Below are 144,179 nucleotides of genomic sequence, written 5' to 3'. Positions count from 1 at the left end.
TAAATTGAACGCTTTCATGGCCGTTGTGCATTGTTTTCTCGTCTTTGTCTCTTAATCGTCAACAAACCGTTAATAGCCACAAACTTTACTTTCCACAGTAGAGGCGCGTGCCGCCAACGTTTGTCGGGTCTTGTGCATTTAGAAGCGAAAACTTTGCCGAAAATCTTTTCGTGGTCTGCTTCTAGTTTTAACTTTTCCCTTCCTAGCTTTCTGTTTATTTTAAATTTTTCTCATGTACTGGGTCCACAGTAACTGTCTTGCGCTGTTGCGGGTTCCCTGCCATATTGTGTTCTTATTGTATTCTGTAAGTTGTTGATCATTATTGTAACGTATTATCTGTTGGTGGGATAATAAAATAAAATAAAATAAAATAATAATAAATGTTGTTTACATGAGCCACGGCATCTCAGGAAAACCCATGGGATTAGACTTCAACGATGATTTTCTTAATCCCGGTTTTAAATAATAGTTATCTGTGGACATCCAGTGGAAAAAGCAGCCCCAGTAATGGCCATTTATGTTACTTTTACATACAGGAACTTCAATCTTCTGGGAAATACTCATATTTGATACGTATTCAAGTTGGCTGGCTTGAATGTTTGGTGTTGACTGTTGTCTTGGAGGACCTGGACGCGCATAAATAAAACAAAAGGGAAATTACGAGGATGAGTAGACACACTTGTCGTATGAAAGGGTCCCACTTCTCTGCGATCAGAGGAGAGGGAAGGAAAATCACAGGTTGATCGCGAAGCCGTCTTTGCTCTTTTCTCAGTGAAAGCTGAGTCGTTGTGTTTAATTATCACTCAACTCCAAAAGTCAAACCTCCGCCTCGTGGTTTTACGTTTTTACCAGACAGAAATTCTCTAAACGTATGTACACTAAAAGGCGGTGCGACCCGTATAGGCAGAAAACCAACAACTTTTTTACTAATCTTAAAGGAAACCTCCACTGATTAAATAAGTTAACGTTAAACTGTTGGAACTGCAATTTTAATTTACATTTTGTTGGAAAACATGGAAATAATATTTCTGGGTTGGACAAAAAAGGAATTGATTATCACTCATTTTCGCTCTTAAATTTCGTGGGGGTCGCGAAGTTGGACTTCATGACGTAAGACGGTTGTTCAATTGTTTCGCAACAAAGAACTTCTGCCCACTGAATAGCGACAACCATATAGCGTCACAAAATAAAAAATGGCGGCGCACGGGAAATTTAAAAGCGAAAATAGACGTTAATCGTATCTAATTTTTAGCACACTTGAATGTTATTTCTACTTTTCAAACCAAAATTCGTGGCAAGGTTTTGAAGCACGATCAAAGTCGGACTCATTTGACAAAACGCGAAAGTTCCCGATGAGAAACCACCCTTCATTTCCCTTGACTACGAATGGATTTTTCTCTCAGAGTGCAAAGACTCAGGGCTAAATGTGACAGCCATCTGATGAACACCATTTGAAAACCTGGGCTTTCAATTGAACATCTTTAAATTCAGGTGAGTGTTCAGAAAAAAAGAATTTTAGTATATAAATCAACATTAACTGCAGCCATTCAAAAAGTACTTCCTTATCGTAGAAGTCTTTATAATTTTGCTGCTTACTTAACTTAAACTCGATTGAAAGTTTTCAATTATTCTTTATATACACCTATGTACAACAAAAGTTTTTTTGTCAAACCGCCCATATATAGAACTTTTATGTCTGCTTACATGAAGGACGGTGACAGGAGAGCCTGTCCCCACCCATTTAACTGAGCTATCCTGAGTTCGCCAACTTTTTATTATACAAAAAAAATATTTAGTGGCCTATATCGATTCTTTAGTGGGCTGATCCCTGTTTTTTTAATTCCTTTTTCAAGAAGACGTGAAAGTTAAACTGGGAAATTCATGATTTCGTTCATTTTAGCGCATCATAATATTACTGTGTTACTGAATACTAATAGAAATGTGATCTTACGTTCTAAACTTCGTGAATGAATACATCTATAATTTCACATACTTCACTAATGTGTCCTGAAAATTTTAGCCCATCGTCTATATTGACACCTAAGAGCCTAACAGTTCCAGTCTCCTTGGCCATAATACGAATGACTGTATCAGTTCTTTCCGACGGTAAATTCCTTAGATTAATGGTAAGACTTTGAAATTTGTCGGGGTTAGCTAGAAGAAAGTTACTCCTACACCAAAAACTTTCTTGCTGTCTTTTCGTCTCCACTATCGTCCTCAGCTTGTCCTGGTCCACATGTATAGCATATATCTGGTGATCATCCGCATCCATCGTTAAATTGCTTCGGTGACTTAGAGGGTCATATCATTCTAAAATAAGTTCAAGAGTAACGGGCCGAAAGAAGAGCCCTGAGGACATCCTCTCTCCATCACTTCCATCCACTGACTGTGTCTTGGAGCTTCACCCGATTCTGTCCATTAGTAAAGTATGATCGCATTACTTTAATTGCATCACGCTCAAATCCGTAGGCTTCTAGTTTCTTGATCTACAACGGGTAGTTGAGAATGTTGAACGCTTTGCTCATATCCGTAGAGAGCAGGACTACAGATTTGTTGTTGTCAATAGCTGTTTTCACAATCCTCAACCAGCAACCAGACGCAGGAGGGTTGTCTCACAGCTGTCGCTCTTTCGATGCGAAGTCATTTGATAGTAAAGATGCGCGTCATAACGGTTGGTTATTTGGTTTGCCAGTAAATTCTCAAATATTTTGTCTATTACGATGAGTGATATGATAGGGCAGTAGTTGTTCTCCTCTTATTTAACGCCCTTCTTCTAGCCCGGTGCCCAGTCTCCCATTTTTCATGGCGTCGCCCATTTTCTCTCCCTCAAGCAACTGGTAAAGAGACTGATCAGCAATGGAGTCATTCCAATAGCAGCAAGCTGGAAAAGCTTAGGAGATATTAGTCACTCCCAGCCACCCGACTTTTTAGGATATAGGTCCTCGAGCGCGCGCTGTACCTGGCTTGTCGTTATGTTTTCAAAGTCAAATGAAACCCCACCGTAGGCATTACTTATAGCCACAATACTAGAGTGTCCCCCAAGTTTTTCGTTTTCCAGGCCTTTAATCGCATCTCCTCTGATGTCTTTTGCGAGGTTCGTAAAGTAAGTCGCCAACGTGTCAGCAACCTCAGACTGATCCTTAACAAGAGAGCAGTTTTCCTTTTTCGAGTAAATCGGTACATTCTCATTTGTCTTGTCGGTTATAAAGGGATTAAATGTGTCATAAAAGACCTCAGGCCTAGTGTTCGATTCATTAGAATAAGTTTGCCAGTAATCCCTAATCTCTAACTTCTCTCGCTAGTAGAGACTATCAGCTGTACTTGTATGTTCTTCTCCAAATAGTTTTCGTCTAACATCTAACGCGTGAGACTGGAGGGCAGAGGTGTAGTCACCTAGCTGATAATGTCTGACTCCGATCTCGTGGTAACTATCAGCTGTGCTTGTATGTTCTTCTCCAAATAGTTTTCTTCTAACATCAAACGCGTGCTGGTGTGACTGGAGAGCAGAAGTGTAGTCACCAAGTTCATGTTACGTGATCCCGAGTGAATGGTAACTATCAGCGGTGTTTGCATGTTCTTTTCTTCTTTTCTTCTAACATCCAACGCGTGCTGGTGTGACTGAAGAGCAGACGTGTAGTCCCCAAGATGATATTGTGTGACCCCGATCTGATGGGAACTATCAGCTGTGTTTGCATGTTCTTCTCCAACCAGTTTTCTTCTAACATTCAACGCGTGCTGGTGTGACTGAAGAGTAGACGTGTAGTCCCCAAGATGATATTGTGTGACCCCGATCTGATGGGAACTATCAGCTGTGTTTGCATGTTCTTCTCCAAACAGTTTTCTTCTAACATCCAACGCGTGCCGGTGTGACTTGAGAGCAGAGGTGTAGTCCTCAAGCTGATATTGTGTGACCCCAATCTCATGGTATTTATCAGCTGTGTTTGCATGTTCTTCTCCAAACAGTTTTCTTCTAACATCCAACGCGTGCCGGTGTGACTGAAGAGCAGAGGTGTAGTCCCCAAGCTGATATTGTGTGACCCCGATCTGATGGTAACTATCAGCTGTGTTTGCATGTTCTTCTCCAACCAGTTTTCTTCTAACATCCAACGCGTGCTGGTGTGACTGAAGAGCAGACGTGTAGTCCCCAAGCTGATATTGTGTGACCCCGATCTCATGGTAACTATCAGTTGTGTTTGCATGGTCGTCTCCAAATAGTTTTCTTCTAACATCCAACGCGTGCTTGTGTGACTGGAGAGCAGAGGTGTCGTCACCGAGGTGATATTTTGTTTGCCCGATCTCATGGTAACTATCAGCTGTCTGTGCATGTTCTTCTCCAAACTGTTCACTTCTAACATCTAATGCGTGCTGGTGTGACTGGAGAGTAGAAGTGTAGTCACCAAGCTGATGTTGTTTGATCCCGAGTGCATAGTAACTATCAGCTGTTCCCTTGTGTTATTCTCCAAAATGCTCTAGAGATGATTCGAGTGCATGCTGACATGCCTGAAGAACCTACGGATATTTCTGTTTAGACAGGTCGATATCTGCAAGATCAAGGTAACACTTGACGAGTGCTTCTGCGTGTATTTGCCTTAAATCAACAGAATCTCTGCATTTTTTGGTTGATGCTTCATGGTAACAGATTTTTGTTTCATATAGTTTCTGTGGGTCCTTATGTACATTAAAACTCATGGTAATAGCAATAGCAAAGCGGTGAAAATTGAACAAGCCAACAGAAATTGGAAATTGTGTTTGAGTTTCTTTTAAAATTCGTAGCATATTATAATTCAAATATTCCTTATCCTCAATATCACAGAAACTGTTTTTTGCTTGGCAAAGAAGCAAATCAAATATTGATTTAGGTGGCTGATTGTGCACGATGTTCGTGTCTGCGTGAGGTTTCGTTTCGTTGATAGTTTCTTCTCCGCTGTTTTACATTCGTGGAAGAGTAAGTAGTTGATTGTCTCCTACTTCTCTGCATTGCTGGGTTGCCTTGTTGTAGTAATGCGCTGAAATTGAGGAGTTAATTAGGAACTTATAATACACGGCAAGGATCTGGAAAACGAAAAGCTTTAGGATGGCCTGCTGTAAGGTTTTGTCTAGTCGCAATATAGCCTGTTGTAAGCAGTGAATTCCGGTGTCAATGTTCCCGGAAACCAGCTGACATATGCCAGAATAGCACAAGCTATTTCCCTTTCTTCGCTTGATAACGCCAGTGTTGACAGTCGTATTTCTTTTGCTTTAGAAAGAAGATGCATCGCACCTCCTTTTCCACCCCAATATGTACTGCCAAATGCCTTAGAAACAAGTAATCGACAGTAAAACCCAGTTGCCTCAAGCTTGATGGCGACGTCAATTGACGAATCGTAAATCGTGAGAGCGAGTTCTCCCTCTAAGTAAAAAAGGGCATCCAGGAACAGATCTGCTTCTGCTACAACGTCAAGCACTTTGCCATCTGTTTCAGAATGCGAACAACCATCTAATAGGCTTTGAACAATACTTTGATCATCTTCATAGAGCGCAATGAATGCCAACATAGAATGACCAGTTAGAAACTGTTCATTAAGGGTACCCGGTACCTTCAGAGGTGTCTTCAGAGGTGTCTCGCGTCCAAGCGATGTAGCGCGTCCGGTTTAAACTGTAGATACCTGAACCCTTATATCAAATTAAAGCTTATAGAGCTGGCTATCCAACTAAACCAAGAATTCTGAAATAAAATGAATTGCCGAATTTTTTGCGCTGTTTTCTCGAATAAATTTTTTTCACTTGGAGGAACCACTTCAAAGAGCTAAAACTCAAAAGGGATTTGTTTGTTTGCTTTCAAATTTGGACAGCAGCTAGTTTAACATATAAACAACAAAAACGTGTCTGCGAATTTTTTCTTTCGAAATATTTTTTCCCCGAGATCGATTTTTGTACGATTAATCCACATTTTTTTCATCCTATTTCGAAAATGCTCTATAACTTTTCACTGCGATTGAATATGGCAAAACGCAGACACGGTTTTTTTAGCGCTTTGGGTCAGGAAACTGAGGAGCAAATTAAATTAGCAAAAAACAAAATTCACTTTGACTTGTAGCTTTAAAAAGGTGATTCGGACGCTCGCAATTAGAGGTCGTGAAAAAATCGACAATTTATTTTATTTCAAAATTCTTGGTATGGTTTGATAGTCAGCTCTATAAGCTTTAATTTGATATAGGGGTTTAGGTATCTACAGTTTAAACTGGACGCGCTACATCGCTTAAACGCGAGTCACCTCTGAAGGTCCCGGGTAACCTTAAGTTTCCGGGAAAAGGAAACGTAAAATTCACAGAAGCGCCTTTTTGAGTCCTGAATAATCTCCTTCATTTCATGCTCTCCCTTTTCTCTGGCAAATGATTGAAGGACTCTCTGCATAGAGAATGAACCTAGTTTCGAACTTGGGTCGATGAGGGATTTTCTATAAAGCCGTTGTAATATCTTCTTAGCCTTAAATCTTCTTGTCTCACCCCAAAACAGCTGCAGCAACCTCAGTACTAAAATTTTCAGGAAGAATACTCAAGGACACCAATGCTTCTTTTTCTTGTGCAGAGAGTCTCTGGAAAGAGGACTCAAAAAGAACCTGCAAACGGTGATCTGTTGGATAATTAACAATTATTCCATGAGCGCGCGTTGGATATGAGATGATAGATAGCCAACGAGGCGCGTAGCGCCGAGTTGGCTATAATCATCTCATATCCAACAAGCGCAAGTGGAATAATTGTTTTATTAAAAACAATCAAGAAATATTGCTAGATCTTACTGATTTTGCTGTGCAAGAATAACCAGCAGACAATTTAATGGTCGCCATTTCTCGGCCATGGTATAAAGGCTCATATACCATAGCCGCTAAGCCAATCAAATCCCTCGAATTGCATTATACGATGATCCAGTTTTTAATAATCTGGGTTGTCCAACATCTCAGCGATACTTTTGTTATCGGTCCCCATGAAATCATCTAGAAACTGGCTTGACTGGGAAGTATCGTTGGAAATTAATGAACAAAATAGCTTTATTGCTAATGGAACATGCTGGCATAGTTGCGTAACTCGATTCCAGTCGGAAGTGCAAGTACTTGGAAGTAGTTCGTGAACTAGAGCTTTGGAGGAGACCTCATCTAATGGTCCTACTCTTAAAGACTTGTGGTCTTGAAAATACAAGTTCATAATTTCGAAAGACTGCCTTGTTGTGACGACAAATGTCAACGTTTCCGGTTTCCCATACAATTTCTTCGAGAAGCCGCACGAAGTCTGTCTTCACATTTGGCAAGCATAACTACAATAACTACAATGCGTTCTGAAATCTCGCTTACACGCTGGTAAAGCTCATCTTCAGGGGCTAAAGTCGATGACTGGTGGTTTGTAATGAATTGTCTGAAACCCCTAAGGAGCATTGATTTCAGATCTGCAACTGACTGAAGTGATCTAAACGAAAGGAAACAGACAGGCAATCCTTAAGAATAAAGTTCATGTCCTACTCCGATTGCAACTGAAGTTTTTCCAAATCCTGGTGAGCCCCAGATCGACACGATTCTCGCAGATTCAGAAGTCACGTGTCCGATGATCTCCTGGCACTTGCTCTGGCGGCCAGTGAAGTTAGGAACCACTAAAGGAAGGAATGATCTTGGTAGCGATTTGTTCGTACCTTCGAAAGACAAAAGACAAAATCAATTCTCAATAATTTTTAACATCCCCACTTAAATGGAAGTTAGATTTATTCCTTAAGGCCTCCCCCTCTCGCTATCATTCAATATCCAATGCTCATACAGGCTGAAATTTAGACTTAATTTAAGTGTTAATTGCCCCCTGTAGGGTAGTAAAAATGTCGAATGTAACTAAAACTACAGCCGGAAATTTCTAGAGTGGGTGTTTTGAACCAAGCATAATACAAAACAAAGCCGAAACCTTTGTCAGTGTAAAAATTGAGCAAGATTTTAAGCCATTCACTTGGTTGGTTCAGTAAAACTGCACAGTCCTATCAAGTTTATACTAGAAGCAGCAGTCGTTTACCCTTATTCTGGTACTGACAGCATGCGAGCAAGTTCTCCTTAGGTCATCCGAGGGACGATCGGCTTGAGCAGCGAGCGAAAGGCGATAGGATTGGGGCGGAGGCATTCCCGCTCCAGTCCTCTGGCGGCTCGCTTCGCTCGCTACTCGCGCTATCCCCACGCGTATGACCTAAACAGAGCCGCAGGCTATGGTACTGGTTGAGCTTTCTTAATCCTCACAGGTCCCAAATGGGACAGAGCTACATCTTCGTGTTACAAAGGGGTGCATATTGCACACATATTAGGGAACAACACGTCACTTGATAATGTAAGTCTACGTTAGTTGAACGGCCTTTGCGATTACTCCAATTCGTTCAACTTGAACAATGTAGCCAGACTAAATTAGTAGGAATGGCATTCAGTGGAGAAAGGAAAATGAAAAATTTACTGTAGCGTGCTCTCGTTCTCCACAAACTTCAGATTTGATCATTTGCAGAACATAGACGGGTAGGGAATTTAACAAAATCCATACCGCACTTACAGGGCAACTATTTCGTTTATTAAATATCCCATAGTTTTGTGACGTTCTCTTTGAAGCCTGGACAGAAGATGTCCGTATTCTTCAAACGTTTGTAGGAAGACGTTTCCTGTACCCTAAAATAGTTTTAATTTTCCACCGATAAACAGTGGAATTCGGCCCACTCTACGGACACTAGGACACTTACCATAAACACCTTATTACCACTTACATTTACCACTTATCCTTACCAATCCATTTCACATAAAATTAACTTAACATTAAATTACGGCCATTAGCCTACAATACAGCCGTATTGTTTGATGGAGCGCTATAGCCGTTATCTTGGATTATTAAAGAGAGTATACTTACCCAATGGGGTGGAGGGGGTAGATCCGTTAGACGGGGATGTACTGTAATTTTCTAATTCCTAATATCAAGGCTAATTTAAGCTTGGTACCTGGATTTTTTGATTGATCATGCCCGACAGCTTGTGCTACCTTCAGCTCGTCGATCTTTCCTTCCAACATGGCGACGTCTTCTTTTTTAGCGGTCCTTCATAATTTCTGCTTCAACTCGTCCATAGCTGAGCTCATATCCTCCAAAATCTTAGTCCCCTGCGCACTACGTCCGCTTTGGGCTGTTTTCAATTCGTCGATCTTTTGCTCCAGTATGGCGATGTCTTCTTTGTTTGGAAAGTCGCTTTCTATTTTCTGTTTTATCGCAGCTATGTTTGATCTTAACTTGTTGATATCTGAAATCACATTTTCAAGTACCTCGTTTGCACGAGTATCCTTCTCATCAGCTTCATTTTTCGTTTTTAGTAACTGTTCGAGTTTTTTGCTCCAACATGTCGATGTCTTCTTTGTCAGCAGTATCGCTTTCCACTCTACGCTTTATGGCAGTGTACAGCGCTGTCATTTTGCTGATATCTGAGCTCATAGCCGCTTTAAGAAACTGGATGTACGCCTGAAACTCCTCCCTCATACGGTGTTCAAACTTATAAACTTCATTTGTAGGAAAATCTGATTCAGTCAAACTTCCAACAGCAACAATCACAGCTGTCGTAGCTCCAAGAGCTTTGAATGAATCTTTAGCGTGTTGCACACGCTGGTCAAATGTTATTATGTCCATCTTCGAGCTTTTCAAATGGCAATGTGCATTTCTCAGCAGTCGAAGTTGATCAACCGCAAGTGCAAAGGTTTCAGCTTTGTTTCCAACCGGGCTGACCACGGATGGATAAAAACTTTCGAAAAGTACACCACGAGGCTTTATGACCCCTTTATGTACAAATCATTGAGTGTTCTGTGGCGACCTGAGCTATCTGGTAAGGCAAAGGACTGCGCAAGGACGATGGCCTGGAATAAGGCGCTACAATCCCATTCATTGCACGACTGGTGTGTAGGAACTTTGGTTGTAGCACCCTCTGTGGACACAAACAGATTTCTCACAGCAATGGAGTCATCCCAAAGCTGGAATCCAGGGCGATGTCCAAAGGTGTTGTCCCACATGGTTTTAAAAGTCTGACGTAGCGCGTTCAGGGGGAATTCGTTTAAAACGAGGGATGAAAACTTGAAGTAATTTAACTCCTCGTCCCTGTAAGGCCTCAAGGCCATCACTGGTTTTTAGCAACGAACACTAGATCTTGATTTACCTAAATCTGATAGAACATAAAAACGTCAAATGTGACTGAATAATTATTGGTTATGGAATTGACTTGCAGCGGCATGCGATTTTGCTAGTAGAGTGCCAACATTCAGTTTCGTGGCAGTCAAGCGGTTGATCTTATGTCGTACTCAGATGATTGTCTTCGGGGAAAACACCAGGTGATCTCTAAACTGATTGGTCAACAACACTCTGGAGAATCGTTCACTCGCGCCATGGAAGTTGGGGTGGGGTGGGTGAGTTTGGATCTAAACGTCCCGCTTCTGGTAACTTGTACTGCCGAGTGTAAGGGGCTGATTAAAAACAAAGCTTACCGCAATAAGGTAACTAGGATTGTAGAAGTGGTTTTGCAATTTTAAGGAAGTTGGGATGTAAGTAATTTTGAAGGTAGGGCAGTTACAGAGTTTAGTGCGAATACAAGTTTATCAGATTATCTAGGAGAGTAGGAGTTTCTGAATTATAAATGATAAGGGTTAGGGGCTATTTCATTGCATTTGTTCCCGCTAAGAACTCTGACAACCCAGTTGTTGGCTGTTGAGATGGCGAGCGAGAAGGTTGTTTTGAATACCTAAGCGGACGTTAAATATGATTTAAGAGAGATTTGTAGTGTACTTTTCGTAAAAATCTCCAATTTCAACCGTATGATAACGTAATGACCGAGCCACAAACAGACAGACACAGATCTGACTCACAGTTACTATTGAATCATTGCTTTATAGCTTTTCTCACCAAAATCAAAATGTATGAAGTCTATACATCGATTTCATGTTCATGTTTTCACGTTCGTGTTAAACCTCTTCAAAAAGCTTGGCCTACCAGTGTATTCAAAGCAAAAAAAGAAATTCATACCCGTCGTAGCTGGGACTTAAATTATTTCAGTTCATGACCTTTCTGATTCACTTGAGAACCACAATCTGTCCCGCGAATCTATCCCTCAAAGCGTAATTTCTTCGCAGTGAGCTCTCAAATTTCAACAGTTTAAACAGTCAATTACTTCTTATAAGCTATTCTCTCCATCCACCTCTTCAAAAAGGTTACTAATTAATTCCTTACTGAAAACGGCATATTTGAGTGAAATCTGACATGGCCGCCACTTTACGGTAAGAACATGGTGAAAAAGTTCGCGCGCTTGGTCCACTGGGACTACGTCACTTGATTGCGCAATTTTGCAGATTTGTGCCGACGACGACAAAGCCCATTTTCTGACTCCGTCCTGGCCCTAAGGGCCTTAACGGAGTAATGAAAATGACCCCTTGTAAGTCCCGTCACCATTTTCGCGCGACTTTTGGTCCAAATGTGAAAATGAAAAGGACCCCTTGTAAGTCCCGTCACCATTTTCGCGCGACTTTTGATCCAAAAGTCGCTCGAAAATGGTGACGGGACTTACAAGGGGTCATTTTAATTACTCCGGCCAGCCCTTAGGGCCAGGACGGAGTCAGAAAATGGGCTTTGTCGTCCTCGGCACAAATCTGCAAGTGAGTAAACCCCAAGTAGTCAAAAAAGTTAAAAGATATCTTCCTCAAAAACACAACCTAGAACGGACGGAACTAAACCAACACAATTGGTTCATTTAAACGAACCAATGAGAAAGAAGAGCGTTCAATCCTCCTGATAAGTATAAAACGGTACCATTTTTCCGTGTGAGAAAATGTAATTATACCACTTCAAATAATCTTTTATCTATAATCCTTTTCTTATGCCAACCGCCTAAACCAATCTCTCCGGACTTAGCTGGGTTATGCCTTATTTGAAAGTAAACCACGGATAACTATGAAATTGAAACGAGTTATGAATTTCTATGTCTATATCTTGTGCCACAGATTTCATTTATAACGGGATTCAAAACCGTTCCGAGAATACGAAAGAATAAATTTCTTCTCGAAAACTCCGCACAACGTAATTTATATTTGCGTTTGGTAACCTTGACAATTTGCATATTAAAGCAACTTGTAATTTGCTATAAGCTTGCACGGCAACAATAGAGCCCCCCACTGTTTTTTTTTTTGTCAAACCTTTGATACGGAAAGCACTATCGTGAAGGAGGCTTTGAAGTGTGATTTAAATTCTTATGAAATTTGGTGAACTTTTGTTTTGAATTTCTCCAAGAATTGTTCATGGTTTCAGAAGATTTATCAAACACGAGGCAGACTGTTTTATCCGGTTTTTCAACACCTCGAAGTCGGTAAAAAAAAACTCGGCTGTGCCTCGTTTTTCAACCCACAATCTCGGTGTTTGGAAAACGGATAAAACACAGTTCCTCGCATTTGATCCCAGTTCATCAGTTTTACTCTACTGACTCCTCCCAGGCCTTCTCGATTTCATCCCATTCTGCATCAGACAAATCTGTTGAGTAAATTCGGGAAGGAAGAATTGATAGTTGAAAAGTAACCACGCACATTAGCTGTTTTTTTTTATGATGATGATGATGATGATGATGATGATGATGATGACGACGATGATAACGATTATGATAGTGACCATGATGATGACGGTAATTATGATAATAATGACGATAAACCTCAGCAATGCAATTGGAACGTCAAAGCCTCTTATAGTCTCTCAGGTAACGGGGCCAGCGAAAGACTAAAACCAGGAAAGCGAACTTAACGCGAAAATATAATCAATTTTCTCTGTAATATTAGCCTTTATCTGGCCCTTGCTATCATGCCCTACACAATACTAACACCAACGAACGAAACTTAAAAAAAATTCTCACCAGCAATAATCTTTAAGACAATTGCATATCCTTGCAGTTTTTCGTCGTCGTATTTGGAGAAAGCAACTGAAGCTTCACCAGGAGAGGCAGAAATATAGATACTTTGAAGGAAATCACGGTCTGCACCAGTAAGATTATAGGCAGGGAAGATCTTCCTACCTGTGTTCAACGCTTCTGTAAACTGCAAAAAAAAAAAAAAAATTGGGAAAATATGACGGTGAGGTCCGATAGATGCAAACAATACTTGTACATACAATCCGATGAATTCGGATGTGGTAGTAGTTGCAGCAAGTACCACACTCGATTGAATCAGTGGAAACGATTGAGCTTGGATTTTTTTCGAGGTATAGTCTAATCGTCTTCGGATGAACCATGGTAATCTTCCGGAAGTCTTCAGCAGTCATCGGAAAATTTAAGGCAGGAGTGTTTTACTGGAAATTATACCACTCGTAAAACTCATACGAAACTGCATCCGGGACCTAAGTGGCATATTTTCCATATCCTCACCAGTGAGGATATTGATGACGTCATTTCGCGCTTCTCACGGTTGTTATGCAAACAGTCGGTGGAAAATGGTGAGCGATCGATTTGTCTTATAGTCTATATAATAAAAAGAAAATTACACAGTGGCTTGAAGATATGAATTTTATTTTCACTTGTTAAAAGCAATATTTTACCACTCAAAAAATAAAATTCATATCTTCGCGCCGCCGTGTAATATATCCTCTATATACAGTCGAACCTGTATTAAGCGGCCCTGTATTATGCGGTCACCCTCTATTAAGCGGTCAGTTGTCAAAGTCCCGAAAATTACTTCCCCTTAATTACTGTAATTTTGACCTCTATTAAGCGGTCGCGGTCACCCTTTGCTAAGTCCCAAAGAGCTGTTTCTATTGTCTAGACCTGTATTAAACGGCCACTTTGGAAAAGAAAACCATTCAAATACTACAGTAATTCAAATAAGTACAAATAGCACACCAGGTAATTGATTTCCTTGTTTATTTTCACAAATCATTAAATCGCCGAATACATTACTCGAACATTACTGTTTCTGCCTTGAGGTCAAAGTCTTGCCATCATTGCGGATCGAAATCTTTTTTCATTAATTTCTGTTTAAGCCAGTTGCACGAGAAGTCATCCCCTTGAAAATGATATTCACATGGCACTTCTAGACCATAGCCACCTCATCTGTTTACGCGCTTACCTTTAATGATGGCCTTTCCTGGATTCGATGGTCTCTTTCTGTTTTGTTACTCCCTTTCTATGTTCTATTTTTCTCAAACCATGTTATTGTTGCAGTTACTTTTAACCGAGGGAGTGATTTTTTTGGAGCGCTTTTATGCATAAGCTGTACACTAGCTACGTCATTAACTGTAATATAAAATAGCATTTTCGCCGTGTTTTGACCTGTATTTTGTACAACCTGTATTAAGCGGTCAACCTGCATTAAGCGGTCACTTAGCCATTCCCCGAGGGTGACCGCTTAATACATGTTCGACTGTATGACCATGAGAAAATTGTGTTTTCTCTTACCCATGAAAGATACTTGTTGACGCGTGCTTTACGTTCTTCTCTGTCCTTAGTGGGCATTAAGACTATTTTCTTGATAACCTCAAGCTTATCCGCGTCCTCGTTCGTGTAATATTCTGTTGTGAAGCAAGCATAAATGTGTCATGGACATCAACACGAAATTTTCACCTCGCTTTTTAAACGGACCTAAGAGAAAAACATTTTTTGCCGGAAGGAAATACAGTATTTTCTGGCAATATATACTATGTACGGCATGTTACACTAAACAATTATTCCACGAGCGCGTGTTGGATATGAGATGATATAATCACCTCATATCCAACGAGCGTGGGTGGAATAATTGGAACAAAATATATTGTTTGATCTTGCTGATTTTGCTTTGCAAGAACAACTAGAAGGCAACGAAAATTTATTTAATGGTCTCTAAGCCAGTCAAAATCCCTAGAATTTAAAAATGTTGCTAAAAACTTGGTCATTTGTATATTGCAATTCCAGGGATTTGATTGGCTTAGCGGTCATGTTATATCAGCCGTTACACTATGCCCGAGAAATAGGGACCAAATCAGTAAGATCTAGCAATATTTCTTGACTGTTTTTAATAATACAATTGTTCCACTCACGTTTGTTGGATATAAGAGATGATTAAAGCCAACTCGAAGCTATGCGCCTCGCTAGCTACCTATCATCTCCTATCCCACGCTTTCACGTGGAATAATTGTTAACTATATGTTTTGTTGGTAGAATACTGCAACGGCATCGCAGAGGTCATGAGTTCGAATCCAGTTCCTGTCTGATTTTTTTCAGGCTTTCTTTTCGCAACTTCTTAAGGACAGTACCCGACTAATACCGACGCATTTTTGCGCGGTTTATAACTATGCGGGAAAAGCAGATCTTAGCAAGGGCTATTGGAATCCCAAAAGAAAATTGGGGATAAACACACATGTTTACAGATTATTAAGTAGCAATTATTCTAGAAAAAAAAAGTAAAATACTAAACAATGTATGGCGTTTTTTTTTCCAAATTGTAGCTTTATTATCCTGAAAATGTATGGTTATCCCAAATTTTCTTTTTAGATACCAAGAGCACTTGCTACATTCTGCTTTGTCCGTATAGTTTTAAACCGCGCAAAAATATCCCTGTATTAGTAGGCATCACCGATAGGAAACCCGAGTATCTCGAGATGCGCAGAACGTATGCACAGTAACAAAAGTAGGCACCGTCCTTAAGTTACGTTAATAACTGCAAGGGTCTTTGTTCCATTTCATTCATTCTTTCTTTCTATTTCCTGTCACTCGCAGTTCAAATATACGTTTGATATAATTATTCGTAGTCATATACTTACTATAAACGTTACTGAAGCTCTGTTCTTTGAGGATCTAAGAAATGTCGGGTACTTTCATGCCCAGTAAAGTCTACAATTATAGTCTTTAAAAGTCCCTTCCAATATTATTTTTCTATATAATGATGTTTTCGTTCGAAGGGACGTTGTCCTCTTGAAACTGCATCACTAGATAATACACACTTTCGGAGTTTTGATTGGCTTAGCGTCCATCGGATATCAGCCATTATACCATGCCCGAGAAAATATCTGCCATCAAATCGTTTTCTTGTTGCTCTGGCGAAATCCAATCACCAAGATCTAGCAATATTTCTCGGCTGCTTTTTATAAAATTAAAAATAATCAATAAAATTGTTTGGTACGGAATGATTCTAGCCAACATGCGCTGCGCGCCACGTTGGCTACTATCTTCTCATATCCAACGGGCACTCGTGGAATAATTGTTAAATAAACAGCGCACCATCGTAGGATAATTGTTAAATATCATACCTCCCACAACACTATTCTCGTCTTCCGCGCCCATTGCAGTGTTTGCATATTCCTCGTGTTCTTTTCCGTCTTCTTCGTCTCCTACGTCTCTATTAACATTTTTACCAACTATCACTCCATCAGGTAGGTATAGTCGAGTGGTTTTCTCATCGTACTCCACTCGAACACACTTGAATAACAACGGCCCTCGCGTGTTTCTCGTTGCTATCCTCGGTGGAATAACCCATCTCTCGTAGCGTCCTCCCAACTGAAGATGAGGAATCCTTGAAACGTTGACTCCATAATCACCCTTAAAATTTACAAAAAGGAACGTCTTTCTTTTTTTCCCCTGTACCACTTAATCTTTGATGGAGAAATTATAAACTGTAATTTTGATGACGAAGGATATTTAGAAGGGACGTTGTCATTTTAATAAATATTTAATAAAAGATATGTAACATAATACCTTAAACTTTAACATCTGCCGCAAAAGGATAGTAGATTTTGTGATCCGTGTCCTTGCTGTAACTACTTATGACGTCATCATTTTGTAATTTGCATAATAGAAAAACTTGAATATCTCTGGAACAAGAGTTGTCGCAAAAGTAAAGACACGGTCCTCCCTCATTTTCGAAGGCCTTTTTAAATAAGCTACATTTGTTTTGTTTACTCCATAGGCACTTTAAGCGTGCATTTAAAAAAGAATACACATTCTGTATCAACTGACCCCTTCTACATGCGATATGTTGCCTTTATGCTCAAGTCGCTCGCTGTAAACCACCGAAGTTATCAGACGCAGTTGTGTTTCCTTGGAAGCTGGTATCTTGTCCATATCCAGCTCTGCATTAGCTAGTATTTCACGCAAGTCCGCGTCACAGATATACTCCTCGTCGAGTTTACCGAGAACAAGGAATCCTAGTTCATCACCGATTCGGATGCTTTCTTGAATACAATTCGCTGCCTCAGCATCAAATTCAAAGCCACTAAAATGGATATGATATAAAAAGCAAAAAATAGTTAGTTAGTAGTTGCATCTATTTATACACGATACAGTTGAAGAACATTTAGCTTACACATCAGTAATAAGGTTGTCCTTACATATCCCCTAACCTGATAGAACAAATATCTCCCTTTGACTAAATCCCAGCCAATTAATCTTGTTCTTTCTTCAGTGTCATACGAAATTATGCTGTTACATTATTCTTCCCATTTTGTGTACTTAATTCCAGATCCTGCCCTGATCCAAATTAACACAGCGAGAAAATCCTGATTCCCTTAAAATGTTGATGCGTCCAAATTCCCGAAATCTTTCTAATTGATGATGTATCCTATGTTTTTTTCGTAACAAAAGCCTATCATTGGACCAACTTAAGGTTATTGTTAAGACACATTACTTAGAATACATCTCAACCTTACCTAGAGAAACACAAGGGTTACTGTAAGAAAGGCAATTTTTGTTCACGTAAAAAAGGATTTTTCATTTCTGAAAAAAAAAAAAAAAACCGCCGGGCAAAATTTAGTTGCCTCGGCAACATCATAGTCAATGTGCACCAACTGACCACATGAAATTATTTCCTGATAAATTTCTCAAAAAAGTGTTTAAGTTTCATAGTGTTTGCGTAAATATTAAAAATGTTGTTCAATTTCATAGCCGCCGTTGGAAGAATCACCCCTTCCCCCTTCCTCCTCCCCCTTCCCTGCCCTGCTTGTCTAGAAAGAGTTAACTTAGGAAGGCTCCATGAAGTTTACCCCTAATGTTTTATAATCCCAGTTGTCTCCAGCCATATTATCCCTGTTAGCTTGTGATCTCTTGCAGTGGCCCTAGCTTATCCCATTCCTGATAACATGGTATTCATTAGCACCCTGCTGCTGACTTGGCTAACGGGAAATAAATGTCCTTCTCAGTTTATATTGATGCTTAAATTTGAAAACGATGCTGTACATGTGCAAACTGGTTTCGCAGTTATAGAGCACAGAGTTCGTCGAAACCGTATCCCAAATGAGCATCGTGAAAGGATAGTTAGGGCGTTTGAAGATCCTCGAGAGAAGACGAGAAACGTGAACACGATAACTGCCAGAAAATCTGCCGCGTGGTTTAGGTTTATATGCAGACTTGCATACCAGGATGTTTGAGCGGGGAGTTGATTGAAGGATTGATTGTTACACTGACTGTATCTCTGTTGTAATGAATTTTTTTCCTCGTCAAAGAACATTAAGAAGCATCTAATGTTTGTTCACCCTCAGTAAAAGTTTGTTATTTCCATTAAATTGAACTGATATTCGCATTAATGAATATTCTCCTCTATGCAAAATGCGTTATTGATGACGTCGAAAATTAAAACGTTTGTATATTAGTGATTTAATTTTTTTTAACACTAATGAAAATTTATTTCCTGATAATGAAGGACAAAAGGTGTATTATATAATTTGCTCCAGATTTCTTGGATAAAAATGGATTACAACTAAAAAAAAAATGGCCAGTTTGTTCAAGCTCTTCCTGTGTATTTTGGAGAAATTGCAGAAAACTTATTTATATACGACAGTATTCTCATTGTAGAAATCAGCTTATATTTTCCTTCCTGTGCCCTACGAAAAATTTTATGTCAGAGGAAACGTTCTAAGTTAAATATTTGAGTAAACTTTGATCAAAATGCAGCAAAAGCTCTGTGACAGTGCCGATTTAAGACCAATGAATCAATTTTTGAGTACCCCAGTAAGTTAATCCGTATACAAATGCACAAGGTGTTTTATTGAAAAAAATATGACATTGACAACTTCACTATACCAATGCTAAGGGCCCTAACCATTGCTTACCATGCAGCACCTTCCTCATCTTCATCCGTGTTCACATCCACATCATACTGTATGTCAGGATCTTCCCTTTTTATGCACTTGTTTAACATTTCCTGAAATGCTGATGAGCTGCCCGTGGTCATATACTTGTCTAGCCTTCCAAGGGTTGTGTAGTTGTATTTTTTAAATGGTCGCTCCCAAATTTTCCTATCCTGCTTAACCAACAGGACAAGTGGTCTTATCTCTTGGGTTTTCCCATGGGTAACAGGGATATAGTTGCTGCGGTGCCCAAAATTCGCCTCACCAAACATTCGAAGAAGCTTTTCCATTATCTATTGAAGTAAATTGAATGGAATTAAATGATTTTATTCGTTGAAAGTTAATGTAAGTTTCTGTACATTTTTTCTTGTGATCTATAAATCTGTAGATGGAGACTGGTACACATTAGTCCAGACAACATTACTATGCAGTATTTAAATATTATATCACGACCGCACGTTGGACACGAGATGGTAGTTGCCATAATCATTTCGCATCCAACAAACGCGAGTGGAATAATTGTTTTCTTGAAAGCGATCAAGAAATATTCCTAGATCTTGCTGATTTCGCTTTGCAAGAAAAACCAGAAGACAATTACATTGACGCTATTTCTCGGGCATGATATCACGGCTCATATACCATGGTCGCTGAGCCAATCAAAACTCTGGAATTGCATTATCAAATGATCCAGTGTTAAATAAAACAATTACTTCACTCGCACTTGTTGGCTATGGCCACCTCATGTCCAACAAGCGCGAGTGGAATAATTGTATTATTGAAAACAATCAATAAATGATATTGCTTTAGATCTTGCTGATTTCACTTTTCAAGAACGACCAGAATACAATTTAATGGTCGCTATTTTTTGGGCATGGTATAACAGCTCATATACCATGGCCGCTAAGTCAATCAAATCCCTGGAATTGTATTACTCAATGATTTAGTTTTTAATAAATAAGGCCTAATAGATAAGTGAATACAATCCGGAGATACACACACAAGCAACTACAATAAGGTGTAAGGCATTCGTCATTCGCCTTAAAAAGTCCTGGAAAGTAAAACAACCTGAAAATATCGCTTTCAGAGGACTCCTGTCCGGCCGATTTCCGTTTAAGCAAATAGTCATGTGTTTCAAACCGGAAAAACTTTGAACTCATTTAGGAAAGTTTACTGAGTTGGCAATAGGTGAATCTTTGTTGATGTCAATGTTTATATTTTACTCGTTGGCATATAAAAACAACATGCTACCAACAAATAATTACACCATAAACAAATAAACAAATGAGTACTCCATAACTTGAAAGAAAAGGCGACGTTTGGTAATCAGGGTCCGGAGGATATCGGTGCAGTGTAATTTGTTGAATATTCTTGGAAAAATTTGCTTCGAAAACTGTGAAGTTTACGAAGATAATGAACCGCTGGAGTAGGCGCCCAGTCATACATTCTTTGCAAACGTTGATACTTTTAAAGTTCATCTCTCGAGAATAGTTTTACATATCACGCTCAAACCTTCAGTGCTAACTTAGTTTGCCAAGCTACTTCAATTTATAGAGTGCGTTTAATTTTGCATGTATTCTTCATGCTTATCGGTGTGCGTATGGTTATGAGGCTAAACGCGAAATGAAGATCTCTTTTCCCGTGCTACTATTTAATAAAACGAACTGTAAGTTTTTCGATTTGGAATACCTGTGGAAGTAATTATGAAGTTAAAATGACCTAACGTGAATGACTCGATTGTGATACAATTGTCTCGTCGAAAGTGTGACATTTCGGTTCTTTCATTTTCGTGGATCTTTTTTGTGTGTCTTCAAGTGTCAGAAGGTCGCTTCGTTGAATATACTGTAACAATTATTCTCTTTATTCTCGCTGAAACATGGCCTTATGTAGATTTGGCTCTCTGCTCCGCAGCTTAATTAATTTCCTGACACTATTCGCCCCGACTTCATAAAATAATAAGTGCGGTTACACTAGACCTCTTCCCCAAAGCTCCCCTTGGGAAAATAGCTTGGGTTGGGTTCAGTCTGGGTTTTGATCGATTTCGAACTTGCGGTTACACGCTGATAAATTGCCCAAGGGGAATGGTAAACCTTTACTCTATGTGATGAGAAACACTATTAAACGTAAACTTGAATGACACGAATAATGAAATGTTTTCGGTAATTCTGCCGCTTTTATTACAACCTCCACCTCAAGTAATTTAGCGTGACTTAATTTATTTCAAGAAGAGAACGTCGACGCCGACAACAAATAAACTTACACTTTTTCCAGAGCTTGCAGTTTTTCGTTTTATATTTAAGAACACGCCGACTCGTTAAGTTGCTGACCATCATGGGACGAACTTGGGTATTTATCGACCACAAAATTGGTTTCAGCGACCCGTGAGCGAAAGGGTTCTGGACCACTGGTGGAAAGAGTGAGCCTTGTTTTGATTGTTGTCGAGCTTGAAATGCAGTTGCGGGTACGATTTGACCTTACGATGAACAATGCACGTAAACAACACGTGATTTTTAATGTATGGTACATTTCACTTTCTCATGGTTGAGCCACTTTGGGTTCTCATTAACCCATAGAAGTTACCTCGGGAACTGTCATGGGAAATTCTTTTGTTCTTTTTGACGTATCCATGGAAATTTCCCGAAGACAATTTCACCCTGGGAAAATCGGTTACACACAAAAAGTTGCTTTTCTGTGGGCAACAACCATTAACCCAAGGGTAAAAAGGCTAGTGTAACCGTACCTAATGTTTGGATAGACATGCTTTATTTAAGGTGACGGATATACTTAGCTAATAGCTTATACTAGTCTTATACTAGTCTTAAACGCATTGGAATAGATTTTCCATCGAAAAAGGTTAACAACCTTGAATAGGTAGTACAATAAAAATGCAACTTGTGAAATGTAAACTTTTGATATGCTGCCAAAAGGGATTTACGACATATAATTACATGCTTTTAAACTCATTTATTTCGACAAGCCTTTGACCTTTATTGAGAATTGTATTTTAGCCATTGACCTTGCCATTGTAATTTTAAATTACATTTATTTAGGATATCTTTATTGTAAAGCGCGCGAGAGCATCTGTTTATGATTCGCGCGCTATATAAATAATAAATTATTATTATTATTATCATTATTATTATTAAATGAATTTACAACCATTACCGAAGAAACAATCACCGTCACCTATCTAAATCTAAGATTAAAACCAGGAATATAAATATTTCTAAGACCCAAGTAAAGTTCAATGAAACGCCACTTTATATAAAACCCACAATAACAGAATCACTTCAATCATGTCCAAGTTCCTCAGATTTCTAGAAGTTCTCTTCGACTCCGATAAAATGTTTTCGAGATCTCATCGAGATCACAGCAAGATCGCTGCCAATCATTTGAAGTTTACGGCGCATTTTAAATTGCAACAGCTTAAAATGCAAAGAAGTGTTCAACAGAAAGAAATACGTACCGAAATAGCGAATAACCAGCAACATATTTCAAGACCTTTGACTTCGAGGTTTCGAGTTAACATAAAAACAGTAGACATCACCAAATTTGTTTAAGATTCTAGCCAATTGCTCCGTGTTGGTTAAAACAAATGAGATGAAAATTTTATCTGAAGGTCTGTTTTAACTTTCAAAATCAAATAGACAGACAATAAAAGTCACTAATATCCTTCTCGTTCAAGGCTCGAGAAAACAAAATAAATTGTTCTAAAACGGGTACTTCTCACTTCTTGTTATAAGCTTACACTGAAGTTTTAAACAGCTTCCAACACTGTAAATTATATGGGCCCTAGAGCAATTTGAGCTTCCCGGAACAGTCCTAATTGTGCCTTCATCCACGACCGCCCACTGCTGAGTTTGTTTCCATTTCGAGTATAGCTTTTTTTGTCACATGATCATCATACAATCTTAGCCACTGTGTCCATTTCGTGCTGTTTTGTGGTCGACGACACTGAGTTTCAGTTTCTTCATCAAGCAGGTAGATTTTCAGTTTCTTGTACCAAGTTTCCTTGTTGTAAATCCCAAGTAGTTGAGCTTGTCGTAATTCTTAACTTTTCAACTTTCTCCACTTCAGAAGATACTTTTCTAATCTTGTAAATTATATGGTCCACCCCCAAAACTATAAACTGAAACACCGAGGATATCAGAAACAGAAAGACGACATCAAACTTGTTCCAGATGCTAATTGTGAAATCCAAACAAAGATCTTACGGCAGTTTGAAATTTCAGGAAATTAAACCCAAACCTCCAATTTACTGTCCTCTTTCTTAACGTTGGTTAACTATCCTGAAAGATTTTTTGACGATATACCAAAGTACATTTGAAATATTTACTTCACACTAGTATTCAAAAAATCGAAAAGATCAGTGTTATTCATATATGCATTAAGAACTCCAATCAGGACATCACCAGGTAAAATTCCCAATATAATATTTCAAAACCAAATTCCTTATGAGTAATGGTTTAGATATACATAGGCAAGCGAAAATAAAGGTCAAGGTCGTAGTAATAGAAATAAATAAAGTCATTGTCAGAAATAGTTCACCAAAGAAATTAACATAATGTCGGAATATTTAATGTCACGCAAATAGTTTAGCTTTAATCGAGTCCGATTGGACATTGAGAGATCGTGTTAACTCTCTTATTAGCAACATTTCGTAAACTAAGCAAACGAACTTATTCGTGCACTTCTTAAGAACAGAAAAATATCTGTCAAGGTCTTTAGGGACGTAACGGTGTTTGTTAAGAAGATGCTTGCCAATAGAAGAAGATTGTTATTTATGCTCGACCACGCGCTGGTGTAAATGCCTAAGTGTAAACCCTACATAACTTGCATCGCACAAGTCACATTGAAATTTATAAACAACACAATTCTGATTTACAATAGGCGGTTTTCTCTCTTGTATTTTTAGCTCTTGCTGGATTTGGTTACCAACACAAATCGGTTGGATGACTGTGTCAATCTCCTGGCTAAGATCTTTGAGCTCAATAGATATATTTCAGTGTAAATTGTGGGATGCTCGGTTATGTAGGGTTTACACTTAGGCATTTACACCAGCGCGTGGTCGAGCATAAATACCAATCTTCTTCTGTTGGCAAGCATCCTCTTAACAAACACCGTAATGTCCGTAAAGACCTTGACAGATAGTATTTTTCTGTCCTTAAGAAGTGCACGAATAAGCTTGATTGCTTAATAGTTTACGAAATGTTGCTAATTAGAGAGTTTTAAAACACCATCTCTCAATGTCCAATCGGACTCAATTCAAGCTAAACTAATTGCGTTACATTAAATATTCCGACATTATCTTAATTTTTTTGCTGAACTATTTCTGACATTGACTTTTTTTATTTCTATTATTACTACGAACTTGATAATGGCGTCATGACGACTCCAATCTCGTACCCAGAGTCCTCAGGCTTTTTGGTCAGCGGGGCGGCGACAGGAGAGACTCTGGGATAATGGAAAAATATCATTTTTTTGATTGGTCGTCTGCATAACAATGAAAGACCGACAGGAAGTCCGTTGGTCATTTGCGGAAGTTAACCAAACCGGAAACCCCCCCTACCAACTTTCCTTGTTTTGGAGGGAGATTTGAAATGTCAAACTCGGAGTTTTGTAATTTTTATGTGTGCGTCACGGTTATTTTATTTTATTTTTTTCACACCAAAAATTAGAAACACTCCAATTCAAAGACGGGTTTTGAATTATCTCAGTGAAACAATTCCTAGCCGACTAAACATCAGCCGTTTTTTCGTAAGAAGTTTGCCACTTCTGTCATACGACGGTAAATCACGGCAAAATGCATACAGCTTAAACTGATTACTGTCGCTGTTGTGAAAAATTTATTTTCGGAAAATATCATTATATCAGTCAGTTTGGGAGAAAAAGCGGTAGGAGAACGAATTGGTGAAGCCGTTCGCAAGTTTGGAAACATTAAACGTAATAAAAAGGACATTGGTGTCGTCAACGTTCTGAATAATTCGAACATGTTATTTACTAGTGAAGGTTATCATGGAAAAATAGAGAAGTTCTTTAACATCTATAAACCTTGTTGTGGATAAAAATTTGGAGATGACTGATCTGTTGTGGAGTGGAGTCCATCTCAGGTTGCCGTTTCGATTAATTCCCTTTCGGTTTTGCCACAAGGGAAACGCTGAAGACATCTCCACGATGATCAAACGCCACACACGAGAGCAAAAGTTTCACTTTTTTCAGTCACGGCCCATGGCCAGTTTGCCAAAAAAAAAAATTCAGAAAAAATTTCCTCTTTCAGGCGGAGGTAATGGTGTGTTGAACATTTTTCCTAAATTTTTGAGAGATTTTGTTTTGAGAAATTTTGACAGATTTTTTTCTCACTGTTCCATATTCCATGCAAAATAAGAACAATTAATTATTTGTCCTAAAAAGTGTATAAGGCCGTGGTTTTAGGTTACCTTCAGATGAAAGTTTAATCTCAAATGTAATAGTACATACAGATTTGAAGTTTACTTTAATTTACAGTATAGGCAGTTGAGAATAAAGACTTGTTGCCTGTTACTTACAACCATCTTCTCTGCAAGAAAGTCAACACACTGTGACAGTGAAGAGCGACCCAACTTGACCAGTTAAAAAACAGGTAAAGATAATACTGAAGCCTAAAGCTGGACTTCGAAATGCAGAAGTACCTTAAAATCTTTACATTTATTTATTTCCCACACGTACACAGACAAACAAATGAAAGAAAAAAAAAAACTCAAGTAGTGAAGAGGATCAGGCTCAATAGATCTCAATAAAAGAAACCATGAGACTTATGAATATTAAGCCTCCTCAATCTTAAAAATATACAAAAGTTATTACATAATATATTGCTTGGAGTTTTTTTTATAACTAAACAAATAATGTACACTGAGTTTAAAATAAAGATGGCAAAAATTTGAAGGTAATGATAGTTTAATTGTACTCTGTTAATGTACTGTACATTAATATGCAAGTTAAAACAATCTAACTTTTTTAAAATATTATTTTTCCCTTCATCTGACAAAACATTCAAATACTCCATTGAAGAAGTATGAGACAAGGAAACTGTGGGTTCCCTTGTGGACAAGCGTGCAATCATGCCTCAAGTACCAGTTGTTGAAAAAAAAAATAGATGAGCGGTGGTGTGACTTTCTGTGCTATATGAGGAAAAACACCAAGTCTTCCCTTGAAGGGTTCAATTGGGACGCTATTATATTGAGGAGATACAAGAGAAGGCCCCTGCTCGATTTCATTCTACTGCAAGTGTACCCGTTGTACATAAACATGGAAGCCAAGTACCCCAGGTTTGTGTGGCATATGACCTGCAGATAATGCTTGCATAGCCTTGTGCAGAAAGTGACCACTTTCATCATAATTATATCCTTATCAAACACTAACACTTGTAATTGGCAAATTTACTGACATAATTATTTTGGCAGTGGATGGATTTTACTGAATAATTTGGTGAAAACAACCCGGTCTATCATTTCTTCATGTAATATTCATTCATGTAATTATTATTGCTAGTAAATATTAGCAAGAAATTTGTGGTAGCCAGCAGGTCTAAGCATAAAAATTATACTTCTCAGTAAATCCTACCGTTTATTGTTATTTTCCACTGATAATCAAACAAAAGAAAAACTTTCAGACACTACAATACTAGCTTGCAAAAAAACTGCATTCAATATTTATTGAAGAATGACAAGTCTATAAAATATATATGTTGAACATTCCAAGGATTCCAATGGGTCCTTTACTCCCTTCCCCTTCCCTGTTAAGGGGTAACTAATAAAATTATGTGTAACCATTATCTCATCAAGTATGTAGAATTTTTAAGTATAATTTGTTAACAAAACTGTTAATTATAGAGTGATTATAGATGAAACATGAAGTTTTACAGTCAATGCTTGTTAGACCCTTCCCCCCCCCCCCCCCCAAAAAAAAAAAAAGAATTACTATTCATTCTATCTTATGGGTTAAAGAAACATCACTAGCCTTATTGTTTATTCTGCTAACCAGCTAAAAAGAAATTTGAAACATCTTTTTAGATATAGTTTTGTAACTGATGGTATGACAAATTTATATGATTTTGAATTATTATTTTGAATATGTATTTTTATTGTTCTAGACCTTTGATCAATGCAGTTGGTTAGGCTTGGTCCAGTCCCACAAACATTATGCAATATGCTGGATGACTTAGATTGTGGCCTAATAGACAATCAGAGCCCAGGAAGGGTTTGAAATAAGAGCCAGGTTTGACAATTTTCAGATTTAGTTCTTAGCTAACATTATTGTCAAGGGACCACAAATTCCCACATTAAGCGCTGGATAATTTACACAGTTCAGCAAAGGTCTCACAACACTGTGCCAATCATTCAGGAATTGGGGAGTTTGACAATAGTAATCATCTGTCGTCAAAGCAAGAGTTGCAAGATCAGAGAAGAGATTATATTATACAATTCAGCAGAGTGTTGGTTGAGTATAATACTTCCCTTGCCTGAAGTCAATTAAACGTGTGATACCAAATCAAATCACCATCCAGTACTCAAAAGAAATGGCAAATCCTTCAGAAATTATCAATTTACCAGTAACTTGTGTGCCCTAATCAATCAGAATACATTAGGTAATGTGTGTCAGTATCTGACTCAGCTCTTAGTTAAAGCAGTGGTGGTTGGACACGGTCCGCAAAGCATGCTGGGGCGAATTGTCGGTTTGAGGTCAGTTGTAACAAACCTTCGTGCTGTGCGGATCTCAAGGAATGACAAATTTTCGCTTCAAAAAGGCAGAAAATCGGTTAATTCGGTAATTTATTCGAGAAGTTTTCTCCGGTTACCGTTAGCGGACATCGACTGACTAATATAACGCTCAAAACGTTAGGTTTACACGGCGATCCTAGCGATCGATCGATCGAAAGCCGGTGCAGCCGAAACTGCTCCATTGGATGTGTCGAAAACGAAGACCCAAAAACGAAGACCGAAGACCGAAGACCCTGTGGTCTAAAACGAAGACCCACTGGTCTAAAACGAAGACCCATTGGTCTAAAACGAAGACCCATTGGTCTAAAACGAAGACCCACTGGTCTAAAACGAAGACCCGCTGGTCTAAAACGAAGACGCCGTGTGGTCTATTTTTGCATAAATTAAAATGTCATCTGAGAGCGCGACAAACTTGACGGTTACTTAATATCTCAGTCGCACGTGTCAAATTGTTAACGCAATTACATTTCAACAGTATAGAAATATACGTTTAAGTGACGCTTTTAGTATATTTTGTCGTCACTAATATTCTATTTTTCAAATATGAGCAAATCACAACGAGGTGAGTGTCCTTATCATATAAAGGCGCAAAGGTCAACTGTGCGTGACTCGCAAATAAATTTATTCACCACGTGCTACAAGAATTTGATTTCCCCGGGAAAATTACATTATCGTTCTCCAATGCATCCCTGCGTTGAGAATGGCGTTTTTTCGAAATTTCAAGCTTCCCCAGTTCTTAAAAAAGAAACAATCCTCTGCGGAAAGTATCGCAAACATAAAAGTGTTCGATTGCAAACAGGCCAAATCCGTCGATGCCCGAACCTATTCACCCCTACCCTCCTATACAGTAGTTTAAAGCGGCCTATTAAGAAGTTAAAAGTTGTGACTTAGGGCTTCAGAAAAAAAGCAATCATTTTATTGGACTTGTAGAGGTTCACGTCTTCGTTATAATGATTATAGTTATTTGTTACAGTTTCAGTTGCGATCTTGCGATTTTGTGATGATTGACGAACATTATTGCATTTCTCCTGTTCATCTAGTGCCATCAAGAAATTTGTCGTTTATTACTGAGGGAATGCTTGAGGGGTAGTAGTAAAGGGTCCTTTAGAGCTTCTATTGGGCAGTTGAAAGTAACTTAATTAGGCCTTCAAAAACAAACAATTTTTTTTTCGTTTTCGCAGAGTTCATGTTCTCCGATTATGATTACTATCACTGTTACTGTTTCGACTGTTTGTTTCCGTCGAGAACTTTATTTTGCGATTTTGTGATCTTGTAATGACTTGTGAGTTTTCACGCTTTGTGTGCCAAGTTGCACCTTTTAATATAACCATAAAATACGAGAAATTGAAAACTTTGGCCGGGTGCGAATCGCCCCATATGCGAATCATGCGTATTCAAAAGATATTTATAAACATGATAAATGGACACAAATTTCGAGCGTCAACAGAAAGGATGCACTTTCAACAGATATATTCACATAGAGCCGGGTCTTGAATATGAGCGATTCTGTACCTCGGATGACATTTAAGAATCTTTTAATTGATTGATTAGTTTTTTTTTATAACTTGATTCAAATTGCTTACCACAGTAGTTTAAGTTTTGTAGTTTGTTATTATGTTAGTTTTGCGATCTATATATGGAACTACCAATAAATTGTTGCAGGAGCCCGTGGGCTCCTGATTGTTGTTGTTGTTATTGTAGTGAAAGGTCATGCAGGCGTCCCTAGTGCACCAGTGTGATACTATTAATTAAAGTAGCAGAACCATCTGAGCTGTGCCATCAGAACAAAAATTATTACTCAAGCTCTGACACATTGAAATGAAAACTTACTCTAATGCAAGGACTGTTCATTTAACAAAAATTTAAAGATAAGTCATCTTTTGACCTACGTGAGAGCTTTCTCGTCCAGCCACAACGGCACAAGCCTTTGAAATGTAAACGTGATCTTATACAAAATGAAAAGCCTATTTTGTAAAAAGTCAAAGCAATAAGATTTTTTGGCTTGTGGGATGAGTCTAAAATATCGTTTTTCAAATCTGTTGTGTGACACTTTCGACATATGATCAAAACCGCAACAGTTCTATAATAATAAATGTTGTTCGTTTTAACACTTATATCAACTACAAATTTTCCCGGGGACATTGAATGTGCTGTATTTGATTGTAGAACTTTGCAAGTCACACACAGTTCACCATTGAGCCCGGCCTTTGAAACGAATCAAGCGCACCTGTGACAGTTACAGTCTTATTGCGTTACACAATTTGACACGTGTTGTACCGACTGAGATATTAAGCAACTGTCAAGTTTGTCGCACTCTCAGATGACATTTTAATTTATGCAAAAATAGACCACAGGGTCTTCGTTTTAGACCAGTGGGTCTTCATTTTAGACCAATGGGTCTTCGTTTTAGACCAGTGAGTCTTCGTTTTAGACCAGTGGGTCTTCGGTCTTCGGTCTTCGTTTTTGAGTCTTCGTTTTCGACTCACCCCCATGTAATTACCACTTCCATACAATTGCAAAACTGTCGAGTACAGGTATCCGACAAATAAGTCACAGGTTTATTTCAAATTGGTTTACTGTTGCTTTCCCTGGTTAATACAGATTTTCTTCGGGTTCTCTATCTCACCATCTCTGCTGTCACACTCTCAAAACCGATCTTATTACACTGTTTCGCAATCAAAGGCTCAATGTTCAAAGAAGATTGTCTTTCACTTAATATTCACTTAATGATGATTATAGTAATGTTTTCTTGTCACGTTATGTCATGCTATGTCACGCTTTCCGACACTCTCTCCCCCTATTTGACACTTCGGTTACAGTGGCAAATATGAATAATCCGAGACGCGACTACAATAAATGCGAATATGCTCAAAATGTCTCAATCAAATGTTCAAATTACAAAGACCATTGTTTGTCATCAACCAGACTCCTCATCACTTGCTATACTTTGAATTCGCGCCCGTGCAGCGACTGCGGCGTCTCTGGACGGCCTGAAGGTTGGCGCCTCTGCATTCAGTGCTGCTTGGGGTTTGTCTGCGGTCCTGTCACAGGATAGCTCCAGCGGGTATAGGTGTTGTATGGGTCTCTCTAGATAGGACTTCCCAGCTCGTAACCTAACGGCCCTGATGACTCCATCACTTCCTGGAAACAGCTCGTCTACGATCCCTAGCTTCCACTGGCCGCGATTCTTCTCGTCACCCTTGATAATAACGACGTCCCCACTGGTTAGAGATAGCTGCCTTCCGTTATGTTTCATGTTGTGCCTTTCTCGTAGTCCCCTTAGGTACTCGGCAGACCACCTTCGCCAGATCACATCCTTGCATCTCGCTAGATATCTCGCACGCTTTCTCAGATCAGGATTCTCTTCATGGTGTGCTTCAGGATCAGGCAACAAGTTAGGGCGTCCGAACTGTAACATGTTCGGGGCCAACAATGGGAGCTGCACATCTTCTTCCACATAACTCAGAGGACGGTTGTTCAGCGCGACCTCCACGTCCAGCAGTACGTCCTGCAGTTCTGCCCAGGTGAGTGTTCCATTTCCGACAGATTTGTTGAAGGCTTGCTTGACAATTCCGACCATTCGTTCAAATTGCCCACCCCACCATGGGGCTCTACTGAGATTGAACTGCCATTTGATGTTCATCTTGGCGAGGTAGTCATGGAGGCGCTCATCTCGCATCACATTTCGTAACCACTTCGCGGCAGCTACGAAAGTCCTGCCATTGTCTGAGTAGATTTTGGCTGGGCGACCTTTTCTTGCTATGAACCGCTTCAAGGTACTGATAAACTCTTCGGTCTCCATGGTCTTTGTCAGTTCGAGGTACAAGGCTCGAGACAGGCTACATGCATACAGGACTATGTACGCTTTCCCTTCCTTATTTCTGCTATCACGGTACTTGATTGGTCCAGCGTAGTCTATTACAACAACCTGGAAGGGCGAGGTTCCTTCTGTCCTATCTGTAGGTAGGTTGCCTGGAGGAGGGTTGGCGAATGCTGATACGTGGAACCTTTTGCAGCCATAGCAACGCTTGATAAGCCGTTTAACAAGCTGGCGCAATCTAGGTACCCAATACGTCTCACGTACTTTGGCCATGGTCAAACCAACTCCCCCATGTAGGGTCTGGGCGTGGAAGTGTGTCACTAGTTTTCCAGTAAACACGTCATCATCATGTAGGTAAATTGGGTAGTGTCCTTGAATACGTCCTCGGCACTCAAATATCCCATCTATGTTCTCTTGAAGGTTCAGTTTCATTCGATCTTCGTCAAATTTGATGGTGCCCTGACTCCTGACTTGTGATCTTCTTACCCAGAACTGCAACTGGTTGGCTGTCTCTTCGGTAGTGATTGGTCCTGTGTTCCTCTGCTGGCGCTTAGCTCTGCAGTTCCTTGTAAACCGTGCCACCCAAGAGCAGATTCGGATGGCCTTCCATAGATCGTACTTGCGCATCACCAGGTCTAGATCGTCATCCGTCTTCACAGTCACGCCCAAAACTTCCCTTATGATCTTGGCTTCGGCTTGTGATTCCTTGGTAGGGGTGGTAACAATATCAGCCGGCCAACTCTCTGGGAAGGGTAACCACGTTGGCCCATGCCACCACAGATCTGAGCAGTTACTTATGTGCCCGCCTCGGCTACCCAGGTCGGCAGGGTTTTCCTTTGTACCCACGTGCTTCCACTGAATGTACTTCTTCTCTTGGATCTTCCTCACTCGATTACTAACAAATTGCTTGTAGTCTCCGCCCCCCTTGATCCAGTGAAGAGCTACGCTGCTATCGAGCCAACAATAAACACTTTCAACTGGGAAACCTTGCAGTGCTTCTTTAACGTTATCCACAAGATTGGCTGCCATATGCCCCGACACTAGTTCGAGTCTTGGTATGGTAAGTCCTTTCTTCGCTAGTCTGGACTTTGCTGTCACGAGTCCTTGTGATACCTCCGTCGGTTGGTATGTGACGGCGTAAACTGCAGCCGACACGCCCTGGCTGCTCGCGTCGCCAAAGGCATGAAGGTTGATGCTGATGATCTCTTCTTGGTGCTGGGCAATGCTTCTTGGTACTTCTACCTTGTCTGTAAGGTTGTTCCCCCAGATTTGCCAACGGATCTCGAGGCCCTGGGGTAGCTCTTGGTCCCATGGGATTCGGGCTTCACACACTTCTCTGTAAAGAAATTTCCCTTCCAAAGTGATTGGTGATGCTAGACCGAGGGGATCGTAGATCTTGGCGATCTTTCCGAGGACTTCTCTCTTAGTTGCTTTCGTAATCGGGCCAGGGAAACTGGTTTGGATTGTATCCTCTCGTTTGTCCCATGGTACTCCGAGCAGCTTCGTTTCTCCTTGCTTGACTCCCAACTGGTCCTTGGCGTAGTTCTGGTTTTCATTTTGATGGGTAGTGGGTCGTTCTTCCATTGTTCCTTCGTGGGGTGTAGACTGTTCCAGGGAAGGGACATTGGAATGCCATTTGTGCAGTTCAAATTTCCCTGCTCTGAAAATGGACTGCGATGCTTGTTTCAGATGCCGTGCGCCAGCCACGGTTTTATCGCCGCTGATTAAGTCGTCCACGTAGAGACTTCGTCGGATCTCTTCTACTTCCCTTGGGTAGATGTTCTGAAGATTTTTTAGGTGCTGATCAATCACCCCCCCAAGCAAGAATGGCGACGTGGACAAACCGAACAGTGCTCGTGTGAAGCGTAAAGTTTCCACGTGTTTAGTGTCTAGGTCCTTGAGCCAGTGAAATCGCATCACATCTCTGTCTTCCTCCCGGATTCTCACTTGTAGAAAGGCTTGCTTCAGATCCCCTGCTAGGGCCACGGGTTGGAACCGGTTCCTCACGAGTACGCTCCAAAGTTTGTTCTGCAATGGCGGCCCAGGCTCTAGGCAGTCATTGAGTGATGGTGCTTTCTCGCTTGCTCTGGCGGACGCATCGTAGACAATTCGAATCTTCGTGCTCCCCGCGGTCTCTCGAATCACGGCCTTATGCGGGATGTAAAACTCCTTCCCTTGTGGTTCACTGTGCACTCGTTCGACTATTTCTTGGGATAACAGATCTTGAATGACCCCGTCATACTTCTGTAACATGCCTGGTTGTTTCTCCAGTTTTCTTACAAGGCTCTCTAGTCGTTTAAGGCTGCCATATTTGTTGTTAGGGAGGGGTAGGTGATTTCCCTTCCAGAGGAGGCCTGTTTCGTACCATCCTTCCGGGTTTCTTGTTAGTTGCTCTTTGAATTCTTCGAAGACAAGATCTTGGTCGCCAACTGGGTGGTCTTGTAGACCAAGCACGTCGAGTCTACACAGCGCTTCATAGTCAGCCGCAGAGGTTTGGGTTAGGAACATGTTTGTGAGATCGGATTCACTTCCAGGTGACATGATGGTCCATCCTAATCTTGTTAATTCGGCAATGGGTTCTCCTGGCTTCCCGATCTTGGGCGTGGTCTCGGTCTTTATCTGCGCATATTCGTTTGTTCCGAGGATAAGATGCACGGGAAGCTCCTCTTTATCGTCAACGTCATCCATTGTGACTTCTTTCAGGTGATCGTACCGTCCTACCAGATCCTTGTATCGAGGGTTTTCCAAACTGAGTAGCGTACCGCGGTCCACCTTAGTCACTTCGGTTCGAAGCTGGAATTCTCCCGTCAGACTGCTGATAACAACGTCGTAAATTTCGATCTCTCTGTTGCTCGCCTGCATCATCATTTCGATGCGTTTAAACTCTCTTCGAACTGGCTGTTTCCCCATGCGGTGGAGTAAGGCCGCAGATGCGTAGGAGCTCCCAGCACCTGTGTCTAACAGCGCGCGGCAATGAATTCCACCCACGCTCTCAACGACCACCGGATAAGTGACGGACCCTTTCCCAGTAGCTACCAACATAGGCTCCGGCGATTGTTGAGGTACCTTCTCGGGGCAAATTGAAGAGTGGTGTCTTCGGTTGCAAAACTTGCAGCACGCAGAAATGCGACACTCTGGGGCCTTATGATTTGTGCCGGTGCAGTTGAAGCACAACTGTTTACGATGCAACTCTCTTCTGCGCTCTTGTAGTGTGATCACCTTGTCGCAGTTGACGGACTGATGGTTTACACTTTCGCAGTAAACGCACGGTCTTCTTTTTTGGTTCTTCTTGGCGTGTTTGGTAACTCCTGTTCTTCGGCAGAAAAGGTTTCATTGGCTTGTGAGGTGCGAACTTGTCTTGGCTTTGTCTCTCTACACTGTGTTTGGGCGGGTTTCTGATGGTCCACTTTCGCAGTGCTTCTAACAGGTGCGGAAAGTCCCAGTCTTGCCAACTATCGTCAGTTCGCACTAAATCCCCTCGAATGCCCTCCAGTTTATCTAGCGTCATCCTGACGTATCCATTTACCTCCCTTATCTTGCCCATGGTTTCCAAAGCTTGCAAATTCGGTAACAATGTTTCGTAGAACTCCAAAATTTTGTTAGGGTTTGTGCCCTGGATTACTGGGAGCGACATGATGTTATCGACATGTGCGTTGATGATTTCGCTTTCCTTTCCGTACTTGGTTGTTAAAATATTCTTCGCTCGTAAATAGCCTTCTGAGTTGAACGGCAGGGCGTCGATTGTTGATCTGACTTTCGGATCCACTAGTTCCTTTAGATATGAGAACTTCGTGATTGGGGATACATCGGACGAATCAATTTCTGCTTTAAACTGGTTCCAAAATCGAAGCCAATCGGTAGGCGTGCCTTTAAACTTCGTAATTACAAGTTTCGGTAACTTGGCGTTGATTGATTTATCCTTTTTGTTTTGATCTTTCCGACTTTCCTCTATTTGCTTTTCGTACTTCAGCCTTTGCTCTAATTTTTCCTTTTCAAATCGCATTTCTTCTTCATATTTCCGTTCTCTGACCTCGGCTGCGTGATCTTCTTCTTCTTTCTTTGCGGCTTCAAGCGACGCGCTCTTAGATTGCTTAGCCCTTGCGTCAAGATCAACAATAGTCGTTTCAAATACGCCCACATCTTCATCTAATTTCGTGCTCCAAAGTTGGATTTCCTCTTCTTTTTCCCCCGCCTCAAATTTTAATTCTAGTACGCTAACCTTAATGTCGTAGACTTCTTCCACCTTCTTTGCTAAGGTGTTGCGTAGCCTTTCCATTGCTGTGAAGTTTCCATTCTCTATCGCGGTGTCTGCTTGCGTGCGTGTGAACTTCAATAGTTGAAGCTTCGCGTCGATTGTCTTGTAGAGTTTGTCAATTGTTGCGGTCATCTCGATTTGATTAAGTCCCGTCGGAGGTGCCACTTTTGTCGAGTACAGGTATCCGACAAATAAGTCACAGGTTTATTTCAAATTGGTTTACTGTTGCTTTACCTGGTTAATACAGATTTTCTTCGGGTTCTCTATCTCACCATCTCTGCTGTCACACTCTCAAAACCGATCTTATTACACTGTTTCGCAATCAAAGGCTCAATATTCAAAGAAGATGGTCTTTCACTTAATATTCACTTAATGATGATTATAGTAATGTTTTCTTGTCACGTTATGTCATGCTATGTCACGCTTTCCGACAAAACCAATCCTGTCGTCCTTCTATGAAATCGTACCTTTTGAATTATAATATACGATCACGGGCTCGAAAATCTGGCATTGAAATATTCAGAGTTCATTACTGCTGGAATCCAATTCTGGTGGAAATAGCCGAATATTATTATACGAAATGAAGTAAACAAGGATTGTAGGGAAATGAAGATTTTCACGGCCTTGCTGGATAGGAATTTTGTTTAACCATTCTGTATACTGGTTGCCAATGAGACTCAGGGACATGGAAAAAAGCTCTCACACAATTTCAGCTTGCAAGAGTCATAGATTTTAGCCACACAGGAGTACTAAATATATGTTTGACATAACAAGTTCTTCAATAATAATTTGTTTTATTACATCACATGTTGCATGAGGGAAATACAAACATCAAATTGATCTTGAATGAAGTAAGTCAAAAAACCTTGTAAACAATGCCAAATACTCTACCTTCCTTTACTGGGCAGACCCTTACTTTGTATGACAGAGTCAGTGTATTTGATCAAGGTGAGGGGCCCTGGGTGCATGCTCCCTCTTTAATTATATGTCTTAAAAGAAAATAAGGCCCTTTAATACAAACGTCAATACACAAAACAATGTTATGGAGATTATGTACATTAGTACCCTCAAACATAGAGAGTGTGAAAGCCAAAAGGTAAGGTGGTAAGGAATCACAAATAAGCAATAAAAATTCAGAGTAAGGACAAGTAGCTGCTCAAAAATGATTACTCGTTTCTATAGTGTAACAAACTATGATAGGACACAATATAAAAATATTGACTTCACAAAAGTTTTGCCCCCCCCCCCCCCCATCCCCCTTTCCCATTACTACAGTGGTTCAGCCTTATGAAAAACTCCAAAAAACCTGTGAGCAATATTCTCTTTGATCTTGGAAGATGTCCAGTGCAGTACTAACAAGACAGACTATCAACTGTTAAATCTATGTTTTTATTTTATTTTAATAATAACAATCACATTAATAATAAAGAGCTGCTGTACATGTTGCACATGTAATTCATAACTTGGCAAAGGGGCACAGTATTATAGTCACACTAGATGTCCTCCTCTCCTTTACATGTACTTATGGTCACTTTAAATCTACAACATATCAATTATAATTATGTTATTGGATAATTTGGAGAAATATTGAAATACAAATTGAGGGGAACTCTGCTCACAAAGCATGCCCCCTCATAAACTAAGGTCCTATTTGCATCGAAATGTATTTTGTACACCAATGTGAAGGTGGATGACTCGACATAGTTTGCAAAAAGAGCATACCAGAGATTTCAGCCACTGACAATAGTCAATTACAATAATAATTATTGAGATCAAACTTGGAAAAGGGGCACAGTATTATAGTCACACCAGATGTCTCCTTCTCCTTTACATCTACTTGTCACTTTAAATCTACAACATATCCAATAATTATGTAATTAGATTGGAGAAATATTGAAATACAAATTGAGGGGAACTCTGCTCACAAGGCATGCCCCCCCACCCCACTCATAAACTAAGGGCCTGTTTACATCGAAGTGTATCTTGTACACCAATATGAAGGTGGATGACTCCACATAGTTTGCCCAGCATACCAGAGATTTCAGCTACTGACAATAGTCAAGTCCAATTGAGATCAAATTAGCATACATCTACTTTGAAGGTCATCTTGCAAATCAGCTGTCAATCCCTTTTATTAACAACACAAATTACATACAATTTATACACAATTATATATTTATACAAAAAGCACAGAGGTAATAAGTCAAATCATCAATAGAGATTTCATATATGCTTGACTTTTGATGTAAAATATATGCCTGAAGTGACCAAATATTTTTTTTGTATGGGAATATATGGAAATATATACAGTCAATTAACGCATAGAGTGTAGAAATATACAGCTCAGGCATGCAAATTGTTGTACAAGCATACAAGATATACTTAAAAAGTATATTAGTAGAATGTAATTTCTGCACAACTGATTCTTAATTTAAAGGAACTAAGTCGCAAGTGTTTCCCCTTTTTGGTTATTAATTTTTCTGTGGATCTCTGCTTGTGATATTTCTGATATTTTAGTCGACATCTACTAACAGTTCATAGCCCTAAGGCCTCAACATTTTTGTCCCGAGGTGAAATAGCAGGTCATTTAGAACAGCTGGCTAGAGCTTTCACTTGAGCTTTAGTTGTAAACCTAGAGACAAATCAAGCAAAGAGGAAAACGTCACATTAAATCTTTATGTTACATCGTGACTCGCTCATTGTTTGCTCCTCTCAATTGCCAAACTTTAAACGCACATAGCAGAAAAACGGTGAGAGGTGCGATGGGGTGCGATGCCTTAAAATCAAAGAGCAACTCTTTATTAAACAAATGGTGTATTTTTTTTTCTTGGAACTCTGACGATATAGCGTCAAAAAGCAAACGCGTCCATTAATCATTGCACGTGGAGAAAAGCCGCCATATTGGACAAGCTTGCGAGGAAGTCGAATATTGACGACAATAACAAAGGAAATTATAAGAAAATACAATCACTGGTCACTTACATACCTCGTCACTTGTTGAATCCTTTCATTTGGAAGAAAAGCCGTATACACGGTGAATAAAACAGTGAATAAGACGAAGTAATTATTCGCGTGAAGATCCTTCCTTAAACGCTGGCGAAAGCATACGGTGATGTGATTGGCCAATTACTGCTACCATGATGCTCTTCGGACCGTGTCCAACCACCACTGTAGTTAAAGTGTGCACTTCACAACCAGATGAAGTCAGGCCCCACCAAAATTATTTCAATTTATAATATAAACACAATTTCCCCAATCTTTTGACCCCTTCCTTGCGGCAGGTCTATTCCGGGGGTGAGGGGTGGGGGGTGAGGGGTGGGGGTGAGGGGTGAGGAGTGAGGGGTGGGGGTTGAAGGGTGAGGGTGAGGGGTGAGGGGTGAGGGGTGGGGGGTGAGGGGTGGGGGGTGAGGGGTGAGGGGTGAGCCAATTGTTCGAAACTTTGACAGGCTGTTGACAACATTATCACTGAGAGCCTGATCACAGGTTTATAGTTCTGAGATACTACGTCTGCCAACAGCCGCGTCATACTTAAGCGCGATAAGAGGCGCCTCATTTCTCAGGCTACCGATAAACCAACCAATGGAATAATGAACTTTGACAGGCTGTTGACAACATTATCACAAGATGTTGATTTCATGCAAATGATCACAAAACACGTTCTTAAGTTGACCTGAAAGTTGACCTGGCTGAACAAAAGCAAAACACTATATTATTAAGGATATTGTGTTTTATTTGTGAAATTTTGGCGTAAATAATGGATTAAGCTTTGTAATACTTCAGAAGTATGTTTACTGGGGCATTTTGTTTATTAAACTCGCCGCGATACGTAACCGGATCCTAGTAAATTATTTTCATTATTTTTCACTCTGACGCCATTGAAAAGTTTCACGGCGAGGTTTACATTTCACGGCGTGAAATATTTCACTCCTTTATAATTTTATTTTCACGGCGTGACCGGGCGGCGTGAATTTATTTCCCAGTCTTCAGATTCACTCCCAGAGTGAAAACGTTTCGGAATAGCGTGAAGACGGCATGAAATTTGCACCTCACGGTGTGAAGTTTCAAATACACGCGCCGTGACGGTGAAAAAAATTCACTATTTGGAGTGAAATCCATAAGCCCTCTTTTCGCGTGGAGGGTCACATATGGAGACACTATGACAAAGTGAAAGGGGTTTCTGGGCTGCTATGGAACCCATTTTGTTTTAGCACCTAAGATAGTGTGTGAATTAAATCACTGATTAAATTCAAATAAATTAGCAATAGTGTAAAAATTATAGTTCTCAGGAAACTTATCATTGTCACATGTCCCACATTACAATACACTCCATTAGTGAATGTCGGGTATTAGATGCGCCTCAGATCTCAGTAAAATAGGGGAAAGAAACTACAGTCTTGAATCTTGAGTTGTTATAGTCTGAAATGTCAGCTGTCTCCTCCCCATAACCCCCTGTGGGTTAGGGAGAAGAGACGGCTGACATTTCAGACTTGAATTCGTTTCGAACAATTGGCTCACCCCTCACCCCTCACCCCCCACCCCTCACCCTCCACCCCCTACCCCTCACCCCTCACCCCCCACCCCTCACCCCTCACCCCCCATCCCTCACCCCCCACCCCTCACCCCCGGAATAGACCTGCCGCTTCCTTGTGCTTCCTACACTGCACCCAAAATTATAAGAGAACTCACATAAGATAGTTTTAAATTATTTTACCGTGATTACATGTATACAGGAACAGACCAATAGGGAGATTATATGCATGGTATAGAAATTTACTGACTAAATGAAATGTTATAGTCAAGTTATCAACAGTCTCAACAATCACATTATAACCAATTTACTGATGAGAGGTGGCATGATTACCACTCTCCATACAGTTCTCATATAATTACTCTGTGGTAAGGCAGAATAATTAACAAATTAAACCTCAACACAACTCACTATCCTTATTTTCAAAGCCTGTTGGCACAATTATCCAATCTCTGTTATACTACTTCATTTTATTTCTAGATACATTATTAGTATACCTGGGAGCAACTCTACAGCACTAGAAGCATGCAAGATGTGAGCACTCTCTATCAGTTTTGCCAAAAGCTAGGCAAAAGGAATGTTTATTCAGAAAGAAAAACTTCAAAGCTGCTCTTGAATTCATGGCATGTATTATTAAAATATGCTGATGTTGAAATTGTACTAGCTTGCATTCGGACACATATGACATTCTTAAAATCACTTTAAGAAAAGCATGCACACAATTCGGTCTAATAAAATTAACAATTTTTGAGACAAAAAAACTCAATTTACAACAGTAAATATTACTAATATTAAGAGGTGATTTAAATTATTGTCAAATGGTAACATGTATGTGTTCATTGAATCCCATTTGGACGTAAACTGTTAAGGGAAGGGGAGAAGGTAATTTGAACATAAATTCAAAACACAGTCAGTTGCTCAGTTCTGTGAGAGGAGAAGTGATGGCTCCTTTTTATTTATAAGTATAAACAGTAATAAAGAAATATGTTACTTGTCTGTTGTGGCAACGTCGAATCAAGTCCACCTTTCGATCGCTCTTACATGAAAAAAAATCCAGTTGCTTTGATCCGGTCTTACGGGGAAAAAATCCAGTGCCTTTTGATCGCGTTTAAGAATCAATTTTGGCTTTCTCGAACAGTTTCAAGGCCCGATAAAACCTTCAGGCCCAATAACAAAAACACGGCTGCCATTTTGGGGCATTTTGACTTCCGTTTTAATCTTAAGCATGCGCACTAAGACCGGAATCCCACGTTTTCTGGGATAAGAAATTCCATTATCCCAGAGTCTCTCCTGGCGCCGCCCCGCTGACCAAAAAGCCTGAGGACTCTGGGTACGAGATTTTGACGACTCCGAAACGTTGTTCAGCTCTATCGTTTATTTTCACCTGCAAAACCAAATTGAAAATCAAAATCCTACATTACGTTTTTGTTACAGTATTAATAACATTTCCCCTAATCATTTATTAGTGGCAAAACATCATAGGTTTCATTTTATGAAACCGCGACATCACGTGACCCCAAGGGATCTATTTCAGATTTCGATCAGAACTTCCTTTAGCTTACGCGAGCTTCGCAAATGGCGGGATTGGATCAACCCAATCATTTCGAATGACTAATTCACATTGTTGCCAGGAATTTAACACTATTCGTCAAGTGATAAGCTCGGCTGCGGCTGGGGACGGAATAGAATAAGTAAAAAACCACAAATTTTTCGGCGAGCTCCTCTATCCTTGTAGGGTTAGACAAATCTATACCTTTGTGCCTTTGTCGACCATGGCAGCTCCCAATCTCGCACCCAGAGTCCCCACGCTCTTTGGCCAGCGGTTGGTCGCCAAGAGAGACTCTGGGGAATTCGAACAGAATTTAATCTTCTTGATTGGCTGCCTCGCAACAGATTGCATTGTTTTACTGAAGAAATCCTGCGGTTCCCCAGAGTCTCTACTGGCGACCAACCGCTGGCCAAAGAGCATGAAGACTCTAAGGTGCGAGGAGCATGTGCTTTTAACTGGACCCCATAGTGAATAAAAATACCGCGTTGTTACAGATACAGTTAGAAGATTACACGAGAAAACGATACGGTAACTAACATCTCTTCAACACGGCTTACACAAGAACAACTTGGTATTTTAAAGCTTGGACTAAATCACTCCATTTGTCCACCCAAAATAAGCAAGTCTGACGTCTTTAGTTGCTTTGAACTTATCCATCATACTATGCACAAGAACATCAAAGACTCTAAAATGGCGGGAAAACTGGCTACTGATCTGTCGCATTTGGCACACTCCTATGTTTCTACGTTTCATCCCTCAAAAAAGGACATCAAGAGACATAAGATTTTGAAAGAATTACAACGCAACAAGGACATTGTCATTTTAAAACCAGACAAGGGAAACGGCGTTGTTGTGTTAAACAAAAGCGATTACAACACAGGCTTACGAAAGATAATTGATGATCAAACCAAATTCAAACCTCTAGAGAATGACTCAACAACACAGAGAGAAGCTAAGCTACAACGTTTCCTCCGGAAACTCAAGACCAACGGCCACTTGGACGATGTAACTTATAGTAACATTTATCCTACTGGTTCCCAGCCGGCTAGAATATACGGCCTGCCCAAGATGCACAAGATCCATGCACCTAACACAATACCACCTTTTCGCCCGATCATCTCTTCTATTGGTACCTACAACTACAAGCTATCTAAATACCTTTGCAGTCTTTTACAGCCTCATATTCCGTCTGAACATTGTGCTGGCGATACTTTCACATTTGTACGGGAGATCCAAAGCCTCTCCATGCAGGGCAAACACATGGTATCCTTTGATGTTGAGAGCTTGTTTACAAACATTCCTTTGGAAGAGAGTATAAATCTCGCTGTTGAATATATTTTCAAGGGTATTGCTGACTTCAATATCGCACACGATGATCTCAAAAAGCTTTTCTACATAGCCACCTCTCAAACGCATTTTCTTTTTGATGGGTCATTTTATGACCAGATAGACGGTGTTTCAATGGGATCGCCACTTGCACCTGTCTTGGCAAATCTTTTTATGGGGCACCATGAAATGAATTGGCTAGACACTTCCCCGTCGGAAATTCTATTCTATCGACGGTATGTGGATGACACTTTTTGTCTGTTCCATACGGAGTCGGATGCCTTATTATTTTTTGATTTCATCAACTCCCGTCATCCCAACATACGATTCACAATGGAAGCGGAATCAGATCATAAACTGGCCTTTTTAGATACGTACATTGATAACACGGGGCCCACGGTTGGGACTAGAACATTCCGCAAGAAAACATTTACCGGCTTATTAACATGTTTTTCTAGTTTTACCTCATTTTCATACAAAATTGGGCTAGTCAAGACACTTGTTGATAGAACTCTCAAGATTTGTAACACCTGGCAAGCGTTTATTGAGGACATCGCCTCGCTAACATTCATCCTAAAGGAAAACATGTATCCTTCCAGGCTAATAGAAACAATCATTAACCGCAGTGTCACTCAGTATGTAACAGGCAACTATATAAGATCAACTGGTGAACAAGCGCCTAATACCTTTTATTTCAAATTACCCTACATAGGTTATTTTTCTAGCATCGCTCAAAAGCGCATTCGTCGACTTTCACATTTCTATTGTAATAATGCAAACATAGTGTTAGCGTTTTCCTCTTTTAAAGTAGGTAGCCTCTTTAGTGTGAAAGACCCTATCCCCAATGGACTCCGATCCTGTGTGGTTTACAAATTTTCGTGCGCAGGCTGTGGAGCTTGCTATGTCGGAGAGACCACCAGACATTTCAACACATGTGTAAGGGAACACTTGGAAACGGACAGGGCCTCACACATCTTCAAACATCTGGAGACTTCGCCAACATGTCGCTCTGCATGCTCCCGCGACAATTTTGCCGTTATCGATCAGGCATCCACGCGGTTTGCCCTTAAAATCAAAGAGGCGTTGCACATAGTTTGGGAAAAACCTACACTCAACGCACAAGTCAAACATGTTAATTTAAAACTTTCTGTTTAATTTTGCATTACTATTGTTATGGTCTTAATTATTTCTATTATTATTGTAATTTTTTTAGCCTTTATATTCTACTGTAATTTGTTACAAGTTCATTTCACTCTGAAGATGGCAGAGGCAACTGCCGAAACATGTCTGTTATAAAACTCAGGAGTATCGTGTTTTTCATAAAATTAATTTCCTCACTGCTTTTATCTAGACTATTTGGAAGAATTATTCATGGGAATATATGTATATATTTAACCAAAACTAAAAGCGGAGCTCTACAATTCCTTTTCAATAGAGTATATAACTCTGCTTATGGTATGAACGTAATAACCTTAGAAATTCCTCATCCTTCCCGGGTAATCTGGTGACGTAACTTGGGGGACTGGGGGTAGAAATTTTAAAGCTGTATCCCACAACCGCGCGCGGCCTTTAATGTTGTTTTCGAATTTTAACATGGCGACGTAGTTCGCTTTATTGTTGTTAAATAAAAATGTGTTGTTTTCCGTCGAGGTTTGAATTTTACGCTGGTCCAATTTTTAACGTTTTGTTTGCTTGTATTAGTTTAAATCGATTCGCTTCAGTGCAGTTTCTTCGCCTTTTCTTCCCTCCTCTCATGTCCCTTAATAAGAGCGTGTTTTAAAACATTGCAACAGAATTCTGGAGGTTTTATTACCGTTGTGGTGGTTTCAACACATACTTTCTCAAATGCATTCACACGTATGGTGGCCCAACGAAGAACCGACCACGTTGAAGAAACACCTGAGATCAAGGAGTTAATGGGAAACATGGATCACGATAAAGTCCACAGAATAACTGCCAACATTTCATTTCGCCGGAGGCGTCAGACGGTGGGGAACGTTTTTGAAGGAATAATTATAGAAGTCACGAGAGCCACTATTTATGGGGCTCTGTCAGAAGCCGATGTTAACGATGAAGAACTCCAAACGCTTTTTAAAGGAGTTGGAAGTTTCTTACTCGAAGCCTAACCTCAGTGAGTGGAGATGTCAACGGTAAACCTAAAAAAGAACCAAAATAATAGATTGTGTACCGGTAGGGCCAAGAAAGCTACGAAGATAATAAAGGCACCCGCATCGCGCAGATGTCATGATCTCCCTTGCTGACTCCGTGCAGGGGTGGAGTAGAGAGAATAAACGGCAGAAGAACCCCCCCCCCCCCCCCCAACCAAATTACTCCAAAAGGCACACAAATAAAACCACATTTAGAAGTAATGTATCCAACACCTTTTTCTTTAATTGACTCAGTATATATTGACCTTAACTTACAATACAAGTTGACTAGAAGTCCGGCTTTGATTAGTTAGTATTTTCCCCTTTAACTTAAAACGATAAGAAACCCCATGAGCGGCTGCGCGCTAAGAAGGAGCTGTACTCCCTATCTCAGAGACTTCTCGCACAGAACAAAAAAAAACCCACCCTTCCAAGCGCAGGGTACAACATTCCACTTTCTTTTGTTATACTCGTAGAATGGACCAGTGTCACCATATATGTGGCCACAATCCTGGTTACCTCCGTCGTTGTTTGGACTCTCTGGTGCCCAATCAGTATACCCTCCGGCTACTGGAGTGCCATCAATCCAGTACAGCTTATCATCTGTCTGGTTTCGCTGGATTCCAATCCACGCACCAGCGTCCGTGAGAAAAAACTGTTTAAACATCAGGTCACCGATGAACTTGTTTTCATCTGCTGATTTGATTATAGGCAGGTCTGCACCCAGACCTTTGCAAACTGCTCGAGCAGCACTCCAAGTTTCGGTTGGAGTATTCTGGATGTAGTAACACGATTTTCCATGTGTAATCCAGCCAGTTGGACAACCTGATAAAGCAAAAAAATGGAAATAAATATACCATGGTCTGTTTGCATTCTTCCTTTTGTTCAGATATGTCTACATAGTCAGAGAATATACAATTTTTATAGGTTGACATGTTATTAGGCAAATTTTGCATAATTGAAACTAAAAAAATGCCACACCAGGAAGGTAAAGTTCAAAGTTAACTAAGCAACTGGGTTATATATCAACTTCAACGGCATTAAACGTTTTATACTCTTTCCCAGCGATACAAATTGACCTTTTGCTTTTTTGTAGGATTTTAAGGGTTTGCCTTTTTTAGATCCAAACCGAATAACGAAATTAATTTGCATCCCTATTGGGAATTAGCATTCAAGCTAAAATAGTTTTAGCTTCTCTGCAAGAGAATTACTAATTAAGAGAAGAAATTTTATAAAGTTATGAATTCAGTCAAACCTCTACTCAGGCAGCTTCTCTGGGAAAATGAACAAGGGGTCATTTAAAAAATGTTTTTTATTTCATGTTTTTTAACTTGTTATAACAGTACAATTATCGTACCTATGCAGTTTCCAGCCGTTGTTGACAGATCATGCAGGGCCTTCAGGACCTGTTCATTAATCATTTGTTTAAACTCGTCTATCTCCTTCTGCAGTTCTTCCTCAACATCCGCTACGATCGGAGACAGGATAAAGAATATGATGAACACTGTTTCCTTTAAAACCATCTTTGGTTCTGCGGAAGGAGAGTGAGAGAGAGTCCATTTATGTCCAGAAATGCACCTAACCCTGTACTTTATATATAAGACAGACCTTTTTCATATGACTTCATGTTTGGCATAATTTTTTGTGTTTTAGTAAGAATTTAGGGTTGGGAACACATTGAGATGTCTATCCTACAGTTCATGCATCTTACAAGCGTGCATTTCTGGACATATCTCAAAAAGTGACATGCCTGTTTATAACCGTAAACTATTTGCATATTTTGAAAACCTGTAAAAGGTATATGGCTCGTGTTATTTGTAGCCTTTTAAAATTTTTAAAGTGTGATTATTTTGCACACAAAAATTCGCTTCGCGCTATTTTATTTGGTTACGTGACGTGAATTTGCTCCGCCCATAACATGGGAGATTGGCAGCCTGTCATAAGTTTTACGCTGATGCGTCTTAGTACGAATATTTGCATAACTGGTCAAAGCATCTGAAATTTGTCGTTCAGAACACTTTACAGCCGAAAGACTGATTAAAAAACGTGTACAACGAAAAAAACTGTTGTTACTCTGTAAATTGCACCAATTCACCGCCTGCACCGAAAATTTCACTTTTTTGCACTGTTTAGGATAAATTGACATCCTCTCAGCCAATCAAAATGCAGAAATTACTCTGTGTAAATTATAACCCTAGTTTCAACTAAACGACACAAAGGCCAGTGACGCAGTTTAACTGAGCGAGAAATTCAGGAATTTTCAGCGGTAGAGGCCTATGTAAACAGCAGTTGTAACTTCTTACCAATGAAACTAAAGAAAATAACTGTTTTTATGTTTAAAATGGACTTGTAAACAAACGGGACTATAATGGAGGTTATTCTGGATGAAGACTTTCTGGGGAAACAAAATTCACTTAAGAAAAATGCAATGGTAATAATTAATCCAATTGAGATAATATAAAGCTTTGTTTTTCATTTCAATTTTAGTTTCAATATCAAGGCGGAAAATGAATGCTATAATTTCGTTCGCCTTGTCTTGTCAGTGATTACATAGTCAGAGAAATATTGGTCAGAATCAGCGTATGTTTACATTCGTTCAAATTTCCTGTTAAAAGTCCATCAGGGCTGATGTCTTTCTTTGTTTGCTTCCAAAATTTAAGAAATTTGGGATTTAAACTTCTAGTTCTGTCTTGAAACCTGGCCCTCAGATCCACCCCCAGGAAGGGACAATATGATGAAATTCATTTTTCTAACGCAGCTATGAATGATTTGAACTCGAAAATCGCGAGGAAAATTCCAATTTTTATTTTTGTTAATCAATTAAACAAGAAAATAAGACACCATAACATGCACAATTAAAAACAAGAGCTAGAAAAATTAAGCAAAGATAACGGAACCTCCAACTTGTAGCTGGTACGTGCTTGGATTAGTTATGTTGAGACGGATTTTTATTAGTCCGCCGAGTTTAACCAAAATAATTCAGCATTTAGCATGTAGGCATTCCTTTCAATGATGGAGATACCACCAGGTACTTTCTTGGTCGAGTTTGTAGGAGTGACTTCGGAGGGAAAGAGCGCTCCATCAATGTGTAATAATTTTTGAAGGAACTTAAAATGTCTACTCTAGTATTCTTCAGACAAGCGGGACGACTTTAAGACACGCCAAATGTTAGAGAAGCGACCGTTGTAAAACGCAAGAATGCGAGATCGGAGAAATTTGAGTACGTATTTTCTGAAAGACATTTTGCTGTCGTCTGTTCTACAGAAGAGTATATTCAGATAAACACTGTTATCTTATCTAGTTGGTTAAGTTAAAAGGTTGAGATCGTTCAGTACCTTTCAGTTGTATCACCGTACTTCCACTCGGTCAAGTCAGCTCCAAAGCACAAACGGACAGTTCGCTAATTTGAGGTGGAACTGAACTTTGTTACTGATCAACCGAATAAAATCAGCTGAAGGAGGGGACAAACCTTTTAATCATTCGAGTTTTGCATTTCAATCACACGTGCGTTTCAGTGTTCTCGCTAGTGACAACAGCCATCCTTTTTCGAGTCATGGTTGCGTTCGAGATAAAGCCTCAGAAATTCGGATAGAGTCGTAAATAAAATCTGCAGTTTTCGTTGAAAACATTTTTGCTCAAAATTTCGTTACACAGGAAACCTAATTTCTTTCGTATCGAAGGGTTGGGTAAATATGTTATTAAAATTGCGAAAAAAGCTCACCTACCATTTGGTAAAACAAACAGCTAATAAATTAAGGAAATAGAATTCCGTTTCCTAAAACTTTTTTCAACTTAATATTTCAGCTTAAGTATTCGAGCAGATCAATATGTATTTGGGCACACAGGAGACAGCTTTTTAAGTATTTTGTTTAAATTTTATCACTGGTGAGCCCTGAAGGTTTCTGAATAATTGATGGATAAAATGGAAAACAGAATCGACGGCTTGGTTCACGGTGCATAATTTTGTAAAAAGTTGAATTTTTATAAAACCTTACTTAATTTAAAGCGGAAGACTGCAATATATCACAACCGTGAATTTCAAGTTTTTGTATTTCGTTCACTTTGCAGCAGACCTGTATGAAACGTCAAACGTTTAATTGTTTAAACCATTAGCACGATGAATCTATAATTTCATTTAGCCTAATACAAGTACAATGTACATATTGAGGATCAAAATATTGGTTTGTTTTTAAAAGCGCTGTCCTAGATGTGCCGATTTAACGAGCTTTGGCCGCAGACATAGTTTAAGATATAAGGCCGAAATGAAAGTTTACATGTTTTTTCGAGAAGTTTAAACTTGTCGCTTTTGGTTCCATTAGCGCCGATACTATGAAAGATTTTCATATGGCTTTCATCCGAAATAATCCAGCATGCAGGTATTACAATGTTTAAAATTTAATATGATTTGTTAATAAACGCAGCTTTTCTGTTGCCTTTAATTTCTATACTATTTGTTTCCTACATTTGAGAATCTGAGTATTTGAACGCAGAGTTCAGATTTTAAACTTTTTTCCGTATCCTCACCAAGAAGAAAAAGAAAAAAATTTTCGATAGCGTTTGTTAATTCATTGAAAACTAATATCCTTTTACTGTGCCAATTACCTTTGAAAATAAACGGTCTTGGAATTATAGAGAAGTTCGAAAATTTAATTAAGAATTAATGCTAAACGCGCAGCGTGCAATTATCGAGATATGGATGCAAGTGGGAGGTTCAATTGCTAGCCGGCTTCTTGAGTGCTTAGCAAACCTGCCAACTCGACAACCGTAAGCTGCACGTCTAAAATTCCAGGACCCTTTACTCTCATAGGTAATTGATAAAGGAAATTCGTTTTCAATGAATTAACAAACGCTTTCGAAAATTGATTGCACGGCTGGTTTGTGGTTGGAGAGCTGTTGCGTCTGTTACCATTTCTTTTATAACACACGCTAATCTGCGCGTCTAGACGACTTCAAGTACTTATATACTGGCAAAATCTGACACAAATGGGATTTATTTCTAAAATTCCTATCTTAATTCTGCTTACAGAGTACACTGTTTCTCATCGTAAAACTCTCAAAGTCAACCATTTTTAAAAGAGTATGATAGACGAAAGAAATTCACAATAGCAGAACAAGCTTAAAACGTGCGCATTTTCAATAAGAAAGTTTTTTTCCGAAAAAACTTACAGCACAACAATAAATCAGTCTGCAAAAAGAGCTATGAACTAACTTTTATTCCATTTAAAATTTAATTACCCGAAAATAGTCAACGCACTGAAGAATCACTGATAATAGTATTCAAGTCTCGTTCACTTGGCTTGCAGCGATTCAGCAACACTTGAACAACATTCCTTCATCAAAAATTGAACTGGTGTTGGTAAAATATTAGAGGCAAAAACTGAACGGAGTTGTCAAACGGCTTCAACGCCATTCAGCATTTTCGAGAACAAAGGAAATGTTGAATCGATGTTGAGTGAAAGCTTTAAGCACTTTTAAAATTAATTCAACGCCCAATTAACAAGCTTTCAACATCTTTTTCACCTTCCACTGAGAAAACCCTCAGCACTCACCCTTGGCAACACAGCCAACTCTTAAACACAATCCGATCTGTATACGCTAGTCCGAAGTGACTACATTGTTGCTGATCATCACATTGAATATATAAACGTTTGCAGTAGACAAAGTCAGTATCAATCACTCAAGTTATGCTTATTACGTATTATCCGTTCCGTGTAGTTGGCACTAACAATAACCCCTTCTCGAACAATCAAAATCGGCTTTTATGAAATATCCCAATGTTAAATGGAACTGATACGAAACGTGCTTTAAGAATACATTCATCTTGCTAAATTAAATGAAGTTTGCCAGTACTGTAGAATTTTTCTTTTAAATTAGCATTTAAATGAAATGTTGGCGAAATTACGGTGCTTAATATATGCCTCCTTCCCCGTAAACAAAGGCTGTCCACCTCGAGCATGTTATTGTTGAATTCAGTAAAAGTCCATCAGGGCTGATGTCTTTCTTTGTTTGCTTCCAAAATTTAAGAAATTTGGGATATAAACTTCTAGTGCAGTCTTGAAACCTCGCCCTCAGATATACCCCAGGAAGGGACAATATGATGAAATTCATTTTTCTAACGCAGCTGTGAATGATTTCAACACGACAATTGACGGGCAAAATTCTAATTTTTATTGTTGTTAACCATTTAAACATGAAAATAAGACACCCTAACATGAACAATTAAAAACAAAAGCTAGAAAAATTAAACAAAGATAACGGAACCTTCAATTTGTAGCTGGTACGTGCTTGCATTAGTTCTGTTGTGATGGATTTTTATTAGTCCGCCGAGTTTAACCAAAATAATTCAGAGTTCATGTAGCATGTAGGCATTCCTTTCAATGCTGGAGATACCACCAGGCACTTTCTTGGTCGTGTTTGTTGGAGTGACTTCGGAGGGAAAGAGCGCTCCATCAATGTGAAATAATGTTTGAAGGAACTTAAAATGTCTACTCTCTTATTCTTCAGACAAACGCGACGACTTTAAGACACGCGAAAAGTTAGAGAAGCGACCGCTGGAAAACTCAGAATGCGAGATCCGAGAAATTTGAGTACGTATTTTCTGAACGACCTTTTGCTGTCGTCTGTTCTGGAGAAGAGCATATTCAGATAAACACTGTTATCACATCTAGTTAGTTAGGTTAATGCCACTCGGAAAAGTCAGCTCCTGCTCAAAAAGAGAGAACGCTAATTTGAAGTGGAACTGAACATTGCTACTTATCAACCGAATAAAATCAGCTGAAGGGGGGGACAAGCCTTTCGATCATTCGCGTTTTGCATTTCAATCACACGTGCGTTTCAGTGTAGTTGCTAGTGACAACAGCCTTCCTTTTTCGAATCATGGTTGCGTTCGAGATAAACCCTCAGAAATTCGGATAGAGATGTAAATAAAATCTACAGTTTTCGTTGAAAAAATTTTTGCTCAAAATTTCGTTACACAGGAAACCTAATTTCTTTCGTTTCGAAGGGCTTGGTTAATATGTCATTAAAAATGCGGAAAAAGGTCCTAGCAATACTGTCCAACTGTGTTTTGCTGCAAATTTACATTGCGTAATTGAAACCACGTTCTTGGGTGAAAATGGCAAGTCGCTTCCCTGAGCTGCCAGAGAGTGATCTGCTCGCCACTGAGAAATCACGATATTCTGCTTAACCTCGTCAAATAATTGTTAATTATTTAACAAAACATTGTATACTTTAGTTTCGTATCACCAGCTTACAGCTTGAAATCTAATGTGATCGCCAGGCCTAACGTCAACTAATTTGAACTAAAACAAAACAAACAAAAAACAAAAACAAAAGATAAATATTCGAAAAAGGTTTAAAAATATACTAAAAAGTGTCAAAGAAATGGGTGCAAGAACGCACATTGAGGTGTTTAGAAAATCAGGTTTGAGCTGTTTGAGTTCGCAGCCATCAATTTGTTTACTAAACTTGTATGTATTCAGGTGTTAGAATAAATTTTGACTACGGGTTGAAAGGACATATAGGACGTACTAGAGCGAACGCATATTTTGCGAAATTTTTGGATTTCCCACAAATATATAGCCTGAGAGGTATTCCTTCCGGCTTTTATTTCAACCGCCTCATCGATTTAACGTCAATCACAAAGTAGGAATCAACAACAGCTGATGTTTCCCTTGCTTTTGGCTCCTTAATCCTTTCTTTCATGCAACTTATATAAGATCTGTAGCAGGAACGCGTGATCTGAGGTACACGTCATGGAGGTATACAAAATATGAGAACATGGGCTTACTCGGAAGAAGGAAATCCGAGTGTTTCTATCAGGATTTGAACCTAAGAATTTCCAATTAGTAGTTCGGATGCTCTATCACTGAGCTACAGGAGTTTTGCTGGAGCTAAAGCCTAAATTAACCTTCAAGTAACTGTTATTGTACACGAAGGGATTGAAATGCGATGGTGACATTAAAATTTGTTTTTTTTTTCTTCATTTAGGTCTCTAAATCGCGTAGACGCATGCGTAATGGCCAAAACGTTGAACTTGTGACAGGAGCCGACGATGGCTTTGAAATGGTCCATACAGCAAACAAAGCAAGCAAGACCGTAGTGGATGATGGGTGGATTGCAGGGTTAATAGGTACCAGCAGAACGAAGATACTGAAATAAAGAGTACAAAAATGAGAATATTGCAAACTAATTCTGGCCTTTGATGCTAACGCAAAACAACTCGATTTGACAGAGAAACTGAAAACAGCAAGCGGCAAATATAGCATAAACATGGTCACGTGGTCTTATCTCACGTTTGCCGTTTGCCGTAAACGTCATTCTTAACCTCTCTGATTGACTTTCCAACGTAAATAGAAATACTCTATAACTTTCATTCTTCCATTCATCAGCGTGTGCTATGTAGAAAGCTAATTCGAGGACTGTGAATTGGAACACGGACAATTATCTTCGCGTTTTTCAAAAATGATTGTTAAGACTGACGAAATTATTCCGTCATAAATATCAGCTTATTGACAGAGATATGCCATCCATGTATCGCGCCCATAATGCTTGTATTCACTAGAGAACTTTACCTGCAAATGTTATATATAACTAATAAGGTTGGCGAAAACGGTGAACGCTTATAATTAATACAAAGAAACGAAAATGAGAAATATTCCTTCTGTGGCTTTCAACATATTCACGGTGGACTGGAAAGTTTGTATTATTGTCAATTTTTTTCCTAGTAGTATCGAAGGACTTTGGCCCAAACACACGTGAACATGAGAAATAATACGTGGAACCCCGCCTTACGACCACCTCGTTATTGCAACAACTTTTTGGCCCCGAACCAATTGAAAGTCCAGTAATTAACTTGATTTTACAACCTCGTTAATCCGACCACCCCGTTATTACGACCACATTCTCACGGCCCGAAGGCAGTCGTTCCGCTGTACTTACAAACTGTGGCGACCGAAACAACCAGAGGATGAAATCTAGAAAAGCTGAAGAAACGAAACTACCGAGAACCCTGACAGTTTGTGGTGGGATTTTTCGGCTATATCGCATGGGTAAGTGTCGCTATTTGGGTTTCGTTCCAAAAAGTTTTTGGGAGATTTTTCTCTTGGCTTGGTTGGCGGCCATTAACTCGCCCCTCCAGCTTCGCTCCGCGGTGAGCAGGCCTTAACTTTTGCGTTCTTCTCCTTCATTGATTTTTTTTGTTCATCATGCAGGACGCCCTCCAGCGTCCCAACATCCTGGTGACCTTTTTTGCGGCGTACAGTTATCGTTTGGTTGGCTCTTCCGCTGTCCTGCCGGAGCTTCTCCGGTCCGTTTGGTGGTCGTGTGGTGAAGACGTCGTCGCCAGCTCGCGTTTTGCAGTGTATGTAAATAGTCTGGACAAAGGGGTAAATCCTGTCCTCTCAACGGCCTCTGTCGGCGTTGCCGTTAGCCTGGCCTTCTCGCCTGGGAGTGTCGAATGTCTGGGGTTCTGCCCCTCGTTCTGCGCCTGCTAACCCTCCTGCTTCGGCTGCGGATGCTCCAGCTCTCGATGCCGCTCCTGCCCCTGTCATCGCTGCTTCCGACTGGGAAGAGGCATGGGATATGGACTTCGTCCCTACCAGGCAGCATGAAGAGGATGAGGAGTCGGCGAGTGAGGCGGAAATGTGTTCTGGCGACGAAGAAGTTGTTGCTCTTGCTGCCGCCGAGTCTCCTGAGGCCTCCTCTTCTCTCCATCTACGTTGTCGTCGTTCTAGGAGGAAGCTGTGCGTTAGTATATTCCGATGCTGATCTTTCTTCCCCGACACGAATTTGTCGCCTGATCAAGATCCATCACGATCTGTTTTCCTGCGCTCTTTCAGTGAGGACTGGCGTGATCAGCTCTCCGGAGAGGAACTGCGCTCTGTAAAATTCAGTTGTGTCCTAAAGAATACTGGTGATGGCATTGTCTCTACGTTGCCGTCCCCTCTGTTCTTCTGTTCAGTGTTACGTCTGGTGTTGGGCCTGTCTCGATGAAAGTCTTCTATCCCAACAAGAGTGACCGCTGTGGGAGCTTTCCTGACCTTTAAAAGATACCCCTTTTTCTGGAAGGGGCGAAATTCGACAGGAGGGGAGTGTTGCCAGTATGGTAGATTTTGGAGAGTCTACCTTGCTTATCTTGAATGGTGATTCTCCAGAGGCCTTCCTCATTGCTTTCTACGCCAAGGATCCCGACTGCCGTCCTGCTGTGATGCTTCCCGTCGACACCGCCTCTCTACCAGACGTAGCTCCTTCTGTGTTACCCGTCACTTAGCGTGTCACCTTCTGGAGTGAATAACTGGTCATCCAGTCTCTCTCTCTAGTCTGTCTCCGCTCGTGTCTTCGTTGTGTCTTTATCATCTTTTGTTTGTGTCTGTCGTGTGGGATTCTCTGTCCTCGGTGCCCTTCATTGGTCTACTGCACGAGCGTCTCGAGTTTTTGTTCCGTCATTGTACCTTCCTGTACAATTTTTGGAGGACTTCTTGTTTTTTTTGTTGCCTTAATTTTTGTGGAGGCGAGGTTCGACAACTCGGTGAAGGTGGCGGCCTGTGCCACTCCGTTTGTGGTGAACCCACGCCTTTGGCATTTTACTCGTTTCCTTTGGGTGCGGTTAGACTTTAGGTCCAGAAGCCATTGGACTCACACTACTGGGAGGCTGCCTGTTCGCCTCAAATACAAAACAACAGCAAATAAGGTTGGTGAAAACGGTAAAAGCTTATAAATTAATATACAGAAACGAAAATGAGAAATATTCCTCCTGTGGCTTTCAATATACTCATGTTGGTCTAAGAAGTTTGTATTATTGTCATTTTTTCCCTAGTAGTGTCGAAGGATTTTGGCCAATAGCTTATAAGATGCTTGTTTAGTGACCTGGCGTGCATTTCCCGAACACATGTAAACACGATCGAAAACTATTACGTGAAACCCTGCCTTACGATCACCTCGTTATTACGAACACTTGTGTGCAGTTTTTAAAAATGGAAAGAAATCTGATCCAGCCAACTAAAGACGTATATCTCTTACTTGTGTTGCATCGAAGATCCTTGAGCACATCGTCCACAGTTTTATTATGAAACATCTAAACAACCACAACATCTTAACAGATTGCCAGCATGGTTTTAGGGCAAAGAGATCCACTGAGATGCAGTTAATTCTCACCTTACACGACATGGCAAAGGCTATTCAGAGCTCATCTATCCACGCAGTCGTTTTGGACCTTGCCAAAGCTTTCGATAAGGTCCCTCATAGGCGTCTCCTAAAGACTGGTTTGAGTCTTACCTGTCCAATAGATGCCAAGTGACAGTCTGAACGGCACAAAGTCTAGTCCAGAAACCTTTCAAATTGGTGTACCCCAAGGCTCCATCTTGGGTCCCTTATTGTTTACGTTGTACATCAACGACCTACCAGATTACTTGGAACACTGTGACGTAACTCTTTATGCAGATGATACCGTTCTCTTCATTTCTGACAAATCTCTACACAAGATCAAGTCCTACATGAACTCAAACTTGGAAAAACTGAACAATTGGCTGAACCAAAATCACTTGACGCTTAATATAAGTAAATCTAAATTCATGATCATTGGTAGCAGTCAAAGACTGAATAAGATTGATTCTATTTCATTTAAGGTTAATAACATGGATCTTGATGAAGTAAGTTCGTTTAAGTACTTAGGTATTGTTAGCAATAATCGTTTAACTTGGCAAGATCATGTTGACCAAGTGTTTTCTAAGATAAATAAGAAGCTGGGTCTACTTAAACGTATTCGTTATTGCCTACCTTTAGATGCTAGATTGCTGATTTTCAACAGCTACGTTCTGCCATTGTTTGACTATGCTGATATCGTATGGGGGGATAGGGGTAATTCCACTCTAATGTTGCAACTTTAAACTTTACACAATAAAGCGGCAAAAATAATTTTAGATTTGCCTATTGGATCATCTGCTAGTAAGGCCTTGAATAAACTGAAATGGAAAACTCTCGCAAGACGTAGGGCCGAGCATAGGGCAACTTTTATTTATAAATGTTTGAATAACTTATTTTCTCATCGTTTTAATATTGAATTCAATAAGGATAAACACGATTATAATACTAGATGTAAAAATAATATCCGTAAGAGTGCATCTAGTAGGAACTGGGAGCATTGGACCTCGACAAATTTTGCCTCAAACGATTGGAATAAATTAGACCTTTCAACCAGACAAAGCCCATCATTAGCTAGTTTTAAAAGAGTGTTAAGAAATGTTAATAGTCTTTAGTCTAATTTTTATATATTCATAAATTAGCCTTTATTTTTCGTTTTTTTTTTTTTTTCGTCCTTTTTAATTTTCGAGGACTCTTTTGTAAATCACTTATTAGTGACATTAATTCCCTCAATAAAGATTCTTATTCTTATTCTTATTCTGTCCGAAGTTTTGTGTCCGAAAGAAAAGGTTTGGCCATGTTAAAAAGATAAAGTAGGTATTTCTCGTGTTATTGATGGCGACAGCGTCACTGGCTGATGATTCAAGGTGATTTCGATCGCATTTCCTTACGTATTCTTATGCCACTGCAAAAGAAAACCGTGAAATAAAAAAATAAAACGACATTTTGAAGGTGACACCATTTGGTTTTAAGTACCAGAACCCTTCAGTTTTTTCTCATGCTAATTAAAGTTATTGCTATTTACTCTCCTCTGAAATTACAGAGTTTGATTTTGAACGGAAAATAAAAGGACCTCTGGTCTGACCTTTTCATGAAAAGAACTCTCGAGTTTTTTTTTTTAACATTTTAGCAAAAGGCATGAAACTTCAGGCCTTTTTCATAAATTTGTCTGGGACTTGTAACTTGTTAATGTTTTCAGCGCATACTAGCGTTTCTTTATTGGTTTTGATTACTTTTCGTTCAATTTCGGTGCTCTCAATCCTGAAGTTTTGGTGAAATTCAGAAATCCAAGATGGCGAGTCCAAGATTGCCACCATTTGGCAACCACGACGTAATAACCATTTCACACGACCATATCACTTCCCGTTGTGGACCTCATAGGAAACACCTTTGGAAGTACTCTCTATCCTGTAAGTCTCAATGCCATAGCTTTGATAATTCCGAAGTTATGGAGGGGGAGTAAGGTGGGTGCGGAATCCACTCTTCCCAAACAAACAAACAACAACAACAACAACAATAAAAATAAAGTAGCCTGTGTGATAGGTGAAAGAGAAAAAAAATGAGGGTGGGGGGGGGGGGGGGGGGGAGTTGACCTGATAACCTGCAGCTGCATTGTTTCTTAGGGCTGGGATCATTGTTCTGTTGTTCGTTCGTTTGTCCTCTCGACCAATCATGTTCCAAGAAGAAATTTTTCTAATTCTAAATTGGATTTCTTATGTACTTTAGGCAAAGTGGAAGATTATCCCAGATTTGAACACCGGATCTTTAGAAAGATCTTCGCATTCTTTCAGTTCTTGTTTTCTGGACGAAGGAAGTTTTTTTATTAGTTGCTGATCGAATCCCATATCTAAAAATTATTTAACAAGCGCGCGTTAGGTTAGAGATGATACTGATAGTGAACGAGGGGCGTAACAAGCGCGGGTTGGACATTTGTTTTATTAGAAATAATGAAGAAAAATTGCTAGATCTTGCTGATTTCGCTTTGCAAGAGAGAGAAAAAAAAAAAAAAAAAAACAGGAGAAGAAACAACCTTCAAAATACCGTAGAGACTCAAGAAAATTCAACTTTATGTTTCCATCATCTTTTTTATTTGACCCAATTAAGACCTTAAGTGGTAATACAAGTTGTCTTGATGACTAAAAGCGACTCCCAGTCTCTTTGGAATATACCTGGTGTAAATATGGACGTTTACTAATTTAAACAAAACCAATCAGTTACCTTAACATAGCCACTTTCATCTTAAAGTTAATAAGCTTAATTAAAGGCCATGGAAAAAAAACTAATCTTACAGCTTCACGCTAAAAGCAAATCATTTACTGCAACAAAGTCGCTTTCATAATTAAACCCCGTCACCAAACAACTTTTACAGCTTCACGTTGAGAAGGAGCTGGCCGCCCTAATTGGGCTTCTCGCCCTCCTTAGCCATGGTGGACAACACATTAAGCAGTTTCAAAACCTTTTCTCCCTTTCTCTGGAACATCTTTTCCTTAACCAATTGTGTAATCTCGTTTATCTTGTCCTCCATCTGTTTTGTCGATACCCTCCGTCATTGACAGAGGGTAGAAACGACTTTTGCGCAATTCTAAAGAACAAAAAAATGATCATTATGGTTTTCACTACTAACACATGTTTCTGACCTAATAACATTGGAAAATAAGAATATATCTTCCTGCTTTTTGACTTTCCCCACCCCTACCGGTTTACACACTGGAAAATCTTTTCACACGCTACCCACTGTAAAACCTCTTTATAGATTAGCAAGTGAAAAACCTGTAGATCGAACTATTTAATTTGCGACGCGGTAGTCTCTTGTTGAACAAAAAAAGGGTGACTGACGAAGAGTTCTGTTCTTCTATTAATTATGTGCCCTTCAAAAACTAATTGCATAAGCCCATTGACCTATCAAATGGTCGATGGTCGATAAGACATCACGGGCAGTGGTTTTAAAACCCGAAAAACCTCATCCTTATTAGTATGCGGTGTTTAATGTTTTTCTCGTATGCTAAAAGCATCATTGTTATGAATTCTCTTGACACACGCTTTTCCAGGAATGTTTTTTTTTTTTTGTGGAAGCCGTTCAAAAAACTCGCAGCACGTGTTTTATCGGGACTAAAACCATTCGGCTGCACCTCGTGGTTTTAAATACCGATAACGTTAACGTACTGCTGCTCGTGTTTTAAACATCACTTGGGTAGGCATAAATTCGAAAATACAATGTAAATCTTAAAAGCGTTCCTTCAGGCGCTTTATTTTTACAAAATAACACAAACTGAAGTAATAATACCCATCGCCAATTGTTCAATGTAATTAAATTGTGCAAAGATTTGATATGCATTGCTAATGTTATTAAGAAGTCAAATAATTTGTCAAAGTCGGTCACTGATCAAACGCCTTCATAAAACGTCGACAAGAAAAGTTTGTAATCTATTCAGACTGATGAGTTGGCATGATTTAAAATATTATTTTATATTTTAGCTTTGCAATGCCAAAAAAAAAAAAAAAATAACAAATTAAGCAGATAGGAAAAAAAAGACGAAGTGAGCTTGCCATAAAAATTATAAAACAGCTGAAACGAGGAGAAGGAAGTTATTTTCTGCGCGCGGGGCGGTTCGTAAAATTCTTCACCATTTTGGTTCATTTTCACTCAAAATATCTGCTCTGTATCATTATCGATCACGCCAAAAGTTGAAACTTTTCAGCAATCTAAATCAACTTCTTATTTTGTTATACAATAAAAATACGAAAGATGTAGAAACTCACACTTGTATTATTTTATCATTGGTTTTCTTGGGTTTATCTATTGTTCGGTGTTGGGAAGTTAAATAATGATATATGCATTATTTACGGGAATATTCGAATCAAAGGGATAAAAATATTAAAAAGTTCAATGGTTTGTCCTTCTATTTGTGTTGTAGTGTATTGCTGATCTAGCTCTGATCAAACGTTGTTTACTCCTGGTATAGATTTGGTATAAGCAGGTGTTCTGTTTTGGATTGTTTCCCAAGAAATTGATCCTTCTACCAAATATGTTTAAAATGACTTTTTCCTCAATAACAATACATTGTTTACATGGGGTCAATTTGTAATTCTTCGTATCTGACCTTAAGTTAACCTTTCGCTGGCATTTGCCTGGAAATGGCCATCCTTCTTGTTATTATCGTTTTTGGTGAAGATATTCAGCGTTTCTTACCGAATTTATACCAACCGATATCTTGTTATTAAAGTTAGTTTTCACTGTACTTATTTGAATAATAATAATTTTTAGCTCTTTCATTCAATGTCAATACCTTTTGTTCTGTAACCACGTATTGTATTTTTAATAAGATAGCTGAAAGTTGTAAGCACGTACACTTTAATTTATGGAAATAGGCGTGGGCTTGTAGTACCGCTTTTCTTCTTGGAAAGTTGTTGATTTACAACAAGAACAATGAACACTGCTTGAAACTTCATCCGCGTATGTTACAAACTAATTATTGTCAATTTGTAATGTTTATCGATGCAAATCTTCAATGTAATTTTTATATTTCTCCGTTGCTTTATTTTGGTCGGACTTATCGCAGAACCTGGTTAAAATCTTGAAAGAAAGGTACATTTTTCTCAATAAATAAAGGGAAGGTACCCATTACCAATTCCAACACTAACCAATCATAGACGGGCTTACGTTAGCCTATCTTAGTAGTAGATGAGTTTTTGACAGTAGGTTGTCAATCATACTCCAACTAACATAACAGCAACGCGAGAAGTTCTTCGCTAGAGAATGTTGTAGCTGAGCTGTAGAGTGAACTTGTAAAATACAAGCAACCATTGAACAACAGTTGTGTGTCTACTGAATTCAACTCGCTGAATTAACTGAGCTGATTCCCCTTGGTTAGACAAAAGTAGATCTTACAATTTTTCCGCTTTCTAAATTTCTTTGCCACCTCATCTCCAATTCGTCAGCTGTTGTTGGTAAAATAATTGAATATATTTATTCGCATCTAGAAATTTGTGAGGTTGTTGGACCTCTAGCCTACTAAATTCTAACGGGAAATTTACAACACTTTCCGAGAACCTTATTGCACATTTCAAAGAGAACAAGCCGTGTCGAACTATTCTGATAATCCACGAGCTGGGACTTGCCCCAGTATGAAGATTCGAATTTCTTTGATATTCTCTTACTATAATTCTCTTTTCCTCCGATGAGAGATGCGATTTCTGTAGCTTCCTCTTGAACTGAAGACGGATAAACTTAATGTTCTATTGCAAGGAAAGCTTGCGTTTTTGACATCGAATAATTTTGCTCAGTAGCTACACACGATTTAAAATAGAATAAACGAATTTAGCTTTCCTCAAATTTTAATTGTAAAGCATGCAGCCGTCGGTTTGTTGCTCTGGTGTGTATCAAGAAACTTAGAGAATGAAAGCTTTTTGTTTTCGCATATAAAACAATATGTTGTTGTTTAAATTTTCCGCTAGTTTGTACCTTTTTACTTAGAATATTGACGCTCTACCATCATGATCAATCACGCCGCATTAGTTGACAGTTTAGAATGCAAATTTGTTGGTTGCTGTTTTTTTTTTTTTTTTCATACATAATTTAATTTGCTCCCGTCTGCTTCTAAATCGTTTCCAATTTGTTAGCTGTGGTCGTATAATACTACATTGCCTTCCATTTTTGGTTAAGAAATTTTTGACGTTGCTGGAAAGCTAGCACAAACTCTAATACCTTCTGAGACCTTATCGCCAAATAAATCTTTGCTCGTGTAGATAAGGCAGCGAGTGTCGCACTATTGTGTTTGGAGACACGAGTTTCTTTAACATTCTTCGAGTTAGCTTCCTTGAGAGTTGCGATTTCTGTAGGGTCCTCTTAAACTGGATACGGGTGAACTAAATGTTCTTTTTATCTATGACAAGTATCATCTGCTCTGCTGTCTACGCTTCGTTTGCGGTCGGCACGCTCTCGAGCTTTCTTCAGCTTTGGGATGCTAAATTTCAGATGACAGGACTTGTGCCAAGAACCTTGATTGAGACACAGGCATTCTACGTCGACATCGTCGCCAAATTAAAGCTCCATGGGTTATATGTTTGCTTCCTGAAAGGTGTTGACGTTTTGTAGAAAGGCCACAGACGTTTGCCGGTTAGATTCAGCTTAACCATGACCTTTTAACGGACACTTCAATGCTTCCTTTGTAGACTCCTGACAACTGATCCACTTGTTACAATCAAGTGACATTGCAGTTAAAACTCCTAGACGAAAAATGCGATTTAAAGTTAACTACTGAACTACTATTGTAAATTTCTTTTATCAAAATTTTCCAAATTTCCATGATTCTTAGAATAAACTATTTGAACCAAAAGCCGTCAAACATACTTCTTGTTGTACTTAAACAAATTAAAGCCGACAGATAAGTACCAAACAGTTTTTGCAGGGTACTTACAGATGTTTCACTTTTAGACCAGCTGTGATGCACTCAGAGAACTCGAACAAAAGCATTGAAATGACGACGATAATTCCAAGATAAGCCACTCAAACCGGGCTTTTTTAAAAATCCATTCTAATAGATAAACACATATATTAATTTTTATGTCTACATATAATTTCACCCAATTCAAGATTTTGCAAAGAATTGATCAGATTTTCTTCGGATACTTACAGACACAACAGATTGACATACAGGCCGCCATCTTGGATGGCCGAGAGTGGCATGGGTACAAGCTTTTGTGTCTGTTTTTCGAATTCTGCTAATTAAAGGCCCAGTTTTTTCCAAAAATGAATTAGAAAACAAAAAACAAATACATAGATAACTGGTGAAAGGCTTACTTGGCAAGCGTTTCTGGGCTTTTAGCCAATAAAGCATATTTACAACCCACATCTCCATTTCTGTCAAAACTAAATATCCCCTTAAAACGAACATCTTAGCAGATTGACTTGGGCACCCCTTCTAATATCATTGTGGCATAAAAAGCCACAAAGGTGTTTCTTCTTTTTAATCTGTCACAAGCAGTTCAAATGTGCAATTCCAAGAAATATCCATACACCCCCATGAAAGGTTTTTGTCTTGCATCCCCCGTCCCCCCAGGAAATTCCAGTTTAGCTTCATACTTTGCTTCTAAAATTTTGACGTTTAGATCCCCCCCCCCCCTCCCTAGGTATTTCTGATGACCCTCCATGGGGTGGGTATGGTTTTTTTGGAACTGCACAATACTTGTTTCATATTCTTGGTTTTCACGTAACGTCACCAAATTCTAGAATTCAAAACTGGGAGGCCTACAAAATTTTTACCCTCATTCAAGGAAAGATTACCTAAAAATATGTCTGTTCACAATTTTTTAGCTCGATATCGTGCTTCCTGTTGAAAATAGAACAGTTTCAATTTCCGAGTTTCCATCGTGCGTGACATTAGGAGGACGGCCGTGACAGAGCTATTCCGTATCTTAAAAATGACTCTTCGGGTGATTTTCAGCATTCTAAACAATTTAAGTTTGAGGAGAAATATTAATCTAAACATTCCAAAATTCACAAGGGCAAACAAACATCTTTTCTGGCAAAAGTGAACTCCATATTTTTTTTCCTATTTCCGGCCGCCATGTTTATGCCCCTCAGAGGGACACAAACATGGCGTCTCCATACTAAGCTCTATAAATTTATGTGGAACATTTTGTCAAATAACTCGAGTACGGAATGCCGCACAGACCTGACACTTGGACAGATGCCTTATTTATTTAACCTCTATACCATGTCAATTTCTTAACTTCTTTCATGAAATGGTTTCGATTTATTTTTCAACGGCGTGACAGTGAAAACTGAGAATACCGTATTTACTCTAATAAGCGCCGCGGCGCTTATTTAATTTTTCGTGTCTCCCGTGCGGCGCTGATTCGAGGGCGGCACTTATTTGAGGGCGGCCCTTATTAAAAGATTCATACCACAAAGCCAAAACATTTTGATTGTACAAGTAAACACTGACAATCTCCTTACTGCAACAGTTACACGGAAGAAAAAGAGGGAGGTTGGGCTTGTCGCACCGGCGAAGTTTACAGCCTTCACGCAAGAACTGAAGAACGCGAACATTTTAAAGAGAGAACTGAACGAAAGAGCATCAAGATATACTCACTTCGAACTGAGAAACATCACTATTGATGAAAATAAATTTCCATTGCTGGCTTAGAATCGCATTGCAGCGATTATAGTGTATTTTTATCATCTTATGGAAATACTCAAATAAACGCCGCACCGGAGCTGCGGCGCTTATTCGAGGGCGGCGCTTATTAACCATTCCGCTCCATGTGCGGCGCTCAATCGGTACGGTATTCAAGTGATGTCATAATTAAATGTATTAACTCAACTAAATACCTATCAGATGATGGAAAGGCTGCTTCGAGATTTTACTGCAGATAATTCTGGGCAAGAGAGCAACTATTTTCCTGTTACCCATGGTAAACTCCAAGAAATTAAACCGCTTGTACTGCTGGTGAAGCAACGGAGACCAATTTGGGAGCGACCATTTAAAAGGAACAAGTTGACAACCACTGGAAGGGTGGATACATACGTGACACAGGGTAAAAATCAAGAAGTGCAGGACAAGATTAACTTGCATACTAAAAACGAGGATTCTGAATTAGAACAAGAGATGGATGAGGATGAAGATATTGAACAGACAAGGGCTGAAAGGTATGGAATATCTTGGGTCTCAGATTGTGTCCCACTGTCCAAGCATCATAGTGTGTTGTTATGTTGAGACCTTTTTAATCAAATATAATTTGTACTGGTCATCAGGGATACAAACCGTTTCATTGTCTGGAAATAAAAGTATTGCTTTATTGCCCTATTTTAACGGACGGGGAAAATTTTTGTCTCTCGGACCTCGAGTCAAATATTTCCCCTTCCGGCCCTTCACTTACTCAAAAAGTGTTTCAAGCGTAATTATTTTATTGCTGACACAGGTTAAAATCAATAACATTGGTGAAAATAGAGAAGAGATATAATTAAACGGAAAGCGGCTTCAAAAGAAATGTGCTCACTCACTTTAGACGGGTTCATTTCAGTAGCAATCCTTGTAGTATCGAAGGCATTAAGGTATAGAACCCCAACTATATGGGTTCCCAATGTCTCTACTGATTAATGTCAATAGATGAAAGTTTTCTTGTGTTTTAATAAAATAAAATAAAGTTATTCAGGTAAAAATGTTGTTATTTTTAGTGGATAAATTGAGGGATTGCAATTATTTTTATACCCCTTCAAGTGAAAGCTAAAGTATAAACACTGCTTTTTTGTCGTACTCTTTTCTGTCATACAATTCAAGGTAGGTAAGTCTGTGGATAGAACCCTAAAGTGTGGCCATCTTAAATGAGAGCTATTGGGTATAACTTTACTGTGGTGCTGTTAATAATGCTGACTAGGAAGGGGTTGGACGTTTGAGTCTGTGGATTAAATCTTAAGGTGAAACAATGAAAATGAAACGTACAGAGCCGTAGTTTCCTCTTTGACCATTCAATCAGTTTGAACTTGGTACAAGAAAGGTTGTTTATTAACATAGTCATTGGTTATTTTTATGATTTTTCCTCTGGAATATTACAGCACATGCTGACTAAGCTTTAATCTATAATTAAAGCTGAAAACCTGCCATTATCATCAGGCCTGTAACCAGGGGGGGGGGAGGGGGGTGCACGGGGTGCGTTCGCACCCCCCCACAGGCCGCAAAGGTCCGCATTTTGATACTCAACATACAAGTTAAGGAGTGTAGTCCGTTAAAATGGAGTTTAAAACTTAACAGTGATATTTAGACAAAGCCAAAGAGTGAAAAAAAGTAGTAATGTATTCACTGGTTAACTAAAGCCAGCTGCACATTAGTAGCCCGAGCCATTCAGAACATTTCAATAAGCGCACAGGTGTGCGAGCTTATCTAAGTGAATAATGAAGTTATGGGTAAGAGAGAACAGGAAAATAGAAAGAGGAAGGCTGCAGCTAAATCTTGCCAGTCTCTCGATACATGGGTCAGTAAAGTACCCCGTCAAGAGCCATCAGACGCTGACAATGACAGTGCAGTCTGCGACGACAGCTCAGCTGAAACCACGACTTCAGATCTATCTCAGTTACCTACAGTTTTACAGCGAGATATAGAAGGTAAATCACACTTATTTTTGCGATGTCCACCAGTCTTGATCCCATTATTATGCTCTGGGATTTAGTCGCCATTCCTCAATATGAGACAAACTTACATCGCTTAATAAATAGCCTCCCACGCAGTCGTTTTTAGGGGAGGAGGTAATACGAGTCCCCTAAAAACGACTGCGTGGGAGGCTACTTAATAAAAAGCCAGTGAGGGAACATAGAGTAACAATTCGGAGAGGGACTGGGGGAGGGTTAATCTAAAGCAGCGCCTTCTAAAAATCCACAGGCATCACAAACCATCAAAATAGAAGTTTTTGAGACACAAAGAGGGAAAATAAATTTTGTTTATCTTGGTCTCCTATCGTCATTTCCTGATGCATGTCAATATTCTATGAAAAGCCGATGTGTACTTTCGTAACAATTCTGCAATTATGTATAAAATTGTAGAGACTTTGCAAGCTGCAGTACCTGAAAATACTGATGACAATCTAACGCGGTATCACTTAGAACCAATGATGCAACAACAAAAATAAATGACATCGGGAAGTTTTCGACGACCTCTGAGAAATTTGGTTCTTCCGAACAGCTTATTTGCGGCGCAAATAAGCTGCCTGTTAGTCAGAAGTATCACTTGATTAAAAGTCATTTTGTGTCACCGATTAACTACAACCTTCTAAAGCGATTTCTTCATTAGTGCCGAAGAGGGTTTCAGTCACGATACCACAGTGAGTACTCGTGGATGGTCTACAGCCCTTCAGTAGATGGAGTATTCTGTAAACACTGTGCTTTGATGACACTTATCAATTACAGGAAAGACAAGGGCGCTTTCATAAACAGGCATAAGATTCAAGAAAAGGCAAAAAGACATGAGCAAATGAAGTACCATTACGACGCAATAATCGTTACCGAATCCTTCCTTAATTCGGTTGAAAACCCAGAGCAAAACGTGAACAACCGAATAGATGACGAAAATCAAAGTTTACAACAACAAATTTCAAAAACGGGTAAGTGAGAGATAACAGTACATATTGTTTCTTATTTCTTTCAGATACTCCTCAAAATCGGAGGAAGACAGACCAAATACAGCAGCCAAAGCTCTTTAGGAGTGCGATGATGATCTCTTTCTAAATATATATGCGCTCCTAAAGATATGCGCCTGCAACGAGCTGTGAATGCGAAAGAAGCGCGAATTGTTTAAGGCAGCTGAATACATATAACAGCGCATGCATGGGCCAGGAAAGGCTGTCGTCCCTCGCACTAATGCACATTCATTATCAAGTTAAAATTGTTTTTGGTGAGGTCTAATTAAATCTGTTTGCCACCAAACACCCTCGGGAAGCTGGAGCTCGACACAGTTCTGAGGGATTAGTTCCAGAGTATTTTGATGTATCATTTTACATCGTAAAATTAGTCCTTAATAACTTAATTCAAACAATTGTATTCGACAAATCTAATATTCAGTTCCTACCGTGTACTTTGCCGTTAAAATTTCTCAAGTATTGCTACTTTCCTAAATAAACGGATCAGACAATAAAAAATTCATTTTAGTATTTTGGTCCACTTTGGGCTCGTTAGCACCTCCCCACATAAAATCCTGGTTACGGGCATGGGAAATATTTACTTCACACTAGTATTCAAAAAATCGAAAAGATCAGTGTTATTCATATATGCATTAAAAACTCCAATCAGGACATCGCCAGGTAAAATTCCCAATATAATATTTCAAAACCAAATTCCTTATGAGTAAAGGTTTAGATATACATAGGCAAGTGAAAATAAACGATAAAACCGAACAACGTTTCGGAGTCGTCTTGACGCCATTATCAAGTTCGTAGTAATAGAAATAAATAAAGTCATTATCAGAAATAGTTCACCAAAGAAATTAACATTATGTCGGAATATTTAATGTCACGCAAATAGTTTAGCTTTAATCGAGTTTAGCTTTAATCGTGTTAACTTTCTAATTAGCAACATTTCGTAAACTAAGCAAACGAACTTATTCGTGCACTTCTTAAGAACAGAAAAATATCTGTCAAGGTCTTTAGGGACGTTACGGTGTTTGGTAAGAAGATGCTTGCCAATAGAAGAAGATTGTTATTTATGCTCGACCACGCGCTAGTGTAAATGCTTAAGTGTAAACCCTACATAACTTGCATCGCACAAGTCACATTGAAATTTATAAACAACACAATTCTGATTTACAATAGGCGGTTTTCTCTCTTGTATTTTTAGCTCTTGCTGGATTTGGTTACCAACAAAAATCGGTTGGATGACTGTGTCAATCTTCTGGCTAAGATCTTTGAGCTCAATAAATAAATTTCAGTGTAACTTGTGGGATGCTCGGTTATGTAGGGTTTACACTTAGGCATTTACACCAGCGCGTGGTCGAGCATAAATACCAATCTTCTTCTATTGGAAAGCATCTTCTTAACAAACACCGTAATGTCCGTAAAGACCTTGACAGATAGTATTTTTTCGATTGCTTAGTTTACGAAATGTTGCTAATTAGAGAGTTTTAAACCACCATCTCTCAATGTTCAATCGGACTCAATTCAAGCTAAACTAATTGCGTTACATTAAATATTCCGACATTATCTTAATTTTTTTGGTGAACTATTTCTGACATTGACTTTATTTATTTCTATTACTACGAACTTGATAACGGCGTCATGACGACTCCGAAACTTTGTTCAGCTCTATCGTTTATTTTCACCTGCAAAACCAAATTGAAAATCAAAATCCTACATTACGTTTTTGTTACAGTATTAATAACATTTGCCCTCATCATTTATCAGTGTCAAAACATCATAGGTTTCATTTTATGAAACCGCGACATCACGTGACCCCAAGGGATCTATTTCAGATCTCGATCAGAACTTCCTTTAGCTTACGCGAGCTTCGCAAATGGCGGGATTGGATCAACCCAATCATTTCGAATGACTAATTCACATTGTTGCCAGGAATTTAACACTATTCGTCAAGTGATAAGCTCGGCTGCGGCTGGGGACGGAATAGAATAAGTCAAAAATAATAAATTTTTCGGTAAGCTCCTCCATTCTTGTAGGGTTAGACAAATTTATACCTTTGTGTCTTTGTCGACCATGGCAGCTCCCAATCTCGCACCCAGAGTCCCCACGCTCTTTGGCCAGCGGTTGGTTGCCAAGAGAGACTCTGGGGAATTCGAACAGAATTTAATCTTTTTGATTGGCTGCCTCGCAACAGATTGCATTGTTTTACTGAAGAAATCCTGCGGTTCCCCAGAGTCTCTACTGCCCACCAACCGCTGGCCAAAGAGCATGAAGACTCTAAGGTGCGAGGAGCATGTGCTTTTAACTAGACCCCATATTGAATAAAAATACCTCGTTGTGACAGATACGGTTAGAAGATTACACGAGAAAACGGCAACTTAACATGGAAGAGAACGGAATTCGCCCGCATTAGCCAACTCAACTTTCACCCCGCGAAGTTCAATGAGGCCAACGTACCAGACCAAGCAGAATGTTAGGTGAAAGGAAAGTCGTTCGTTTGCGCTATAGGTTATATTCCAGACTTGAAGAATAAATCTGAACGCAAGCGAATGAGAATCCTACTGTACGCGATGAAAGATATTCTTTCCAAGCTCCGAATTGACGAAGGCAAACGTAACTAGGTACAAAAAACGTTTCCACCACCCTTAACAGTTATTGCGATGTACGCTGCAGACCGATAATACAACAAGTCAACTGAGTTTAACAAACGGAACAAACCTAAGGGTGTATTCTTTTGGGGCTATTCTAACTATCCTTATTCCGGTTTAGGAATAACAGAATGCACGGAATTTCAATTTCGAAAAGGATGCTCCTAAAAACGGAAACGGAATACTTATGGCGGCGATGACCTGAGAACTACTATGTCTGCGCACGCACTTGATTGTCAGCGAAAATGGCAGCTGAACCTGGCCAAAAAGTGTTTGCCATAACTACCAACGTTTTGGCCATATCTTCGATTTTTCGGAACATCGCGACGCATTGTACAGCGTCGCCGAAAACATGCTATTACCATTCCAATTTATTTCAACCGAAAGAATGCGTGTTCTGTCTATTCCGAGTATACCGTATTCCTTCCATTCTGTTCATTCTGCTTTCGGGATCAGAATGAACAGAATTATATCCCGTTGATTCCGAAAACGGAATAGCTCCTAAAAGAAAACGAATACCGTCTATTGCGAGTGTTCCTATTCCGGAATAGTCCCAAAAGAACGCGCCCTACGTTAACAGGTTAGCCTATCCAGTCGGCTGGATGGCGACTCAGTGGTTGCCTTCATTTATGATTTGTACAGGCTTGCAGCGAAGGCAACCAAAACTCGATGAAAGTGTGAGCGAAAATTGATTTAGTACGGTCTCAAGTAACACAAACGGAATTATGCCGTAGTAATTATGTGTAGTAGCTTCCCGGCCTAAAGAGGGAGACTTCATCGAAAGCGAACGACCCTTAAACAAGACTGTGGATCTCTGAGATGTCGACAAGATGGACGACCAAGAGGCTTCCTTCAAACTGGATACCGGAGGGACAATCTCCATTGTCAACGACAAAAGAACCATGTCTAAATCAAAAGACCAGCAGTTATCCAACACGCTACAGATTTAAGAAGTTCCGCTTATGTTATTCGCTCTGTCTTTTCATGCCACATATAGAATGCAAAGGCCGTAAGGTAACCTAGCCTGTTAATGTTAAGGATTAGCAATAATTTCTCTTCACTAAGAAACATCAACATGCTGAACTGGCTTTGACAGCTCGCATCGGAAAGGTGCCTTCTAAGCCGACTCGTCAAAGGCCTGGGAAGCAATGACAACTGAAATCGGTTAAAGCTCAGGCAACCCAGAAATATTTGACATCTTACCCAATGATATATATGAATGAATGTTGTATTATTCGGTAATGACACAGGTAAACTCGGAAAAAGAAATTCCGAGTGCTCCTTTCAGGAGTCCAACCTAAGACCTTCTTATTACTAGTTCGGATGCTCTACCACTGAGCTACAGAAGACTCGTGGGAGCTAAGGCCATTAAACAAGGTTCATGCGAATATATGTATATATTTAGCCAAGCCTAGGAACGGAACTCCACAATTCCTTTTATTTTGTAGAATATCTAACTCTGCTTATGGTATGAACGTAATAACCTTAAAAATTCCTCATCCTTTCCGGGTGATCTGGTGACGTAAAAAAACTTGGGGGACTGTTTAGGGGGGGGGGGGGGGGATTTAAATGCCGTGTCCTACAATCCGGCGCGGCCTTAAATGTTGTTTTCGAATTTTAACATTGCGACGTAGTTCGCTTTATTGTTGTTAAATGCAAATGTGTCGTTTTTTGTCGAGTTTTGAATTTGACGCTAGTCCACTTTATAACGTTTTGTTTGCTTGTATTAGTTTAAATCGCTTCGCTTCAGTGCAGTTTCTTCGCCTTTGTTTTAAAACATTGTAACAGAATTCTGGAGGTTTTATTACCGTTGTGGTGGTTTCAACACATACTTTCTCAAATGCATTCACACGTATGGTGGCCCAACGAAGAACCGACCACGTTGAAGAAACACCTGAGATCAAGGAGTTAATGGGAAACATGGATCACGAGAAAGTCCACAGAATAACTGCTAACATTTCATTTCGCCGGAAGCGTCAGACGGTGGGGAACTTTTTTGAAGGAATAATCATAGAAGTCACGAGAGCCACTATTTATGGGGTTCTGTCAGAAGCCGATGTTAACGATGAAGAACTCCAAACGCTTTTTAAAGGAGTTGGAAGTTTCTTACTCGAAGCCTAACCTCAGTGAGTGGAGATGTCAACGGTAAACCTAAAAAAGAACCAAAATAATAGATTGTGTACCGGTAGGGCCAAGAAAGCTACGAAGATAATAAAGGCACCCGCATCGCGCAGATGTCATGATCTCCCTTACTGACTCCGTGCAGGGGTGGGGTAGAGAGAATAAACGGCAGAAGAACACCCCCCCCCCCCCCAACCAAATTACTCCAAAAGGCACACAAATAAAACCACATTTAGAAGTAATGTATCCAACACCTTTTTCTTTAATTGACTCAGTATATATTGACCTTAACTTACAATACAAGTTGACTAGAAGTCCGGCTTTGATTAGTTAGTATTTTCCCCTTTAACTTAAAACGATAATGAAACCCCGTGAGCGGCTGCGCGCTAAGAAGGAGCTGTACTCCCTATCTCAGAGACTTCTCGCACAGAATAACACGAAACCAACTGCCCTTCAAAGCGCAGGGTACATCATTCCACTTTCTTCTGTAATCCTCGTAGCCTCGACCAGTGTTACCAAATATGTGGCCACAATCCTCCCTACCTCCGTTGTTGTTTGGACTCTCTGGTGCCCAAGCAGTATACCCTCCGGATACTGGGGTGCCATCAATCCAGTACAGCTTATCATCTGCCTGGTTTCGCTGGATTCCAATCCACGCACCAGCCCACGTGAGTTCGGTGGCCTGTTTAAACATCAGGTCATCGATGAACTTGTTTTCATCTGCTGATTTGATTATAGGCAGGTCTGCACCCAGACCTTTGCAAGCTGCTCGAGCAGTACTCCAAGTTTTGGTTGGAGTATTCTCGATGTAGTAACACGATTTTCCATGTTTAACCCAGCCAGTTGGACAACCTGATAAAGCAAAAAAATGGAAACAAATATACCATGGTCTGTTTGCATTCTTCCTTTTGTTCAGATATGTCTACATAGTCAGAGAATATACAATTTTTATAGGTTGACATGTTATTAGGCAAATTTTGCATAATTGAAACTAAAAAAATGCCACACCAGGAAGGTAAAGTTCAAAGTTAACTAAGCAACTGGGTTATATATCAACTTCAACGACATTTAACGTTTTATACTCTTTCCCAGCGATACAAATTGACCTTTTGCTTTTTTTTTTTAGGATTTTAAGGGTTTGCCTTTTTTAGATCCAAACCGAATAACGAAATTAATTTGCACCCCTATTGAGAATTAACATTCAAGCTAAAATAGTTTTAGCTTCCGTGCAAGCGAATTACTAATTAAGAGAAGAAATTTTATAAAGTTATGAATTCAGTAAAACCTCTACTCAGGCAGCTTCTCTGGGAAAATGAACAAGGGGTCATTTAAAAAATGTTTTTTATTTCATGTTTTTTAACTTGTTATAACAGTACAATTCTCGTACCTACGCAGTTTCCAGCCTTTGTTGACAGATTATCCAGGGCCTTCAGGACCTGTTCTTTAATCACTTGTTTAATCTCGTCTATATCCTTCTGCAGTTCTTCCTCAAGATCCGCTACGATCGGAGACAGGATAAAGAATATGATGAACACTGTTTCCTTTAAAGCCATCTTTGGTTCTGCGGAAGGAGAGTGAGAGAGAGAGTCCATTTATGTCCAGAAATGCACCTAACCCTGTACTTTATATAAAAGACAGACCTTTTTCATATGACTTCACGTTTGGCATAATTTTTTGTGTTTTAATAATGTCTATCCTGCAGTTCATGCATCTTACAAGCGTGCATTTCTGGACATATCTCAAAAAGTGACATGCCTGTTTATAACCGTAAACTATTTGCATATTTTAAAAACCTGTAAAAGGTATATGGCTCGTGTTATTTGTAGCCTTTTAAAATTTTTCAAGTGTGATTATTTTGCACACAACAATTCGCATCACGCCATTTTATTTGGTTACGTGACGTGAATTTGCTCCGCCCATAACATTGGAGATAGGCAGCCTGCCATAAGTTTTACGCTGACGCGTCTTAGTACGAATATTTGCATAACTGGTCAAAGCATCTGAAATTTGTCGTTCAGAACACTTTACAGCCGAAAGACTGGTTAAAAAACGTGTAAACGAAAAAACTGTTGTCACTCTGTAAATCGCACCAATTCACCGCCTGCACCGAAAATTTCACTTTTTTGCACTGTTTAGGATAAATTGACATCCTCTCAGCCAATCAAAATGCAGAAATTACTCTGTGTAAATTATAACCCTAGTTTCAACTAAACGACACAAAGGCCAGTGACGCAGTTAAACTGGGCGAGAAATTCAGGAATTTTCAGCGGTAAGGGCCTATGCAAACAGCAGTTGTAATTTCTTACCAATGAAACTAAAGAAAATAATTGTTTTTATGTTTAAAATGGACTTATAAACAAACGGGACTATAATGGAGGTTATTCTGGATGAAGACTTTCTGGGGAAACAAAATTCACTTAAGAAAAATGCAATGGTAATAATTAATCCAATTGAGATAATATAAAGCTTTGTTTTTCATTTCAATTTTAATTTCAATATCAAGGCGGAAAATGAATGCTATAATATCGTTCGCCTTGTCTTGTCAGTGATTACATTGTCAGAGAAATATTGGTCATAATCAGCGTATCTTTACATTCGTTCAAATTTCCTGTTAAAAGTCCATCAGGGCTGATGTCTTTCTTTGTTTGCTTCCAAAATTTAAGAAATTTGGGATTTAAACTTCTAGTTCAGTCTTGAAACCTCGCCCTCAGATCCACCCCCAGGAAGGGACAATATGATGAAATTCATTTATCTAACGCAGCTATGAATGATTTGAACTCGAAAATCGCGAGGGAAATTCCAATTTGTATTTTTGTTAATCAATTAAACATGAAAATAAGACACCCTAACATGCACAATTAGATACAAAAGCTAGAAAAATTAAACAAAGATAACGAAACCTCCAACTTGTAGCTGGTACGTGCTTGGATTAGTTCTGTTGTGACGGATTTTTATTAGTCCACCGAGTTTAACCAAAATAATTCAGCATTTAGCATGTAGGCATTCCTTTCAATGCTGGAGATATCACCAGGTACTTTCTTGGTCGAGTTTGTAGGAGTGACTTCGGAGGGAAAGAGCGTTCCACCAATGTGTAATAATGTTTGAAGGAACTTAAAATGTCTACTCTAGTATTCTTCAGACAAGCGGGACGACTTTAAGACACGCCAAATGTTAGAGAAGCGACCGTTGTAAAACGCAAGATTGCGAGATTCGAAAAATTTGAGTACGTATTTTCTGAAAGACATTTTGCTGTCGTCTGTTCTACAGAAGAGCATATTCAGATAAACACTGTTATCTCATCTAGTTAGTTAAGTTAAAAGGTTGAGATCGTTCAGTACCTTTCAGTTGTATCACCGTACTTCCACTCGGTCAAGTCAGCTCCAAAGCACAAACGGACAGTTCGCTAATTTGAGGTGGAACTGAGCTTTGTTACTGATCAACCGAATAAAATCAGCTGAAGGAGGGGACAAGCCTTTCGATCATTCGAGTTTTGCATTTCAATCACACGTGCGTTTCAGTGTAGTCGCGATCGCTAGTGACAACAGCCATCCTTTTTCGAGTCATGGTTGCGTTCGAGATAAAGCCTCAGAAATTCGGATAGAGTTGTAAATAAAATCTGCAGTTTTCGTTGAAAACATTTTTGCTCAAAATTTCGTTACACAGGAAACCTAATTTCTTTTGTTTCGAAGGGTTGGGTAAATATGTTATTAAAATTGCGAAAAAAGGTCAGCTACCATTTGGTAAAACAAACAGCTAATAAATTAAGGAAATAGAATTCCGTTTCCTAAAACTTTTTTCAACTTAATTTTTCAGCTTAAGCATTCGAGCAATATGTATATGGGCACGCAGGAGACAGCATTTTACGTATTTTGTTTAAAGGGACAGTATCACGCTATTTTTAGTAACACATTGAAAATCGGAAAGACGCTATTCGGTTGATAGCAGGCAAGATAAAATGACAAAATTCCATTAAAAGACTATCACAATGCAAGGAAACTATCCACGGATGTTTTCGCCGGCAGATGACCAAGATAGAGAGGGGTTCAAATTTGAAAACGTTTGGCGGACGTTTTCAAATTTCGCTGTTGTAACGCACTAAAAATCGCCGGTTGTACTATATTTTGGTTTAACCTTTTCGTCTTAGAATCACTATTAATATTTCTTTAAATTAGCGGTCGAGAAATTAATTAACACAGTGTTCAAAGTTTAAATTTAGTGAATTTTGGCCAAAAATCATGATATCTCCCATCGATCTCCCATGATACTGCCCCTTTAAATTTTATCACTGGTGAGCCCTGAAGGTATCTGAATAATTGATGGATGAAATGGAAAACAGAATCGACGGCTTGGTTCACGGTGCATAATTTTGTAAAAAGTTGAATTTTTATAAAACCTTACTTAATTTAAAGCGGAAGACTGCAATATATCACAACCGTGAATTTCAAGTTTTTGTATTTCGTTCACTTTGCAGCAGACCTGTATGAAACGTCAAACGTTTAATTGTTTAAACCATTAGCACGATGAATCTATAATTTCATTTAGCCTTATACAAGTACAATGTACATATTGAGGATCAAAATATTGGTTTGTTTTTAAAAGCGCTGTCCTATATGTGCCGATTTAACGAGCTTTGGAAGCAGACATAGTTTAAGATATAAGGCCGAAATGGAAGTTTACATGTTTTTTCTAGAAGCTTAAACTTGTCGCTTTTGGTTCCATTAGCGCCGATACTATGAAAGATTTTCATAAGGCCTTCATCCGAAATAATCCAGCATGCAGGTATTACAATGTTTAAAATTTAATACGATTTGTCAATAAACGCAGCTTTTCTGTTGCCTTTAATTTCTATACTATTTGTTTCCTACATTTGAGAATCTGAGTATTTGAACGCAGAGTTCAGCTTTTAAACTTTTTTCCGTATCCTCACCAAGAAGAAAAAGAAAAAAATTTCGATAGCGTTTGTTAATTCATTGAAAACTAATATCCTTTTACTGTGCCAAATACCTTTGAAAATAAACGGTCTTGGAATTATAGAGAAGTTCGAAAATTTAATTAAGAATTAATGCTAAACGCGCAGCGTGCAATTATCGAGATATGGATGCAAGTGGGATTTGAATTGCTAGCCGGCTTCTTGAGTGCTTAGCAAACCTGCCAACTCGACAACTGTAAGCTGCACGTCTAAAATTCCAGGACCCTTTACTCTCATAGGTAATTGATAAAGGAAATTCGTTTTCAATGAATTAACAAACGCTTTCGAAAATTGATTGCACGGCTGGTTTGTGGTTGGAGAGCTGTTGCGTCTGTTACCATTTCTTTTATAACACATGCTAATCTGCACGTCTAGACGACTTTAAGTACTTATATACTGGCAAAATCTGACACAAATGGGATTTATTTCTAAAATTCCTATCTTAATTCTACTTACGAGTACACTGTTTCTCATCGTAAAACTCTCAAAGTCAAACATTTTTAAAAGAGTATGATAGACGAAAGAAATTCACGATAGCAGAACAAGCTTAAAACGTGCGCATTTTCAATAAGAAAGTTTTTTTTCCGAAAAAACTTACAGCACAACAATAAATCAGTCTGCAAAAAGAGCTATGAACTAACTTTTATTCCATTTAAAATTTAATTACCCCAAAATAGTCAACGCACTGAAGAATCACTGATAATCGTATTCAAGTCTCGTTCACTTGGCTTGCAGCGATTCAGCAACATTTGAACAACATTCCTTCATCAAAAATTGAACTGATGTTGGTAAAATATTAGAGGCAAAAACTGAACGGAGTTGTCAAACGGCTTCAACGCCATTCGACATTTTCGAGAACAAAGGAAATGTTGAATCGATGTTGAGTGAAAGCTTTAAGCACTTTTAAAATTAATTCAACGCCCAATTAACAAGCTTTCAACATCTTTTTCACCTTCCACTGAGAAAACCCTCAGCACTCACCCTCGGCAACACAGCCAACTCTTAAACACAATCCGATCTGTATACGCTAGTCCGAAGTGACTACATTGTTGCTGATCAACACATTGAATATATAAACGTTCGCAGTAGACAAAGTCAGTGTCAATCACTCAAGTTATGCTTATTACGTATCATCCGTTCCGTGTAGTTGCCACTAACAGTAACCCCTTCTCGAACAATCAAAATCGGCTTTTATGAAATATCCCAATGTTAAATGGAACTGATACGAAACGGGCTTTAAGAATACATTCATCTTGCTGAATTAAATGAAGTTTGCCAGTTCTGTAGAAATTTTCTTTCTTTTAAATTAGCATTTAAATGAAATGTTAGCGAAATTACGATGCTTTAATATATGCCTCCTTCCCCGTAAACAAAGGCTGTCCACCTCGAGCATGTTTTTGTTGAATTCAGTAAAAGGAGCGGTATGGTTTCCAGTTTAATTCAACGTCCCGTTCTTTCTCATAACTGATATATCCCCGACATCATTGGGTTTTATCAGAACATTTCTTAGATGCAAGGTTTGATAAGAGATCGCCTGTGTGGCAATGTAGACGTATTTCTAAGATACCAGTGATATTTCGAAAAATGTGCATCCTATCTCGTGACTCTAGCTAGTGAAAGTCTATGATAATTTTTCCCAATTTCAAACTGGTTGGATGCACTCTGCGTAAATGTAAATGGACTCTTTACCGATAGAAACATATTTTTATCGACAACTCAACGACATAAAGGCCAGCGTCGCAGTTTAACAAGGCGAGGAATTCAGGAATTTTCCGCCGTTGTGGCCTATCTAAACAGCACTTGTAACTTCTTACCAATGAAACTAAAGAAAATATTTGTTTTTATGTTTAAAATGGACATGAAACAGATGGGACTGTAATGGAGGTTACTCTGGATGAGAAGTTTTGTCTATAGGTTTAGGGACCGTTCATTTTTTATGAGCATGGGGGGGCTGGTGGGATTTGGTTATTTACCACTACGAAACTGTATGACCCCCCCCCCCCTAGTATGCAATTTTTTTCCACATGGCCCCCCCCAGCAGAAACAATTTTTTTCTGATGACCCCCCCCCCCCCCCCCCTCCCGCCCAACCAGAAACAAATCATACTCCTTACTTTAACAAAACGCTTATGTACTGTTTATATCAAAGATAAACGTAATTGTTACTGTGATTTCTTTACAGTACTATTAAAAAGTTACCGTTCTCTGCTTAGGTAAAGATTTCTCTTGTTTAAAAAAACGTTTTATAGATAGCAACACGTTTACGACAACGGCAAACCCTAAATTTCCATTTAGATTCTCAAATGAACTAGAAAAATTAATCAAGCAAATGGTTAACGTGAAATAAGTCCCCTTTGAGTAGAAACAATTAATACACGTACAGATCTGGCCCCAGTTGTTCAAAGGGCGGATAACTTTATCCAGTGGATAAGTCACTATCCAGCGGTGCAAATGTACTCCAAACAGCACTTCTGGCAAGTTTTCCACACAATCCCATACTTAAATTAAACAAACGTTTCTACTTTATACACAAATTATAGGGCTATAGTGAAATTCTTGAACGCATTTATTTGCCGAATAGCAACCTATTCAGTGGATAAAATTAACCGCTCTTTGAACAACCGGGGCCTGACTAACAAAATACGGATCGAAGCATACCAATCAACGATTACGAGTCATATTAAACAGAAAAGAACAGCAGACACACAGATATTAGGCGCGTAGGTAAGGGTTAGATAGGGGTGTTCGTTGAGCCCCAAATTTTGCCGAGCGCTGGAGGCGCTCTTACTAGGGGGGTCCGGGGGCATGCTCCCCCGGAAATTTTTGAAAATCTAGGTTCCCAGAAACCTCATTTCCTGCATTTTTAGACCCATTTTAGGCGAATCACAAATTTGTTTTACAGCAGCTTTCTAAGCTATATACATCATTTCTGCGGCATAATTGTTTCAACTTAAACAAGAAAGTTCAATGTACATTCCGCGCCCTGCCAAGTTCTGATAGCTATTCGATCTGCTGATAGTCATACACCAAGCTGGTAAATTGCATCATTCTCGGGTGTAGGCCTTCGAACAAATTGACTATCTCGTCAAGATTGACAGGCATATCATATTTGATATGCATTTAGAACCAGGGCGGACATTCTACTCTCTCGCATGGTACACCTCATGTAGTTGTTCAACCTCCTCGTTGTGCTTTTTCTTCCGCCAGTATTGATCTTCAAAGGGGGTTCGTTCAAACCCCTCGAACCCCCCTCCTACGCGCCTGGATATTAAAGTACTGCTATTAAAAATGACAGTTACAAGCTTTTCTGAAGATGGCCTCTGCTCAGATTTACCGTCAACTGAAGTCACCAACAACAGTTCTATTATTAAAAACTAATCTGGATGTTCACACTAGGCATACTACTGAGTCTACTGATACTCCTGGGTTCAAATAATTTACCAATCAACAGTCTTTATAAAAGTGAGTACTATTAAACAGAACATTAAACAATCTATTGATATAGTTCTGAGTACAACCACTTAATAGAAAACTACTCCCCCACGGATGATTCAATAGTGAGACTGTTACGTTTTTATATTGATTTGAACTTGTACAAACATCGGTGTCTACTTCAGTTTATATTCATTATTGCTTTTCCAACAGATATGCTTCATTTCCTCAGTTGTTGTTAAAATGAAATGCAGATTTCGACCTCAGTATGTAAAACAAATTAAAAGTGGTTAGGAAATTGAAATAATATTCAATTTCTTCATCTGTTTCTGTGTTGAGCCACTTTCAATTTCCCCTACTAGCCAATTATTGCTGGTGACCCCCCCCCCTCTTTCACTCAATTTTTTTTGGTAGCCCCCCCCCCCCCTTTAGTGCCATTTTTTTTCTCGTGCCCCCCCCCCCCCCCCCAAATCCCACCAGCCCCCCATGCTCATAAAAAATGAACGGTCCCTTAAATCTGGGAAACAAAATTCACTTAAGAAAAATGCAATGGTAATAATTAATCCAATTGAGATAATATAAAGCTTTGTTTTTCATTTCAATTTTAATTTCAATATCAAGGCGGAAAATGAATGCTATAATTTCGTTCGCCTTGTCTTGTCAGTGATTACATTGTCAGAGAAATATTGGTCATAATCAGCGTATCTTTACATTCGTTCAAATTTCCTGTTAAAAGTCCATCAGGGCTGATGTCTTTCTTTGTTTGCTTCCAAAATTTAAGAAATTTGGGATATAAACTTCTAGTGCAGTCTTGAAACCTCGCCCTCAGATACACCCCAGGAAGGGACAATATGATGAAATTCATTTTTCTAACGCAGCTGTGAATGATTTCAACACGAAAATTGAGGGGCAAAATTCTAATTTTTATTGTTGTTAATCATTTAAACATGAAAATAAGACACCCTAACATGAACAATTAAAAACAAAAGCTAGAAAAATTAAACAAAGATAACGGAACCTTCAACTTGTAGGTGGTACGTGCTTGGATTAGTTCTGCTGTGACGGATTTTTATTAGTCCGCCGAGTTTAACCAAAATAATTCAGAGTTCATGTAGCATGTAGGCATTCCTTTCAATGCTGGAGATACCACCAGGCACTTTCTTGGTCGAGTTTGTTGGAGTGACTTCGGAGGGAAAGAGCGCTCCACCAATGTGAAATAATGTTTGAAGGAACTTAAAATGTCTACTCTCTTATTCTTCAGACAAACGCGACGACTTTAAGACACGCGAAAAGTTAGAGAAGCGACCGCTGGAAAACTCAAGAATGCGAGATCGGAGAAATTTGAGTACGTATTTTCTGAACGACCTTTTGCTGTCGTCTGTTCGGGAGAAGAGCATATTCAGATAAACACTGTTATCACATCTAGTTAGTTAGGTTAATTCCACTCGGAAAAGTCAGCTCCTTCTCAAAAAGAGAGAACGCTAATTTGAAGTGGAACTGAACATTGTTACTTATCAACCGAATAAAATCAGCTGAAGGAGGGGACAAGCCTTTCGATCATTCGAGTTTTGCATTTCAATCACACGTGCGTTTCAGCGTAGTTGCTAGTGACAACAGCTATCCTTTTTCGAGTCATGGTTGCGTTCGAGATAAAGCCTCAGAAATTCGGATAGAGTTGTAAATAAAATCTGCAGTTTTCTTTGAAAAAATTTTTACTCAAAATTTCGTTACACTGGAAACCTAATTTCTTTCGTTTCGAAGGGCTTGGTTAATATGTCATTAAAAATGCGGAAAAAGGTCCTAGCAATACTGTCCAACTGTGTTTTGCTGCAAATAACATTGCGTAATTGAAACCACGTTCTTGGGTGAAAATGGCAAGTCGCTTCCCTGAGCTGCCAGAGAGTGATCTGCTCGCCACTGACAAATCACGATATTCTGCTTAACCTCGTCAAATAATTGTTAATTATTTAACAAAACATTGTATACTTTAGTTTCATATCACCAGCTTACAGCTTGAAATGTAATGCGATCGCCAGGCCTAACGTCAACTACAATTTGAACTAAAACAACAACAAAAAAAAAACAAAAACAAAAGATAAATATTCGAAAAAAGTTTAAAAATATACTAAAAAGTGTCAAAGAAATGGGTGCAAGAACACGCATTGAGGTGTTTAGAAAATCAGGTTTGAGCTGTTTGAGTTCGCAGCCATCAATTTTTTCAAACTTGTTTGTATTCAGGTGTTAGAATAAATTTTGACTACGGGTTAAAATGACATATAGGACGTACTAGAGCGAACGCATATTTTGCGAAATTTTTGGATTTCCCACAAATATATAGCCTGAGAGGTACTCCTCCCGGCTTTTATTTCAACCGCCTCATCGATTTAACGTCAATCATAAAGTAGAAATCAACAACAGGTGATGTTTCCCTTGCTTTTGGCTCCTTAATCCTTTCTTTCATGCAACTTATATAAGATCTGTAGCAGGAACGCACGTCATGGAGGTATACAAAATAGGAGAACATGGGCTTCATGACAGGACGGAAAAGACGCTTACTGTAAGTACCTCCCGTTGTCTCTCATAAATCCTTAGAAAACTTTTCTAAGGATTTGTGAGAGCTTTTTCTGGAGTATCTGTTTGCGCTCCAGGTTTCGTCACCTATGCTTTCCGCTTCATGTCATCAAGTCGTAATAAACTTGACTCAGTTTTCATATGGAGGAATGTTACGTATCAGTGACAAGTCATCACTTGTCAAACTTTGTAACAAAACATGAATGAAGTCAGGAAATCCGAACCACCTCCACTGACTCAGTTTTCATTAGGAGGAATGTTACGTATCAGTGACAAGTCATCACTTGACAAACTTTCTAACGAAACATGAACGAAATCAAGAAATCCGAACTACCTGCACTGACGTACTAGTCGGCAAAGTAATGAGAAAATAAATCAGAGCTAAAGAATTCTGCGGCATGCCGGCGCTCATGAAAGCGTGATTATCATTGGATCCGATGAGATTGGAACGCGTGGAAAATACAAATTATATTACAACTTTACACTAGGAGGTTTACAATTGCCAATAATTTTGCAGGTAAATTGCACCAAATAAAGCTTATACTTTAACTTTTCATCACCCTTCGTAGATCTAGTTGTACATTGATATTCAAAGCGAACAAAGCTTTTCCTGTTAATTGTTCTCGTTTTATTGTTTTGCGATAAGCCGCTGCCATTCGAATTTGGTATAACGATGTATGGAAACGCGGGCACACGTACTGCCACAGTGGTGGCAATCGCGAGATCGAGAGAAACCGCGCGCTTCCGAAAGAACCGGATCATGCCACGTAAGTCTCCAGAAAATTCAATCGAGGAAAAACGCAGGATGCGAAACGAAAGAAGCAAAAGAAAATGGTTGTCAAGGACCGCTATGGAAAGAGAGAACAGAGAAATTCGAACACAAAAGGAAAGAGATGCGTATTCTCGTGCCAAAGAATTGGCGCGAATTTACTGTGGCAAATGGAAAGCATTAGCCGAACAGAATAAAAGGACCCTGGACCAAAACAAGGTAAGGCTCTCTTGGCGCAAATATAGAAGAAAATAGGCATCGTAGAAGAGCAGTTTGTAAGAGAACGACATGCGTAAACATGATTAGTCTATCGTGTAGTCTACAAAGTTCCCCGGGGGCAGGAGTCAAAACATTTATTGGGGCCGAGGGGGGGGGGGGGGGGGGGTAGAATACGGAGTGGGGCGGGGGATGCGGCCCAAAAAATTCCACTTCTTATGACGAAATGGCGAAATCTATTGAAGATCAAGGCATAATGCACAACAACCCCTCTTTGTTTTATCAAAATTGCCAAATTCTTAATATATTTTCACAAAAGAACAGCTCAGAAACCATTATGAAGGACCATGCAGAGATTATAAACACAGAAACGGGCAATTTGCTAATATTTTCATGGCTTCATTTCTTTTAATATGCCAGACAGCTAGGTAATGGCTTTCAATTGAAAAGTCTTTGGACTTTGAGCATGCCCCCTTTCATTAAGCTATGAATGTGAATTGTTGGATTCTTTCTTGCCCTACCCTCTTCAATTGGGCATCTCTCTCAGTAGTGCCCTCAGGGGGCAGGGCAACAAAGGGTCTAACACTTCAGACTACTGGCATCTTTCATAAGACATTCAATTTTACACTATAAAAATATTTTTATTATCACCCATAGGCATCAATAAATACCAGGAAAATGCCAGGGAAATGAAGCCGCATAGACTACATAGAGTCGGTTGGGATACATGAGAGTCAAGGAGAGACTTGAAGAAGGCACTGATTTGACTCCTTTATTATTTGAAGAGTATAGAGTTCACCAATAACTGTTATGACAAAATCTAGCAAGGAAAATGCCAGGGAAATGAAGCCGCATAGACTACATAGAGTCGGTTGGGATACATGAGAGTCAAGGAGAGACTTGAAGAAGGCACTGATTTGACTCCTTTATTATTTGAAGAGTATAGAGTTCACCAATAACTGTTATGACAAAATCTAGCAAGTGCATCTTTACCAAGCTGATTTGCTTCACTTTCAAGGTGATCTTGATTCTTTGTTTATGACAAAATAATTATTTCTTTATTCCAGATTAGACACCAGAATACAAAATCAGGACCATCTAAATTCCCCACTGTCAATTTAATTGATCCATCTGAGCTTCACCCAATCAATCAAAAGGAATTAATACTAGGACAGGGATCATATGGCAGGTGCGTTTTAAAAACATTCACAAGATTAAAGATACAGGTGGTAGAAAAACAATGTCTGATGCAAAACACTAAGGAGATGGTAAAGGAGGCACAAATAATGCAGGCTTTCGCGCACAAAAAAATTCCTGCAATAATAGGCATCCAGGTTGAAAGGGAGCCTATATCACTAGTCATGGAGTTCAAAGGGGAAAACAATACATCCGTAACAGTTAGTAAACTATTGTATTGTGAGGAAGCCAATGAAATATTACAAAAACTTAAAAGTTCACTAACAAAAAAAGACTGGCTGATCATTTTTCATGATATCACAGATGCTCTTGCGCATATCCACTCCAAAGGCTTTCTTCATTGTGATTTAAAATGAAACAATGTTCTTGTTAGTGATAAAAATGGCCACATTATCGACTTTGGTAAAGCCTGTGACAGTGCATTTCCTCCAGCAAAGACGTACACTTTTCACTTTGCTCACATCGCTCCTGAAGTTTTGAAAGGCTCCCATTGTAGCAAAGCCAGTGATGTTTATTCCCTCGGCAAAATCCTGTGTGAAGTAGCAACAAAGCAAGAAATTCCAATGTTACTCGCTGACGCTCAAAAATGCTTGGATGTTAACCCCACAAGGAGGCCAACAACAACAGGACTAATGGCATCACTGGCCTCCTTAATATGTAGTTGATAGTTAATATTGTTAGAGGAAATATACCCAAATCAAAGTTTCCTTAACCCAGGATTAGCTTAATCGGGCTTTGAACAACTCGACCCTGGATTTGAAAAAAGTTAAAACAAAGAAAAGAGTGTTAAAACATTGAAACCTTCTACAGCCGTTTGTTGTGATGACTTCCAAAATAATGCCGGGCATATTAAGTACCTCATGCCAATAGAGGAGATGAAATATCTTTCTCTTGAATACGACAAAGAATTTAATCTATATGTATGCTTTTGGCAAAACTTTTAACCCTTAATATACTGTCATGGAATAGACCAAAATGTCCATATTATAAACATCTCCAGAGTTTATAGTAATCTTGGACTGCGGTCTGTATTATTCGTCGGTGTTCATAAGGGCAGATCTAACCATATGTAAATGTAGGCAAAAACTGGTATAATTAGTTAAGCCAAAGCCTTCTTGCAGCATAAAGAAAAATGGACACAAAGAAACAATCAAGAATAGAAACTGGGTATATCAGTTCAATTTGTTGCCATTGTGACAATAGCAAACATTCCTGCTCTTAAGATGGCACATCTTTTATTAGCAGGACTGCCACGATGACACATCTTTTGCCAGTTTCTGTTTGCTATTGTCAAAAGAAATAAATGGAATCTTACAGTCCATTGGCAGAGACAACAACAGTACGAAAGAAAGTAACTTGTCAATAAAACAAGAAGTCTATGGCTTAAAAAGATTTGTTTCAGGACACTCTTTAATCTTAAGGAATCAATTTTTAGCTTTTGTATTTTAAGCAGAGAATCTTCCTCTTTTCCAAAGTTAACAAGATTTATTTGGAACCACTTATACAACCAAAAGCCAAAGCCTTCACGTAGAACTATTGGTTGGAAAAAAAAAAACAATAGAAACCCAGAACTAGGTAAATTAGTTATAATAAACATTTCGTTGCAATTGTGACATCAGCAAACATTTCTGCTCTTAAGATGGCACATCTTTTATTAGCAGGACTGCCAAGATGACACATCTTTTGCCAGATTCTGTTTGCTATTGTCACAAGAAATAAATGAATGGAATCTGATCAAGTTAACAACCACAGAAAAAAAGTAACTTGTGAATAAACCGAGAAGGCTATGGCTTTTAAACCTTTGTATAAAGACACTGTCTTGAAACTAGGAGTCAACTTTTAACTTTTCCAGCCTTTTGCATTTCAAACTGAAGAGACTTAAAACTTTTTCCCTTCTTAATGTTTTCAAAGTAGTAAGCTTTATGTATCAATATAAGCTTAATTGTGTGGCAATATCCTACATCCAGTACCATATTCCTACTATCAATTTGGAAATTACCCCTTGACTGGTGGCATGCCTACACTTTATGACTGATTATAAAGTCTCATGCCACTTTCTTGACCAATAATAATGGAAGTATTAACTAATTATTGTGACTTACTCATTTGTCTTCCCATTCTTGGTGCAAGCAACATGTATTTGCTTCAATTTCTGATTATTTGATTTGATTCTCATCTGTATTCAATAGTTCATGTGTGACACTCAGTTGAAAGCTGGTCTGCTGGTCAGCTGGTGCAGGTAACTGTGTCAAAGTAAATAAATGAAGTTAAACCTATTGGGTTTTCCTAGGAACCCATCTATTTTGGTGTGTTGTTTACTGAGTCTTTAGTATTATAACTCACTCAGTTATGTACACCTTTTTTATTCCAGTGCTGTACATATAAACAAAGCTCAAGAAAATGTTTGGATATCAAAGCCAAGAAAAAAAAAAGCTCTTAAAAAAACAGGCATTTGATATCAAGACCAACTTGTTTAATACTTTGCCGACCTTTCTAAATTTTAGGGAATAATTAGCTTGAGAGTCAGGCCATAGCAATAGGACTACTGGGCCGGGTTGTTCGAAAGCCGATTAACGCTAATCCCCGATTAAAAGTTAACCAAGGTTTGCAACTCGCTCATTAAAGGCTCATTTTAATTTAATGGTAAAGAAAAGTCTAAGGCAAAACTGAGGACAAAAATCTTTGGGACGAGTCCTTACGGATTAGTAAATATACCCAAATCAAAGTTTCCTTAACCCAGGATTAGCTTAATCGGGCTTTGAACAACTGGACCCTGGATTTCAAAAAAGTTAAAACAAAGAAAAGAGTGTTAAAACATTGAAACCTTCTACAGCCGTTTGTTGTGATGACTTCCAAAATAATGCCGGGCATATTAAGTACCTCATGCCATTGAATAGAGGAGATGAAATTTCTTTCTCTTGAATATGACAAAGAATTTAATCTATATGTATGCTTTTGTCGAAACTTTTAACCCTTAATATACTGTCATGGAATAGACCAAAATGTCCATATTATCAACATCTCCAGAGTTTATAGTAATCTTGGACTGCGGTCTGTATTATTCGTCGGTGTTCATAAGGGCAGATCTAACCATATGTAAATGTAGGCAAAAACTGGTATAATTAGTTAAGCCAAAGCCTTCTTGCAGCATAAAGAAAAATGGACACAAAGAAACAATCAAGAATAGAAACTGGGTATATCAGTTCAATTTGTTGCCATTGTGACAATAGCAAACATTCCTGCTCTTAAGATGGCACATCTTTTATTAGCAGGACTGCCACTATGACACATCTTTTGCCAGTTTCTGTTTGCTATTGTCAAAAGAAAATTAATAAATGGAATCTTACAGTCTATTGGCAGAGACAACAACAGTACGAAAGAAAGTAACTAGAATTAGCCTTAGCCTTTTTCATTTCAAACTGAAGAGACTTAAAACTTTTTCCCTTCTTAATGTTTTCAAAGTAGTAAGCTTTATGTATCAATAAAGCTTAATTGTGTGGCAATATCCTACATCCAGTACTATATTCCTACTATCAATTTGGAAATTACCCCTTGACAGGTGGCATGCCTCATACTCATACAGTTCAATGTAACCTTGAAATACTAATCAAGCTACCAGCTTGCACATAACTTATTGTTCAAAATTTTCAATCGGAACTGGTGGGTGTCACACCTGAGACAGGTTCGATGTAACCTTGAAATACTAATCATGCTACCAGCTTGCACATAACTTATTTTTCAATCGGAACTGGTGGGTGACACACCTGAGACAGTTGCGATGTAACCTTGAAATACTAATGATGATACCAGCTTGCACATAACTTATTTTTCAATCGGAACTGGTGGGTGACACACCTGAGACAGTTGCGATGTAACCTTGAAATACTAGTCATGCTACCAGCTTGCACATAACTTATTTTCAATCGGAACTGGTGGGTGACACACCTGAGACAGTTGCGATGTAACCTTGAAATACTAATCATGATACCAGCTTGGGCATAACTTATTTTTCAATCGGAACTGGTGGGTGTCACACCTGAGACAGTTGCGATGTAACCTTGAAATACTAATCATGCTACCAGTTTGTGCATAACTTATTTTTCAATCGGAACTGGTGGGTGACGCACCTGAGACAGTTCCGATGTAACCTTGAAATACTAATCATGCTACCAGCTTGTGCATAACTCATTTTTCCATCTCAACTGGCGGGTGACACAAACTGTACATGATAATGTTTGCCATCAATGACAATCCCGTACACCTTAAGTAACTTTTTTTGATGATTAATGTCTTTCAGTAGAATCTTGAGATTTTCCCTTCATGAAAAATAATCTATTATGATACTTATTCCTCAATCATTACCAAAATAATAAACAACAACAAAAAACAAATTAAGTAAGAAATGTTTGGTTTCTCAACAGAGTTGCCAGAGCCCTTGCTCTGACATGCTCTTTATGGTGGCCAAATTACCTCAGTTATCAACTCTGTTGATAAAACCAAACATTATTTGTTTCTACAACCCATAGACGCATACGTAGTACAACAGTTTCTTTAGAAACCAACCCCTCATGATTTCCACCATTATTTTATTTTATTAAAACAACTAGCAAAGGAAAGCCTTGCAAATTTGGTTTCAAAAAGACAAGTACAATTGTTTCCCTTTATTTTGTTGGGGTAATTTCATGAAAAGTTCACTGTAAAAGGCTGCTCAATTTGTTTTTCCAAAGCCTGCTAAAGTTATATTAACTGCAACCTAAGTGCAACTAATTACATGTAGCACTTGTTCAGTTTGCTGCCTTAAAATAATAATAAAAAACAGAAACACTCCTCAAAGAAAATAAAACAAGGTTACCTGTAAGGGGACAACATACAGATCTATACAATGAACTGTATAAAACTTGCGTTTTGTTTGGTATAGCGGAGTTTGTGATTAGAGTATAGACACACAAATGAACTCATCAAGTGGTGTGATCAGCGCTTCTGACTGGTCAACAAAGTTTTGCAAACTATTTTTGTGAGTAGCGGACAAAACATTTTCACAAGAAACGAAAACTGTCCGATGAAAAATTTAACAAAGACCATTGAGAGAGACCAGTTTAAAAAAGCTAGAACTTTGTTGTGCAATCAAAAGGAAAGAAATATTTGCCCAAATTTGTCGACGATAGTAATCCCTCACAAATCGCAGTGACGTGACTGACATGTGGTAAAATTTTGGGGTCAGCATTTCCTTCTGAAATAAAGGCTACTGTAGTTTTGAAAATATTGTTAGTGAAATTATTTTGGATTATACTTAGTTGGAGGATCACTATTGTATGTGTGTAATAGTCTGAAAGTTTGCTGCAAGCAGTTTTTGACTCACCTCTGTCAATGTGATGCTCGCTCACGAAATGTGTTGAAATGTCAAATAGATTCCATTAAATTCGATCAACGATAAAACCAGGTAAGAGAGCAATAGTCCATCATAACTACAGAAAAATAGGGAAGTAGAATTATGAGTATCTTAAAAAAACATTGCTTCGTGATCGTCCAAAATCAAACATTTTGGTAGCATCGAGCCATCTCCTTGGTAACCGCGCCAAAATTAAAGCATCAATGAGGCCAGGCTACTAGTCTGAACTATAGTTTTGTACAAGTAGATGGAAAACCTACCTCCGTTTTTCCAATTGTTGTTGGTCACCGCTTGCCATGTATGGCCAGAAATTATTGCGTGCGTTTCAAAAAACAAAAGTACCCAATCTGGCTTAGCGTTTCCTCTCCAGCGAGATCCTTCATGACTCTCTTGAGCCGATGCCACATCCTCGATCACATCGTTTATGACACCTGTAGCGTCTAACCAAACGCCCACAAAAATGACAGAACGGTGGACAAATTTTTCCCTCTTTTCTTCACATAAGGCATTGACTCGGCTGATCAGCTGCTGTCCCCTTTTTGTTATCAACAGCTTCTTCCCGGATCAATATCTAAATTTTCATAAATCCCCACCGGTGTGTGCCGCCCCAAAGAGTATTTTTTTTTTTAGCGGTCAGTGTAAAATGCAGACTGCAGACTGGGGGTAAAATGCAGACTAGGGGTAAAATGCAGACTAAATTATAAAGACTATCTTTTTAAAGTTACAACACTCGAAGTGATTTTGGTCTGTATAGAAAGTTAATAAGTAAGTGTAGAATTCCAAATAAGATACATGTAGCGTTGTTAGCGAAAAAGGAATTTGAGGCTTGCGAAAAAAACTTAGGATTTCATTGCGTGACTTTTGGGGACGGCACCCTACTTCTTCCAATACTTTTAAAAATTATTTCTCCATGAATTCGCTTCGAAATAAAGAGAAAAACCGCTCAACAAGATATTTAAATGTTTTAGTTTTGAAAAAAAAAATGCATTTGACGATTTGCTTTCGAAATATATCGGTGAATTTTAAAGTGCGCGGATATTTGGATGCATTTTACTACCGTCCGCCGTGATTAATTACGTTGTAAACAAACCGAGTACAGAAAACTCAAAAATTCGTATCTCGGTAAATCTATGTCCTATCGAGCTCATTTTTGTCTCTATAGAAAGCTGAGTAAATGTAGAATTCAAATATGAAAAGATTTCTGTTGCGCAGATAACGAAAAAGGAATTTAGCGCTTGCGAAAAAATCGTAGAAAATGAAAACAGTTCTCACGGTTTAAACTTTCCGGGATACAACCTGCCCAACCGAACAAAATTTAATTTAATTTAGTCTGCATTTTACCCCTGGTCTGCAGTGTTCAGTCTGCATTTTACCCCTAGTCTGCATTTTACCCCCAGTCTGCAGTCTGCAGTCTGCAGTTTGCATTTTACACTGACCGGTTTTTTTAGTCGTTTTGGTGTGAAAACGGGTATAGATTTTGACCACTAGGGTCTTAAATCTGGTATGGCTTTCAAGGGAACCGCGACGGCGTATAAACGTATTTGTCTTTTCAACTTCAAATGAACAGTAGAAAGAGAAGTATACAAAATATATCATTCGAGCTGAATTTTCGGGTGAATTTTACCAATTCTTGACTTTGGCATTGACACGAAGCGTAATTATGCTACAACAAAGGTCTGAAAACGGGTATGGATTTTAGAGGCCAGGGACCCGTTCCTCGAAAGTCCCAGTAACTTACCGGGCCCGATAAGTATATTTGTAAACGATTTTTTGCCGATTACACAGTGATTAGAGACATGGTACTCGGGCAGTGATTTCATAGAATTATAAGATTTTAAAATTTGGTATTCAAAGCTAACAAAAATTGACTTTATGAAGAAACATTATCACCAAAGACACTTACCGGGCCCGGTAAGTTACGGGACTTTCGAGAAACGGGCCCCTGGTCTAAAAAAGGGTGCGGGAAATAGCATGTTTTGGTTTGAAACAGGGTTAGGATTTGGAGAACCCCACGGCACACCCCCACCGAAAATTCCGAGGAGTACCCCCTCCACCCCGGGTCACAAATCTCGCTCATGTTTGGGGAGGAATTTTACTTTACGTTTACACAAATTTGCTTTGGGGTCATCGGCAGCGGGTTTTCTGCAGCTTCTCCTCTTACCAGCGGTGTTGGTGGAGCTGGCATAGTTGGCTTTCAAGCCACGGCCGGCGTTGATCGTTACTTGATGGCCGTCGTTGGTGGAAACGTGTACAACGTGTAATTGTTTCATGTTCAACAGACAAAGCACTAAATTCAAGGCCATTTACAAATTCTTTTAAAGGACTAAAACGAAGATCCTTTTAAAACGAAATCTTCTGAGTTTGTTGCCGAAACAAAACAGCGAGAAGACCAAACGATAAAGGTCCGACAACTTCAAAATCTGACACAGCTTTGCCGTCGAACATATGCTTCGTCGGCTAGTCGAAAGGTAGCTCTTTTCACCATTTTAAAACCTTCAGGGAAAATTTGAACTACGGAGCTTTTTCCGAAAGCTTGCTGCTCATCACTGATAACACGAGAAAAGGACGAGAAGCCCTTTCTCGGTGCCCGGCATCCTGTTTAAAACCGATAAAAACAACAGGTAAACGGAATGGAGTCTTTTATTCAGATCAAAGAATCATGTTACGACATTTACCACTCGATAATAACTCGATCTCAAAAGTTTGACAGGCTACAGCGTCATTTTACAACGTTTACCAGGACTGTGTTAGGAGCGATGATAAGTTGATCTCCTAAACTTTGACACATTTTCACACTTACCCAACACATCTAAAAAATAAACCAGCGTGAAATGATACTTACAGTAAAAGTCATATCCGTCCTCTCATGCTCGGAAGAAGGAAATCCGAGTGTTTTATCAGGAGTGGAACCTAAGAATTTCCGATTACTAGTTCGGATGCTCTACCACTGAGCTACAGGAGTATCGTTGGAGCTAAGGCCTAAATTAAGCTTCAAGTAACTGTAACTGTACACGAAGGGATTGAAATGCGAGGGTGACATTAAAATTTGTTTCTTTCCTTCATTTAGGTCTCTAAATCGTCTAGACGCATGTGTAATGGCCAAAACGTTGAACTCAGTGTGACAGGAGCCGACGGTGATCTTGAAATGGTCCACACAGCGAAAAAAGCAAGCAAGACCGTAGTGGATGATGGGTGGATTGCAGGGTTAATAGATAGCAGCAAAAAGAAGATATTAGCTGACGTAACTGAAGGTTGTACATCGACATTGATTGACTTTCCAACATAATTAGAAATACTCTATAACTTTCATTCTTCCATTCGTCCGCGTGTGCTATGTAGAAAGCTATATTCGAGGACGGTGAATTGGAACACGGACAATTATCTTCTCGTTTTTCAAGAATGATTGTTAAGACTGACGAAATTATTCCGTCATAAATATCAGCTTATTGACAGAGATATGCCATCCATGTATCGCGCCCATAATGCTTGTATTCACTAGAGAACTTTACCTTCGTTATTATTTGCGTAAATGTTATATATAACTAATAAGGTTGGGGAAAACAGTGAACGCTTATAAATTAATACAAAGAAACGAAAATGACAAATATTCCTTCTGTGGCTTTCAACATATTCACGGTGGACTGGAAAGTTTGTATTATTGTCAATTTTTTCCCCAGAAGTGACGAAGGATTTTGGCCCGAACACACGTAAACACGAAAACTAATACGTGGAACCCCGCCTTACGACCACCTCGTTACTGGGACCACTTTTGTGCCCCGAACCAATTGAAAGTCCACTAATTAACTTGGTTTTACAACCTCGTTAATCCGACCACCCCGTTATTACGACCACATTTTCACGGCCCGAAGGCGGTCGTTCCGCTGTACTTACAAACTGTGGCGACAGAAACGACCAAAGCTTCGGTCCGCGGCGAGCAGGCCTTAACTTTTGCGTGCTTCTCCTTCATTGTTTTTTTGTTCATCATGCAGGACGCCCTCCAGCGTCCCAACAGCCTGGTGGCCTTTTTTCCGGCGTACATTTATGGATAGATAGTTAGATAGATAGTTTATTTATCAAAAACCTTGCAGCCAGAGGCTGAATTACGTTTGATTTACAATAAAATATATACTACAATAAAATACATGGCTAAGAAGAACTAATATAAAAGGACAAAACTATATAATTAAGAGAAAACAATATTACATCATTGCTTTATGGACATAGTGATAGATAAAACTATTTCGAGTACGAATTGGTGTGGAGGCGCCGTGTAGTAAAAGAGTGCTGACTCCTTAAGTTGACTTCGCACTCATTCTTGGGAGGCGGTAAGCTATACAGCTTGTGCGAGGGATTAGACAGGATGGAATTAAAAAGCTTATCACATAAGAACTCGCGGCGGTTGTGTAAGGGAACAAGACCAGTCAAAAGAAGCGCCTCGTTATCGTTTGGTTGGCTCTTTCGCTGTCCTGCCGGAACTTCTCCGGTCTGTGTGGTTGTCGTGTGGTGAGGAAGTCGTCGCCAGCCCGCGTTTTGCTGTGTCTGTAAATAGTCTGGACAAAGGGGCAAATCCTGTCCTCTCAACGGCCTCTGTCGGCGTTGCCATTAGCCTGGCCATGTAGCCAGTGGGTGTTGAATGCCTGGGGTTCTGCTCCTCGTTCTGCGCCTGCTGAACCTCCTGCTTCAGCTGCAGATGCTCCAGCTCCCGATGCCGCTTCTGCCCCTGTCTCCACTGGTTCCAACTGGGAAGAGGAATGGGATATGGACTTCTTCCCTACTGAGCAGCTTGAAGAGGACGACGAGTCGGCGAGTGGGGCGGAAATGTGTTTTGGCGACGAGGTGGTTGTTGCTGTTGCTGCCGCCGAGTCTCCTGAGGCATCCTCTTCTCCCCATCCCCGTCGTCGTCGTCGTTTGAGGAGGAAGCGTGCGTTAGTATCTTCTGATGCTGATCTGTCTTCCCCGGACACGAATTTGTCGCCTAATGAAGATCCATTAAGATCTGTTTTCCTGCGCTGTTTAAGCGAAGACTTTGCGTGATCAGCTCTCTTGAGAGGAACTGTGCTCCGTCAAATGCGGTTGCGTCCTAAAGAATACCGGTGATGGCATTGTCTCCACGTTCTCGTCCCCTCTGTTCTTCTGTTCGGTGTTACGTCTGGTGTTGGGCTTTCCCGATGAAAGTCTTCTATCCCAACAAGAGTGACCACCCTGGGAGCTTCCTGACCTTTAATTATAAAAGACCCCCATTTTCTGGCAGGCGTGAAATTCGACAGTAGGGGAGTGTTGCCGGTATGGTAGATTTTGGGGAGTCTACCATTCTTATCTTGAATGGTGATTCTCCAGAGGCCTTCCTCATTGCTTTCTACGCCAAGGATCCCGACTGCCGTCCTGCTGTCATGCTTGCCGTCGACACCGCCTCTCTACCAGACGTAGCCCCTTCTGTGTTTCCTCTCACTTAGCGTGTCACCTTCTGGAGTGAATAACTGGCCATCCAGTCTCTCTCTCTCTAGTCTGTCTCCGCTTGTGTCTTCGTTTTGTCTTTATCGTCTTTTGTTTGTTTTTGTCGTGTGGGATTCTCTGTCCTCGGTGCCCTTCATTGGTCTACTGCACGGGCGTCTCGAGTTTTTGTTCCGTCATTGTACCTTCCTGTACAATTTTTGGAGGAGTTTTTGATTTTTGTTGCCTTATTTTTGTGGAGGCGGGGTTGGACAACTCGGTGAAGGTGGCGGCCTGGTGCCACTCCGTTTGTGATGAGCCCACGCATTTGGCATTGTACTCGTTCCCTTTGGGTGCGATTAGACGTTAGGTCCAGCAGCCATTGCACTCACCCCACTGGGAGGCTGCCTGTTCGCCTCAAATACAAAACAACACAGCAAATAAGGTTGGCGAAAACTGTAAAGGCTTATAAATTAATATACAGAAACGAAAATGAGAAATATTCCTCCTGTGGCTTTCAACATATTCACGGTGGACTGCAAAGTTTGTATAATTGTCATTTTTTTTAACAATTTCGAAGGATTTTGGCCAATAGCTTATAAGCTGCTTCTTTATTTTTTATTTTTTTTAACAACTTTATTAACACTTAAAAAACCTTAGATATTACAATTTAGTCCTGAATATTTCTCAATTATAAGTAATACAATAAATATATTATTTAATTAACATAACATTGATAGATTAAAATTCTTGGCTTGACACCGAAAAGTACAATTACATAATTGGTTGTTAAAGGGGAAGTATCATGGGGTTTTTGAAATATTTTGTTAAAAATGATGAAATAAGACTTGCAATCAGCTGCCAAAATAATTCTAGAATGATGAGAGGAAAGAAATCAACTGAATTCTTGAAAGGAACAACTCGTGATCTGCTCTAGCGCATTTTGGAACCAAAAATGCGAGAACTTGAAAAACATTAGCCTAACATTCAGTTCAAGTTTCAATCCAAACCGGCCTACTCTGTCTCTGGCCAGAGGTACTAATCAACAGTCTTATTGCACTGAAGTGATAATTTATAACAAACTTGACAATTATTACGTTGTTTCTGCTGACAGACAAACGTTTTTGGGTTTTGAAATGACAGCAAATTAGCGTGATACTTCCCCTTTAAGTTAATATTACAATAAGGATGGAAAAAATTTAACTGCCTAAAATAAAATAAGTTCCTCAAATGGTTTTCATTTTTTGTTGAACGTATTCATTTTGTTTGACTTACTACATTGGATATATTATCTGATAAAGAATTTGAGATAAGCCAAAAATCAAGCCTAGAGAAAATCAAAGGTTGTGATTGACTCCAAGTGAAGTTACGCGTTGTAGGGTTTTTAATTCGCCAAATATCATGTAAATCTAGTTCTAACTGTAGCTGTTCTATTGCATTAATAACAGATTGTCTTGGAATAAGAATTCAGCCTCTTTTGTCAAGAACTGGATTAAGGGGACAGTTAAAATCGCCTCCAATAATAATATTGTCAATCTCGTCAAACTCATTCTTCACGATAGTTTCTAAAACTGAATGATAAAACGCAACCAATTCGTTATCCCGATTCGGACCATATACATTAACAAGCATGCTTGTTCCCCGTTGAGAAGTACTTTGAGAATAACAAATCTCCCGTTTGTGTCAATAACCGTTTCTTCAACTATAAAATTAGACTTTCTCAAAGTCGCTCGCTCGCTTCTCATTTCATGGACCTCGAGCTCTGACGATCGCGCTTCGCGCTCTCTAAGCTTGACTTGTAAGCAAGTCTACTATAAAATCAAAATTATTCCGGATTAAAATCGCAACCCCCCCGGGCATTGTTGGCCCCATGAGAACAAAATAATGAAGCGCCCCACTGCTTTTTCCACGAGACCTCACACCCCGCAATGGAATGCGTTTCCTGAAGAAAAATAACATCAGCTTTTTGCTTTCTGAGCCAAGTAAATAGTATCCGTCTTTTACGTGTGTTGCTGATACCCCTCGTATTTAGGCAAATGAATGTACCTTTCATATTTTGTTATTAATACAAATGTTGTGAGGAGAAAAAAAAAGAAAACAATTAATTCTAGGACGAGATGGACCTTTCAAAATATACCTGTAGTTTAGCAGCCACACGAAATTAGCAATTGTGATTGAAATATTTAAAAGACAAAACCACTGTTGCTGGATTTGTTTGAGGTAAATAAATCATACGGTGTGTACAAAATTATTATTCAGAAAACTGTGGCGTAAATAAAGAAATTCACAGAGAACAATTGTTTTGCAAAGCTCGCGCCTGTGCAACATTGTACAAGCTGTTTGGGCAGCATGGAATCATCGCGCTTTTCTTTGCCGCACTCCGCATTGAGAAATAAATAATTATTTATGGGAAATAAGAATACTTTCTTTATTCAATTCTACACTACAGCAACAACATTTCCGTCCACAAAGAGTTTTCCTTTGGTAAAAAGGACTCTCTTTCCTTCTTCAAAGGCTTTCTGCATGAGTGGGAGAGCTTTTTTTCTAGTTGAAAAGTCACTAGGTATAAAATCTTCCACGAATCCTACCCCGTTTAGAGCTTCTTTTCCGTTAAAACTCTTGGTAGTCTGAAGCAGCGTTCTCTTGAAAGGCCTGCCGTATAGTTTAACAATAATATGACGCGGTTTGTCTTCCCGTTTTCCTCCTGTACGATGTGCATTCTCCTCTTCCCCGGTAGCGTCTTCGAGACCCAGTAGATTCACGTAGTTTAAAACAATTGCCATACAATCTTCGCCATTTTATTCATCAACACCAATAACACGAATATTATAATCGCGAGAATAACGTTCCAAATGCTCCAATTTTTTCTGCAGTTCTGTGTATCCTCCACGAAGGCTGTCCATTTCGCTGACAGTGGCGTTCATAGCGTCGACAGATGCTTTCACGCCCTCGACATCTTTTTCTAAATCTTTTTGTTTGGTCGTCAGAACATCGATTTCATCTAATTTGGATATGACACTCTCTATTTTCTCAAGGCTTAATTGGTATTTTGCTGAAAATCCTTTAAATTTTCATTAAGGGCCGAAATTTGATTTTTTAAATCACCTCTCATTGACTTCAGCTCCGCCATCACTTCCTAGCACATGGCTGTCTCTTCGGGATTCGTCACCTTCTCCTGCTTGGTAACACGTTCAGAATTTGTCGAAGAATGTTTTCCAAATCTGAGCCGTCTTGCTGACAAAAGGTGTAGAAAAAGAATATAGAAAAAACTAAATGATTTGGTGGAAAAAAAAAACTTTTCTCACTACGGAGCTCTGCGAGCACGTCTTTACTCCATGGTGTCCAACACGTGTCTCCCAGCTGCTTTTTTATTGACCTGGCGTGCATCTCCCGAACACACGTAAACGCGATCGAAAACTAATAAGTGAAACCCCGCCTTACGACTACCTCGTTATTATGAACACTTTTTGGTTCCCCCGAACCAATCGAAAGTATAGACATTTACCCAGTTTTACAACCTCGTTAATCCGACCACCCCGTTATTACGACCACACAGCCCGAAGGCGGTCGTTCCGCTGTACTTACAAACTGTGGCAACAGAAACAACCAAAGGATGAAAGTAGAAAAGTTGAAGAAACTCCCGAGAACGGTACTTAGGAACTCGCATAACCGAGGTTTACAGATAACTGACATGGAGTTGAAAATATAATAAAGAAAACTAATACTCACGATTAGTAACTAGTTCATTGCATAAATTAACACATTTCTAACACTACGTAATTAACACTTGTATTTGCACGTTAGTCCTTGTTGCATTTTTCAATGGACTTTTTTGAGGGACGTGGCGTTTTTTTTTCGTGCGTGGCAAAAACCTCTGTAAGCTTCTGTCCGAAGTTTTGTGTCCGAAAGAAAAGGTTTGGTCATGTTAAAAAGATAAAGTAGGTATTTCTCGTGTTATTGATGGCGACAGCGTCACTGACAGATAAAAATCTCAAAACAAACATGATGATTCAAGGTGATTTCGATCGCATTTCCTGGTGTATTCTAATGCCACTGCAAAAAAAAAAAAAAAAAACCGTGAAAGAAACCTGAAAACGACATTTTCATGGTGACACCATTTGATTTTAAGTACCAGAACCCTTCAGTTTTTTCTCATGCAAATTAAAGTTATTGCTTTACTCTCCTCTGAAATTACAGAGTTTGATTTTGAACGGAAAATAAAAGGACCTCTGGTCTGATCTTTTCATGAAAAGAACTTTTGAGTTTTTTTAACATTTTAGCAAAAGGCATGAAACTTCAGGCCTTTTTTTATAAATTTGTCTGGGGAAATCTGAAGTGGTTGGTTTGTTTTCAGTGACTTTCATGCTACCATAGTCAACAATTTTTAACAGGCTTTTTTTTTTCAGAAAATTGTGAATCCCTCCTTAAAATGAAGAAAAATTACTTTTCTTACTCTAACTTTAATGTTTTCAGCAAATACTAGCATTTCGTTATTGGTTTTGTTTACTTTTCGTTCACTTTCGGTGCTCTCAATCCTGAAGGTTTTGGGGAAATTCAGAAATCAAAGATGGCGAGTCCAAGATTGCCACCATTTGGCAACCACGACGTAATAACCATTTCACATGGCCTCGTCACTTCCCTTGTGGACCTTAAAGGGAACACCTTTGGAAGTACTCTCTATCCTGTAAGTCTCAATGCCATAGCTTTGATACTTCCGAAGTTATGGAGGGAAAGTAGGGTGGGGGCGGAATCCACTCTTCCCAAACAAAAAACAACCCCAAAAACAACAACAACAACAACAACAACAATGACAATAACAAAAACAAAGCCCGGTCGAAATAGTGTTAAAGTTGAGGCAATTCTCATTAAGGATGCTAAGACTTAAAGAAATCGGTTGAATCCTTCATGGTAAAACGCTCGACTCAAAAATGTTATCAACTCGTAATAAAGTAGCCTGCGTGACAGGCGTTAGAGAGAGAGGGGAGAAAAAATGAGGGGGGGGGGGGGGGTTGACCTGATAACCTGCAGTTGCATTGTTTCTTAGGGAGGGGTCATTGTTCTGTTGTTCGTTCTTTTGTCCTCTCGACCAACTATGTACGACGTTGTAAACTGTGCAGGTCGCCGCAAAATTCCAAGAAGAAATTTCTTTAATTCTAAATTGGGTTTCTTAAGTACTTTAGGCAAAGTGGAAGATTATTTCAGATTAGTACACCGGATCTTTAGAAAGATCTTCGCATTCTTTCAGTTCTTGTTTTCTGGACGAAAGAAATTTTGTTAGTTGCTGATCGAATGCCATATCTAACAATTATTTCACGAGCGCGCGTTAGATTAGAGATGATGCTGATTTTTTTTTATCCCCCCTATCCATGTAGCGTTATTGTTACTTAGTTGCTTAGATACTAGGGTTACTCCTCGTGCTATATTATGTGAAGTCGTCTGTATTTTAAAAACAAACTGTGGCTATAGCGCTACCAACTGACAAGGTCTATTGACGAAACTAGTTTTGTAGTCGCGAATGTTAAAGTGTGTTGAAAGTAAATGCAAATGAGGTTTTTCCTTATCACTATGATGATGCTGATAGTGGCATTTGTTTTATTAGCAATAATGAAGAGAAATTGCTAGATCTTGCTGATTTCGCTTTGCAAGAGAGAAAAATAAAACACAGTAGAGACTCAAGAAAATTCAACTTTATGTTTCCAACACCTTTTTTATTTGACCCAATAAAGACTTTAACTGGTAATACAAGTTGTCGTGATGACTAAAAGCGACTCCCAGTCTCGTTGGAATATACCTGGTGTAAATATGGACATTCAGTAAATTAAACAAAAGCAATCAGCTACCTCAACATAACCACTTTCATCTTAAAGTTAATTAGCTAATTAAAGCCCATGGAAAAAAACTAATCTTACAGCTTCACGCTAAAAGCCAATCATTTACTGCAACAAAGTCGCATTCATAATTAAACGAAGGAGCTGGCCGCCCTAATTGGGCTTCTCGTCCTCCTTAGCCATGGTGGACAACACATTAAGCAGTTTCAAAACCTTTTCTCCCTTTTTCTGGAACCTCTTTTCCTTAACCAACTGTGTAATCTCGTTTATCTTGTCCTCCATCTGTTTGCCGATACCCTTTCCGTCGTCCCCGTCATTGACAGAGGGTAGAAACGACCTTTTGCGCAAATCTAAAGGAAAAAAAAAATGATCATTATGGTTTTTGATTACCAACACATGTTTCTGACCTAATAACATTGGAAAGTAAGGATGTATCTTCCCGCTTTTTGACTTTCCCTATGCCCTACCGGCCTACATACTGGAAAATCTTTGCACAGGCCACCCACTGTAAAGCCTGTTTTAAACAGGCAAAACAGTTTTCCGTGCAAATTATATAATCGCCTTGTCTAGATGGAGCTGTAAGTCTTTAGGAAACGGGAACGCCAAATACTTGGACTTCTGCATTACTAAGCGCGCGTTCTCAACACAAACAAGAGAAAACTCCTGCACGCGCGAGATTTCATCAACTGCTATCACAAACATCAGAGATAACCAGTTTCAGCAACAAATAGTTCTCAAGTGCCCAGTAGGATAGTGGAGTGAAACAAGCAGCACGAAAAAGCCTCTGACCTTGAGGCTCGGATATCGAGAGGATGTATAAACCAACAAAAAATACGACAAAGACATTTAATAGAAAAACAATCACTTTTACGACTACGGGCAGGTACCTTACGTTTGGAAATAAACAGACATTAATATAAAAAAGAAAATTCCAATGAGTATTAGAAGTAATGAGAAGTCGAATGGATATAGAAAATATAGAAACTCTGGAGCTTTTTAACAGAATTATTTTTTCTAATTTATACCTGGATTTATAAAAACATTGTCACAAGAAATTGGGCACATTTTGAGACTTTCTAGGATGAAGGAATACTCTGGTAGTCATTAACAAGTCGAAAGGTTAAGAATTAAAAGCATGTGAGGGGAACAAGTGGCCTTTCTTTGGAATTAGACATGGCACTGACATCTGCATGGAACAAAGAAACATGACATGTGAATTTCCTAGAAATGATAGGTAGTTAGAACTCGGACTCTAAATGGCCCTTGAAGGGGCTTCTGTCTGCTACGGATGACCAGAGTAATTACTTTTGTTTTGATTTTAAGAAGACCTCTGGCCGAAAAATTCTTTAAACAAATTTAATTAGTTTAATTCAACCTAACGCTATTTCACTTGCACAATTAAAATTCTTATGATCAGTTGTGCCGCCAACAAAGTAACTGGATTTTGAAGTCTTTCAAAAAACACTTGGATTTGGTTAAACAATCCCCACCCCAAACGAAAGTAAACAGTGGTATAATTGAGTCGCCCCGTAGACGTGCACCTTTCAAAAGTTTTAGTTTCACTAGACCCTGATAACCTGCAGCTAAATAGTTTAAAGGGTTGTGATCACTGTTCTGTTGTTCGTTCTCTTGTTCTTTCTGCAGAACCCCCCTGTGTTGAGCAAACTGTATCGTTTAATATGTACTTTTAAAAGCTAGCTTCTCCCTTGGCCCCTTTTTTATCGTGAATTGTCTCACAATTATCTGGTTCAAAGACTATTATTCCTATAAGGAACAATTAGTGACAGAAAAACGTCAGTGATTGATTGAGATTTGATCCATTGTCACTTTACTTCGTGCACATTTTTTTTTATCTAAGAACGCAAATCTCTCAAGCCGTGTCTTCATTACAATAATTCGATGATAATGAACTCAAAGTAAGGTAACACGGTGCTCGTTGTTATTGGCATACACCCGAATTTGCATGTTAATGTTTAAAAACTCCCAAGCTATCTAACGGAAAAGTTTCACGATCAACACGATATTGGACAACTTGAATTTGTTGACGAAAATGAAGATTAATGTTTACATACTTACTTGAACAGATGACAGATGCATCTTCACCGTGACCGCAGTTATGAATACCCCATCCACTGTGCGAGCATGTCGCTATAGAACTTTCATTACCCAGACACTTGACATTGTCCAACCATATCCGCCCACTTCCTTGACCGAAGTGCGCAGAAATTGGTGCATCGGACGCATCAGAAAAGCCAAGCGAACGACACACGACTTGCGCGTCGTTGATATCCCATGCATCGTGACAAACTGATCCCCAAGTGCCATTGTAATATATCTCTACTCTCCCTTCTCCACTCCAGCTTCCTCCAACTAGTCGGATCGGTCCTGAGGAAAGATCGTTCGCGTTAAATTTAATGCTTATCCTGAAAGACAATGTCTTAATGAATGTTCCGTAGTTATTTCATCATGGAATGAAGTTGTGAAAAGAAATATAAACAACGATGTTACACAGGGTACAGAGGAGTCAAATTTGATGTGAATCTCGACTCAATTCACTGCGAAATCGCACGGCAAATTGCGTTTGTTAATAAAAAAAACGTGATCGATTAATACAAATAACATTATGATCAACATTATCATAATGATTATTATCATTTTTACGAGTACAGGCAGGTACCTTACGTTTGAAAATAAACAGACATTAATGTAAAAAAAGAAAAATCCAATGAGAAATAGAAATAATGAGAAGTCGAATGAATATAGAACCATTGGAGCTTTTTAACAGAATACTTTTTTCTAATATATATCTTGATTTATGAAGAAATTGCCATCAGAAATTGGGCACATTTTGAGACTTTCTAGGCTGAAGGAATATGCTAGTCATTAACCCTTTAAATATTAGGTGGGTGCTATTTTTTTCTATGACGTTTTGGCAATAAATAGTCTGAAACACTTAATTTCTCCATAAATGGAGATCAAATAAAAATATCTGCCGTCTTAATAAACTGTGGGCTCAGGCTAAATGGTCACGTGATGCAAGTGACGGTTGTTGTTTGTTCGAGCAAGTGCACGGGCATGAATCTGGTAAAATCATCGCTTTATAAGTGTTCTTCGAGCCACTTTTCTCTGCAGAAGCCCCCATTCTGGCATCATAAAGCTGAGATGTGGGTGGAAGCAAGCCTCTGAAAGAAAACAGAGTTGAGAGGTGGTTTCATGCTGACTGAGTCGCCGAACATGCTGTGTAGCAGACATGGAGGCCCACGTGTGAAGTTGCCTCCCTGGCCGTTTTGTGGATGGATTACAGGACCTACCAAGGCAATTTGGCTGAGTTTGGATAAGTGAAATATTCAATGGATTCTAAATTTTGCTGGTAGTTCTGGGTGGCTCGACAATTATAAAAAAATATATATGAAATTAAAAGAGCAGGAGTTCCACGCTCGCGCTAGAGCTGAATTACCCAGAATTCTTTTCGGGCGTGAATGAGGCAAAGTGAGATACGCAACACTGGGTCTGATAAAATGGCTGAAGTATAGCCCTCGGAAAGCGTTGAGAGGAAAACTTCCAGTCAGATACCAAGGTCTGACCTTGAGGTTTGCTGTAAATGTAGACTTTTCATTTTATGAACAAATCCTTAGGATTATTAAATTGACGATAAATAAGTGTAATTTTTGGTGTTGTTATTTGGCCGAAAAATTTGCATTTAGGGCTTTGTTGCCAAAAAACGGTGATATGCAGCAAAAATCGGGAGGTGCAGTCGGTTTGCTAAGTTTGATGATGGCAATATACATCAGCTGGTGCCATTCACACATTATCATGACGTTGTAGCATAAGTTAAACAGGAAGCAATTCATAGAAGCAAGAACGGTGTTTTCGTCGCATATATGCGTTGTTGGGATGTAAAGGGTTAATGAAATTTTATTTTTCCATTGTAGTTCATATTTCGATATCGTAGACTTCGAAAACTGGTGTTAGCTTTAGTATTAGTAACACTAGAAAGTTTTGTGTTAGTCTAAGCAAAGAATAAGGAATTAGTTTGAGAAAGTATTTGGTACAAGCCTTCAAGAGCTCAATTTAAATACATAGCCCAAAGTGCAAGTCAGGGGGGGGGGGGGTGGTCAGTTTTGAAATTAACCTTTCAGGGCAAACTCTTTTCGCTTCACAAACACACCACCGTATGCCCAGTTACTCTAGGGTGTCGCAGTGTGATGAGAAGGTTTGTCACGTGACTTGTCGACGCCCAAACCCCGACTCTAACATAACACTAACCCTAACTCAAAGAACTGAACCAAAGGCCAAAGCAATGACACCAATTCTGCAATGCCAAAAATAATCCTGGCTTGGACTGAAGGTTAGCAATTGCTGTTTCTTGAAGGTGTGAAATGTCCAGGTCACGTAATTTGAATTGTTCTCTTAACAAAACTTCAATTAGGGTTCATTACAAGAAAGCAAGGTCAAAAAATTGCATGTGAGGGAAAAAAAGTGTTTTTGTTTGGAATTAGACATGACTCGGCTGGCATCTGCATGAAATGCGGAAACATGACCTGTAAATGTCCTACAAATGAAAGGCTGTTAGAACTCGGACTTTTAAATGGTCCTTGAAGTTGCTTCTGTCTGCAACGGATGACCAGAGTAATTACTTTTATTTTGATTTGAAGAAAACCTATGGTCGAAAACTCTTTAAACACAAATTTAATTAGTTTAATTCAAGCTAACGCTACTTTAATTGCTACTAATATTCTAATGATCAGTTGCGCCCACCAACAAAAGAACAATTAAATATCAAAAAAATAAAAAGGTGACTGGATTTTGAAGTCTTTTAAAAAACACTTGGATTTGGTTAAGTAATCCCCACCCCAAACGAAAATAAACAATGATAATGAGACGCCAAGTAGCCTTGCACCTTTCAAAAGTTTTAGTTTCACTAGACCCTGATAACCTGCAGCTAAATAGTTTTGAGGGTTGTGATCACTGTTCTGTTGTTCGTTCTCTTGTTCTTTCTGCCATCCGTGCCAGATGATTTTTAAAAATGGTACAGAACCCACGAGTCGCAATCTATTTGAGCAAGCTGCGTCTTGTAATCAGTGTATGTTTAAAAGCTTCTCCCTTGACACCCTTTTTATAGTGACTTGCCTTACAATTATCTGGTTCAAAGACCATTACTCCCACGAAGGGCCAATCAGTAAAAGAAAAACTTCAGTGATTGATTGAGATTTGATCAATTGTAACTTTACATTTATGTACATTTACGAAAATCTGACACGCCATGTCTTCATTACACTTGTTCGATGATAATGAACTCAAAGTAAGGTACACGATGCTCGTTGTTATTGACATACACCCAAATTTGCATGTTATTGTATGAAAACTCCAAAGCTAGCTAGCGGAAAAATTTCACGATCAACACGATATTGCAGCAACTTGAATTTGTTGACGAAAATGAAGATCAATGTTTACATACTTACTTGAACAGATGACAGATGCATCTTCATTGTGACCGCATTTATATTTACCCCATCCACTGTGGAGGCACATCGCTAAAGAACTTTCATGACCCAAACACTTGACATTGCCCAACCATATCTGCCCACTTCCTTGACCGAAGTGCGCAGAAATTGGAGCATCGGACGCATTAGAAAAGCCAAGCGAACGACACACGACTTGCGCGTCTTTGATATCCCATGCATCATCACAAACTTTTCCCCAAATGCCATTGTGATATATCTCTACTCTCCCTTCTCCACTCCAGCTTCCTCCAACTAGTCGGACCAGTCCTGATGAAAGATCGTTCGCGTTAAATTTGAGCTCATCCTGCAAGTCAATGTCTTAATGAATGTTCCGTAGTTATTTCATCATGGAATAAAGTTTTATAAAGTAATATAGACAACATTACACAAGACGCAGAAAAGTCAAATTTACTGTGAATCCCGAGTAAATTCACTTCGAAATTGCACGGCAAATTAAGTTTGTTTGCGAAAGAACGTGATCGATTAATACAAATATTATTATGATAAGCATTATTATTGTGATTATTATCATTTTTTCGAGTACAGGAAGGTACCTTACGTTTGGAAATAAACAGACAATAATATAAAAAAAGGAAAATCCAATGAGAAGTAGAAACAATGAGATGTCGGATGAATATAGAAACTTTGCAGCTGTTTTAGAAGGACTTTTTTTTTCTAATAAAATCATTACAAGTGTATCAGCCGAATGGTAGAGAACGGGTTGATATTCTTGTCTGCGCGATTATTGATTTCGAAATAAAATGTAGCAATCAAATACACAGGAGACAATGCCTTCATAATGTGAATTTTTAAGCATGAAATCGTGTACTTAGTTAGAGCCTTGAAACAAAACTCTAGCAAGTTACTGTCACTCATCATGTCCTGAGATAACTGGCTTAGTTCAGGCTTTCAACGCTTTGTCTAGAAATGTACCTGATGTTAATAGACGGCCTTGAAGTCTGAACTTATAATAACCTGTCATTTAAGGAGACCTGTTCCCGTTTGTTTTAGGGTTTGTCACAGCCTCTTCTTCATATCAATGGAAAGTTCTTTCCGTCATCTGTTCCATATGTGAGAGGTGAAAGTGGTGACATTCGACTAACACGGCCATATTTCCTTCGAACATCATGGTCATCAACAAACCAAGAAATGAGATAGCTATCGCTTTGAAATATTCCACTGAGCAAGATTAAACATTTAGATTACCAATTAGATTACAATAAAAACGCAGGAAAAGTATCATTAAAGCCGTCGAGAGCTATCGGTTTTTTATAGCGAGAGATCGGTCTCCAGAGTCTTTTCGGATCCAACCATTACGAAATGGGAACAGCTTTAACAGGTCTTAATAGCTAATAATAACTATTCTAGTTTTTCCAGCTGAAGATTCTTTATAAAAGCATAAGACAACAGTAATCGAATTGCCTTACAACTTACATGTTGGGAGATGATTGATATAAATGGAAAATAACAAAGGTTCCAGAATAGTATAGAGCTCTGTGGAATGCCACATGTCAGATTACAGAAATCAGATTGTACTCCATCCATAAAAGTCACCTGTATTTGGCCAAATAGATAGGACTGAAGCCAGTTAATAGATTGGGAGCCGACCTAGTAGAGCCTAAGCTTTCCTAACAGGATATCACGGTCATATCATGGTGTCCAAGGCTTTTTCAAATCTAGAAATATGATGCCACTTATAAGATTTTTATCCAAATTCCAATGCAGTTCATATGGCGACCGGAAATTATGTGACGTCACGTGAAAACGATCTATTGTAAGTATTGCCTTTAATGAAATAAAATTTGTATACAAAAATGTTAATGTTTGAAAACTCCAAAGCTAGCTAAGGGAAAAAATTTCACGATCAACACGATATTGCAGCAAATTGAATTTGTTGACGAAAATGAAGATCAATGATTACATACTTACTTGAACAGATGACAGATGCATCCTCATGGTGACCGCAGTTATGTTCACCCCATCCGCTATGCGAGCATGTCGCTATAGAACTTTCATTACCCAGACACTTGACATTGTCCAACCATATCCGCCCACTTCCTTGACCAAAGCGCGCAGAAGTTGGAGCATCGGACGCATTAGAAAAGCCAAGCGAACGACACACGACTTGCGCGTCGTTGATATCCCATGCATCATCACAAACTGATCCCCAAATGCCATTGTGATATATCTCTACTCTCCCTTCTCCACTCCAGTTTCCTCCAACTAGTCGGACCGGTCCTGAGGAAAGATCGTTCGCGTTAAATTTAAGTTCATCCTGCAAGTCAATGTCTGAATGAATGTTCCGTAGGTTATTTCATCATGGAATTAAGTTTTATAAAGCAATATAGACAACATTACACAGGACGCAGGAGAGTCAAATTTACTGTGAATCCCGAGTAAATTCACTGCGAAATCTCACGGCAAATTGAGTTTGTTTGTGAAAGAACATGATCGATTAATACAAATATTATTATGATCAACATTATTATTGTGATTATTATCAGTTTTTCGAGTACAGGCAGGCACCTTACGTTTGGAAATAAACAGACAATAATATAAAAAAGGAAAATCCAATGAAATCAGAAATCAGATTGTACTCCATCCATAAAAGTCACCTGTATTTGGCCAAACAGATAGGACTGAAACCAGTTAATAGATTGGGAGCCGACCACGTAGAGCCTAAGCTTTCCTAACGGGATATCACGGTCATCTCATGGTGTCAAAGGCTTTTTTCAAATCTAGAAATATAATGCCACTTATAAGATTTTTATCCAAATTCCAATGCAGTTCATTTGTGACCACCAATAAAATGTGTCAGTAGAAAATATGGTTCTGAAGCCAGATTGAATTTCAGTTAACAAAGAAATTTCATTACAGTGCGACTACTCCAACTAAGGCCACCCCTGAAAATTTTTCGCAAATTGATCAACAGCGTTCGAGGGATAAAACAATAGATTTCTCACAAAGTACGGGTAAACACCACATGAAAATTCAAAACAACAACATTTATTCCTTTCATGTCGTAAAACGCAACAGTACATTTTCCAAGAACTTCGATTAAATCAATATTAATTAGCCAGTTAGTTACATGCAACGGTAAACAGTTATGCGTAACGATTCACATGCTGTTTACGCTCGGAAGACCTCTCTTGTAGCGCTCAATAAGGAACCGTATTTCCCAATTTCGCCAGATATCAACTGGTATCTTATTGTTGAAAATGTTCTTCAAGAGTATCAACTCTTTATCTAAAGAAGACCTGTTGACATAACGGCCTTCGTTTTGCCGCCTCAGTCGGGGACGCATAACCGCAAAAAAGCTATTGACTGAGCGTTTCTTGGCAAACTTGAAAGACTGAGGCTCTTCTGATGCTTTAGCTTCTTTCTTCTGCAAATCCTTGATAAACCTTTGTAGTTCCGTGATCTCATTTTTGCTTTCTGGGTGTTTCTCGCTCGTGCCACAATTGGTCATGTCCATACAAGTCGGGTTTGAACATCGAGCTCTGTAGTGGCCCGGCTAATGACATCGGGTACAAAGTTTTCCTCTCTGTCCGTTAGGTTTGCTTGATGCTTGTTCATACTGATTACGAACAATTTCAAGCTGGTCAATAGCACTTTTGATCTGTGCTTGTATTATGGAGAGATTTTCCGTTAGTTCGTCGCTAGGTTGTTGACTGCTCGTTGCTTTCGACAACCGCGCTCTGTTGATACATGGTTCCACTTATAGGCCCGTTGGATGAGCTCGATGCTGGGCCTGACCTGGTCGTGCTGACGAGCACAAGAGAGTTAATGGGGCTAACGACTTGCAGAGACCCAGTGTATGGAGATGGGAAAAGTTCCTCGAGCTCGGGCTGTAGAGACGGCTGACGGCTTCATTATCTCCTCTAGCTCCTTCTGTAGAATTCTTCTCTCTGCCAGTGACACCTTGTCTGGAGAATTTATTATGACTTCCAGATCATTCTGCCCGATATATTTTAGCGAATGCATACTCTGAAAGCCTATTCTCTCAAACTCTGGGGCTAGCCTTTCGAGGTTTAATCCATGCCAGATTGACGACAGCCACGTAAAGACCTCAGCTCCGAAACACCAAAGTAATTTTTTGATCCGCCATTTTCCCAGTTTTCTCACGTGTGAATCGAGTCGAACACGAACTGTTTGTGATGTTTGATTTACAAATAAGCTCTCCTCCCCCGTTTTTTATCACATTTCACAACTGATTTTACACATAAATTTATTGTCAGTCAGGAGTGATTGAATTTTTTCTGGAAAATTTTGGGACAAAACCACTGTGTTGGAAGCTTGAGACAGCAATGAGATTTTCTAGATTTCAGCACGTGAAACATTGTTCCAAGGTGACAATTTATGGGATTATGCTTTGGGATCACTTCTTTTCTGGAGCACTGTTGTGACAGCCGTAAAATCATTCAAGTTTGAAATTCACCCAGAAAATTTCTCGACTAACTCATTTTGCAACTTTGCAAGTTTGTACGACAAAAGAGAGTATATCTACCCTCTCATTCTCTTCCACAGAAGATATCTAATATTTCAGGAACATATAGGTCAGTAAATAAAGAATTTATTTATTTAACAACAGTCACGCTATTTCAATGTCATTTTACAATTTGTTCAGTCGTGCTATAATTTTATTTACATCGCGCTCAGACGATTGAGTTAGTCTACTAGAATTACCAAAGTGTTCGCTTCGAAATTTAGGGGTCTAGAAAAGGTATCCACAAAGCGTAAAATAGTTTACTGATTTCTGCTGTGTTATGTTTTCGCATCCCTCGTAGATCGCGTAAGCTGTTTCTTCCTCTGCTAAACGCTGATTTCGTCGCAGGAACTCTTTGATGTCATGAAAACACAGTTCGCAAGTGTTGAATTTGGGTGAATATGGTGGATGGAATAACAAGCGTACACCACAATTTGCTAGCAAAGCAGTAAGAATAGGCTCCACGAAGTGGCCATGGTGAAAGCCACAATTGTCCATTATTACTGTATCGCCTCTCTCTAGCACAGCCGATCCATCTGCTCTTGTGAGATTAACTGCTTTGTCGAAAAATAACAGGAGCTCTTGGCAATTGGACGGACCTTTAAGTACGTTCATAAAGTCTACGCCAAATGGAGAATGCAGCAGATTAATAGTGTATTTAGCACTTGAAGCGTATCTTTGAATTTCGAATGTATACAGGCTCACCTCTGGGGGGTATTCCCGTATTTTCGGTTACAAGTTGTTTTCACAACACTACTCTCGTCAAAGCAGTGAACTGTGCCTGGTTACAAATCGGATGTTGCTTCAAGGAATTCATTTCGACGATGGATATTGTCACTCCTTTGTGATTCTGATGGTATTTTCTGTATTTTCTTTTTTGTCATGTAGATATCCTCCCTGATACACTTTGATATGGCAGACTTTGACGGCAGGTCCAGGTCCAAGGGAAGACCCACTCCGTCGAGTAACAAACGATCTTGCAGTTTCCTTCCTTCCCACGTATACGCTTGGTTTCTCCGTCACAATACAGCTGATTCAATACAGGATTCATTATTCTTCTCTCTGGTGGATCTCGGAGATGCTGGAGCCAGGAACCGGTGTAATCGTAGTCGGCTAACACATTCTGGATGAAGCAACGGCTTGTTTTGAGCTCTGTAGCAATTGCTCGCTGTGACATCCTATCGTGGTTTAAGTCAAGAACTTCTTCTCGCAGGAGTTTAGGATAATTTCGACCGTTATCATAGAGTTTTCCACCTTAATTCCTGCAAAGCTGCATTTTGAATTAGACTTAAACTTTCCAACCGTTGAAACGGTAGGTTTTCAAATTGTACTTTGTGAGAAAGCTATTGTTTCATCCCTCGAACGCTCTTGGTCAATTTGCAAAAAAAATTTCCGGGGTGCCCTTGGTTGGAGTAGTCGCACTGTAAAGTAATTATATAGTTGGTTAAAAAACAACTTTTTCAATTAGTTTACTAACAAAAGGCAGAACTAAAATAGGTCTATAATTGCTAGGATCAGTGTTGAGACTTCCTTTGAATATAGGGGAAACTCTAGCTAGTTACCGAGCATCAGCAAATATTCCCGTACAAACCTTCACATATTTCACCACCGTATCCGCTCTTGCACTGGCAGCTGTAGCTTCCTCCTGGTTCATCAGTGCAGTTTCCCCCATTCAGGCACGGACTCGAATCGCATGGTCGAATTTCTGCGAGGTAATGTTAAAAATGTGAAATTTTCAATCTTCAAAGAGAACAAATTTTGCTTGAGCAAACAAACCAACAAAAGAAGAAATCAAGTGCCACAATATTATGATCCTCTCACCTTTAAGTAAGCAAAGCGTAATTCTTTGTGATAGTATGTTTTCATCAGTAATGTGTGTATTGTCCGTTATCATATAGAAATATAACTGCTGTGGATAGGTTATGTTGTCTGGTATTTTGTAATGTAAGACTTTATAACGTCATGTAATGCCGTATAATAGCTTTCTTGTTCGTGAAAGGAAATACTTTGCCTATGATCTGGAGTATCCAAAAGAGAAGTACAGTGGAACCTCGATTTAACGAACCTCTATTTAACGAAGTCCTCTATATAACGAACGATATTCTATGTCCCGGCCAAAGTTACAGTAAAATGTATGGAATAGAACCTCGATATAACGAATTCTTCGATATAACGAACATAATCCGGAAGCCCAAACGTAAAATGTACCTCGATATAACGAATTACAATGTCAACACGCGACAGAAGATTAACGCTGAACAGATCAACAGTCAACAAATCCTTTTTATCCTTATGATAAAGAGACAGCAACTTTTCAGTCAACGGCTTATTATATCTCATAGACATTGGTACTATAGTATTTCGACATCAGCATTGAATTCCGTGACAGATGTCACCTGTGTTACAAATCAATCAGTAACCATGACCTCGATATAACGAACATTTTGGTCGTTTCCCCTCAAGTTCGTTATATCGAGGTTTTCGATATAACGAACCCTTGATTTAAGGAACAAATTTGGCCGGTCCCGAGCGACTTCGTTAAATCGAGGTTCCACTGTAAGTCCTTAATTCAACCTTGGATTTTTTATGACTAAAACCCACATTCCAAAACTAGAAGGTTAAATATGTTAAATCTACGCCAAAAACAACGATTTATCCACCTATACAAATAAAATTCGCTTCCATGGCACCGATTTGCGGTAGAAACGGAGTATAAAGTGACCAAGATCAAAGCCGTGGTTAGATTGTATGAGAACAAAGATCCGGCTATGGAAATGGTGAGGGAATTCGAGGAGAGAGCTGAGTCACTAGGGCATAGTTCTTTAGTTAAAGATGCTGCAATGTTTCCGGAGGATCTGGGCGTCAACTTACACCTTAATCACCCAAATCCTGTATGTGCTAGTATGGGCAACGGGGGCATCATCCCATCGTACCGTGTCAAGGAAATATTGAAACAGTGTGTGGAGAAGAAGCTTGAGAAGTAGGTTCTTGAACTAGAATGGCAGGGAAAGTCCGATTTACAGCTGTGCAAGAATGAGTGTTTCAGTTGACTGAATAAATGGAGATCATGCCTCTCGCACACTATTGCCAGTGTATTTGAACTGTACGAGCACCTGTTGTCCACAAAGCTATACTCTAGTAACAAGACACACACGAGTTTTCCCGGGGATGTGAAGTGTAGACTGTGTGGTCATGTTCAAGAAAGTGTCACGCACATTCTGGCCGGGTGTTCTGCACTAGCTTAGAACAAGTATTTGCTCAGACATAACATGGCTTTAAAAGTCGTGTTCTACGAGCTCCTGTGTGACCAAGATCTTCCTGAGGAAGTACCACCATGGTACTCGCCAGTGATGCCAAAGCCGGTGTACAAGTCAACACCAGTAGAAGCGTGGTGGGATGTACCTGTGTATGCAGATCATCAGGAGGTGCGAGCCAACCGCTCGATGCGAGGGTTGTGAATCATGAGAGCAAGAAAGTCTTTTGATCATAGAGATGAGTTTTCCATGGATTAGTAATGGAGAGAAGAAGAGCGAGGAGAAAACTATGAAGTATGGTCCCTTGAGGTGGGAACTGAAGGAATAATATGAAGGACACGAGGTGCAACAGTATAACATTATCATGGATGTGCTAGGCGGCTGGTCGAAAGAGACAGAGTTTAGAGTGCGATCACTGGTTGGGTGAAAGACTACTCAAGTCTTAGAGAGAATGCAGAAGGCGGTTTTATCGACGACGCTGAGCATTGCAACAACTTTCAAAGCAGTAACATGATAATGTTATACTATACCAAGAATAATAGACCGGCCATGGATAGTTTTGTATGAGTTTTAGACTTTCAGACATCATAGACTATGTTTTTTTTATGTTAAACTCTGTTTTTTTTTTAAATATGTGTTTTAGACTATGTTTTTATATTTTTATACATATATTTTTATGTTATATATATATAATGCTGTGCATACAGATAGTTTTACTGCGCATAAAAATAATAATAATAATAATAATAATAATAATAATAATAATAATAATAACTTTATTATTTACAAGAATGAAATCCACTAGATACAGTTTGATTCTATTAAAACCTGAGTGATTTTACAGTTTACTGTCATAAAATTGTAAAATATTATAACATATTAATAATGATAATAATAATAATAATAATATTAATAATTGTTTTTAATAATAATAATAATAATAATAATAATAATAATAATAATAATAATAATAATAATAATAATAATTGCGTGAGAGGCTAGCTATAAAACAATAAGACTGAAAAAAAATTGGATTGCTACTTATCCTTCTAGTATTTCTTTAAATTTTTCTTATCTGATTATCTTTACAATGTAAGAGCACGCAGTCCTTATACGCGAGATCATAGGTTGTTAGAGGAATGGCGTTTTGGTTTGACAGTTGGTTCCCAGCACACGGCAAATAGGAGCAAATGTGACAAAAAGGTAACCAAAACATTCTGTAGTCTTTCCTGGTATATTATTTAAGGATGTCGTCCAGCTTACATGAGATAAAAGATCACTTAAGACCCAACTAAAAAGCAAAATAAAAGCAAAAAAAAATTATATATATATATAAATCTATTTTGTTTTTGAGGGAACTAAGGGTAATTTCACGTTAGATGTAAAATCACGAAGAGTACAAATGTCAAACTAAGGAAAGCCACTTATACTTACCGGATACAGACAGTGATTTGGAAGTTGACACTGAAAAATAAGTAAAGAAACGACGTTAATTTTACTAAAAAAAAATAGTATTGTTTTTAAAATCGATATCGAATTGAAAGTGAATCGCCCTCGCTTAGATCTTGTTTTGTTAGCCCTCTTGTTTGTTACAAAGAGGTCAGTTAATTACACGTTCTTTGTTAAAACACGATAAATAAAGAACATGTATAAAACTAACGAAATACCACTTATACTTACCGGAGACAGAAAGTGATTTGGAAGCTGACACTGTAAAATAAGTAATTTTAAACAGGGTTAATTTTAAATAAGTAGGAGAAAGATTCTCGCAGTTAGAACGAGACTTTTCAGTTCAGGCTTTCTTTCCGCAACTGCTCAAGTTGCGTGCTATTGTTGCGTACGATCTTTCTTCTATTTAATCTATCATCCGCAGTTCAAATTCATGTTTCATATATTCATATTCAAAGTTAATTTTGATGGAATATTTTAAGCCTGGTGAATGAATAAGAATGATATATTATTCAGTAAGTGACACAGGCATACTCGGGAAAAATCCGAGTGCTCTTATCAGGAGTTTCAATAACTAGTTTTAATGCTCTACCACTGAGCTACAGGAGGCTCGTGGGAGCTAAGAGCTAAGTGCCTGTGCCACTTACTGAATAACACATCAATTTTCAAGAGGAAGTGTTATGAGGTTTTTGACCCCTTCTGTCAAAAATGATGAAATAAGATTTTCACTTAGCTATGAAATAATTCTAGAACACCGAGAAGAAAGAAATGAACTCAATTATTGGAAAAAAAAACTCGTTATCTGTTCTAGGGCATTTTGGAAACAAAAATGCGAAAACTTGAAAAAAAGTTAGCCTAACATTTTTCAGGTTTCAATCCATTCCTACCGATCCTGTCTCTGGCGAGTGGCACTAATCGACAGTTTCATTGAACTGGGGGATAATTTATAACAAACCTAGACAATTATATTTTTGTTTCTGTTAACGGACAAACATTTGGGGTTTTGAAATGACATACTTGCCCTTTAAGGTTAATTTTACTCAAAACGACAGTTTTTTTTTTATTAATTCAATATCGAAAGTGAATCGCACTTGCTTAGGCCTTGTTTGGCTAGGTTCTCTGGCTGGTTGCAAGGAGGGTAATTTTACGTCCTGTAAAAACCCGATAAGTGAATAGTACATATATCAAACTAATGAAAGCCACTTCATACTTACCGGATGGAGAAAGTGATTTGGAAGCTGGCACTGAAAAAAAAAAGTACTTTAAAACAAGGTTAATTTTACTCAAAAGGACATTTTTTTTTTATTATTAATTCAATATCGAACGTGAATCGCCCTTTCTTAGGTCTTGTTTTGCTACGTCCTATGGATGGTTACAAAGAGGTTAATTTTACGTTCTGTGGAGACACGATAAACGAAGAGTACATATATCAAACTAACGGAAGCCACTTTACACTTAACCGGATGGAGAAAGTGATTTGGAAGCTGACGCTAATTATAAAAGGAAGTACAAAAGCAACGTTAATTTTACTGAAAATAACATTTCTTTTATTATTTCAATATCGAAAGTGAATCGCACTCGCTTGGGTCTTGTCTCGATAGTTTCTATGGCTGGTTATAAAAGGGGGTAATTTTACGTTCTGCGAAAAAAAACGATAAACCAAGAGTGCATATTTCACACTAATGGAAGCCACTTATACTTACCGGAGAAAGAAAGTGATTTGGAAGCTGACACTGAAAAGTAAGTACAAAAACATACTTAATTTTACTCTCAAGGACAGTTTTTTTTTTATAAATCAATCTCTCTCTCTCTTAGTCCTTTGAGCCCCCAGTGGGGCAGAGGGCCGCAATAATGTAGGTGAATTGCACTTGCTTGAGTCTTGTTTCGCTAGGTCCTGTATTTGGCTATGAAGAAAGAAAATCAAGCTAATCATTCTTTAGCCAAGTAAACGCCGTTAAAGCCACTTTCCCGCGCTTCCCTTAGGTTATATGTATTTACGAAAAGTTCCTAATTTTTTTTATTGTACTGTCTACTTCTTTCTTGATTGTTAAGAGCGATAACTTTAGATCTGGTTTAAACACTAGAGATATCGCCCATATATAATACAAACTGATATGATTGGTATCGTCTTTTCACAATATTAATGATATGATAAAAGGGGCATAAATTACTTGAAAGCCAGCAAACTAATAATGATAAAATAATACGTCTATTTTGTTGCTTTTTCTTTTTTCTTTTTACTATTATTATATCATTATTTTTTTTTCATCATCCACATATTTTCCCAAAGGATAAGCATACAGTACTTGTACATATAAGCTACCTTGAACTTGATGTGCAGTGTATTCCTACGATGCGTAAGTGCGCATGTAGAAGCAAATGGATTAAAGCAACAAACCAAAACAAAACAAGACAACAACAAAAAATTCTTACCTGAAACAGAAAGCGAATAAGAGGGTGAAACTGACAAGGTTGTTGTTATGAGTAGTTAACAACAAAACATGTTGATTTTATATATCTGATTAATTTTAATTTAAGTAAGGAGTAAATTGTGTTTTTGTTTTCGTATAACTGCGAATGATTACAAAAATGTTTACTGTTATGGTTGTCAGTCATAGCTAAAACCAAAAGTAATTATGAAATTTACAAATTCGTTATTTTTTATGGTTTGAGTTCCGGTTTCAGGTATGCACTTGAACTCCCATTGATTCATTGAGTTTTTAAGTCCGTTTCGATCTCGTTATCGCAGCGCTGATTACCTTCCCTTAAACAACCAGATGATTTCCGAAGGGTGAGGCAAAACAATGCGGCTTAACACTCTCTAAGCCGCTCTCTTTTTTCTCAAATGTATTAAGCGGCTGGATTTACACATGTATTACTTTTACATAAGCCTGAATTGTTCCTGTATTGCAGGATATAGGGAGGTGAAGATAAGCTTCCTCCAACTAAATGGATCGAACCTGAGGAAATATCGTTTAACTGCTTAATGCACATCGCCTCACAAAAGTGATACACTAAACAAAGAAAGAACGAAAGAACGAAAGAAAGAACGAAAGAAAGAAAGAAAGAAAGAAAGAAAGAAAGAAAGAAAGAAAGAAAGAAAGAAAGAAAGAAAGAAAGAAAGAAAGAAAGAAAGAAAGAAAGAAAGAAAGAAAGAAAGAAAAAAGTAAACTCTGCGTGGTTCATCTTCTTAAGTACTTTAGGGAAGGGATGAAGTTCAATCGAATTTGCAATAGCAATAACAATGTCATAGATCACGTAACACACGCGTAAGAGCCAAATCATGTTCTGCAATTTTAACAAATGGTTAAAAAATTGGCTACAGTCTAAAGAAAACATAAAACACCGCTTTTCTGATGCATATAACATATTTCCATAGCACTATATAAAGTGGAACCTCTATTTAACGAAGTCCTCGATATAACGAACGATATTCTGTGTCCCGGCCAAAGTTACAGTAAAATGTATGGAATAGAGCCTCGATATAACGAATTCGTCGATATAACGAACATAATCCGGAAGCCCACACGTAAAATGTACCTCGATATAACGAATTACAATGTCAACACGCGACAGAAGATTAACGCTGAACAGATCAACAGTCAACAAATCCTTTTTATCCTTATGATAAAGAGACAGCAACTTTTCAGTCAACGGCTTATTATATCTCATAGACATTGGTACTATAGTATTTCGACATCAGCATTGAATTCCGTGACAGATGTCACCTGTGTTACAAATCAATCATTAACTATGACCTCCATATAACGAACATTTTGGTCGTTTCCCCTCAAGTTCGTTATATCGAGGTTTTCGATATAACGAACCCTTGATTTAAGGAACAAATTTGGCCGGTCCCGAGCGACTTCGTTAAATCGAGGTTCCACTGTACCTGAACACAAGTGACCATCGCCAGTGTAACCCGAGTTACACGTACAGTTCTTTGAACTTTATATTCAGGCATTTCAATTCAAAGTCCTTAATTCGATATTATTTACAAATACAAAGTTATGTAAGATAGGTTACATCTCAGATGATAACTGTTCATTCTGTAAATCGGAACCAGAAACACTCTACCATGTCCTTTTTTATTGTAGTCATGTACAACGTTTTTGGAAAGACTTTGAATACTATTTCTACTTATTAACAAAAAAATTTTTCCACCTGACTTTGCAAGATGTCATGATCGGAATACCATATGCAAAATGCCCTTTACTAAATTATTTGTTGCTTATTGCTAAATCATTTATATGGGGTTGCGGAAGAAATCACTCATTACCAAACATAACCGCCTTTAAACAAAGGGCTAAAATTAACTACGAAACAGAAAAGTCTATGTGTTAAAACCAATTGCATGGACAAATGTAATGAGAAGTGGGCTCTGTGCCTAGACTTTGCAACAGTCTAAATTGTTTATAAGTGTGTTTATAAAAAACAGGCTCTGCGCTTGGGTTCGGTATTAATGGAATCATACACGTATTGCAGAAGTTTTTTTTGGGGGGGGGAGGGGGAGTGAGAGTATTATGTAATAGCATTAGTATTTTATTGTTAGTAAGTAATGTAGCTATTGATAATATTGTTAGTATTGTATTAGTGTAGTACAAGTTAGTACTGTAGGTATGTATATTAATAACTATTGTAAGTATTGTCTTTATTAAAATAAAATTTGTATAAAAAAATGTTAATGTTTGAAAACTCCAAAGATAGCTAACGGAAAAATTTCACGATCAACACGATATTGCAGCAAATTGAATTTGTTGAAGAAAATGAAGATCAATGTTTACATACTTACCTGAACAGATGACAGATGCATCTTCACTGTGACCGCAGTTATGAATACCCCATCCCCTGTGGAAGCACATTGCTATAGAGCTTTCATTACCCAGACAGTTGACATCGTCCAACCATATCTGCCCACTTCCTTGACCGAAGCGCGCAGCAACTGGAGCATCGGACGCATTAGAAAAGCCAAGCGAACGACACACGACTTGTGCGTCGTTGATATCCCAGTGATCATCACAAACTGATCCCCAAGCGCCATTGTAATATATCTCTACTCTCCCTTCTCCACTCCAGCTTCCTCCAACTAGTCGGACCGGTACTGAGGAAAGATTGTTGGCGTTAAATTTAATGCTTATTCTGCAAGTCAATGTCTTAATGACTGCTCCGTAAATATTTCATCATGGAATGAAGCTATAAAAAGTAATATAAACAATATTACACAGGGTGCAGAAGAGTCAAATTTGACGTGAATTCCGACTCAATTTACTGCGAAATCGCACGGCAAATTGAGTTTGTTGATAAAAGAACTTGATCGATTAATACAAATAACATTATGGTCAACATTATCATTGTGATTATTATCATTTTTACGAGTACAGGCAGGTACCTTACGTTTGAAAATAAACAGACATTAATTTTAAAAAGAAAAATCCAATGAGAAGTAGAGATAATGAGAAGTCGAATGAATATAGAAACTTTGGAGCCTTTTAACAGAATAATTTTTTTTCTAACTGATATACCTGGATTTATGAAAAAATTGCCCTCAGAAACTGGGCACATTTTAAGAATTTCTAGGCTGAAGGAATATGCTAGTCATTAACAAGACTTCAATTAGACTTCATCACAAGAAAGGAAGGTCAAAAAATGGCATGTGAAGGGAAAAAGTGTTTTTCTTTGGAATTAGAAATGACACTGACATCTGCATGAAATGCAAAAACATGACCTGTAAATTTCCTACAAATTAAGGGCTATTAGAACTCGGACTTTTAAATAGCGTTGGAAGGTGCTTCTGTCTTCTACGGATGACCAGAGTAATTACTTTTGTTTTGGTTTTCAGAAAATCTCTGGTCGAAAACTCTTTAAACACAAATTTAATTAGTTTAATTCAACCTAACGCTACTTTAATTGCAGAACTAATATTGAAATGAACAGTTGCGCACGACTGTTCTAAGTAAGGTCAAAGTAAGGTACACGATGCTCGTTGTTATTGACATACACCCAAATTTGCGTGTTAATGTTTGGAAACTCCAAAGCTAGCTAACGGAAAAATTTCACCTTCAACACGATATTGCAGCAAATTGAATTTGTTGAAGAAAATGAAGATCAATGTTTACATACTTACCTGAACAGATGACAGATGCATCTTCACTGTGACCGCAGTTATGAATACCCCATCCCCTGTGGAAGCACATCGCTATAGAACTTTCATGACCCAGACAGTTGACATCGTCCAACCATATCTGCCCACTTCCTTGACCGAAGCGCGCAGCAACTGGAGCATCGGACGCATTAGAAAAGCCAAGCGAACGACACACGACTTGTGCGTCGTTGATATCCCAACGATCATCACAAACTGATCCCCAAGTGCCATTGTAATATATCTCTACTCTCCCTTCTCCACTTCAGCTTCCTCCAACTAGTCGGACCGGTACTGAGGAAAGATTGTTCGCGTTAAATTTAATGCTTATTCTGCAAGTCAATGTCTTAATGAGTGTTCCGTAAATATTTCATCATGGAATGAAGCTATAAAAAGTAATATAAACAATATTACACAGGGTGCAGTCGAGTCAAATTTGATGTGAATCCCGACTCAATTTACTGCGAAATCACACGGCAAATTGAGTTTGTTGATAAAAGAACTTGATCGATTAATACAAATAACATTATGGTCAACATTATCATTATCACCTTACGTTCGAAAATAAACAGACATTAATTTAAAAAAAGAAAAATCCAATGAGAAGTACAAATAACGAGAAGTCGGATGAATATAGAATCTTATAATAGTTTACAAAAGTATCAGACAACAGTAATCAAATTGCCCTTACCTTCCTCACATGTTTCGCCACCGAATCCGCTCTTGCACTGACAGCTATAACCTCCACCTGGTTCATTAGAGCAGGTTCCTTCATTCAAGCATGGACTTGAATCACATGATACATTTTCTGCAAGGTAATGTTTGAAGTACTAAAGGTGCTACCTTCTAAGAGGACAAATTTTGCATGAACAGTTAAAACAACAGATTATTCAAAATCTCCTAATTCACCAGTTATAAACGATGACTCTTTACGTTTATAATATGATGAAATGCAATCATAAGCTTTGATGAGAACCATATTTCTTTTTTATAGTAGTTAGTTATATGAAAATGTCATATGAAAAGTCAAGACGTATGACCCCCGGGCATGTTTCTTTTGGAATTTGTTAATAAAGAATTCATTCATACTGTAATAAATCTGGGAGCACAAAGTTTGCCTACTTTTAGCACTTATCACAAATGCGATTTCCCCCAAGTTAAGAGGAATAACTTGCAAAACAGGCTCGTACTCACAGGCTCTTCTACATATCAATTCAAAGTTCTATCCATCATCTGTTCCATGTGTGAGAGGTGAAAGTTGTGACATTCGACCAACACGGTCTTATTTCCTTCGAACATCATGGTCATCAACAAACGTTAGCAACAAACCAAGAAATGAGATAACTATCGCTTTGAAATTTTTCTACGTAACAAGATTAAACATTTAGATTACCAATAAGAGATTACAGTAAAAACGCAGAAAAAGTATTATTAAAGCCGTAGAGAGCTATCGGTTTTTTATAGCGGTAGATCGGTCTCCAGAGTCTTTTCGCATCCAGCCATTACGCAATATGAACAGCTTCAATAGTTGTTAAAAGCTAATAATAACTATTCTAGTTTTTCCAGCTGAAGATTCTTTACAAAAGCATAAGACAACAGTAATCAAATTGCCTTACAACTTACATGATGGGAGATCATCGATATAAATGGAAAATAACAAAGGTTCCAGAATAGTATAGAGCTCTGTGGAATGCCACATGTCAGATTACAGAAATCAGATTGTACTCCATCCATAAAAGTCACCTGTTTTTGGCCAAATAGATAGGACTGAAACCAGTTAATAGATTGGGAGCGAACCCCGTAGAACCTAAGCTTTCCTAACAGGATATCACGGTCATATCATGGTTTCAAAGGCTTTTTTCAAATCTAGAAATATAATGCCACTTAAAATATTTTATCCAAATTCCAATAAAGCTTATTTGTGACCACCAATAAACTATCTTAGTAGAAAACATGGTTATAAAGCCAAATTGAACTAAAAACAACTCTCTTAATTAGTTTACTAACAACAGGCAGAACTGAAGTCGGTCTATAATTTCTAGGATCAGTCATGAGACCTCCTTTGAATATATAGGAAACTCTAGCTAGTTTTCAAGCATCAGCAAATGTTCCCGTACAAACCTTCACATGTTTCACCACCGTATCCGCTTTTGCACTGGCAGCTGTAGGTTCCTCTTGGTTCATCAGTGCAGTTTCCCCCATTCAGGCACGGACTCGAATCGCATGGTCGAATTTCTGCAAGGCAATGTTAAAAATGTGAATTTTCAATCTTCAAAGAGAACAAATTTTGCATGAGCAAACAAACCAACAAAAAAAGAAATTAAGTGCCGCGATATTATGATCCTCTCACCTTTAATAGCCTGCAGATTGTCCCTTTCTGGATAGTTGAGAGGTCGCGTGAAATGGCCGAGCGCGAAAAAAACTAGAGCGAACGAGCGGAAGGGGGCATTTGATCAAAACTTTGTGACTCGTTGTGTTAGTGGAAATGAACTGTTTTTTAAGGAACCAAAATTTGACAAAATAGTAGTTCCCTAGAAGTGTAACACGGCCACAAAATAAAACCCCGAAATCTGACAGAGCATTCCTTGGCAAAACATTAAAGTGCAAAACCAATATTTACAGATTATGTCTCTGTCAGAGTTACATGAAAGCGGCGTCACTATATCAGTATTTTGTGACTTTTCTGGAGACAAAAAATGGAAAAAATCTAATGGGTGCATTTTCTAAAAGTAAAGGAAACCTTTTATTTCAGTACCGTTAAAAGCTCGCCGCATTGCTATGGCAACAGTACATAGCTCAACAACGAGTATCAAAATGCATTCCTTCTCAATTAATTTTGCATCATGCTAATTTCGGGAAATTAATACGTAGTTAGAAATACGTAGTTACAAATGACGTTTACTAACACCTGTATACTAGAAAACTATTTCCGGCTATTTAAATTGATTAAAAATTAACAAAGAGAAAAACACCAACATGATCAAATAGTAGTTAAAACACTGAAATGATGTAAGACCATAAAATAAAACGTTAGAAAGTTGATTTTTGATGAATGATACAAATTCTTTTAAAAAACCTGCCTTTCTAAGTTTGATGGAATGGTAAATTCAAATTTAGTGGACACTCTCCTACCACAACAAGTTATTTCCACATTAATTCTGAAAAAATCACAAGGTTTTTTGGCGCTTTGCTCAGATATTTAAAACTCCGAAACAATGGTCATTTTTGTATTATGTTACAACTTTAGGTTACGTTTAGTTATAGGTTACTTTAAGATAGATTGTCTGTAGAGGGAAACCTGTAACCCACGGTCTTCTTGGCCTGATGTATTACTTCCTCTAAGATCACAGTTTATACCTGCACGGAATAGCCTAGTCCGGAGAAGAATGTGTAGTTTTTTGTCTGTATTGTATTGTATTGTATTGTATTGTATTGTATTGCTCATAAACGCAGTAGAGTATGTTGCAAACAGTCTTCCTTCGAGCGCTATCTCGAAAACATCTTACTGTGAAAACGTAATCTAAAAGAGGCCCTTACAAAGTTTTGAGGTATTATTAACCCAGGACACTAAAAATTATGAAGCAATGTTCAACGGCAACCTTAATAAAGAAAGAAAATTTAAAACGGTTTTGCTTCACGTCACAGTATCACAAACAGGTGGGACAATGTACATAAAGCCTATCATAGAATAAACTAATCATAAACTAACCATTAACTGACAGTTTTAACATTCAGTTAATGAAAATCAGTTAAGTGCCAGTTTTCCCCAAATTACACATTGTGCGACTTAACCAATGAGAATGGTAACTTACCAGCAAACTGATCCTGCAGCTGTGTCACTGTTTTGTTCAGAGATTCAACGGCAGATTGGATCTCTAAGAGATTAGAAAGGAGTATTAAACCTCAATAATAAACATTTTTTGTATAGGCTGTGCCAAAAGTCACACTCAACTCCTCGGTTTGAGCTAAAAGAAGAAAGGGATGTCAAAAACAGCAATTTTATGAGATGTTTTAGGTCTCACCAATCATTGTAGCTGGACCAATGTGATCTCTGGAAATGTAAATACCATCTTTCAATTAGCAAAAATTCTAATTTTCAACGGTCTATAATGGTTTGAATACTTGAGAAATCAGTAAATTTTGTGTTGAGGTGACAAGGCCAAATTACGTTTCTGTGCTTAGTTTCTCGATAAAAACCCGGATATTTTATTACTGGAAGCAATTTGTTTTAGTTACGCATTAAAACCCATCTAATAGGGCTTCTGCAACAATTGGCTACCTCACCAATCATCGTAGTTTGTTCCAGGACCAATATGATCTCTAGAAATAGAAATACTATTTTTCAATGAGCTAGAAGGCCAATTTTCCACGATCCGAGGGTTTGAATACTTCAGAAATTAATAGATTTTGTATTGAGACGACAAGGCCTATTAACATTTCTCTACTTAGTTTCTTGATTTAAAAAAAAAGAGAGTTTTCTTACAACTTTTACCAATAGGAGGATCATCATAGCAAGAGAGTTTAGGGCAGTATCTTGAGCACAATAGGGAGATTTAATTAATGACAGTTCAACCTACCCTGAAGCTTTTCCTCCAGAGGACCAATTTTGTTCTTAATAACTAATGACATTAGAAAGGAAGAAAACAAATCATTTTATTTAAATGTACTGAAGTGATAAATGTAGACACTGCTAACCACAGAACAAAACATTCAGCTGTTGGGAGGCTGAACAGTTGGCTACAAATGCGAGTCTGAGAATTTGAACAGGGGACTGTAACCATAGAAGAAATCCAGCTTGAAATCAAAACTCTGAATATTTGGATTACAAGCATGCGAGTCTGACAACTCACCACACTTCAACGTCCGCTTAGTTTTATCTTTTTACTCATTATGAGAATTAAAGAAAATATTTTTTCAAAATCAGAAGAAAAGAACAAATCGACGAACTGAAAGAATGAAAAAAGAACAAGAAAAAAACAAAGGAAAAATTAAAAAAATTCGTGGAAAGCTCTAGTATGATTGCTCTCACTTACATTGTCTACACCTCTTATAACACTTCTTAGCCCTTCCTGCGTCTGACGTAATGAGCATGTGCGCCAACAAGACACTTACAATGAGCATATATGTAGCCTTCATGATTAACTAAAAGATAACACGTCCAGATCTACAAAAGCAAAACAAAAATTTTTAAGAAAGAAAATACTAAGTAAAAAGGCCATATCTTGGCTTGTAGTACCCCTTTCCAAGAATAAAGATACTAATTTTAAGGCTTTTTTGTCGACTCCTTCAAGACGAATAAACTAATCAGAAGAAACAGAAAAGCAGGTACACTAGGAAACTCTCACGAGACCTTGTTTGCCGGGCTGTAGGCAGATTTCGTTTGAGCGTCCTAACACCAAATCAAGAGTAACCACCCTAAGCAATCACAAAAGACGTAAACACAACAATGAACCATTCAGAACTTTAAGCAATGCGTGCGAGCAGGTCGTGATTGGTTTTGGGTTTTGCTTCTCATTGTTTTACTTTCGAAATTTGATTGGACGCTGGAATCTGGGAGGACAATAGGATTTAGCAACGGAAGAGTGATGAGGAATTATGAGTGAGTGACAGACATAGACCAGAGAAAGAAAGAGACCAGTTATAGAAGTTTGATTAAAATTGAAAAGGCTCTCTTAACACTGCAAGCGTTTTGTTCTGTACTTTACATTGTTACTAAGAAGATCTGCCTTGCGTTTACCAAAGCTAAAGGAAAAAATCCCTTTATTCATGCAGACATAATAAGTTTGGTAAGGATCTATACTCATGAGTTGAAAAAGAATCAACGAATTCAGCTTTCCACACCAATTATTTTTATAAAGAGTTGAACTAGAACCCAGAGAACGAAGCTTCCGTTTTCTTCAAATGATGCACGCGAACATTTTCCCCTTCATATTTTCACCGTGGTTTAGCGTTATTTCGAATCTCCAGGAAAACCGCGTGTAGTTTTGGGAAATTATACATCAAATATGAAAACCTTTATTAATTTAGACGTTTTAAAAGGTTTTGAAAGAAAAAGAGCAATATTTTAAAAACGCATTGAGGTTTCACGACCATCAGCAGAAGTAATATATATATCGAACTTACAGCTGGTGAGCATGGCATCTTTTAAAAGAAAAATTGAAATTTTCATCAACTGCTGGAATTCAGCACAGGCGCAGTTAAATACGGCACTCCTCTTAAAGTTCTAATTGTTCCTGCTGGTGGCTTAGATGATTCCTGACCACCAAGATCACGGTCTCAAATAATGACACCACATGATTCCACTTAGCAGTTTAACAACTCGGATACAGGACGGTTTATAAAATAATCTTTATATTGTGGTTCAAAACCTTTTTTGGTTGAAAAAAATTTCAAATCAGTTTGATTTTTTTTCCATTTGTCTCGGTTTACAGTAATGAAAACTGCACATAGGGGAATAAAAATTAAACTTGTTTGAAAAATTTTAAACCAAAACAATCTTAACCAGCAAAAGATTTATCCTCGGAATGGTTTTCATTTTGAGCGAGCCTTGTGAGAGTCCAAAGCTTGCAAATGATGGGCATACAGCTTCAAGATTGTTACCAATCTCCTTTTTTTATAAAACAAACGGGAATTTTCACGACTGAAATGGTAAAAGAATGAGTTAAAAAAGAAAAAAAAACGAAGTCAGCTTCCCACAAAACACAAAGTATAAAACAGTTGAAAAACAGAAAACAAAATTATTTTCTACAGGCGGGACCTTCCTCTCGTGAAATTCTTCGCCATGTTGGTGTATTTTCACTAAAAATCTCACTGTAGTTTCCTCTGGAAGTGAAGTCGGTGAACTTAATTTTCTTTTCATTTATGACAAATAATTGCCATAGTTTTTATAACAGAAATTATATCAATCTCAAAAGGTTCTCCCCTGCGCTCTATTGTTACAAACAAACGCAATTACCTGCTTAAATAGCATTGATTACACAAAGAAAGGGAAGTATTACAGCTATACAAGCCCAGTTTTATGCACTTTCATTTGACGGACAAATTCTTCTATACCGTTTCGAAAGGCAAGAAAAAACTTGTTTTTCAACACCGAATAATTTTGCCCAGTAGCTACACACGATTTAAAATAGAATAAACGAATTGAGCATCCCTCAAATATTAATTGTAAAGCAGCCGAAAATCTGTTACTCTGGTGTGTATCAAGAAACTTACAGAATGAAAGCTTTGTTTTCCGCAAGTAAAACAATTTCTTAGTTAAATTTTTTGACTAGTTTGCCAATGCGATTTCATTGAGAATCTCCACATCATTATAAATCGCGTCCCAGGTTGAAGTTCACAGTTCTATAAATTCGTTGGCTGTTTTTTGGATATCTTTTATATCAGTTTTGTTTGAGTCCAGTTTACTTCTAAATTATCTCCAATTTGTTAGCTGTTATCGCTAAAATACTAAATGCCTTTATTAAGGTTTAAAAATTTGTGACTGGTTGTTGGAAAGGTAGAACAAACTCTAACGGGAAATTAATGAATACTTTCTGAGACATTATCGCCAAATAGGTTTGTAAACAACAATACTCTGAAAAATCAAGAAATTTAAATGGGACTTACTTCTGGGTAAATAATTTGAGTCTCTTAAATATTCGTTTTACTCTCCGACGTTGCGACGCGGTAGTCTCTTGTGGAAGGGAAAAACGGTGACTGACGAAGAGTTCTATTCTTCTATTAATTATGTGCCCTTCAAAAACTAATTACATAAGCCCATTGACCTATCAAATGGTCGATGGTCGATAAGACATCACGAGCAGTGGTTTTAAAACCCGAAAAACCTCATCCTTATTAGTATGCGGTGTTTAATGTTTTTCTCGTATGCTAAAAGCAGCATTGTTATGAATTCTCTTGACACACGCTTGTCCAGGAATGCTTTTTTTTTGAAGCCGTTCAAAATAAAATCTCGCAGCACGTGTTTTACCGAGTCTAAAACCATTCGGCTGCGCCTCGTGGTTTTAAATCCCGATAACGTACTGCTGCATTACGTTGGTAGGCATAAATTCGAAAATACAATGTCAATCTTAAAAGCGTTCTTTCAGGCGCTTTATTTTTACAAAAGAACACAAACTGAAGTAATAATGCCCATCGCCAATTGTTCAATGAAATTAAATTGTGCAAAGATTTGACATGCATTGCTAATGTTACTAAGAAGTCAAATCATTTGTCAAAGTCTGTCACTGATCAAACGCCTTCACAACACGTTGACAAGAAAAGTTTGTAATCTATTCAGACTGAGTTGGCATGATTTAAATATTATTTTATATTTTAGTCTTGCAATGCCAAAAAAAAAAAAAAAAATACAAAACAGAACAAACAAAAAAAGCCAATTAAAAGACGAAAGACGAAGTCAGCTTGCCAAAAAAAATTATAAAACAGCTGAAACGAGGAGAAGGAAGTCTTTTCTGCGCGCGGGCGCTTCGTGAAATTCTTCACCATTTTAGTTCATTTTCACTGAAAATCTCTGCTCTGTATCATTATCGATCACGCCAAAAGTTGAAACTTTTCAGCAATCTAAATTAACTTCTTATTTTTCCGCTTTCTTAATTTCTTTACCACCTCATCTCCAATTCGTTAGCTGTTGTCGGTAAAATAATTGAATATATTTATTCGCATCCAGAAATTTGTGAGGTTGTTCGACCTCTAGCCACCCTCCGAGAACTTATCGCAAAGAAACTTATTGCTCATTTCAAAGAGACCACGTAGTGTTGCACTGTTCTGATAATCCACGAGCTGGGACTTGCCTCTGTATGAAGATTCGAATTTCTGTGATATTGTCTTTACCTCCCATGAGAGTTGCGATTTTTGTAGCTTCCTCTTGAACTGAAGACGGGTAAACTTAATGTTCCATTCATTTATGACAAGTAATAGTCAAAACTTCTATCTCAAAACGTTTTCTCCTGCGCTCTATTGTTACAAACAAACGCAATTACCAAACCTGTTTAAATAACATTGATTACACAAAGAAAGGGAAATATTAAAGCTCCCTAAAAGCCCAGTTTTATGCCTTTTATTTCACTAACAAATTATTTTATAGCGTTTCTAGTGTCAAGGAAAGCTTACGTTTTTGACATCGAATAATTTTGCTCAGTCGCTACACACGATTTAAAATAGAATAAACGAATTCAGCTTCCCACAAATATTAATTGTAAAGCAGCCGAAGGTCTGTTACTCTGGTGTGTATTAAGAAACTTAAGAGAATGAAAGCTTTATTTTTCGCAAGTAAAACAATTTCTAAACTAAAGTTTTCACTAGTTTGCCGATGCATTTTCATTCAGAATCTCCACGCTCTACCATCATAATAAATCGCGCCCCAAGCTGAAGTTTACAGTTCTATAAGTTCCTCGAATGCTGTTTTAGATATCTAATTTTGTTTGAGTCCTTTACTTCTAAATTGTCTCCAATTTGTTAGCTGTTATCGCTAAATTACTAAAAAGCCTTTATTTAGGTTTATAAATTTGTGACTGGTTGTTGGAAAGTTAGAACAAACTCTAACGGGAAATTAATAAAAACCTTCTGAGACATTATCGCCAAATAAATCATTAGGCTTGTAAAACTACAATACTCTAAAAAATCAAGAAATTTAACTGGGACTTACGTCTGGGTGAGAAATTGGGGTTTCTTCAATATTCGTTGACTTTCCGAGAGAGTTGAAACGCGGTAGTCTCTTGTTGAACTGAAAAGCGGGGACTGACGAAGAGTTCTATTCTTATATTCATTATGTGCCCTTCACAAACATATTAATAAATCATAATCGCATTGACCTATCAAATGGTCGATAAGACATCACGTGCAGTGGTTTTAAAACCCGATAAGACCACCTCCTTATTAGTATGCGGTGCTTAATGTTTTTCTCGTATGCTAATTTCCAACGTTCACAAAGGCATCATTGTTATGAATTCTCTTGACACACCCTTTTCGAGGATTTCTTTTTTTTTTTTTTTTGAAGCTGGTCATTCATAGCCGTTCAAAAACCCGCAGCACGTGTTTTATCGGGTCTAAAACCACTCGCATGCACCTCGTGGTTTTAGATCTCGATAAAACACTGCTGCTCGTGTTTTAAACATTGGTGGGTAGGCATAAATTCGAAAATAAAATGTCAATCTTAAAAGCGTTCCTTTCAGGCGCTTTATTTTCATAAAAGAACACAAACTGAAGTAATAATGCCCATCGCCAATTGTTCGATGTAATTAAATTGTGCAAAGATTTGACATGCATTGCTAATGTTATTAAGATGACAAATATTTGTCAAAGTCTGTCACTGATCAAACGCCTTCATAACACGTTGACAAGAAAAGTTTGTAATCTATTCAGACTGATGAGTTGGCATGATTTAAAATATTATTTTATATTTTAGCTTTGCAATGCCAAAAAAAAACAAAAACAAATTACGCAGATAGAAAAAAAAGACGAAGTTAGCTTGCCATAAAATTTATAAAACAGCTGAAACGACGAGAAGGAAGTTATTTTCTGCGCGCGGGGCGCTTCGTGAAATTCTTCACCATTTTGGTTCATTTTCACTAAAAATCTCTGCTCTGTATCATTATCGATCACGCCAAAAGTTGAAACTTTTCAGCAATCTAAATTAACTTCTTATTTTGTTAAACAATGAAAATACGAACGATGTAGAAACTCACATTTGTATTATTTTATCATTGGTTTTCTTGGGTTAATCTATTGTTCGGTGTTGGGAAGTTATATAATATATGCATTATTTACGGGAATATTTGAATCAAAGGGATAAAAATATTAAAAAGTTTAATGGTTTGTCCTTCTATTTGTGTTTTAGTGTCATGCTGATCTAGCTCTGATCAAACGTTGTTTTCTCCTGGTATAGATTTGGTATAAGCAGGTGTTCTGTTTTGGATTGTTTCCCAAGAAATTGATCCTTCTGCCAAATATGTTTAAAATTAGTTTTTCCTCAATAACAATACATTGTTTACATGGGGTCAATTTGTAATTCTTTGTATCTGACCTTAAGTTAACCTTTCGCTGGCATTTGATTGGAAATGGCTATCCTTCTTGTTATTATCGTTTTTGGTGAAGATATTCAGCGTTTCTTACCGAATTTATACTAGCCGGTATCTTGTTATTAAAGTTAGTTTTCACTGTACTTATTTGAATAATAATAATTTTTAGATCTTTCCATTTGAAGTAATATATCAAACACGAGGAAGAGTGCTTCATCAGATATCCAAACACTGAGAAGTAGGTTGAAAAAACGAGGCGCAGCCGAGTTTTTTTAAACGACTTCGAGGTGTTTGGATATCTGATGAAACACACTTTCGAGTGTTTGATATGGCTTCTCAAATGATCAATAATTCTTGGAGAAATTCAAGGCTAAAGTTGGCAAAATTTTATGGTAATTAGGATCACATATCCAAACCACGGTCACGGTCATGATTTTCTTTGTTTTCTTTTGATGAATTATTAATGAGTTTGAGAAGGTGACTGTCAATACGTTTAAGATAGCTGAAAGTTGTAAGCACCTACACTTTAATTTATGGAAATAGGCGTGGGCTTGTAGTACCGCCTTTCTTCTTGGAAAGTTGTTGTTTTATTACAAGAACAATGAACACTGCTTGAAACTTCATCCGAGTATGTTACAAACTAATGATTGTCAATGTGTAATTTTTATCGATACAAATCTTCAATGTAATTTTATATTTCTCCCGTTGCTTTATTTTGGTCCGACTTATCGAAGAACCTAGTGAAAATCTTGAAAGAAAGGTACATTTTTCTCAACAAATAAAAGGAAAGTTGGCCATTACCAATTCCAACACTAACCAATCATAGAAGGGCTTACGTTAGCCTATCTAAGTAGTTGATGAGTTTTTGACAGTAGGTTGTCAATCATACTCCAACCAACATAAAAGCAACGCGAGAAGTTCTTCGGTAGAGAATGTTGTAGCTGAGCTGTACAGTGAACTTGTAAAATACAAGCAACCATTGGACAACAGTTGTGTGTCTACTGAATTCAACTCGCTGAATTAACTGAGCTGATTCCCCTTGGTTAGACGAAGGTAGGTTTAACAATTTTTCCGCTTTCTAAATTTCTTTGCCACCTCATCTCCAATTCGTTAGCTGTTGTCGGTAAAATAATGGAATATATTTATTCGCACCCAGAAATTTGTGAGGTTGTTGGACCTCTAGCCGCCTAAATTCTAACGGGAAATATACAACACCTTCCGAGAACCTTATTGGGCTTTTCAAAGAGAACAAGCCGTGTCGAACTATTCTGATAATTCACGAGCTGGGACTTGCCCCATGTATGAAGATTCGAATTTCTTTGATATTCTCTTTACTACTATTCTCTTTCCTCCAATGAGAGACACGATTTCTGTAGCTTCCTCTTGAACTGAAGACGGGTAAACTTAATGTTCTATTTATTTATGACAAGTAATAGTCGAAATTTCTATCTCAAAACGTTTTCTCCTGCTCTCTATTGTTACGAAAAACGCAATTACCAAACATGTTTAAATAGCATTGATTACACAACGAAAGGGAAATGTTAAGGCTCCCTAGAAGCCCAGTTTTATGCCTTTTATTTCACTAACAAATTATTTTATAGCGTTTCTAAAATCAAGGAAAGCTTACGTTTTTGACATCGAATAATTTTGCTCAGTAGCTACACACGATTTAAAATAGAATAAACGAATTCAGCTTCCCACAAATATTAATTGTAAAGCAGCCGAAGGTCTGTTACTCTTTTGTGTATTAAAAAACTTAAGAGAATGAAAGCTTTGTTTTTCGCAAGTAAAACAATATGTTGTTGGTTAAATTTTCCACTAGTTTCGTACCTTTCTACTTAGAATATTGACGCTCTTGTTCATGATCAATCACGTCACATAAGTTGACAGTCTAGAATGCAAATTCGTTGGTTGCTGTTGTTGTTGTTGTTGTGTTTTTTTTTTTTTTTCATGCGTAATTTAATTTGCGCCCTTGTGCTTCTAAATCGTTTCCAGTTTGTTAGCTGTGGTCGTAAATGCCTTCCATTTTTGGTTTAACAAACTTGTGACGTTGCTTGAAAGCTAGCACAAACTCTAATATCTTCTGAGACGTTATCGCCAAATAAATCATTGCCCTTGTAGATAGGGCAGCGAGTGTCGCACGTGTTTGGAGACACGAGTTCCTTTAATGTTCTTCGAGTTAGCTTCCGTGAGAGTTGCAATTTCGGTAGGTTCCTCTTGAAGTGAATACGGGTGAACTAAATGTTCTATTTATCTATAAAAAGTAATTTTCATAGTTTCTATAATAGAAATTCAATCTCAAAACGTTCTCCATTGCGCTCAGCGTTACAAACAAACGCAATTACCAAACCTGTTAAAACAGCACTGGTTTTACAAAGAAAGGGAATTATTACAGCTTTACAACCCAAGTTGCATGCCTTTTTATTTTGACCAACAAAGTCTTTTATACGGTTTCCAAAATCAAGAAAATTTGCTTTTTCCGCATCTAATAATTAAGTTTGTTCTGTACTTACAAACATCATGATTTAAAATAGGATAAACGAATTCAGCTTCCCTGAAATCAGTATTAGTTGTAAAGCAAGCGCAAACTTGTATGTTACTCTCGGGTGTGTATTTAGAAACTTAGAGAATTAAACCTTTGTTTTCCGCTTTTTCTTGGCTATTTTTTTTTCACTAGTTTGAAGCCTTTTTATTTGGAATCTCCACGTTCTACCATCATAATCAATCGCGCCACAAGTTAAAGTTTAGAGCAATATAACTTCGTTTGTTGTTTCTTAGTTATCTAGTCTAGTTTGCGTCCTTTTCTTCTAAATCGTCTCCAATTTGTTAGCTATTGTCGCAAAAATATTAAAATGTCTTTAATTTAGGTTTAGAAATTTGTGACGTTGCTGAAGTCGAAAGGGGAATGAATACCTTCTGGAATCTTATCGCCAAAAGACGATTTCGCTTGTAAACAGGGTAGTTTCGCACTACTCTGAATCAAAAAGTTTTGTGAGGCCACTCGTGGAGACCAAGCTTGTTGATTTTGGCGTATTTATTTCTATACGTCGGCTTTATTTCGGGTCATAGCGACAAAAAAGGAGTTGTTGGCCAGTATTTGACCATTTTTTTACCCGATTTCCCGGGAATTGGTTTAATCTAATGTCTCCTGCGAGAGTTTGGAGTTTTCGCAGAAATTTAATTTCTTCAAGAACAGAAAAATTAACCTTAATTTGTAGGTTTCCTAATTTAACTTCTTCTTACACTGGAATAGTTAAATAAAACTTTACTGATGTAAACAGCGATGGTTACGTATCAAGTCATTGGCCACAAAACAACCTCCAAGCCGTCGCAGACTCGCGTTCACCTCTAATCTCGTAGTAAAGTAATCAACCTGATATTCCAGATTTTGTTCACCCTCAAAGTTTTTGCCTATTAACTTTTTGTTTGTCATTTTTTGGTTTCCATTTTGGTGTACATCTTCACAAGTATTGCGTGACGTACAATATATATACTTGGGTAGCTGTGGCCTGCCCACGGCTGGTACACGGCAGAATTTTTTACTTGGGGTGCGGGTTGCTGTGCACAGACTAGAAGTGTGATTGTTCATTTCGAAACGAAACAGTAGTATAGGGCGAACCACAGTTTCCTCCCTTCTGAGGTGGATTCTTATCAATTTGAGGTGGAAAACATTAACGCCAATGACGCCATCGCCTAGTGGCTTGATCTCATGAATAAAATGCGGTGGATTCTTATAACTGTTGCATTAATTATAATAGGATGACGTCTTGTTTTATTTTAGCCATACCAAAAGGCTATTAACCGTTTTGACAGGTTTATCAATGATCTTTATCTTAAGTCCGTCATGGTCGGTATCACCGGTTTAACTCGCACGTTTTTTGAATTAATGTTTGGATACATGAAATCAAATAGTACATACATACTTTATTGTATAGCTCCCCTTTGGAGCTCTTTCGCCATACATTAAAATAAAAATAATAATAATTACGAAAACTATTTACATTTGGATGATAAAATAGAGATAAAAAATTACGATAATAAAAGATATATGAATTAAAAAGATTCTTAAAAAGTCTCTTTTTAAAAACGCTAAGACTTTCCATGTCTGTGATATGTTTCGATAAATTATTGTAGATTTTTGCTCCACGGAAAGCGAAAGCCCTTGGCCAGTCGCAAGCTCCAGGATCTACAATTTCTAAGCTAAAGAATCTGCATTCGGGAGTCTTCTCAGAACTTAATTTGGGGAGATTGATAAAAAAAAACTGTTCATGTAAGGTGTATTGATTAGTTTTAGATGAAGACATCTAAAGTAAAGTATTGCCTTGTCATTGCTCTATTCGATTTTTCTATGTTTTCTGAAAACTCGGAAATAATGAAAAAAAATATTTGTCGTGCGTATTTTCCGCCTAATTACTAAAAAGTTTCCATTCAGGTTGAGCTTTGTTGGGGATTAAACAATTAAAACAATTTTTTGTTGTCTTTGTCTATTACAGCGCGCTGTCAACGGTAATGACAACATCATTATCTAAAGATAGAATAATTACATCATCGGGGGGGGGGGGGGGGGGGAAGGGTTTCATATGATTTTGTAAAAATGGATGGGATAGAATGTTTAGCGGTATGCTATCTTTTTACACCCGGACGAGTGGGATCTAAAAATATATAGAATTATGGAAAGAAATAATTATTTTTCAGGCCCGTAGCAAGGCTCAAACAACTGAGGAAATGGTTAAACAAAACTACCCCCTCCCCCCGTCACCCCCCAAAAAACAAACTGATTAGGGAGTTTAAGATGCAACGAGAACATAAAAAAAAAAACAGAAAAAAAAGTAGATTTAGTAAGTAAAACAATTATTTTGCACCTGCATCTCACTTTTTGGTACATCTTTTTTGCCGTTTCTTTTAAGTGGATTACCATGTGAAGTTCCCTAATTTCACGTTTACTAAATCTACTTTTTTTTTCTGTTTTTTTTTTTTTTATGTTCTCGTTGCTGCAAAAGGGTGTGAAATTGACCCTATTCCAGCTAGCATTGTTAAGGAGTGTCTTGATGAACTGTCACCCACTATATCATCTATGATAAATCTCTCGCTTGAAATAGGCCACTTCCCGGACATGTGGAAAGGGGCGCTAGTGAAACCCAAGCTAAAGAAATCTGGTCTGGAACCTGAAAAGAAGAACTATCGGCCTGTTAGCAACCTCCAGTTCTTGTCTAAGCTCACAGAAAAGGCAGTTATTCAACAGACTGTTTCCCATATTATGTCATGCGGGCTCTTTCCTGAGATGCAATCAGCCTATCGGCAGTTCCACAGTACCGAGACCGCGTTACTCCGTGTTCGTAATGACATCCTACTTAACATGAATAGTCAACATGTAACGCTATTGGTTTTCCTGGACTTGAGCGCTGCGTTCGATACGATTGACCATACGGTATTGCTTAAGCGTCTTGAGGATAAGTTTGGGTTCAGTGGAACTGCATTGGAGTGGTTTCGTTCCTATCTGTCAGACAGATTCCAACAAGTGGTAATTGACGGTGTAAGATCTGACAAGTTTGACATCGACTTTGGTGAACCGCAGGGTTCCTGCCTAGGCCCATTATTGTTTTCTATCTACATGAGTCAATTGTCTGAAATCGTCAGTAAACATCTGCCTACAGTGCACTGCTATGCTGACGATACGCAGCTATACCTTTCTTTTCGACCGAGTGATAGTACGACTCAAGATGCGGCTGTTACTGCAATGGAAGCCTGCATACGGGATATCCGGAAGTGGATGATCAAAGACAAGCTCAAGATCAATGATGACAAGACTCAATTTATTCTTATTGGCACCAGAGCACAGCTACAGAAAGTGACGATTGACAGTCTAGTTGTCGGAGACTCTGTGGTTCCTTCTAGCTGTGAAGCGATAAAGAATCTTGGTACATGGTTTGACAGCCATTTTACCATGAATACCCACATATTGAAGATCTGCAAAGCTGGTTTCTACTATCTCCACAATATTAGCCGCATTAGGAAGTTTTTAAGCCGAGAAACCACGGAGACCTTAATACACGCATTCGTCACTAGTCGCTTGGATTATTGCAATCTCTGTTGTATGGGCTACCAAACAGCCTTGTTTATAAACTACAACGCCTACAGAATTCAGCGGCAAGACTAATTTTTAGAGCTCCTAGATACTGTCATATCACCCCATTATTAACTGAACTTCATTGGCTAAATATTAAACATAGAATTTATTTCAAAATAATTTTAATCACATATAAAGCTCTCCATGGCACCGCACCAAAATATATACGAGACTTAATCACATTGAAGCCGAACTCCAGTTATGGTTTGAGATCCAATGATAACTATACGCTCAAACCACTGGCAGTTAAAACGCTGCCCACCCTCGGGAACCGAGCCTTCGCTACTGCGGCTCCTCGATTGTGGAATGGACTACCTCTAGAACTCAGGAAGGAACACAGTCTTAACATTTTTAAACGGAAACTTAAGACTCTCCTTTTTAAAAGAGCATATCTCGATTAGTCCTTTAGAATAACTTTTATACGATTTTTAATTTTTAACAGAATTAGTTAGCATGATGTTTATGATCTAATTTTTATGCTTTTACAGTTTACTTTTTAACACTATATATATTGTTTAATTAATACCATTTGTAAAGCGCATTTGAAAACTTCAGTTGAATTTGCGCTTAAGAAATGATGATGATTATTATTATTATTATTATTATTATTATTATGACGTAAACAAACGACGACAAATTTTTCTTTCTCTTTTAAAATTTGGCTTTAACCAGGCAGTAAAAATTCGACTGTGGGAGAATTTTTTCTCTGGCTCTTGTGAGGACATGTTTGTGTGTCTTTAGACAAAACGCGAACAGTAAATTGTTATACACTAAGGAGGTCTAAGGACATTTGTATTGCTATAAATGAGCGGATGCCTTAGGGGCTGTTTACATGGAGGGAGGACGATCCTAGCACTAGGAAGATCCGAGAAGGCGAAACAACTTTTCGTTTGTTTTACATACAGAAATTTCGGCCGAAGTGGTTACCAAGTGAAGAAGGAAAAGAAGAATAACTGTCGGCCTTTAGCGCCCTGCTGCCGCCATGTTTGTTGTTTTTGTCCGTAGTACTAGGATCTTCCGAGCGAAAGTAGTTTACATGGTGCTAGGATCTTCCTAGTCCTAGGATCTTCTTATCTCTCAGCTAGAAAGTTCCTATCTCTAGGAAGATCCTAGCGCCAGGGCCAAGTACCACTTATTGCATGTAAACTGAATAGAGAAAACATATAGCGCTAGGATGATTCGCCTTCTACGATCTTCCTAGAGCTAGGATCTTTCTCCCTCCATGTAAACAGCCCCTTAGAAAACAAGTAAGTTATTTCAACAGCTTTTAGGGCTAAGGTTGATTTCGATCCATTTTGGTTCTTATTTCCGATTCACAAGGTAGGAGTACCATTGTTGTTGTTGTTGTTGTTGTATATAAAAACAAACTGTTAGCGAAGAAAACTGAAAGGTAGTAAACACATTTTTAAAGGGCTGTGAAAAGGCATTTGCAGCGTCAGAGGTTAAGACTGATTGCTGCACACTAATTTGGTTTAATTATTTATTTTTGTCAAACTGTTTTGTAACTTCCAAAAATTCTGGGGGGGGCTCAAGCCCCCCCCCCCCCCCCCCCCCCTGCTACGGGCCTGTTTTTCGTAACAAGATTATGTGGTTTTGCTGGTTATAAAAAGATGAGATTCTTTGAAAGATATCATACTATTTCAAAGCAGAAATGTGACGCGTGTTTCATTTCACGCACCGTTACACAGCCTGATTATGTTAACTCAGTCGAGTTCTGTTGGGGATTAAACAATTAAAACAGTCTTTTGTTGTCTTCGTTTATTACACTTCATTGATTCCTTGCTGCTATATTGCGTATGTCAATTATGGCGCGCACTAAAAAACTAACACACGCTCTCAGAATTTAATGAAAACTCTTTATTTCAATTCTTCAACATTTCAAGTACAATCATCATCTTCAACATTTCAAGTACAATTATCTATATTCTCTCCATCGCTAGGAAGATAGTTTGTTTCTTGTAAAGTCTTTGGATCAATTTGCCTCACTGCGTGACAATCAGGGCATCGAATAAATCCATCTTTCGAGTGATTTCGCTCGCGGACAGGAATATCATGTTCGCAAACTGGACAAATCATACCAATAACATATGGGGCATCTTACAACCGCAGTTTGGTAAACGTTTGAATAATTGCATAGTAGCAGGGAAATTTGCTCTTAAGAAAAATCTGTGCTACATTTTTACAATCGCTAGTTGTGGTACGTTGTTTCAAAATCGTTGATTTCACCTTGATTACCGTTTTCAGAATTATCATGTCCCAAGTCATCGCCCGTTTCAGAAGCTGTTTCCGTGACATCTTCAATATCACCATTTTCGGACATCGTTTCTTCATCACTAGCTTCACTGTCGGATTTGTCTTGATCTCGATACACGTTTTCTTTTTCCAAAAGATCTCTCAGAATTTTCTTATTCTTTATCAAATGTTTATCAATTTCCAGCTCTGCTAATCTGTCAATGAATGTATTTAGGGCACGAGGCTTGGTCACATCGGCATTGTGAGGGAGTAAAACATAATCGACCAGCTCAGTAATATTGGTTACAGGAATCATATGTTCGTTTCGGAGTAATAATCCACTTGGTGTCCAAAAGAGGATATCCTTAGAAATTTGAAAGACTCTTTAAAACATCTTTAATTCGAGGCTCTTCATCATTACTTTCCTCATCAGAGGTTGAGTCATCATCCTTTCCACTTCCTTCCTCTTCTTCCCAGTCCACTTTTCTTTTCATGTTGAACGGCACTTGTTAACGGCAAGGCCCAACTGACCATTACACAGACTAAGTCTTGATTTTTATAACATTAGAAACCCCAGGCTAGTAATTACAGGAGTCAACACATCTTGAATAAATCCACTACCTTCTTGTACAAGGATTTTTTTCTTGTACTTATAGGGAACTTTTGGGTTAACTACGTCAACAATAGAATCCTTGTATGGAATCAGCTTTTAGTCTAAATTGTTCAGTAACAGGTACACGACTATGAAGCACATTATGTATAGCTTGTACTATTGCATGCATCTGTTGAGGAGTAACCGTTTCTAAAAGAAACTGACTCTGATGGTGGGGGCAGCAAGCAAGGAGTTGAAGATACCCTATTCCTCTTCACTACTTGAGACATGATCATGGAATGACTTAGTAAAAGTGCATTACAGTATTTTATTATAAAGCCTTAGTCAATTAAGACCAAAGTTCGAAGTTTTCTTGTCCTTGTCGCCTTGGAGTTTTTTTTCGTCTCTTAGATCGAGCGGAACTGTGAAATTGAGATTTCCTTTTTATAGCTTTAGACCACCACCTGACTGCTCTTGCAGAGAATTCTGGGAAGTAATATTACCCAGGGCTTGTGTAGCACGTTTACTTACCGCCGCCTTAATATCCTTCCCCTCAATCACATCCTGGGCAACATTAACACCTGTTTGTAAAGCTTTTTTACCAAGCAC

The 144,179-nt window shown here is 38.6% G+C and overlaps 5 protein-coding genes, 4 long non-coding RNA genes and 1 pseudogene across 13 annotated transcripts; 2 read left to right on the top strand and 8 right to left on the bottom strand.

The window, feature by feature from the left end:
• Positions 1-3,370: 3,370 nt before the first annotated feature.
• On the bottom strand, positions 3,371-10,739 carry LOC146478228 (uncharacterized; annotated as a pseudogene).
• Positions 10,740-10,878: 139 nt separating this feature from the next.
• LOC146478227 (uncharacterized) lies at positions 10,879-22,642 on the bottom strand. Its single transcript, XM_085112488.1, has 7 exons — positions 22,534-22,642; positions 19,053-19,363; positions 16,966-17,221; positions 16,260-16,548; positions 14,434-14,546; positions 12,901-13,081; positions 10,879-12,527 (listed from the first exon to the last, which is right to left on the bottom strand). Exons 1-7 carry the CDS (start codon positions 22,609-22,611, stop codon positions 12,469-12,471), a joined length of 1,287 nt encoding a protein of 428 aa, XP_084968614.1. The 5' UTR covers positions 22,612-22,642; the 3' UTR covers positions 10,879-12,468.
• A 7,738-nt stretch (positions 22,643-30,380) lies between these two features.
• On the bottom strand, positions 30,381-34,686 carry LOC146478226 (uncharacterized). Its single transcript, XM_085112487.1, has one exon. The coding sequence runs from the start codon at positions 34,683-34,685 to the stop codon at positions 30,741-30,743; it is 3,945 nt and encodes a 1,314-aa protein (XP_084968613.1). The 5' UTR covers position 34,686; the 3' UTR covers positions 30,381-30,740.
• Positions 34,687-38,014: 3,328 nt separating this feature from the next.
• LOC146478225 (uncharacterized) lies at positions 38,015-38,984 on the bottom strand. Its single transcript, XR_014865173.1, has 2 exons — positions 38,885-38,984; positions 38,015-38,530 (listed from the first exon to the last, which is right to left on the bottom strand). It is a non-coding gene; the product is annotated as an uncharacterized LOC146478225 (long non-coding RNA).
• A 3,519-nt stretch (positions 38,985-42,503) lies between these two features.
• LOC146478224 (uncharacterized) lies at positions 42,504-44,653 on the top strand. Its single transcript, XM_085112444.1, has one exon. The coding sequence runs from the start codon at positions 42,639-42,641 to the stop codon at positions 44,454-44,456; it is 1,818 nt and encodes a 605-aa protein (XP_084968570.1). The 5' UTR covers positions 42,504-42,638; the 3' UTR covers positions 44,457-44,653.
• A 1,028-nt stretch (positions 44,654-45,681) lies between these two features.
• LOC146478223 (CD209 antigen-like protein C) lies at positions 45,682-79,010 on the bottom strand. Of its 5 annotated transcripts, none has more exons than XM_085112484.1 (3): positions 78,926-78,999; positions 46,806-46,979; positions 45,682-46,273 (listed from the first exon to the last, which is right to left on the bottom strand). In XM_085112484.1, the coding sequence occupies exons 2-3, from the start codon at positions 46,969-46,971 to the stop codon at positions 45,834-45,836; spliced, it is 606 nt and encodes a 201-aa protein (XP_084968610.1). In that variant the 5' UTR covers positions 46,972-46,979; positions 78,926-78,999; the 3' UTR covers positions 45,682-45,833. The 5 variants fall into 5 exon arrangements, with proteins under 5 accessions (XP_084968610.1, XP_084968612.1, XP_084968611.1 ...); XM_085112486.1 differs by lacking the exon at positions 78,926-78,999 and adding an exon at positions 50,998-51,087; XM_085112485.1 differs by lacking the exon at positions 78,926-78,999 and adding an exon at positions 48,784-48,916.
• Positions 79,011-84,708: 5,698 nt separating this feature from the next.
• LOC146478222 (uncharacterized) lies at positions 84,709-88,368 on the top strand. Its single transcript, XR_014865177.1, has 3 exons — positions 84,709-84,934; positions 85,999-86,030; positions 88,303-88,368. It is a non-coding gene; the product is annotated as an uncharacterized LOC146478222 (long non-coding RNA).
• On the bottom strand, positions 86,324-91,709 carry LOC146478220 (uncharacterized). Its single transcript, XR_014865178.1, has 3 exons — positions 91,488-91,709; positions 88,231-88,371; positions 86,324-86,658 (listed from the first exon to the last, which is right to left on the bottom strand). It is a non-coding gene; the product is annotated as an uncharacterized LOC146478220 (long non-coding RNA).
• On the bottom strand, positions 88,382-90,774 carry LOC146478221 (uncharacterized). The gene is made up of 3 exons (XR_014865180.1): positions 90,186-90,774; positions 88,953-89,722; positions 88,382-88,607 (listed from the first exon to the last, which is right to left on the bottom strand). It is a non-coding gene; the product is annotated as an uncharacterized LOC146478221 (long non-coding RNA).
• An 11,219-nt stretch (positions 91,710-102,928) lies between the features above and the next one.
• LOC146478219 (scavenger receptor cysteine-rich domain-containing protein DMBT1-like) lies at positions 102,929-123,899 on the bottom strand. The gene is made up of 6 exons (XM_085112445.1): positions 123,593-123,899; positions 122,261-122,569; positions 110,209-110,517; positions 108,238-108,546; positions 104,852-105,160; positions 102,929-103,125 (listed from the first exon to the last, which is right to left on the bottom strand). The coding sequence occupies exons 1-6, from the start codon at positions 123,660-123,662 to the stop codon at positions 102,929-102,931; spliced, it is 1,503 nt and encodes a 500-aa protein (XP_084968571.1). The 5' UTR covers positions 123,663-123,899.
• Positions 123,900-144,179: the final 20,280 nt, after the last annotated feature.

Source organism: Pavona decussata, unplaced genomic scaffold, assembly GCF_977016875.1.
Source record: "Pavona decussata unplaced genomic scaffold, jaPavDecu1.1 SCAFFOLD_65, whole genome shotgun sequence".
Taxonomy (NCBI): domain Eukaryota; kingdom Metazoa; phylum Cnidaria; class Anthozoa; order Scleractinia; family Agariciidae; genus Pavona; species Pavona decussata.
This window is presented reverse-complemented; position numbering and strand designations above follow the sequence as displayed.

What these genes read in the sequence shown, in the direction of transcription:
- LOC146478227 (XM_085112488.1), bottom strand. Translation starts at nt 22,611, where the DNA reads ATGTCTACTGTTTTTATGTTAACTCGAAACCTCGAAGTCAAAGGTCTT. An exon ending in GATGAGGAAGGTGCTGCATG is followed by an intron (nt 17,222 to 19,052) that starts GTAAGCAATGGT and finishes TATCCATTTTAG; the next exon opens with TGGCTTTGAATTTGATGCTG. An exon ending in CGAGAATAGTGTTGTGGGAG is followed by an intron (nt 14,547 to 16,259) that starts GTATGATATTTA and finishes GCTTCACAACAG; the next exon opens with AATATTACACGAACGAGGAC.
- LOC146478226 (XM_085112487.1), bottom strand. Translation starts at nt 34,685, where the DNA reads ATGTTGGTAGCTACTGGGAAAGGGTCCGTCACTTATCCGGTGGTCGTT.
- LOC146478224 (XM_085112444.1), top strand. Translation starts at nt 42,639, where the DNA reads ATGCACAAGAACATCAAAGACTCTAAAATGGCGGGAAAACTGGCTACT.
- LOC146478223 (XM_085112483.1), bottom strand. Translation starts at nt 74,528, where the DNA reads ATGGCTTTAAAGGAAACAGTGTTCATCATATTCTTTATCCTGTCTCCG. An exon ending in AAAGGCTGGAAACTGCGTAG is followed by an intron (nt 73,828 to 74,362) that starts GTACGAGAATTG and finishes TTGCTTTATCAG; the next exon opens with GTTGTCCAACTGGCTGGGTT.
- LOC146478219 (XM_085112445.1), bottom strand. Translation starts at nt 123,662, where the DNA reads ATGTGCTTCCACAGGGGATGGGGTATTCATAACTGCGGTCACAGTGAA. An exon ending in TGCATCTGTCATCTGTTCAA is followed by an intron (nt 108,547 to 110,208) that starts GTAAGTATGTAA and finishes ATCTTTCATCAG; the next exon opens with GACTGGTCCGACTAGTTGGA. An exon ending in TGCATCTGTCATCTGTTCAA is followed by an intron (nt 103,126 to 104,851) that starts GTAAGTATGTAA and finishes TTTTTCCTTTAG; the next exon opens with ATTTGCGCAAAAGGTCGTTT.